The sequence below is a fragment of the Camelus ferus genome, chromosome 25 (genome assembly GCF_009834535.1).
Source record: "Camelus ferus isolate YT-003-E chromosome 25, BCGSAC_Cfer_1.0, whole genome shotgun sequence".
In the NCBI taxonomy this organism is placed as follows: domain Eukaryota; kingdom Metazoa; phylum Chordata; class Mammalia; order Artiodactyla; family Camelidae; genus Camelus; species Camelus ferus.
Genome location: NC_045720.1, coordinates 38,575,632 through 38,719,810, shown reverse-complemented (window position 1 = coordinate 38,719,810; position 144,179 = coordinate 38,575,632).

The following is a 144,179-nucleotide window of genomic DNA, read 5'->3' as shown; positions in this document are numbered from 1 at the left end:
ACTCTCGTTTCTCAGTCTGTTTCCTAGTGCCGGTTGGAAGTTCCTGCAGTTTTCACTGTAAAAAAGAGTTGGAGCTAGTATCTCCGCATATATATGTATGGAGTGGTGTTTGCAACGGAAAAAAAACTTTGTGTTCCCAAAAAGCTAGATGAAGAACGGCTTTCACGCACACATATCTCTCAGAAATGAGCATGTGGATAGACGTTCGTTCATCTAGCACAAAGGGACCGGGTTGCAGGGGAAACTTTACTCCCTTTTCTCAGTATGTTTACAAGTGCCGGTTTGAACTTCCTGCAGTTTTCAGTGTAAAACCAGGTTGGAGCTAGTATCACCCCGTATATATGTGTGGAGTGGACTTTACAAATGAAAAGTAACTTTGTGTTAACAACAAGCTAGGTGAAGGACGGCTTTCACACACACTTATCTCTCAGAACTGAGCATGTGGAGAGACGTTCATTCATCTAGCACAAAGGGAAAGGTTTGCAGGGGAAACTTTTACTCTTGTTTCTCAGTCTGTTTCCTATTGCCGGTTTGATGTTCCTGCAGGTTTCAATGTAAAACCGTGTTGGAGCTAGTACCACCCCATATATATGTATGCAGAATATTTTGCAAATGAAAAGAATCTTTGTGTTCCAAACAAGCTATGTGAAGGACGGCTTTCACAAACAATTATCTCTCAGAACTGAGCATGTGGAGAGACGTTCCTTCTTCTAGCTAAAGGGAACGGGTTTCAGGGGAAACATTACCTCTGGTCTCTCAGTCTGTTTCCTAGTGCCGGTTTGAAGTTCCTGCAGTTTTCACTGCAAAACCGAGTTGGAAGTAGTACCTCCCCATATATATGTATGGAGTGGAGTTTGCAACTGAAAAGAAACTCTGTGTTCCCAACAAGCTAGTTGAAGGACGTCTTTCACACACAAATATCTCTCAGAAATGAGCATGTGGAGAGACGTTCCTTCTTCTAGCACAAAGGGAACGGGTTTCAGGGGAAACATTACCTCTGGTCTCTCAGTCTGTTTCCTAGTGCCGGTTTGGATTTCCTGCAGTTTTCACTGTAAAACCGAGTTGGAACTTGTACCACCCTATATATATGTATGGAGTGGAGTTTTCAACTAAAAAGAAAATGTATTCCCAACAACCTAGTTGAAGGACGGCATTCACACACACTTATCTCTCTGAATTGAGCATGTGGAGAGACGTTCGTTCATCTAGCACAAAAGGAACGGGTTGCAGGGGAAACATTTACTCTGGTCTCTAGTCTGTTTCCTAGTGCCGGTTTGAAGTTCCTGCAGTTTTCACTGTAAAAAAGAGTTGGAGGTAGAATCTCCCCATATATATGTATGAAGTGGTGTTTGCAACGGAAAAAATACTTTGTGTTCCCAACAAGCTAGGTGAAGAACGGCTTTCACGCATACATATCTCTCAGAAATGAGCATGTGGATAGACGTTCGTTCATCTAGCACAAAGGGACCGCGTTGCAGGGGAAACTTTACTCCCTTTTCTCAGTATGTTTACAAGTGCCGGTTTGAAGTTCCTGCAGTTTTCACTGTAAAACAGAGTTGGAGCTATTATCTCCCCATATATATGTATTTAGTGGGGTTTGCAACTGAAAAGCAACTATGTGTTCCCAACAAGCTAGCTGAAGGACGGCTTTCACACCCAATTATCTCACAGAACTGAGCATTTGGAGAGACGTTCGTTCGTCTAACACAATGGGAACGTGTTGCAGGGGAAACTTTTACTCGGGTTTCTCAGTCTGTTTCAGAGTGCCGGTTTGAATTTCCTGCAGTTTTTACTGTAAAACCAATGTGGAGCTAATACCTCCCCATATATATGTATGGATTGGAGTTTGCAACTGAAAAGAATATATGTGATCACATCAAGCTAGGTGAAGGACTGCTTTCACACACTCGTATCTCTCAGAACTGAGCATGTGGAGAGACTTTCGTTCATCTCGCACAAATGGAACGGGTTGAAGGGGAAACTTTTACTCTTGTTTCTCAGTCTGTTTCCAAGTGCCGAGTTGAAATTCCTGCAGTTTTCACTGTAAAACCGAGTTGAGCTCTTACCACCCCATATATATGTATGGAGTGGAGTTTGCAACTGAAAAGAAACTTTGTGTTCCCAACAAGCTAAGTGAAGGCCGGCTTTCACACACACGTATCTCTCAGAACTGAGCATGTGGAGAGACTTTCGTTCATCTCGCACAAAGGGAAAGGGTTGCTAGGGAAAATTTTTCCCTGGATTCTCAGTCTGTTTCTTAGTGCCGGTTTTAAGTTCCTGCAGTTTTCACTGTACAACTGAGTTGGAGCTAGTACCTCCCCATATATATATATGGAATGGTGTTTAACACTGAAAGAGAACTTTGTGTTCCCAAAAAGCTATATGAAGGAATTCTTTCACACACAATTCTCTCTCTGTACTGAGCATGTGGAGAGACGTTCCTTCTTCTAGCTAAATGGAACGGGTTTCAGGGGAAACATTACCTCTGGTCTCTCAGTCTGTTTCCTAGTGCCGGTTTGAATTTCCTGCAGTTTTCACTGTAAAAAAGAGTTGGAGCTTGTATCTCCCCATATATATGTATGGAGTGGTGTTTGCAACTGAAAAAATACTTTGTGTTCCCAACAAGCTAAGTGAAGGACGGCTTTCACACACACGTATCTCTCAGAACTGAGCATGTGGAGAGCCTTTCATTCATCTCGCACAAAGGGAACGTGCTGATGGAGAAAATTTTTCTCTGGATTCCCACTCTGTTTCTTAGTGCCGGTTTGAAGTTCCTGCAGTTTTCACTGTACAAACGAGTTGGAGCTAGTACCTCCCCATATATATTTATGGAATGGTGTTTACCACTGAAAGAGTACTTTGTGTTCCCAACAAGCTATATGAAGGAATTCTTTCACACACAATTCTCTCTCTGTACTGAGCATGTGGAGAGACGTTCCTTCTTCTAGCTAAAGGGAACGGGTTTCAGGGGAAACATTACCTCTGGTCTCTCAGTCTGTTTCCTAGTGCCGGTTTGAAGTTCCTGCAGTTTTCACTGTAAAACCGAGTTGGAAGTAGTACCTCCCCATATATATGTATGGAGTGGAGTTTGCAACTGAAAAGAAACTCTGTGTTCCCAACAAGCTAGTTGAAGGACGTCTTTCACACACAAATATCTCTCAGAAATGAGCATGTGGAGAGACGTTCCTTCTTCTAGCACAAAGGGAACGGGTTTCAGGGGAAACATTACCTCTGGTCTCTCAGTCTGTTTCCTAGTGCCGGTTTGGATTTCCTGCAGTTTTCACTGTAAAACCGAGTTGGAACTTGTACCACCCTATATATATGTATGGAGTGGAGTTTTCAACTAAAAAGAAAATGTGTTCCCAACAACCTAGGTGAAGGACGGCATTCACACACACTTATCTCTCTGAATTGAGCATGTGGAGAGACGTTCGTTCATCTAGCACAAAAGGAACGGGTTGCAGGGGAAACATTTACTCTGGTCTCTTGTCTGTTTCCTAGTGCCGGTTGGAAGTTCCTGCAGTTTTCACTGTAAAAAAGAGTTGGAGGTAGAATCTCCCCATATGTATATATGGAGTGGTGTTTGCAACGGAAAAAATACTTTGTGTTCCCAACAAGCTAGGTGAAGAACGGCTTTCACGCATACATATCTCTCAGAAATGAGCATGTGGATAGACGTTCGTTCATCTAGCACAAAGGGACCGCGTTGCAGGGGAAACTTTACTCCCTTTTCTCAGTATGTTTACAAGTGCCGGTTTGAAGTTCCTGCAGTTTTCACTGTAAAACAGAGTTGGAGCTATTATCTCCCCATATATATGTATTTAGTGGGGTTTGCAACTGAAAAGCAACTATGTGTTCCCAACAAGCTAGCTGAAGGACGGCTTTCACACCCAATTATCTCACAGAACTGAGCATTTGGAGAGACGTTCGTTCATCTAACACAATGGGAACGTGTTGCAGGGGAAACTTTTACTCGGGTTTCTCAGTCTGTTTCAGAGTGCCGGTTTGAATTTCCTGCAGTTTTTACTGTAAAACCGATGTGGAGCTAATACCTCCCCATATATATGTATGGATTGGAGTTTGCAACTGAAAAGAATATATGTGATCACATCAAGCTAGGTGAAGGACTGCTTTCACACACTCGTATCTCTCAGAACTGAGCATGTGGAGAGACTTTCGTTCATCTCGCACAAATGGAACGGGTTGAAGGGGAAACTTTTACTCTTGTTTCTCAGTCTGTTTCCAAGTGCCGAGTTGAAATTCCTGCAGTTTTCACTGTAAAACCGAGTTGAGCTCTTACCACCCCATATATATGTATGGAGTGGAGTTTGCAACTGAAAAGAAACTTTGTGTTCCCAACAAGCTAAGTGAAGGCCGGCTTTCACACACACGTATCTCTCAGAACTGAGCATGTGGAGAGACTTTCGTTCATCTCGCACAAAGGGAAAGGGTTGCTAGGGAAAATTTTTCCCTGGATTCTCAGTCTGTTTCTTAGTGCCGGTTTTAAGTTCCTGCAGTTTTCACTGTACAACTGAGTTGGAGCTAGTACCTCCCCATATATATATATGGAATGGTGTTTAACACTGAAAGAGAACTTTGTGTTCCCAAAAAGCTATATGAAGGAATTCTTTCACACACAATTCTCTCTCTGTACTGAGCATGTGGAGAGACGTTCCTTCTTCTAGCTAAATGGAACGGGTTTCAGGGGAAACATTACCTCTCGTCTCTCAGTCTGTTTCCTAGTGCTGGTTTGAAGTTCCTGCAATTTTTCACTGTAATACCGAGTTGGAGCTAGTACCTACCCAGATATATTTATGGATTGGAGTTTGCAAATGAAAAGAAACTTTGTGTTCCCAACAAGCTAAGTGAAGGCCGGCTTTAACACATACTTATCTCTCAGTACTGAGCATGTGGAGAGACGTTCGTTCATCTAGCACAAAGGGAACTGTTTCCAGTTGAAACTTTTACTCTGGTTTCTCAGTCTGTTTCCTAGTGCCGGTTTGAATTTCAAGCAGTTTTCACTGTAAAACCGAGTTGGAGAAAGTACTTCCCCATATAAATGTATGGAATGTATTTTGCAACTGAAAAGTAACTTGGTGTTCCGAACAAGCTAGGTGAAGGACGGCTTTCACACACACGTATCTCTCAGAACTGAGCATGTGGAGAGACGTTCGTTCATCTAGCACAAGGGGAACGGTTTGCAGGGGAAACTTTTACTCTGGTTTCTCAGTCTGTTTCCTAGTGCCGGTTTGATGTTCCTGCAGTTTTCACTGTAAAAACGTGTTGGAGCTAATACCACACCATACATAAGTATGGAGTACATTTTGCAAATGAAAAGAATCTTTGTGTTCCCAACAAGCTAGGTGAAAGACGGATTTCACACACAATTAGCTCTCAGAACTGAGCATGTGGAGAGTCGTTCATTCATCTAGCACAAAGGCATCGGGTTGTAGGGGAAACTTTTACTCCTTTTCTCAGTCTGTTTTCTAGTGCAGGTTTGAACTTCCTGCAGTTTTCAGTATAAAACCGTTTTTGAGCTAGTACATCACCGTATATGTGTATGGATTGAAGTTTGCAACTGAAAAGAAACTTTGTGTTCCAAACAATCTAGGTGAAGGACGGCTTTCACACACAGTTATCTCTCAGAACTGAGCATGTGGAGACACGTTCATTCATCTAGCACAAAGGGAACCGTTTGCAGGTGAAACTATTACTCTCGTTTCTCAGTCTGTTTCCTAGTGCCGGTTGGAAGTTCCTGCAGTTTTCACTGTAAAAAAGAGTTGGAGCTAGTATCTCCGCATATATATGTATGGAGTGGTGTTTGCAACGGAAAAAAAACTTTGTGTTCCCAAAAAGCTAGATGAAGAACGGCTTTCACGCACACATATCTCTCAGAAATGAGCATGTGGATAGACGTTCGTTCATCTAGCACAAAGGGACCGGGTTGCAGGGGAAACTTTACTCCCTTTTCTCAGTATGTTTACAAGTGCCGGTTTGAACTTCCTGCAGTTTTCAGTGTAAAACCAGGTTGGAGCTAGTATCACCCCGTATATATGTGTGGAGTGGACTTTACAAATGAAAAGTAACTTTGTGTTAACAACAAGCTAGGTGAAGGACGGCTTTCACACACACTTATCTCTCAGAACTGAGCATGTGGAGAGACGTTCATTCATCTAGCACAAAGGGAAAGGTTTGCAGGGGAAACTTTTACTCTTGTTTCTCAGTCTGTTTCCTATTGCCGGTTTGATGTTCCTGCAGGTTTCAATGTAAAACCGTGTTGGAGCTAGTACCACCCCATATATATGTATGCAGAATATTTTGCAAATGAAAAGAATCTTTGTGTTCCAAACAAGCTATGTGAAGGACGGCTTTCACAAACAATTATCTCTCAGAACTGAGCATGTGGAGAGACGTTCCTTCTTCTAGCTAAAGGGAACGGGTTTCAGGGGAAACATTACCTCTGGTCTCTCAGTCTGTTTCCTAGTGCCGGTTTGAAGTTCCTGCAGTTTTCACTGCAAAACCGAGTTGGAAGTAGTACCTCCCCATATATATGTATGGAGTGGAGTTTGCAACTGAAAAGAAACTCTGTGTTCCCAACAAGCTAGTTGAAGGACGTCTTTCACACACAAATATCTCTCAGAAATGAGCATGTGGAGAGACGTTCCTTCTTCTAGCACAAAGGGAACGGGTTTCAGGGGAAACATTACCTCTGGTCTCTCAGTCTGTTTCCTAGTGCCGGTTTGGATTTCCTGCAGTTTTCACTGTAAAACCGAGTTGGAACTTGTACCACCCTATATATATGTATGGAGTGGAGTTTTCAACTAAAAAGAAAATGTGTTCCCAACAACCTAGGTGAAGGACGGCATTCACACACACTTATCTCTCTGAATTGAGCATGTGGAGAGACGTTCGTTCATCTAGCACAAAAGGAACGGGTTGCAGGGGAAACATTTACTCTGGTCTCTTGTCTGTTTCCTAGTGCCGGTTGGAAGTTCCTGCAGTTTTCACTGTAAAAAAGAGTTGGAGGTAGAATCTCCCCATATGTATATATGGAGTGGTGTTTGCAACGGAAAAAATACTTTGTGTTCCCAACAAGCTAGGTGAAGAACGGCTTTCACGCATACATATCTCTCAGAAATGAGCATGTGGATAGACGTTCGTTCATCTAGCACAAAGGGACCACGTTGCAGGGGAAACTTTACTCCCTTTTCTCAGTTTGTTTACAAGTGCCGGTTTGAAGTTCCTGCAGTTTTCACTGTAAAACAGAGTTGGAGCTATTATCTCCCCATATATATGTATTTAGTGGGGTTTGCAACTGAAAAGCAACTATGTGTTCCCAACAAGCTAGCTGAAGGACGGCTTTCACACCCAATTATCTCACAGAACTGAGCATTTGGAGAGACGTTCGTTCGTCTAACACAATGGGAACGTGTTGCAGGGGAAACTTTTACTCGGGTTTCTCAGTCTGTTTCAGAGTGCCGGTTTGAATTTCCTGCAGTTTTTACTGTAAAACCGATGTGGAGCTAATACCTCCCCATATATATGTATGGATTGGAGTTTGCAACTGAAAAGAATATATGTGATCACATCAAGCTAGGTGAAGGACTGCTTTCACACACTCGTATCTCTCAGAACTGAGCATGTGGAGAGACTTTCGTTCATCTCGCACAAATGGAACGGGTTGAAGGGGAAACTTTTACTCTTGTTTCTCAGTCTGTTTCCAAGTGCCGAGTTGAAATTCCTGCAGTTTTCACTGTAAAACCGAGTTGAGCTCTTACCACCCCATATATATGTATGGAGTGGAGTTTGCAACTGAAAAGAAACTTTGTGTTCCCAACAAGCTAAGTGAAGGCCGGCTTTCACACACACGTATCTCTCAGAACTGAGCATGTGGAGAGACTTTCGTTCATCTCGCACAAAGGGAAAGGGTTGCTAGGGAAAATTTTTCCCTGGATTCTCAGTCTGTTTCTTAGTGCCGGTTTTAAGTTCCTGCAGTTTTCACTGTACAACTGAGTTGGAGCTAGTACCTCCCCATATATATATATGGAATGGTGTTTAACTCTGAAAGAGAATTTTGTGTTCCCAAAAAGCTATATGAAGGAATTCTTTCACACACAATTCTCTCTCTGTACTGAGCATGTGGAGAGACGTTCCTTCTTCTAGCTAAATGGAACGGGTTTCAGGGGAAACATTACCTCTGGTCTCTCAGTCTGTTTCCTTGTGCCGGTTTGAATTTCCTGCAGTTTTCACTGTAAAAAAGAGTTGGAGCTTGTATCTCCCCATATATATGTATGGAGTGGTGTTTGCAACTGAAAAAATACTTTGTGTTCCCAACAAGCTAAGTGAAGGACGGCTTTCACACACACGTATCTCTCAGAACTGAGCATGTGGAGAGCCTTTCATTCATCTCGCACAAAGGGAACGTGCTGATGGAGAAAATTTTTCTCTGGATTCCCACTCTGTTTCTTAGTGCCGGTTTGAAGTTCCTGCAGTTTTCACTGTACAAACGAGTTGGAGCTAGTACCTCCCCATATATATTTATGGAATGGTGTTTACCACTGAAAGAGTACTTTGTGTTCCCAACAAGCTATATGAAGGAATTCTTTCACACACAATTCTCTCTCTGTACTGAGCATGTGGAGAGACGTTCCTTCTTCTAGCTAAAGGGAACGGGTTTCAGGGGAAACATTACCTCTGGTCTCTCAGTCTGTTTCCTAGTGCCGGTTTGAAGTTCCTGCAGTTTTCACTGTAAAACCGAGTTGGAAGTAGTACCTCCCCATATATATGTATGGAGTGGAGTTTGCAACTGAAAAGAAACTCTGTGTTCCCAACAAGCTAGTTGAAGGACGTCTTTCACACACAAATATCTCTCAGAAATGAGCATGTGGAGAGACGTTCCTTCTTCTAGCACAAAGGGAACGGGTTTCAGGGGAAACATTACCTCTGGTCTCTCAGTCTGTTTCCTAGTGCCGGTTTGGATTTCCTGCAGTTTTCACTGTAAAACCGAGTTGGAACTTGTACCACCCTATATATATGTATGGAGTGGAGTTTTCAACTAAAAAGAAAATGTGTTCCCAACAACCTAGGTGAAGGACGGCATTCACACACACTTATCTCTCTGAATTGAGCATGTGGAGAGACGTTCGTTCATCTAGCACAAAAGGAACGGGTTGCAGGGGAAACATTTACTCTGGTCTCTTGTCTGTTTCCTAGTGCCGGTTGGAAGTTCCTGCAGTTTTCACTGTAAAAAAGAGTTGGAGGTAGAATCTCCCCATATGTATATATGGAGTGGTGTTTGCAACGGAAAAAATACTTTGTGTTCCCAACAAGCTAGGTGAAGAACGGCTTTCACGCATACATATCTCTCAGAAATGAGCATGTGGATAGACGTTCGTTCATCTAGCACAAAGGGACCGCGTTGCAGGGGAAACTTTACTCCCTTTTCTCAGTATGTTTACAAGTGCCGGTTTGAAGTTCCTGCAGTTTTCACTGTAAAACAGAGTTGGAGCTATTATCTCCCCATATATATGTATTTAGTGGGGTTTGCAACTGAAAAGCAACTATGTGTTCCCAACAAGCTAGCTGAAGGACGGCTTTCACACCCAATTATCTCACAGAACTGAGCATTTGGAGAGACGTTCGTTCGTCTAACACAATGGGAACGTGTTGCAGGGGAAACTTTTACTCGGGTTTCTCAGTCTGTTTCAGAGAGCCGGTTTGAATTTCCTGCAGTTTTTACTGTAAAACCGATGTGGAGCTAATACCTCCCCATATATATGTATGGATTGGAGTTTGCAACTGAAAAGAATATATGTGATCACATCAAGCTAGGTGAAGGACTGCTTTCACACACTCGTATCTCTCAGAACTGAGCATGTGGAGAGACTTTCGTTCATCTCGCACAAATGGAACGGGTTGAAGGGGAAACTTTTACTCTTGTTTCTCAGTCTGTTTCCAAGTGCCGAGTTGAAATTCCTGCAGTTTTCACTGTAAAACCGAGTTGAGCTCTTACCACCCCATATATATGTATGGAGTGGAGTTTGCAACTGAAAAGAAACTTTGTGTTCCCAACAAGCTAAGTGAAGGCCGGCTTTCACACACATGTATCTCTCAGAACTGAGCATGTGGAGAGACTTTCGTTCATCTCGCACAAAGGGAACGGGTTGCAGGTGAAAATTTATCCCTGGATTCTCAGTCTGTTTCTTAGTGCCGGTTTTAAGTTCCTGCAGTTTTCACTGTACAACTGAGTTGGAGCTAGTACCTCCCCATATATATATATGGAATGGTGTTTAACACTGAAAGAGAACTTTGTGTTCCCAAAAAGCTATATGAAGGAATTCTTTCACACACAATTCTCTCTCTGTACTGAGCATGTGGAGAGACGTTCCTTCTTCTAGCTAAATGGAACGGGTTTCAGGGGAAACATTACCTCTCGTCTCTCAGTCTGTTTCCTAGTGCTGGTTTGAAGTTCCTGCAATTTTTCACTGTAATACCGAGTTGGAGCTAGTACCTACCCAGATATATTTATGGATTGGAGTTTGCAAATGAAAAGAAACTTTGTGTTCCCAACAAGCTAAGTGAAGGCCGGCTTTAACACATACTTATCTCTCAGTACTGAGCATGTGGAGAGACGTTCGTTCATCTAGCACAAGGGGAACGGTTTGCAGGGGAAACTTTTACTCTGGTTTCTCAGTCTGTTTCCTAGTGCCGGTTTGATGTTCCTGCAGTTTTCACTGTAAAAACGTGTTGGAGCTAATACCACACCATACATAAGTATGGAGTACATTTTGCAAATGAAAAGAATCTTTGTGTTCCCAACAAGCTAGGTGAAAGACGGATTTCACACACAATTAGCTCTCAGAACTGAGCATGTGGAGAGTCGTTCATTCATCTAGCACAAAGGCATCGGGTTGTAGGGGAAACTTTTACTCCTTTTCTCAGTCTGTTTTCTAGTGCAGGTTTGAACTTCCTGCAGTTTTCAGTATAAAACCGTTTTTGAGCTAGTACATCACCGTATATGTGTATGGATTGAAGTTTGCAACTGAAAAGAAACTTTGTGTTCCAAACAATCTAGGTGAAGGACGGCTTTCACACACAGTTATCTCTCAGAACTGAGTATGTGGAGACACGTTCATTCATCTAGCACAAAGGGAACCGTTTGCAGGTGAAACTATTACTCTCGTTTCTCAGTCTGTTTCCTAGTGCCGGTTGGAAGTTCCTGCAGTTTTCACTGTAAAAAAGAGTTGGAGCTAGTATCTCCGCATATATATGTATGGAGTGGTGTTTGCAACGGAAAAAAAACTTTGTGTTCCCAAAAAGCTAGATGAAGAACGGCTTTCACGCACACATATCTCTCAGAAATGAGCATGTGGATAGACGTTCGTTCATCTAGCACAAAGGGACCGGGTTGCAGGGGAAACTTTACTCCCTTTTCTCAGTATGTTTACAAGTGCCGGTTTGAACTTCCTGCAGTTTTCAGTGTAAAACCAGGTTGGAGCTAGTATCACCCCGTATATATGTGTGGAGTGGACTTTACAAATGAAAAGTAACTTTGTGTTAACAACAAGCTAGGTGAAGGACGGCTTTCACACACACTTATCTCTCAGAACTGAGCATGTGGAGAGACGTTCATTCATCTAGCACAAAGGGAAAGGTTTGCAGGGGAAACTTTTACTCTTGTTTCTCAGTCTGTTTCCTATTGCCGGTTTGATGTTCCTGCAGGTTTCAATGTAAAACCGTGTTGGAGCTAGTACAACCCCATATATATGTATGCAGAATATTTTGCAAATGAAAAGAATCTTTGTGTTCCAAACAAGCTATGTGAAGGACGGCTTTCACAAACAATTATCTCTCAGAACTGAGCATGTGGAGAGACGTTCCTTCTTCTAGCTAAAGGGAACGGGTTTCAGGGGAAACATTACCTGTGGTCTCTCAGTCTGTTTCCTAGTGCCGGTTTGAAGTTCCTGCAGTTTTCACTGCAAAACCGAGTTGGAAGTAGTACCTCCCCATATATATGTATGGAGTGGAGTTTGCAACTGAAAAGAAACTCTGTGTTCCCAACAAGCTAGTTGAAGGACGTCTTTCACACACAAATATCTCTCAGAAATGAGCATGTGGAGAGACGTTCCTTCTTCTAGCACAAAGGGAACGGGTTTCAGGGGAAACATTACCTCTGGTCTCTCAGTCTGTTTCCTAGTGCCGGTTTGGATTTCCTGCAGTTTTCACTGTAAAACCGAGTTGGAACTTGTACCACCCTATATATATGTATGGAGTGGAGTTTTCAACTAAAAAGAAAATGTATTCCCAACAACCTAGGTGAAGGACGGCATTCACACACACTTATCTCTCTGAATTGAGCATGTGGAGAGACGTTCGTTCATCTAGCACAAAAGGAACGGGTTGCAGGGGAAACATTTACTCTGGTCTCTAGTCTGTTTCCTAGTGCCGGTTTGAAGTTCCTGCAGTTTTCACTGTAAAAAAGAGTTGGAGGTAGAATCTCCCCATATATATGTATGAAGTGGTGTTTGCAACGGAAAAAATACTTTGTGTTCCCAACAAGCTAGGTGAAGAACGGCTTTCACGCATACATATCTCTCAGAAATGAGCATGTGGATAGACGTTCGTTCATCTAGCACAAAGGGACCGTGTTGCAGGGGAAACTTTACTCCCTTTTCTCAGTATGTTTACAAGTTCCGGTTTGAAGTTCCTGCAGTTTTCACTGTAAAACAGAGTTGGAGCTATTATCTCCCCATATATATGTATTTAGTGGGGTTTGCAACTGAAAAGCAACTATGTGTTCCCAACAAGCTAGCTGAAGGACGGCTTTCACACCCAATTATCTCACAGAACTGAGCATTTGGAGAGACGTTCGTTCGTCTAACACAATGGGAACGTGTTGCAGGGGAAACTTTTACTCGGGTTTCTCAGTCTGTTTCAGAGTGCCGGTTTGAATTTCCTGCAGTTTTTACTGTAAAACCGATGTGGAGCTAATACCTCCCCATATATATGTATGGATTGGAGTTTGCAACTGAAAAGAATATATGTGATCACATCAAGCTAGGTGAAGGACTGCTTTCACACACTCGTATCTCTCAGAACTGAGCATGTGGAGAGACTTTCGTTCATCTCGCACAAATGGAACGGGTTGAAGGGGAAACTTTTACTCTTGTTTCTCAGTCTGTTTCCAAGTGCCGAGTTGAAATTCCTGCAGTTTTCACTGTAAAACCGAGTTGAGCTCTTACCACCCCATATATATGTATGGAGTGGAGTTTGCAACTGAAAAGAAACTTTGTGTTCCCAACAAGCTAAGTGAAGGCTGGCTTTCACACACACGTATCTCTCAGAACTGAGCATGTGGAGAGACTTTCGTTCATCTCGCACAAAGGGAAAGGGTTGCTAGGGAAAATTTTTCCCTGGATTCTCAGTCTGTTTCTTAGTGCCGGTTTTAAGTTCCTGCAGTTTTCACTGTACAACTGAGTTGGAGCTAGTACCTCCCCATATATATATATGGAATGGTGTTTAACACTGAAAGAGAACTTTGTGTTCCCAAAAAGCTATATGAAGGAATTCTTTCACACACAATTCTCTCTCTGTACTGAGCATGTGGAGAGACGTTCCTTCTTCTAGCTAAATGGAACGGGTTTCAGGGGAAACATTACCTCTGGTCTCTCAGTCTGTTTCCTAGTGCTGGTTTGAAGTTCCTGCAATTTTTCACTGTAATACCGAGTTGGAGCTAGTACCTACCCAGATAAGTTTATGGATTGGAGTTTGCAAATGAAAAGAAACTTTGTGTTCCCAACAAGCTAGGTGAAGGACGGCTTCCACACATACTTATCTCTCAGTACTGAGCATGTGGAGAGACGTTCGTTCATCTAGCACAAAGGGAACTGTTTGCAGTTGAAACTTTTACTCTGGTTTCTCAGTCTGTTTCCTAGTGCCGGTTTGAATTTCAAGCAGTTTTCACTGTAAAACCGAGTTGGAGAAAGTACTTCCCCATATAAATGTATGGAATGTATTTTGCAACTGAAAAGTAACTTGGTGTTCCGAACAAGCTAGGTGAAGTACGGCTTTCACACACACGTATCTCTCAGAACTGAGCATGTGGAGAGACGTTCGTTCATCTAGCACAAAGGGAACGGTTTGCAGGGGAAACTTTTACTCTGGTTTCTCAGTCTGTTTCCTAGTGCCGGTTTGATGTTCCTGCAGTTTTCACTGTAAAAACGTGTTGGAGCTAATACCACACCATACATAAGTATGGAGTACATTTTGCAAATGAAAAGAATCTTTGTGTTCCCAACAAGCTAGGTGAAAGACGGATTTCACACACAATTAGCTCTCAGAACTGAGCATGTGGAGAGTCGTTCATTCATCTAGCACAAAGGCATCGGGTTGTAGGGGAAACTTTTACTCCTTTTCTCAGTCTGTTTTCTAGTGCAGGTTTGAACTTCCTGCAGTTTTCAGTATAAAACCGTTTTTGAGCTAGTACATCACCGTATATGTGTATGGATTGAAGTTTGCAACTGAAAAGAAACTTTGTGTTCCAAACAATCTAGGTGAAGGACGGCTTTCACACACAGTTATCTCTCAGAACTGAGCATGTGGAGACACGTTCATTCATCTAGCACAAAGGGAACCGTTTGCAGGTGAAACTATTACTCTCGTTTCTCAGTCTGTTTCCTAGTGCCGGTTGGAAGTTCCTGCAGTTTTCACTGTAAAAAAAGGGTTGGAGCTAGTATCTCCGCATATATATATATGGAGTGGTGTTTGCAACGGAAAAAAAAACTTTGTGTTCCCAAAAAGCTAGATGAAGAACGGCTTTCACGCACACATATCTCTCAGAAATGAGCATGTGGATAGACGTTCGTTCATCTAGCACAAAGGGACCGGGTTGTAGGGGAAACTTTACTCCCTTTTCTCAGTATGTTTACAAGTGCCGGTTTGAACTTCCTGCAGTTTTCAGTGTAAAACCAGGTTGGAGCTAGTATCACCCCGTATATATGTATGGAGTTGACTTTACAAATGAAAAGTAACTTTGTGTTAACAACAAGCTAGGTGAAGGACGGCTTTCACACACACTTATCTCTCAGAACTGAGCATGTGGAGAGACGTTCGTTCATCTCGCACAAATGGAACGGGTTGAAGGGGAAACTTTTACTCTTGTTTCTCAGTCTGTTTCCAAGTGCCGAGTTGAAATTCCTGCAGTTTTCACTATAAAACCGAGTTGAGCTCTTACCACCCCATATATATGTATGGAGTGGAGTTTGCAACTGAAAAGAAACTTTGTGTTCCCAACAAGCTAAGTGAAGGCCGGCTTTCACACACACGTATCTCTCAGAACTGAGCATGTGGAGAGACTTTCGTTCATCTCGCACAAAGGGAAAGGTTTGCAGGGGAAAATTTTTCCCTGGATTCTCAGTCTGTTTCTTAGTGCCGGGTTTAAGTTCCTGCAGTTTTCACTGTACAACTGAGTTGGAGCTAGTACCTCCCCATATATATATGGAATGGTGTTTAACACTGAAAGAGTACTTTGTGTTCCCAACAAGCTATATGAAGGAATTCTTTCACACACAATTCTCTCTCTGTACTGAGCATGTGGAGAGACGTTCCTTCTTCTAGCTAAATGGAACGGGTTTCAGGGGAAACATTACCTCTGGTCTCTCAGTCTGTTTCCTAGTGCCGGTTTGAAGTTCCTGCAGTTTTCACTGTAAAAAAGAGTTGGAGTTTGTATCTCCCCATATATATGTATGGAGTGGTGTTTGCAACTGAAAAAATACTTTGTGTTCCCAACAAGCTAAGTGAAGGACGGCTTTCACACACACGTATCTCTCAGAACTGAGCATGTGGAGAGCCTTTCATTCATCTCGCACAAAGGGAACGTGCTGATGTAGAAAATTTTTCTCTGGATTCCCACTCTGTTTCTTAGTGCCGGTTTGAAGTTCCTGCAGTTTTCACTGTACAAACGAGTTGGAGCTAGTACCTCCCCATATATATTTATGGAATGGTGTTTACCACTGAAAGAGTACTTTGTGTTCCCAACAAGCTATATGAAGGAATTCTTTCACACACAATTCTCTCTCTGTACTGAGCATGTGGAGAGACGTTCCTTCTTCAAGCTAAAGGGAACGGGTTTCAGGGGAAACATTACCTCTGGTCTCTCAGTCTGTTTCCTAGTGCCGGTTTGAATTTCCTGCAGTTTTCACTGTAAAACCGAGTTGGAAGTAGTACCTCCCCATATATATGTATGGAGTGGAGTTTGCAACTGAAAAGAAACTCTGTGTTCCCAACAAGCTAGTTGAAGGACGTCTTTCACACACAAATATCTCTCAGAAATGAGCATGTGGAGAGACGTTCCTTCTTCTAGCACAAAGGGAACGGGTTTCAGGGGAAACATTACCTCTGGTCTCTCAGTCTGTTTCCTAGTGCCGGTTTGGATTTCCTGCAGTTTTCACTGTAAAACCGAGTTGGAACTTGTACCACCCTATATATATGTATGGAGTGGAGTTTTCAACTAAAAAGAAAATGTGTTCCCAACAACCTAGGTGAAGGACGGCATTCACACACACTTATCTCTCTGAATTGAGCATGTGGAGAGACGTTCGTTCATCTAGCACAAAAGGAACGGGTTGCAGGGGAAACATTTACTCTGGTCTCTTGTCTGTTTCCTAGTGCCGGTTGGAAGTTCCTGCAGTTTTCACTGTAAAAAAGAGTTGGAGGTAGAATCTCCCCATATGTATATATGGAGTGGTGTTTGCAACGGAAAAAATACTTTGTGTTCCCAACAAGCTAGGTGAAGAACGGCTTTCACGCATACATATCTCTCAGAAATGAGCATGTGGATAGACGTTCGTTCATCTAGCACAAAGGGACCGCGTTGCAGGGGAAACTTTACTCCCTTTTCTCAGTATGTTTACAAGTTCCGGTTTGAAGTTCCTGCAGTTTTCACTGTAAAACAGAGTTGGAGCTATTATCTCCCCATATATATGTATTTAGTGGGGTTTGCAACTGAAAAGCAACTATGTGTTCCCAACAAGCTAGCTGAAGGACGGCTTTCACACCCAATTATCTCACAGAACTGAGCATTTGGAGAGACGTTCGTTCGTCTAACACAATGGGAACGTGTTGCAGGGGAAACTTTTACTCGGGTTTCTCAGTCTGTTTCAGAGTGCCGGTTTGAATTTCCTGCAGTTTTTACTGTAAAACCGATGTGGAGCTAATACCTCCCCATATATATGTATGGATTGGAGTTTGCAACTGAAAAGAATATATGTGATCACATCAAGCTAGGTGAAGGACTGCTTTCACACACTCGTATCTCTCAGAACTGAGCATGTGGAGAGACTTTCGTTCATCTCGCACAAATGGAACGGGTTGAAGGGGAAACTTTTACTCTTGTTTCTCAGTCTGTTTCCAAGTGCCGAGTTGTAATTCCTGCAGTTTTCACTGTAAAACCGAGTTGAGCTCTTACCACCCCATATATATGTATGGAGTGGAGTTTGCAACTGAAAAGAAACTTTGTGTTCCCAACAAGCTAAGTGAAGGCCGGCTTTCACACACACGTATCTCTCAGAACTGAGCATGTGGAGAGACTTTCGGTCATCTCGCACAAAGGGAAAGGTTTGCAGGTGAAAATTTTTCCCTGGATTCTCAGTCTGTTTCTTAGTGCCGGTTTTAAGTTCCTGCAGTTTTCACTGTACAACTGAGTTGGAGCTAGTACCTCCCCATATATATATATGGAATGGTGTTTAACACTGAAAGAGAACTTTGTGTTCCCAAAAAGCTATATGAAGGAATTCTTTCACACACAATTCTCTCTCTGTACTGAGCATGTGGAGAGACGTTCCTTCTTCTAGCTAAATGGAACGGGTTTCAGGGGAAACATTACCTCTGGTCTCTCAGTCTGTTTCCTAGTGCTGGTTTGAAGTTCCTGCAATTTTTCACTGTAATACCGAGTTGGAGCTAGTACCTACTCAGATATATTTATGGATTGGAGTTTGCAAATGAAAAGAAACTTTGTGTTCCCAACAAGCTAAGTGAAGGCCGGCTTTAACACATACTTATCTCTCAGTACTGAGCATGTGGAGAGACGTTCGTTCATCTAGCACAAAGGGAACTGTTTGCAGTTGAAACTTTTACTCTGGTTTCTCAGTCTGTTTCCTAGTGCCGGTTTGAATTTCAAGCAGTTTTCACTGTAAAACCGAGTTGGAGAAAGTACTTCCCCATATAAATGTATGGAATGTATTTTGCAACTGAAAAGTAACTTGGTGTTCCGAACAAGCTAGGTGAAGGACGGCTTTCACACACACGTATCTCTCAGAACTGAGCATGTGGAGAGACGTTCGTTCATCTAGCACAAGGGGAACGGTGTGCAGGGGAATCTTTTACTCTGGTTTCTCAGTCTGTTTCCTAGTGCCGGTTTGATGTTCCTGCAGTTTTCACTGTAAAACCGAGTTGGAAGTAGTACCTCCCCATATATATGTATGGAGTGGAGTTTGCAACTGAAAAGAAACTCTGTGTTCCCAACAAGCTAGTTGAAGGACGTCTTTCACACACAAATATCTCTCAGAAATGAGCATGTGGAGAGACGTTCCTTCTTCTAGCACAAAGGGAACGGGTTTCAGGGGAAACATTACCTCTGGTCTCTCAGTCTGTTTCCTAGTGCCGGTTTGGATTTCCTGCAGTTTTCACTGTAAAACCGAGTTGGAACTTGTACCACCCTATATATATGTATGGAGTGGAGTTTTCAACTAAAAGAAAATGTGTTCCCAACAACCTAGGTGAAGGACGGCATTCACACACACTTATCTCTCTGAATTGAGCATGTGGAGAGACGTTCGTTCATCTAGCACAAAAGGAACGGGTTGCAGGGGAAACATTTACTCTGGTCTCTTGTCTGTTTCCTAGTGCCGGTTGGAAGTTCCTGCAGTTTTCACTGTAAAAAAGAGTTGGAGGTAGAATCTCCCCATATGTATATATGGAGTGGTGTTTGCAACGGAAAAAATACTTTGTGTTCCCAACAAGCTAGGTGAAGAACGGCTTTCACGCATACATATCTCTAAGAAATGAGCATGTGGATAGACGTTCGTTCATCTAGCACAAAGGGACCGCGTTGCAGGGGAAACTTTACTCCCTTTTCTCAGTATGTTTACAAGTTCCGGTTTGAAGTTCCTGCAGTTTTCACTGTAAAACAGAGTTGGAGCTATTATCTCCCCATATATATGTATTTAGTGGGGTTTGCAACTGAAAAGCAACTATGTGTTCCCAACAAGCTAGCTGAAGGACGGCTTTCACACCCAATTATCTCACAGAACTGAGCATTTGGAGAGACGTTCGTTCGTCTAACACAATGGGAACGTGTTGCAGGGGAAACTTTTACTCGGGTTTCTCAGTCTGTTTCAGAGTGCCGGTTTGAATTTCCTGCAGTTTTTACTGTAAAACCGATGTGGAGCTAATACCTCCCCATATATATGTATGGATTGGAGTTTGCAACTGAAAAGAATATATGTGATCACATCAAGCTAGGTGAAGGACTGCTTTCACACACTCGTATCTCTCAGAACTGAGCATGTGGAGAGACTTTCGTTCATCTCGCACAAATGGAACGGGTTGAAGGGGAAACTTTTACTCTTGTTTCTCAGTCTGTTTCCAAGTGCCGAGTTGTAATTCCTGCAGTTTTCACTGTAAAACCGAGTTGAGCTCTTACCACCCCATATATATGTATGGAGTGGAGTTTGCAACTGAAAAGAAACTTTGTGTTCCCAACAAGCTAAGTGAAGGCCGGCTTTCACACACACGTATCTCTCAGAACTGAGCATGTGGAGAGACTTTCGGTCATCTCGCACAAAGGGAAAGGTTTGCAGGTGAAAATTTTTCCCTGGATTCTCAGTCTGTTTCTTAGTGCCGGTTTTAAGTTCCTGCAGTTTTCACTGTACAACTGAGTTGGAGCTAGTACCTCCCCATATATATATATGGAATGGTGTTTAACACTGAAAGAGAACTTTGTGTTCCCAAAAAGCTATATGAAGGAATTCTTTCACACACAATTCTCTCTCTGTACTGAGCATGTGGAGAGACGTTCCTTCTTCTAGCTAAATGGAACGGGTTTCAGGGGAAACATTACCTCTGGTCTCTCAGTCTGTTTCCTAGTGCTGGTTTGAAGTTCCTGCAATTTTTCACTGTAATACCGAGTTGGAGCTAGTACCTACTCAGATATATTTATGGATTGGAGTTTGCAAATGAAAAGAAACTTTGTGTTCCCAACAAGCTAAGTGAAGGCCGGCTTTAACACATACTTATCTCTCAGTACTGAGCATGTGGAGAGACGTTCGTTCATCTAGCACAAAGGGAACTGTTTGCAGTTGAAACTTTTACTCTGGTTTCTCAGTCTGTTTCCTAGTGCCGGTTTGAATTTCAAGCAGTTTTCACTGTAAAACCGAGTTGGAGAAAGTACTTCCCCATATAAATGTATGGAATGTATTTTGCAACTGAAAAGTAACTTGGTGTTCCGAACAAGCTAGGTGAAGGACGGCTTTCACACACACGTATCTCTCAGAACTGAGCATGTGGAGAGACGTTCGTTCATCTAGCACAAGGGGAACGGTGTGCAGGGGAATCTTTTACTCTGGTTTCTCAGTCTGTTTCCTAGTGCCGGTTTGATGTTCCTGCAGTTTTCACTGTAAAACCGAGTTGGAAGTAGTACCTCCCCATATATATGTATGGAGTGGAGTTTGCAACTGAAAAGAAACTCTGTGTTCCCAACAAGCTAGTTGAAGGACGTCTTTCACACACAAATATCTCTCAGAAATGAGCATGTGGAGAGACGTTCCTTCTTCTAGCACAAAGGGAACGGGTTTCAGGGGAAACATTACCTCTGGTCTCTCAGTCTGTTTCCTAGTGCCGGTTTGGATTTCCTGCAGTTTTCACTGTAAAACCGAGTTGGAACTTGTACCACCCTATATATATGTATGGAGTGGAGTTTTCAACTAAAAAGAAAATGTGTTCCCAACAACCTAGGTGAAGGACGGCATTCACACACACTTATCTCTCTGAATTGAGCATGTGGAGAGACGTTCGTTCATCTAGCACAAAGGGAACGGTTTGCAGGGGAAACTTTTACTCTGGTTTCTCAGTCTGTTTCCTAGTGCCGGTTTGATGTTCCTGCAGTTTTCACTGTAAAAACGTGTTGGAGCTAATACCACACCATACATAAGTATGGAGTACATTTTGCAAATGAAAAGAATCTTTGTGTTCCCAACAAGCTAGGTGAAAGACGGATTTCACACACAATTAGCTCTCAGAACTGAGCATGTGGAGAGTCGTTCATTCATCTAGCACAAAGGCATCGGGTTGTAGGGGAAACTTTTACTCCTTTTCTCAGTCTGTTTTCTAGTGCAGGTTTGAACTTCCTGCAGTTTTCAGTATAAAACCGTTTTTGAGCTAGTACATCACCGTATATGTGTATGGATTGAAGTTTGCAACTGAAAAGAAACTTTGTGTTCCAAACAATCTAGGTGAAGGACGGCTTTCACACACAGTTATCTCTCAGAACTGAGCATGTGGAGACACGTTCATTCATCTAGCACAAAGGGAACCGTTTGCAGGTGAAACTATTACTCTCGTTTCTCAGTCTGTTTCCTAGTGCCGGTTGGAAGTTCCTGCAGTTTTCACTGTAAAAAAAGGGTTGGAGCTAGTATCTCCGCATATATATATATGGAGTGGTGTTTGCAACGGAAAAAAAACTTTGTGTTCCCAAAAAGCTAGATGAAGAACGGCTTTCACGCACACATATCTCTCAGAAATGAGCATGTGGATAGACGTTCGTTCATCTAGCACAAAGGGACCGGGTTGTAGGGGAAACTTTACTCCCTTTTCTCAGTATGTTTACAAGTGCCGGTTTGAACTTCCTGCAGTTTTCAGTGTAAAACCAGGTTGGAGCTAGTATCACCCCGTATATATGTATGGAGTTGACTTTACAAATGAAAAGTAACTTTGTGTTAACAACAAGCTAGGTGAAGGACGGCTTTCACACACACTTATCTCTCAGAACTGAGCATGTGGAGAGACGTTCGTTCATCTCGCACAAATGGAACGGGTTGAAGGGGAAACTTTTACTCTTGTTTCTCAGTCTGTTTCCAAGTGCCGAGTTGAAATTCCTGCAGTTTTCACTATAAAACCGAGTTGAGCTCTTACCACCCCATATATATGTATGGAGTGGAGTTTGCAACTGAAAAGAAACTTTGTGTTCCCAACAAGCTAAGTGAAGGCCGGCTTTCACACACACGTATCTCTCAGAACTGAGCATGTGGAGAGACTTTCGTTCATCTCGCACAAAGGGAAAGGTTTGCAGGGGAAAATTTTTCCCTGGATTCTCAGTCTGTTTCTTAGTGCCGGGTTTAAGTTCCTGCAGTTTTCACTGTACAACTGAGTTGGAGCTAGTACCTCCCCATATATATATATGGAATGGTGTTTAACACTGAAAGAGTACTTTGTGTTCCCAACAAGCTATATGAAGGAATTCTTTCACACACAATTCTCTCTCTGTACTGAGCATGTGGAGAGACGTTCCTTCTTCTAGCTAAATGGAACGGGTTTCAGGGGAAACATTACCTCTGGTCTCTCAGTCTGTTTCCTAGTGCCGGTTTGAAGTTCCTGCAGTTTTCACTGTAAAAAAGAGTTGGAGTTTGTATCTCCCCATATATATGTATGGAGTGGTGTTTGCAACTGAAAAAATACTTTGTGTTCCCAACAAGCTAAGTGAAGGACGGCTTTCACACACACGTATCTCTCAGAACTGAGCATGTGGAGAGCCTTTCATTCATCTCGCACAAAGGGAACGTGCTGATGTAGAAAATTTTTCTCTGGATTCCCACTCTGTTTCTTAGTGCCGGTTTGAAGTTCCTGCAGTTTTCACTGTACAAACGAGTTGGAGCTAGTACCTCCCCATATATATTTATGGAATGGTGTTTACCACTGAAAGAGTACTTTGTGTTCCCAACAAGCTATATGAAGGAATTCTTTCACACACAATTCTCTCTCTGTACTGAGCATGTGGAGAGACGTTCCTTCTTCAAGCTAAAGGGAACGGGTTTCAGGGGAAACATTACCTCTGGTCTCTCAGTCTGTTTCCTAGTGCCGGTTTGAATTTCCTGCAGTTTTCACTGTAAAACCGAGTTGGAAGTAGTACCTCCCCATATATATGTATGGAGTGGAGTTTGCAACTGAAAAGAAACTCTGTGTTCCCAACAAGCTAGTTGAAGGACGTCTTTCACACACAAATATCTCTCAGAAATGAGCATGTGGAGAGACGTTCCTTCTTCTAGCACAAAGGGAACGGGTTTCAGGGGAAACATTACCTCTGGTCTCTCAGTCTGTTTCCTAGTGCCGGTTTGGATTTCCTGCAGTTTTCACTGTAAAACCGAGTTGGAACTTGTACCACCCTATATATATGTATGGAGTGGAGTTTTCAACTAAAAAGAAAATGTGTTCCCAACAACCTAGGTGAAGGACGGCATTCACACACACTTATCTCTCTGAATTGAGCATGTGGAGAGACGTTCGTTCATCTAGCACAAAAGGAACGGGTTGCAGGGGAAACATTTACTCTGGTCTCTTGTCTGTTTCCTAGTGCCGGTTGGAAGTTCCTGCAGTTTTCACTGTAAAAAAGAGTTGGAGGTAGAATCTCCCCATATGTATATATGGAGTGGTGTTTGCAACGGAAAAAATACTTTGTGTTCCCAACAAGCTAGGTGAAGAACGGCTTTCACGCATACATATCTCTCAGAAATGAGCATGTGGATAGACGTTCGTTCATCTAGCACAAAGGGACCGCGTTGCAGGGGAAACTTTACTCCCTTTTCTCAGTATGTTTACAAGTTCCGGTTTGAAGTTCCTGCAGTTTTCACTGTAAAACAGAGTTGGAGCTATTATCTCCCCATATATATGTATTTAGTGGGGTTTGCAACTGAAAAGCAACTATGTGTTCCCAACAAGCTAGCTGAAGGACGGCTTTCACACCCAATTATCTCACAGAACTGAGCATTTGGAGAGACGTTCGTTCGTCTAACACAATGGGAACGTGTTGCAGGGGAAACTTTTACTCGGGTTTCTCAGTCTGTTTCAGAGTGCCGGTTTGAATTTCCTGCAGTTTTTACTGTAAAACCGATGTGGAGCTAATACCTCCCCATATATATGTATGGATTGGAGTTTGCAACTGAAAAGAATATATGTGATCACATCAAGCTAGGTGAAGGACTGCTTTCACACACTCGTATCTCTCAGAACTGAGCATGTGGAGAGACTTTCGTTCATCTCGCACAAATGGAACGGGTTGAAGGGGAAACTTTTACTCTTGTTTCTCAGTCTGTTTCCAAGTGCCGAGTTGTAATTCCTGCAGTTTTCACTGTAAAACCGAGTTGAGCTCTTACCACCCCATATATATGTATGGAGTGGAGTTTGCAACTGAAAAGAAACTTTGTGTTCCCAACAAGCTAAGTGAAGGCCGGCTTTCACACACACGTATCTCTCAGAACTGAGCATGTGGAGAGACTTTCGGTCATCTCGCACAAAGGGAAAGGTTTGCAGGTGAAAATTTTTCCCTGGATTCTCAGTCTGTTTCTTAGTGCCGGTTTTAAGTTCCTGCAGTTTTCACTGTACAACTGAGTTGGAGCTAGTACCTCCCCATATATATATATGGAATGGTGTTTAACACTGAAAGAGAACTTTGTGTTCCCAAAAAGCTATATGAAGGAATTCTTTCACACACAATTCTCTCTCTGTACTGAGCATGTGGAGAGACGTTCCTTCTTCTAGCTAAATGGAACGGGTTTCAGGGGAAACATTACCTCTGGTCTCTCAGTCTGTTTCCTAGTGCTGGTTTGAAGTTCCTGCAATTTTTCACTGTAATACCGAGTTGGAGCTAGTACCTACTCAGATATATTTATGGATTGGAGTTTGCAAATGAAAAGAAACTTTGTGTTCCCAACAAGCTAAGTGAAGGCCGGCTTTAACACATACTTATCTCTCAGTACTGAGCATGTGGAGAGACGTTCGTTCATCTAGCACAAAGGGAACTGTTTGCAGTTGAAACTTTTACTCTGGTTTCTCAGTCTGTTTCCTAGTGCCGGTTTGAATTTCAAGCAGTTTTCACTGTAAAACCGAGTTGGAGAAAGTACTTCCCCATATAAATGTATGGAATGTATTTTGCAACTGAAAAGTAACTTGGTGTTCCGAACAAGCTAGGTGAAGGACGGCTTTCACACACACGTATCTCTCAGAACTGAGCATGTGGAGAGACGTTCGTTCATCTAGCACAAGGGGAACGGTGTGCAGGGGAATCTTTTACTCTGGTTTCTCAGTCTGTTTCCTAGTGCCGGTTTGATGTTCCTGCAGTTTTCACTGTAAAACCGAGTTGGAAGTAGTACCTCCCCATATATATGTATGGAGTGGAGTTTGCAACTGAAAAGAAACTCTGTGTTCCCAACAAGCTAGTTGAAGGACGTCTTTCACACACAAATATCTCTCAGAAATGAGCATGTGGAGAGACGTTCCTTCTTCTAGCACAAAGGGAACGGGTTTCAGGGGAAACATTACCTCTGGTCTCTCAGTCTGTTTCCTAGTGCCGGTTTGGATTTCCTGCAGTTTTCACTGTAAAACCGAGTTGGAACTTGTACCACCCTATATATATGTATGGAGTGGAGTTTTCAACTAAAAAGAAAATGTGTTCCCAACAACCTAGGTGAAGGACGGCATTCACACACACTTATCTCTCTGAATTGAGCATGTGGAGAGACGTTCGTTCATCTAGCACAAAAGGAACGGGTTGCAGGGGAAACATTTACTCTGGTCTCTTGTCTGTTTCCTAGTGCCGGTTGGAAGTTCCTGCAGTTTTCACTGTAAAAAAGAGTTGGAGGTAGAATCTCCCCATATGTATATATGGAGTGGTGTTTGCAACGGAAAAAATACTTTGTGTTCCCAACAAGCTAGGTGAAGAACGGCTTTCACGCATACATATCTCTAAGAAATGAGCATGTGGATAGACGTTCGTTCATCTAGCACAAAGGGACCGCGTTGCAGGGGAAACTTTACTCCCTTTTCTCAGTATGTTTACAAGTTCCGGTTTGAAGTTCCTGCAGTTTTCACTGTAAAACAGAGTTGGAGCTATTATCTCCCCATATATATGTATTTAGTGGGGTTTGCAACTGAAAAGCAACTATGTGTTCCCAACAAGCTAGCTGAAGGACGGCTTTCACACCCAATTATCTCACAGAACTGAGCATTTGGAGAGACGTTCGTTCGTCTAACACAATGGGAACGTGTTGCAGGGGAAACTTTTACTCGGGTTTCTCAGTCTGTTTCAGAGTGCCGGTTTGAATTTCCTGCAGTTTTTACTGTAAAACCGATGTGGAGCTAATACCTCCCCATATATATGTATGGATTGGAGTTTGCAACTGAAAAGAATATATGTGATCACATCAAGCTAGGTGAAGGACTGCTTTCACACACTCGTATCTCTCAGAACTGAGCATGTGGAGAGACTTTCGTTCATCTCGCACAAATGGAACGGGTTGAAGGGGAAACTTTTACTCTTGTTTCTCAGTCTGTTTCCAAGTGCCGAGTTGTAATTCCTGCAGTTTTCACTGTAAAACCGAGTTGAGCTCTTACCACCCCATATATATGTATGGAGTGGAGTTTGCAACTGAAAAGAAACTTTGTGTTCCCAACAAGCTAAGTGAAGGCCGGCTTTCACACACACGTATCTCTCAGAACTGAGCATGTGGAGAGACTTTCGGTCATCTCGCACAAAGGGAAAGGTTTGCAGGTGAAAATTTTTCCCTGGATTCTCAGTCTGTTTCTTAGTGCCGGTTTTAAGTTCCTGCAGTTTTCACTGTACAACTGAGTTGGAGCTAGTACCTCCCCATATATATATATGGAATGGTGTTTAACACTGAAAGAGAACTTTGTGTTCCCAAAAAGCTATATGAAGGAATTCTTTCACACACAATTCTCTCTCTGTACTGAGCATGTGGAGAGACGTTCCTTCTTCTAGCTAAATGGAACGGGTTTCAGGGGAAACATTACCTCTGGTCTCTCAGTCTGTTTCCTAGTGCTGGTTTGAAGTTCCTGCAATTTTTCACTGTAATACCGAGTTGGAGCTAGTACCTACTCAGATATATTTATGGATTGGAGTTTGCAAATGAAAAGAAACTTTGTGTTCCCAACAAGCTAAGTGAAGGCCGGCTTTAACACATACTTATCTCTCAGTACTGAGCATGTGGAGAGACGTTCGTTCATCTAGCACAAAGGGAACTGTTTGCAGTTGAAACTTTTACTCTGGTTTCTCAGTCTGTTTCCTAGTGCCGGTTTGAATTTCAAGCAGTTTTCACTGTAAAACCGAGTTGGAGAAAGTACTTCCCCATATAAATGTATGGAATGTATTTTGCAACTGAAAAGTAACTTGGTGTTCCGAACAAGCTAGGTGAAGGACGGCTTTCACACACACGTATCTCTCAGAACTGAGCATGTGGAGAGACGTTCGTTCATCTAGCACAAGGGGAACGGTGTGCAGGGGAATCTTTTACTCTGGTTTCTCAGTCTGTTTCCTAGTGCCGGTTTGATGTTCCTGCAGTTTTCACTGTAAAACCGAGTTGGAAGTAGTACCTCCCCATATATATGTATGGAGTGGAGTTTGCAACTGAAAAGAAACTCTGTGTTCCCAACAAGCTAGTTGAAGGACGTCTTTCACACACAAATATCTCTCAGAAATGAGCATGTGGAGAGACGTTCCTTCTTCTAGCACAAAGGGAACGGGTTTCAGGGGAAACATTACCTCTGGTCTCTCAGTCTGTTTCCTAGTGCCGGTTTGGATTTCCTGCAGTTTTCACTGTAAAACCGAGTTGGAACTTGTACCACCCTATATATATGTATGGAGTGGAGTTTTCAACTAAAAAGAAAATGTGTTCCCAACAACCTAGGTGAAGGACGGCATTCACACACACTTATCTCTCTGAATTGAGCATGTGGAGAGACGTTCGTTCATCTAGCACAAAAGGAACGGGTTGCAGGGGAAACATTTACTCTGGTCTCTTGTCTGTTTCCTAGTGCCGGTTGGAAGTTCCTGCAGTTTTCACTGTAAAAAAGAGTTGGAGGTAGAATCTCCCCATATGTATATATGGAGTGGTGTTTGCAACGGAAAAAATACTTTGTGTTCCCAACAAGCTAGGTGAAGAACGGCTTTCACGCATACATATCTCTAAGAAATGAGCATGTGGATAGACGTTCGTTCATCTAGCACAAAGGGACCGCGTTGCAGGGGAAACTTTACTCCCTTTTCTCAGTATGTTTACAAGTTCCGGTTTGAAGTTCCTGCAGTTTTCACTGTAAAACAGAGTTGGAGCTATTATCTCCCCATATATATGTATTTAGTGGGGTTTGCAACTGAAAAGCAACTATGTGTTCCCAACAAGCTAGCTGAAGGACGGCTTTCACACCCAATTATCTCACAGAACTGAGCATTTGGAGAGACGTTCGTTCGTCTAACACAATGGGAACGTGTTGCAGGGGAAACTTTTACTCGGGTTTCTCAGTCTGTTTCAGAGTGCCGGTTTGAATTTCCTGCAGTTTTTACTGTAAAACCGATGTGGAGCTAATACCTCCCCATATATATGTATGGATTGGAGTTTGCAACTGAAAAGAATATATGTGATCACATCAAGCTAGGTGAAGGACTGCTTTCACACACTCGTATCTCTCAGAACTGAGCATGTGGAGAGACTTTCGTTCATCTCGCACAAATGGAACGGGTTGAAGGGGAAACTTTTACTCTTGTTTCTCAGTCTGTTTCCAAGTGCCGAGTTGTAATTCCTGCAGTTTTCACTGTAAAACCGAGTTGAGCTCTTACCACCCCATATATATGTATGGAGTGGAGTTTGCAACTGAAAAGAAACTTTGTGTTCCCAACAAGCTAAGTGAAGGCCGGCTTTCACACACACGTATCTCTCAGAACTGAGCATGTGGAGAGACTTTCGGTCATCTCGCACAAAGGGAAAGGTTTGCAGGTGAAAATTTTTCCCTGGATTCTCAGTCTGTTTCTTAGTGCCGGTTTTAAGTTCCTGCAGTTTTCACTGTACAACTGAGTTGGAGCTAGTACCTCCCCATATATATATATGGAATGGTGTTTAACACTGAAAGAGAACTTTGTGTTCCCAAAAAGCTATATGAAGGAATTCTTTCACACACAATTCTCTCTCTGTACTGAGCATGTGGAGAGACGTTCCTTCTTCTAGCTAAATGGAACGGGTTTCAGGGGAAACATTACCTCTGGTCTCTCAGTCTGTTTCCTAGTGCTGGTTTGAAGTTCCTGCAATTTTTCACTGTAATACCGAGTTGGAGCTAGTACCTACTCAGATATATTTATGGATTGGAGTTTGCAAATGAAAAGAAACTTTGTGTTCCCAACAAGCTAAGTGAAGGCCGGCTTTAACACATACTTATCTCTCAGTACTGAGCATGTGGAGAGACGTTCGTTCATCTAGCACAAAGGGAACTGTTTGCAGTTGAAACTTTTACTCTGGTTTCTCAGTCTGTTTCCTAGTGCCGGTTTGAATTTCAAGCAGTTTTCACTGTAAAACCGAGTTGGAGAAAGTACTTCCCCATATAAATGTATGGAATGTATTTTGCAACTGAAAAGTAACTTGGTGTTCCGAACAAGCTAGGTGAAGGACGGCTTTCACACACACGTATCTCTCAGAACTGAGCATGTGGAGAGACGTTCGTTCATCTAGCACAAGGGGAACGGTGTGCAGGGGAAACTTTTACTCTGGTTTCTCAGTCTGTTTCCTAGTGCCGGTTTGATGTTCCTGCAGTTTTCACTGTAAAAACGTGTTGGAGCTAATACCACACCATACATAAGTATGGAGTACATTTTGCAAATGAAAAGAATCTTTGTGTTCCCAACAAGCTAGGTGAAAGACGGATTTCACACACAATTAGCTCTCAGAACTGAGCATGTGGAGAGTCGTTCATTCATCTAGCACAAAGGCATCGGTTTGTAGGGGAAACTTTTACTCCTTTTCTCAGTCTGTTTTCTAGTGCAGGTTTGAACTTCCTGCAGTTTTCAGTATAAAACCGTTTTTGAGCTAGTACATCACCGTATATGTGTATGGATTGAAGTTTGCAACTGAAAAGAAACTTTGTGTTCCAAACAATCTAGGTGAAGGACGGCTTTCACACACAGTTATCTCTCAGAACTGAGCATGTGGAGACACGTTCATTCATCTAGCACAAAGGGAACCGTTTGCAGGTGAAACTATTACTCTCGTTTCTCAGTCTGTTTCCTAGTGCCGGTTGGAAGTTCCTGCAGTTTTCACTGTAAAAAAGGGTTGGAGCTAGTATCTCCGCATATATATATATGGAGTGGTGTTTGCAACGGAAAAAAAACTTTGTGTTCCCAAAAAGCTAGATGAAGAACGGCTTTCACGCACACATATCTCTCAGAAATGAGCATGTGGATAGACGTTCGTTCATCTAGCACAAAGGGACCGGGTTGTAGGGGAAACTTTACTCCCTTTTCTCAGTATGTTTACAAGTGCCGGTTTGAACTTCCTGCAGTTTTCAGTGTAAAACCAGGTTGGAGCTAGTATCACCCCGTATATATGTATGGAGTTGACTTTACAAATGAAAAGTAACTTTGTGTTAACAACAAGCTAGGTGAAGGACGGCTTTCACACACACTTATCTCTCAGAACTGAGCATGTGGAGAGACGTTCGTTCATCTAGCACAAAGGGAAAGGTTTGCAGGGGAAACTTTTACTCTTGTTTCTCAGTCTGTTTCCTATTGCCGGTTTGATGTTCCTGCAGGTTTCAATGTAAAACCGTGTTGGAGCTAGTACCATCCCATATATATGTATGCAGAATATTTTGCAAATGAAAAGAATCTTTGTGTTCCAAACAAGCTATGTGAAGGACGGCTTTCACAAACAATTATCTCTCAGAACTGAACATGTGAAGAGACGTTCGTTCATCTAGCAGAAAGGAAACATTTTGCTGGAGAAACTTTTACTGTTGTTTCTCAGTCTGTTTCCTAGTGCCAGTTTGAAGTTCCTTCAGTTTCACTTTAAAACCTTCTTGAAGCTAGTAAATCTCCATATTCTTTTATGGAGTGGAGTTTACAACTGAAAAGTAACTTTTTGTCTCAACAATTTAGGTGAAGGACGACTTTCACACACACATGTATCTCAGAACTTAGCATGTGGAGAGACATTCATTCTTCTAGCACAGATGGAACGGTTTGCAGGAGAAACTTTTACTCTGGTTTCTCAGTCTGATTCCTAGTACCGTTTTGAATTTCCTGCAATTTTTTACTGTAATACGTAGTTGGAGCTAGTACCTACCCAGATATGTTTATGGAGTGGAGTTTGCCAATGAAAAGAACTTTGTGTTCCCAACAAGTTAGGTGAAGGACGGCTTTCACACATACTTATCTCTCAGTACTGAGCATGTGGAGAGACGTTCGTTCATCTAGCACAAAGGGAACGGTTTGCAGTTCAAATTTTTACTCTGGTTTCTCAGTCTGTTTCCTAGTGCCAGTTTGAATTTCAAGCAGTTTTCACTGTAAAACCGAGTTGGAGAAAGTACTTCCCCATATAAATGTATGGAATGTATTTTGCAACTGAAAAGTAACTTGGTGTGCCGAAGAAGCTAGGTGAAGGACGGCTTTCACACACAATTATCTCTCAGAACTGAGCATGTGGAGAGACGTTCGTTCATCTAGCACAAAGGGAACGGTTTGCAGTTCAAATTTTTACTCTGGTTTCTCAGTCTGTTTCCTAGTGCCAGTTTGAATTTCAAGCAGTTTTCACTGTAAAACCGAGTTGGAGAAAGTACTTCCCCATATAAATGTATGGAATGTATTTTGCAACTGAAAAGTAACTTGGTGTGCCGAAGAAGCTAGGTGAAGGACGGCTTTCACACACAATTATCTCTCAGAACTGAGCATGTGGAGAGACGTTCGTTCATCTAGTACAAAGGGAACGGGTTGCAGGAGAAAGTTTTTCTCTGGTTTCTCAGTCTGTTTATTAGTGCCGGTTTGAAGTTCCTGCAGTTTTCACTTTAAAACCGAGTTGGAGCTGGGACCTACTCATATATATATATGGCGTGGTGTTTGCAACTGAAAAGAAAGTTTGTGTTCCCAACAAGCTAGGTGAAGGACGGTTTTCACACACACTTATCTCTCAGAACTGAGCATGTGGAGAGACGTTCGTTCATCTAGCACAAAGAAACGGTTTCCAGGAGAATATTTTACTCTGGTTTCTCAGTCTGTTTCCTAGTGCCGTATTGAAGTTCCTGCAGTTATCACTGTAAAATAAACTTGGAGTTATTACATCCCCATGTATTTGTATGAAGTGTAGTTTGCCACTGAAAATAAACTTTGTGTTCCCAACAAGCTAGGTGAAGAACGGCTTTCACGCATACATATCTCTCAGAAATGATCATGTGGATAGACGTTCGTTCATCTAGCACAAAGGGACCGCGTTGCAGGGGAAACTTTACTCCCTTTTCTCAGTATGTTTACAAGTGCCGGTTTGAAGTTCCTGCAGTTTTCACTGTAAAACAGAGTTGGAGCTATTATCTCCCCATATATATGTATTTAGTGGGGTTTGCAACTGAAAAGCAACTATGTGTTCCCAACAAGCTAGCTGAAGGACGGCTTTCACACCCAATTATCTCACAGAACTGAGCATTTGGAGAGACGTTCGTTCGTCTAACACAATGGGAACGTGTTGCAGGGGAAACTTTTACTCGGGTTTCTCAGTCTGTTTCAGAGTGCCGGTTTGAATTTCCTGCAGTTTTTACTGTAAAACCGATTTGGAGCTAATACCTCCCCATATATATGTATGGAGTGGAGTTTGCAACTCAAAGAATATATGTGATCACAACAAGCTAGGTGAAGATCGGCTTTCACACACACGTATCTCTCAGAACTCAGCATGTGGAGAGACATTCGTTCATCTCGCACAAATGGAACGGGTTGAAGGGGAAATTTTACTCTTGTTTCTCAGTCTGTTTCCAAGTGCCGTGTTGAAATTCCTGCAGTTTTCACTGTAAAACCGAGTTGAGCTCTTACCACCCCATATATATGTATGGAGTGGGGTTTGCAACTGAAAAGAAACTTTGTGATCACAACAAGCTAGGTGAAGGACGGCATTCACACTCACGTATCTCTCAGAACTGAGCATGTGGTGAGACTTTCGTTCATCTCGCACAAAGGGAACGGGATGCAGGAGAAAATTTTTCTCTGGATTCTCAGTTTGTTTCTTAGTGCCGGGTTGAAATTCCTGCAGTTTTCACTGTACAACAGAGTTGGAACTAGTACCTCACCATATATATTTATGGAATGGTGTTTACCACTGAAAGAGGACTTTGTGTTCCCAACAAGCTATATGAAGGAATTTTTTCACACACAATTCTCTCTCTGCACTAATCATGTGGAGAGACGTTCCTTCTTCTAGCTAAAGGGAACGGGTTTCAGGGGAAACATTACCTCTGGTCTCTCAGTCTGTTTCCTAGTGCCGGTTTGAAGCTCCTGCAGTTTTCACTGTAAAACCGAGTTAGAACTAGTACCTCCCCATATAAATGTATGGAGTGGAGTTTGCAACTGAAAAAAACTCTGTGTTCCCAACAAGCCAGGTGAAGGACGTCTTTCACACACAATTATCTCTCAGAAATGAGCATGTGGAGAGACGTTCCTTCTTCTAGCACAATGGGAACTGGTTTCAGGGGAAACATTACCTCTGGTCTCTCAGTCTGTTTCCTAGTGCCGGTTTGACGTTCCTGCATTGTTCACTGTGAACCCGAGTTGGAACTAGTACCTCCCCATATATATGTATGGAGTGGAGATTTCAACTAAAAAGAAAATGTGTTCCCAAAAACCTAGTTGAAGGACGGCATTCACACACACTTATCTCTCTAAACTGAGCATGTGGAGAGACGTTCGTTCATCTAGCACAAAAGGAACGGTTTGCAGAGGAAACATTTACTCTTGTCTCTCAGTCTGTTTCCTAGTGCCGGTTTGAAGTTCCTGCAGGTTTAACTGTAAAATCGTGTTGGAGCTAATACCTCCCCATATATATGTATAAAATTTAGTATAAAACTGAAAATTGACTTTGTTTTCCCCACAAACTAGGTGAAGCACGGCATTCACACACACGTATCTCTCAGAACTGAGCATGTGGAGAGACGTTTGTTCATCTAGCACAAACGGAACGGGTTACAGGGGAAACATTTACTCTGGTCTCACAGTCTGTTTCCTAGTGCCGGTTTGAAGCTCCTGTAGTTTTCACTGTACAACCGAGTTGGAGCTAGTACCTCCCCATATATATTAATGGAATGGTGTTTAACACTGAAGGAGAACTTTGTGTTCCCAAAAAGCTATATGAAGGATTTCTTTCACACACAATTCTCTCTCTGTACTGAGCATGTGGAGAGACGTTCTTTCTTCTAGCTAAAGGGAACGGGTTTCAGGGGAAACATTACCTCTGCTCTCTCAGTCTGTTTCCTAGTGCTGGTTTGAAGTTCCTGCAGTTATCACTGTAAAATAGACTTGGAGATATTACATCCCCATATATATGTATGAACTGTAGTTGGCCTCTGAAAAGAAACTTTGTGTTCCCAACAATTTAGTTGAATGTCGGCTTTCACACTCACGCATCTCTCAGAACTGAGCATGTGGAGAGACGTTCGTTCATCTAGCACAAAGGGAACGGGTTGCAGGGGAAACTTTTACTCTGGTTTCTCAGTCTGTTTCCTAGTGCCAGTTTGAACTTCCTGCAGTTTTCATTGTAAAACAGGGTTGGACCTAGTAACTCCTCTTATATATGTATGGAGTGGAGTTTGCAACTGAAAAGAAACTTTGCGTTCCCAACAAGCTAAGTCAATGACGGATTTTACACACACTTAACTCTCAGAACTGAGCATGTGGAGAGACATTCATTCTTCTAGCACAATGGGAACGGTTTGCAGGAGAAACTTTTACTCTGGATTCTCAGTCTGTTTCCTAGTGCCTGTTTGAAGTTCCTGCAGTTTTCACTATAAAACCGAGTGTGATCTAGTATCTCACCATATATATTTATGGAATGGAATATGCAAATGAAAAAATCTTTGTGTTCCCAACAAGCTAGTTGTAGGACGTCCTTCAAACACACTTAACTCTCAGAACTGAGCATATGGTGAGACGTTCGTTCATCTAGCACAAAGGGAACGGGTTGTAGGTGGAACTTTTACTCTGGTTTCTCAGTCTGTTTCCTATTGCCGGTATGAAATTCCTGCAGTTTCCACTGTAAAAGCGTGTTGGAGCTAGTACCTTGCGTATACATATGTATGGAGTGGAGTTTGCAACTGAAAACAAACGTTGTTTTCCCAACAAGCTAGCTGAAGGACGGCTTTCACACCCACTCATCTCACAGAACTGAGCATTTGGAGAGACGTTCGTTCATCTAACTCAAAGGGAACGTGTTGCAGGGGAAACTTTTACACGGGTTTCTCAGTGTGTTTCAGAGTGCCGGTTTGAATTTCCTGCAGTTTTTACTGTAAAACCGATTTGGAGCTAATACCTCCCCATATATATATATGGAGTGGAGTTTGCAACTCAAAAGAATATATGTGATCACAAAAAGCTAGGTGAAGAACGGCTTTCACACACACGTATCTCTCAGAACTCAGCAGGTTGAGAGACTTTCGTTCATCTCGCACAAATGGAACGGGTTGAAGGGGAAACTTTTACTCTTGTTTCTCAGTCTGTTTCCAAGTGCCGAGTTGAAATTCATGCAGTTTTCACTGTAAAACTGAGTTGAGCTCTTACCACCCCATATATATGTATGGAGTGGAGTTTGCAAGTGAAAAGAAACTTTGTGTTCCCAACAAGCTAAGTGAAGGACGGCTTTCACACACACGTATCTTTCAGAACTGAGCATGTGGAAAGACTTTCGTTCATCTCGCACAAAGGGAACGGATTGCAGGAGAAAATTTTTCTCTGGATTCTCAGTTTGTTTCTTAGTGCCGGTTTGAAGTTCCTGCAGATTTCACTGTACAACAGAGTTGGAGCTAGTACCTCCCCATATATATTTATGGAATGGTGTCTTCCACTGAAAGAGAACTTTGTGTTCCCAACAAGCTATATGAAGGAATTCTTTCACACACAATTCTCTCTCTGTACTGAGCATGTGGAGGGACGTTCCTTCTTCTAGCTAAAGGGAACGGGTATCAGGGGAAACATTACCTCTGGTCTCTCAGTCTGTTTCCTAGTGCCGGTTTGAAGCTTCTGCAGTTTTCACTGTAAAACCGAGTTGGAAGTAGTACCTCCCCATATATATGTATGGAATGGAGTTTGCAACTGAAAAGAAACTCTGTGTTCCCAACAAGCTAGGTGAAGGGCGTCTTTCACACACAATTATCTCTCAGAACTGAGCATGTGGAGACACGTTCCTTCTTCTAGCACAAAGGGAACGGGTTTCAGGGGAAACATTACCTCTGGTCTCTCAGTCTGTTTCCTAGTGCCGGGTTGAAGTTCCTGCAGTTTTCACTGTAAAACCGAGTTGGAACTAGTACCTCCCCATATATATGTATGGAGTGGAGATTTCTACTAAAAAGAAAATGTGTTCCCAAAAACCTAGTTGAAGGACGGCATTCACACACACTTATCTCTCTGAACTGAAAATGTGGGGAGACGTTCGTTCATCTAGCACAAAAGGAACGGTTTGCAGGGGAAACATTTACTCTTGTCTCTCAGTCTGTTTCCTAGTGCCGGTTTGAAGTTCCTGCAGGTTTAACTGTAAAATCGTGTTGGAGCTAATACCTCCCCATATATATGTATAGAATTGAGTTTACAACTGAAAATTGACTTTGTTTTCCCCACAAACTAGGTGAAGCACGGCATTCACACACACGTATCTCTCAGAAATGAGCATGTGGAGAGACGTTTGTTCATCTAGCACAAATTGAACGGGTTACAGGGGAAACATTTACTCTGGTCTCACAGTCTGTTTCCTAGTGCCGGTTTGAAGCCCCTGTAGTTTTCACTGTAAAACCGAGTTGGAACTTGTACGTCCCCATATATATGTATGGATTGGAGTTTGCAACTGAAAAGAAACTCTGTGTTCCCAACAAGCTAGGTGAAGGACGGCTTTCACACACAATTGTCTCTCAGAACTGAGCATGTGGAGAGACTTTCGTTCATCTCGCACAAAGGGAACGGGTTGCAGGAGAAAATTTTCTCTGGATTCTCAGACTGTTTCTTAGTGCCGGTTTTAAGTTCCTGCAGTTTTCACTGTACAACCGAGTTGGAGCTAGTACCTCCCCATATATATTAATGGAATGGTGTTTAACACTGAAAGAGAACTTTGTGTTCCCAAAAAGCTATATGAAGGAATTCTTTCACACACAATTCTCTCTCTGTACTGAGCATGTGGAGAGACGTTCTTTCTTCTGGCTAAAAGGAACGGGTTTCAGGGGAAACATTACCTCTGGTCTCTCAGTCTGTTTCCAAGTGCTGGTTTGAAGTTCCTGCAGTTATCACTGTAAAACAGACTTGGAGATATTACATCCCCATATATATGTATGAACTGTAGTTGGCCTCTGAAAAGAAACTTTGTGTTCCCAAAAATTTAGTTGAATGTCGGCTTTCACACACACGCATCTCTCAGAACTGAGCATGTGGAGAGACGTTCGTTCATCTAGCACAAAGGGAACGGGTTGCAGGGGAAACTTTTACTCTGGTTTCTCAGTCTGTTTCCTAGTGCCAGTTTGAACTTCCTGCAGTTTTCATTGTAAAACAGGGTTGGACATAGTAATTCCTCTTATATATGTATGGAGTGGAGTTTGCAACTGAAAAGAAACTTTGAGTTCCCAACAAGCTAGGTTAATGACGGATTTCACACACACTTAACTCTCAGAACTGAGCATGTGGAAAGACTTTCGTTCATCTCGCACAAAGGGAACGGTTTGCAGGAGAAACTTTTACTCTGGTTTCTCATTCTGATTCCTAGTGCCGGTTTGAAGTTCCTGCAATTTTTCACTGTAATATCGAGTTGGAGCTAGTAGCTACCCAGATATATTTATGGAGTGGATTTTGCAAATGAAAAGAAACTTTATGTTCCCAACAAGCTAGGTGAAGGACGTCTTTCACACATTCTTATCTCTCAGTACTGAGCATGTGGAGAGACATTCATTCTTCTAGCACAAAGGGAACGGTTTGCAGGAGAAACTTTTACTCTGGATTCTCAGTCTGTTTCCTAGTGCCTGTTAGAAGTTCCTGCAGTTTTCACTATAAAACCGAGTGTGATCTAGTATCTCACCATATATATTTATGGAATGGAATATGCAAATGAAAAAATCTTTGTGTTCCCAACAAGCTAGTTGTAGGACGTCCTTCAAACACACTTAACTCTCAGAACTGAGCATGTGGTGAGACGTTCGTTCATCTAGCACAAAGGGAACGGGTTGCAGGAGAAACTTTTACTCTGGATTCTCAGTCTGTTTCCTAGTGCCTGTTAGAAATTCCTGCAGTTTCCACTGTAAAAGCGTGTTGGAGCTAGTACCTTGCGTATACGTATGTATGGAGTGGAGTTTGCAACTGAAAACAAACGTTGTTTTCCCAACAAGCTAGCTGAAGGACGGCTTTCACACCCACTCATCTCACAGAACTGAGCATTTGGAGAGACGTTCGTTCATCTAACTCAAAGGAAACGTGTTGCAGGGGAAACTTTTACACGGGTTTCTCAGTCTGTTTCAGAGTGCCGGTTTGAATTTCCTGCAGTTTTTACTGTAAAACCGATTTGGAGCTAATACCTCCCCATATATATATATGGAGTGGAGTTTGCAACTCAAAAGAATATATGTGATCACAAAAAGCTAGGTGAAGAACGGCTTTCACACACACGTATCTCTCAGAACTCAGCATGTGGAGAGACTTTCGTTCATCTCGCACAAATGGAACGGGTTGAAGGGGAAACTTTTACTCTTGTTTCTCAGTCTGTTTCCAAGTGCCGAGTTGAAATTCCTGCAGTTTTCACTGTAAAACCGAGTTGAGCTCTTACCACCCCATATATATGTATGGAGTGGAGTTTGCAAGTGAAAAGAAACTTTGTGTTCCCAACAAGCTAAGTGAAGGACGGCTTTCACACACACGTATCTTTCAGAACTGAGCATGTGGAAAGACTTTCGTTCATCTCGCACAAAGGGAACGGATTGCAGGAGAAAATTTTTCTCTGGATTCTCAGTTTGTTTCTTAGTGCCGGTTTGAAGTTCCTGCAGATTTCACTGTACAACAGAGTTGGAGCTAGTACCTCCCCATATATATTTATGGAATGGTGTCTTCCACTGAAAGAGAACTTTGTGTTCCCAACAAGCTATATGAAGGAATTCTTTCACACACAATTCTCTCTCTGTACTGAGCATGTGGAGGGACGTTCCTTCTTCTAGCTAAAGGGAACGGGTATCAGGGGAAACATTACCTCTGGTCTCTCAGTCTGTTTCCTAGTGCCGGTTTGAAGCTTCTGCAGTTTTCACTGTAAAACCGAGTTGGAAGTAGTACCTCCCCATATATATGTATGGAATGGAGTTTGCAACTGAAAAGAAACTCTGTGTTCCCAACAAGCTAGGTGAAGGACGTCTTTCACACACAATTATCTCTCAGAACTGAGCATGTGGAGAGACGTTCCTTCTTCTAGCACAAAGGGAACGGGTTTCAGGGGAAACATTACCTCTGGTCTCTCAGTCTGTTTCCTAGTGCCGGGTTGAAGTTCCTGCAGTTTTCACTGTAAAACCGAGTTGGAACTAGTACCTCCCCATATATATGTATGGAGTGGAGATTTCTACTAAAAAGAAAATGTGTTCCCAAAAACCTAGTTGAAGGACGGCATTCACACACACTTATCTCTCTGAACTGAAAATGTGGGGAGACGTTCGTTCATCTAGCACAAAAGGAACGGTTTGCAAGGGAAACATTTACTCTTGTCTCTCAGTCTGTTTCCTAGTGCCGGTTTGAAGTTCCTGCAGGTTTAACTGTAAAATCGTGTTGGAGCTAATACCTCCCCATATATATGTATAGAATTGAGTTTACAACTGAAAATTGACTTTGTTTTCCCCACAAACTAGGTGAAGCACGGCATTCACACACACGTATCTCTCAGAAATGAGCATGTGGAGAGACGTTTGTTCATCTAGCACAAATTGAACGGGTTACAGGGGAAACATTTACTCTGGTCTCACAGTCTGTTTCCTAGTGCCGGTTTGAAACTCCTGTAGTTTTCACTGTAAAACCGAGTTGGAACTTGTACGTCCCCATATATATGTATGGATTGGAGTTTGCAAGTGAAAAGAAACTCTGTGTTCCCAACAAGCTAGGTGAAGGACGGCTTTCACACACAATTATCTCTCAGAATTGAGCATGTGGAGAGACTTTCGTTCATCTCGCACAAAGGGAACGGGTTGCAGGGGAAAATATTTCTCTGGATTCTCAGTCTGTTTCTTAGTGCCGGTTTTAAGTTCCTGCAGTTTTCACTGTACAACCGAGTTGGAGCTAGTACCTCCCCATATATATTAATGGAATGGTGTTTAACACTGAAAGAGAACTTTGTGTTCCCAAAAAGCTATATGAAGGAATTCTTTCACACACAATTCTCTCTCTGTAATGAGCATGTGGAGAGACGTTCTTTCTTCTGGCTAAAAGGAACGGGTTTCAGGGGAAACATTACCTCTGGTCTCTCAGTCTGTTTCCAAGTGCTGGTTTGAATTTCCTGCAGTTATCACTGTAAAACAGACTTGGAGATATTACATCCCCATATATATGTATGAACTGTAGTTGGCCTCTGAAAAGAAACTTTGTGTTCCCAAAAATTTAGTTGAATGTCGGCTTTCACACACACGCATCTCTCAGAACTGAGCATGTGGAGAGACGTTCGTTCATCTAGCACAAAGGGAACGGGTTGCAGGGGAAACTTTTACTCTGGTTTCTCAGTCTGTTTCCTAGTGCCAGTTTGAACTTCCTGCAGTTTTCATTGTAAAACAGGGTTGGACCTAGTAACTCCTCTTATATATGTATGGAGTGGAGTTTGCAACTGAAAAGAAACTTTGAGTTCCCAACAAGCTAGGTTAATGACGGATTTCACACACACTTAACTCTCAGAACTGAGCATGTGGAGAGACATTCACTCATCTAGCACAAAGGGAACGGTTTGCAGGAGAAACTTTTACTCTGGTTTCTCAGTCTGATTCCTAGTACCGTTTTGAATTTCCTGCAATTTTTCACTGTAATATCTAGTTGGAGCTTGTAGCTACCCAGATATATTTATGGAGTGGATTTTGCAAATGAAAAGAAACTTTATGTTCCCAACAAGCTAGGTGAAGGACGTCTTTCACACATTCTTATCTCTCAGTACTGAGCATGTGGAGAGACTTTCGTTCATCTAGCACAAAGGGAACGGTTTGCAGTTGAAACTTTTACTCTGGATTCTCAGTCTGTTTCCTAGTGCCTGTTTGAAGTTCCTGCAGTTTTCACTATAAAACCGAGTGTGATCTAGTATCTCACCATATATATTTATGGAATGGAATATGCAACTGAAAAAATCTTTGTGTTCCCAACAAGCTAGTTGTAGGACGGCCTTCAAACACACTTAACTCTCAGAACTGAGCATGTGGTGAGACGTTCGTTCATCTAGCACTAAGGGAACGGGTGGTAGGTGGAAATTTTACTCTGGTTTCTCAGTCTGTTTCCTATTGCCGGTATGAAATTCCTGCAGTTTCCACTGTAAAAGCGTGTTGGGGCTAGTACCTTGCGTATACATATGTATGGAGTTGAGTTTGCAACTGAAAACAAACGTTGTTTTCCCAACAAGCTAGCTGAAGTACGGCTTTCACACCCACTCATCTCACAGAACTGAGCATTTGGAGAGACGTTCGTTCATCTAACACAAAGGGAACGTGTTGCAGGGGAAACTTTTACACGGGTTTCTCAGTCTGTTTCAGAGTGCCGGTTTGAATTTCCTGCAGTTTTTACTGTAAAACCGATTTGGAGCTAATACCTCCCCATATATATGTATGGAGTGGAGTTTGCAACTCAAAAGAATATATGTGATCACAAAAAGCTAGGTGAAGAACGGCTTTCACACACACGTATCTCTCAGAACTCAGCATGTGGAGAGACTTTCGTTCATCTCGCACAAATGGAACGGGTTGAAGGGGAAACTTTTACTCTTGTTTCTCAGTCTGTTTCCAAGTGCCGAGTTGAAATTCCTGCAGTTTTCACTGTAAAACCGAGTTGAGCTCTTACCATCCCATATATATGTATGGAGTGGAGTTTGCAAGTGAAAAGAAACTTTGTGTTCCCAACAAGCTAAGTGAAGGACGGCTTTCACACACACGTATCTCTCAGAACTGAGCATGTGGAAAGACTTTCGTTCATCTCGCACAAAGGGAACGGGTTGCAGGAGAAAATTTTTCTCTGGATTCTCAGTTTGTTTCTTAGTGCCGGTTTGAAGTTCCTGCAGATTTCACTGTACAACAGATTTGGAGCTAGTACCTCCCCATATATATTTATGGAATGGTGTCTTCCACTGAAAGAGAACTTTGTTTTCCCAACAAGCTATATGATGGAATTCTTTCACACACAATTCTCTCTCTGTACTGAGCATGTGGAGGGACGTTCCTTCTTCTAGCTAAAGGGAACGGGTATCAGGGGAAACATTACCTCTGGTCTCTCAGTCTGTTTCCTAGTGCCGGTTTGAAGCTTCTGCAGTTTTCACTGTAAAACCGAGTTGGAAGTAGTACCTCCCCATATATATGTATGGAATGGAGTTTGCAACTGAAAAGAAACTCTGTGTTCCCAACAAGCTAGGTGAAGGACGTCTTTCACACACAATTATCTCTCAGAACTGAGCATGTGGAGACACGTTCCTTCTTCTAGCACAAAGGGAACGGGTTTCAGGGAAACATTACCTCTGGTCTCTCAGTCTGTTTCCTAGTGCCGGTTTGAAGTTCCTTCAGTGTTCACTGTAAAACCGAGTTGGAACTAGTACCTCCCCATATATATGTATGGAGTGGAGATTTCTACTAAAAAGAAAATGTGTTCCCAAAAACCTAGTTGAAGGACGGCATTCACACACACTTATCTCTCTGAAATGAACATGTGGAGAGACGTTCGTTCATCTAGCACAAAAGGAAGTGGTTGCAGGGGAAACATTTACTCTTGTCTCTCAGTCTGTTTCCTAGTGCCGGTTTGAAGTTCCTGCAGGTTTAACTGTAAAATCGTGTTGGAGCTAATACCTCCCCATATATATGTATAGAATTGAGTTTACAACTGAAAATTGACTTTGTTTTCCCCACAAACTAGGTGAAGCACGGCATTCACACACACGTATCTCTCAGAAATGAGCATGTGGAGAGACGTTTGTTCATCTAGCACAAATGGAACGGGTTACAGGGGAAACATTTACTCTGGTCTCACAGTCTGTTTCCTAGTGCCGGTTTGAAGCCCCTGTAGTTTTCACTGTAAAACCGAGTTGGAACTTGTACGTCCCCATATATATGTATGGATTGGAGTTTGCAACTGAAAAGAAACTCTGTGTTCCCAACAAGCTAGGTGAAGGACGGCTTTCACACACAATTGTCTCTCAGAACTGAGCATGTGGAGAGACTTTCGTTCATCTCGCACAAAGGGAACGGGTTGCAGGAGAAAATTTTCTCTGGATTCTCAGACTGTTTCTTAGTGCCGGTTTTAAGTTCCTGCAGTTTTCACTGTACAACCGAGTTGGAGCTAGTACCTCCCCATATATATTAATGGAATGGTGTTTAACACTGAAAGAGAACTTTGTGTTCCCAAAAAGCTATATGAAGGAATTCTTTCACACACAATTCTCCCTCTGTACTGAGCTTGAGGAGAGACGTTCTTTCTTCTAGCTAAAGGGAACGGGTTTCAGGGGAAACATTACCTCTGGTCTCTCAGTCTGTTTCCTAGTGCTGGTTTGAAGTTCCTGCAGTTATCACTGTAAAACAGACTTGGAGATATTACATCCCCATATATATGTATGAACTGTAGTTGGCCTCTGAAAAGAAACTTTGTGTTCCCAACAATTTAGTTGAATGTTGGCTTTCACACACACGCATCTCTCAGAACTGAGCATGTGGAGAGACGTTCGTTCATCTAGCAGAAAAGGAACGGGTTGCAGGGGAAACTTTTACTCTGGTTTCTCATTCTGTTTCCTAGTGCCAGTTTGAACTTCCTGCAGTTTTCATTGTAAAACAGGGTAGGACCTAGTAACTCCTCTTATAAATTTATGGAGTGGAGTTTGCAACTGAAAAGAAACTTTGAGTACCCAACAAGCTAGGTCAATGACGGATTTCACACACAATTAACTCTCAGAACTGAGCATGTGGAGAGACATTCATTCTTCTAGCACAAAGGGAACGGTTTGCAGGAGAAACTTTTACTCTGGTTTCTCATTCTGATTCCTAGTGCCGGTTTGAAGTTCCTGCAATTTTTCACTGTAATATCGAGTTGGAGCTAGTAGCTACCCAGATATATTTATGGAGTGGATTTTGCAAATGAAAAGAAACTTTGTGTTCCCAACAAGCTAAGTGAAGGACGGCTTTCACACACACGTATCACTCAGAACTGAGCATGTGGTAAGACTTTCGTTCATCTCGCACAAAGGGAACGGTTTGCAGGAGAAAATTTTTCTCTGTATTCTCAGTTTGTTTCTTAGTGCCGGTTTGAAGTTCCTGCAGTTTTCACTGTACAACAGATTTGGAGCTAGTACCTCCCCATATATATTTATGGAATGGTGTCTTCCACTGAAAGAGAACTTTGTGTTCCCAACAAGCTATATGATGGAATTCTTTCACACACAATTCTCTCTCTGTACTGAGCATGTGGAGGGACGTTCCTTCTTCTAGCTAAAGGGAACGGGTATCAGGGGAAACATTACCTCTGGTCTCTCAGTCTGTTTCCTAGTGCCGGTTTGAAGCTTCTGCAGTTTTCACTGTAAAACCGAGTTGGAAGTAGTACCTCCCCATATATATGTATTGAATGGAGTTTGCAACTGAAAAGAAACTCTGTGTTCCCAACAAGCTAGGTGAAGTACGTCTTTCACACACAATTATCTCTCAGAACTTAGCATGTGGAGAGACGTTCCTTCTTCTAGCACAAAGGGAACGGGTTTCAGGGAAACATTACCTCTGGTCTCTCAGTCTGTTTCCTAGTGCCGGTTTGAAGTTCCTGCAGTGTTCACTGTAAAACCGAGTTGGAACTAGTACCTCCCCATATATATGTATGGAGTGGAGATTTCTACTAAAAAGAAAATGTGTTCCCAAAAACCTAGTTGAAGGACGGCATTCACACACACTTATCTCTCTGAAATGAACATGTGGAGAGACGTTCGTTCATCTAGCACAAAAGGAAGTGGTTGCAGGGGAAACATTTACTCTTGTCTCTCAGTCTGTTTCCTAGTGCCGGTTTGAAGTTCCTGCAGGTTTAACTGTAAAATAGTGTTGGAGCTAATACCTCCCCATATATATGTATAGAATTGAGTTTACAACTGAAAATTGACTTTGTTTTCCCCACAAACTAGGTGAAGCACGGCATTCACACACACGTATCTCTCAGAAATGAGCATGTGGAGAGACGTTTGTTCATCTAGCACAAATGGAACGGGTTACAGGGGAAACATTTACTCTGGTCTCACAGTCTGTTTCCTAGTGCCGGTTTGAAGCCCCTGTAGTTTTCACTGTAAAACCGAGTTGGAACTTGTACGTCCCCATATATATGTATGGATTGGAGTTTGCAACTGAAAAGAAACTCTGTGTTCCCAACAAGCTAGGTGAAGGACGGCTTTCACACACAATTGTCTCTCAGAACTGAGCATGTGGAGAGACTTTCGTTCATCTCGCACAAAGGGAACGGGTTGCAGGAGAAAATTTTCTCTGGATTCTCAGACTGTTTCTTAGTGCCGGTTTTAAGTTCCTGCAGTTTTCACTGTACAACCGAGTTGGAGCTAGTACCTCCCCATATATATTAATGGAATGGTGTTTAACACTGAAAGAGAACTTTGTGTTCCCAAAAAGCTATATGAAGGAATTCTTTCACACACAATTCTCCCTCTGTACTGAGCTTGAGGAGAGACGTTCTTTCTTCTAGCTAAAGGGAACGGGTTTCAGGGGAAACATTACCTCTGGTCTCTCAGTCTGTTTCCTAGTGCTGGTTTGAAGTTCCTGCAGTTATCACTGTAAAACAGACTTGGAGATATTACATCCCCATATATATGTATGAACTGTAGTTGGCCTCTGAAAAGAAACTTTGTGTTCCCAACAATTTAGTTGAATGTTGGCTTTCACACACACGCATCTCTCAGAACTGAGCATGTGGAGAGACGTTCGTTCATCTAGCAGAAAAGGAACGGGTTGCAGGGGAAACTTTTACTCTGGTTTCTCATTCTGTTTCCTAGTGCCAGTTTGAACTTCCTGCAGTTTTCATTGTAAAACAGGGTAGGACCTAGTAACTCCTCTTATATATGTATGGAGTGGAGTTTGCAACTGAAAAGAAACTTTGAGTTCCCAACAAGCTAGGTCAATGACGGATTTCACACACAATTAACTCTCAGAACTGAGCATGTGGAGAGACATTCATTCTTCTAGCACAAAGGGAACGGTTTGCAGGAGAAACTTTTACTCTGGTTTCTCATTCTGATTCCTAGTGCCGGTTTGAAGTTCCTGCAATTTTTCACTGTAATATCGAGTTGGAGCTAGTAGCTACCCAGATATATTTATGGAGTGGATTTTGCAAATGAAAAGAAACTTTATGTTCCCAACAAGCTAGGTGAAGGACGTCTTTCACACATTCTTATCTCTCAGTACTGAGCATGTGGAGAGACATTCATTCTTCTAGCACAAAGGGAACGGTTTGCAGGAGAAACTTTTACTCTGGATTCTCAGTCTGTTTCCTAGTGCCTGTTAGAAGTTCCTGCAGTTTTCACTATAAAACCGAGTGTGATCTAGTATCTCACCATATATATTTATGGAATGGAATATGCAAATGAAAAAATCTTTGTGTTCCCAACAAGCTAGTTGTAGGACGGCCTTCAAACACACTTAACTCTCAGAACTGAGCATGTGGTGAGACGTTCGTTCATCTAGCACAAAGGGAACGGGTTGTAGGTGGAACTTTTACTCTGGTTTCTCAGTCTGTTTCCTATTGCCGGTATGAAATTCCTGCAGTTTCCACTGTAAAAGCGTGTTGGAGCTAGTACCTTGCGTATACATATGTATGGAGTGGAGTTTGCAACTGAAAACAAACGTTGTTTTCCCAACAAGCTAGCTGAAGGACGGCTTTCACACCCACTCATCTCACAGAACTGAGCATTTGGAGAGACGTTCGTTCATCTAACTCAAAGGGAACGTGTTGCAGGGGAAACTTTTACACGGGTTTCTCAGTCTGTTTCAGAGTGCCGGTTTGAATTTCCTGCAGTTTTTACTGTAAAACCGATTTGGAGCTAATACCTCCCCATATATATATATGGAGTGGAGTTTGCAACTCAAAAGAATATATGTGATCACAAAAAGCTAGGTGAAGAACGGCTTTCACACACACGTATCTCTCAGAACTCAGCATGTGGAGAGACTTTCGTTCATCTCGCACAAATGGAACGGGTTGAAGGGGAAACTTTTACTCTTGTTTCTCAGTCTGTTTCCAAGTGCCGAGTTGAAATTCCTGCAGTTTTCACTGTAAAACCGAGTTGAGCTCTTACCACCCCATATATATGTATGGAGTGGAGTTTGCAAGTGAAAAGAAACTTTGTGTTCCCAACAAGCTAAGTGAAGGACGGCTTTCACACACACGTATCTTTCAGAACTGAGCATGTGGAAAGACTTTCGTTCATCTCGCACAAAGGGAACGGATTGCAGGAGAAAATTTTCTCTGGATTCTCAGTTTGTTTCTTAGTGCCGGTTTGAAGTTCCTGCAGATTTCACTGTACAACAGAGTTGGAGCTAGTACCTCCCCATATATATTTATGGAATGGTGTCTTCCACTGAAAGAGAACTTTGTGTTCCCAACAAGCTATATGAAGGAATTCTTTCACACACAATTCTCTCTCTGTACTGAGCATGTGGAGGGACGTTCCTTCTTCTAGCTAAAGGGAACGGGTATCAGGGGAAACATTACCTCTGGTCTCTCAGTCTGTTTCCTAGTGCCGGTTTGAAGCTTCTGCAGTTTTCACTGTAAAACCGAGTTGGAAGTAGTACCTCCCCATATATATGTATGGAATGGAGTTTGCAACTGAAAAGAAACTCTGTGTTCCCAACAAGCTAGGTGAAGGACGTCTTTCACACACAATTATCTCTCAGAACTGAGCATGTGGAGACACGTTCCTTCTTCTAGCACAAAGGGAACGGGTTTCAGGGGAAACATTACCTCTGGTCTCTCAGTCTGTTTCCTAGTGCCGGGTTGAAGTTCCTGCAGTTTTCACTGTAAAACCGAGTTGGAACTAGTACCTCCCCATATATATGTATGGAGTGGAGATTTCTACTAAAAAGAAAATGTGTTCCCAAAAACCTAGTTGAAGGACGGCATTCACACACACTTATCTCTCTGAACTGAAAATGTGGGGAGACGTTCGTTCATCTAGCACAAAAGGAACGGTTTGCAGGGGAAACATTTACTCTTGTCTCTCAGTCTGTTTCCTAGTGCCGGTTTGAAGTTCCTGCAGGTTTAACTGTAAAATCGTGTTGGAGCTAATACCTCCCCATATATATGTATAGAATTGAGTTTACAACTGAAAATTGACTTTGTTTTCCCCACAAACTAGGTGAAGCACGGCATTCACACACACGTATCTCTCAGAAATGAGCATGTGGAGAGACGTTTGTTCATCTAGCACAAATTGAACGGGTTACAGGGGAAACATTTACTCTGGTCTCACAGTCTGTTTCCTAGTGCCGGTTTGAAGCCCCTGTAGTTTTCACTGTAAAACCGAGTTGGAACTTGTACGTCCCCATATATATGTATGGATTGGAGTTTGCAACTGAAAAGAAACTCTGTGTTCCCAACAAGCTAGGTGAAGGACGGCTTTCACACACAATTGTCTCTCAGAACTGAGCATGTGGAGAGACTTTCGTTCATCTCGCACAAAGGGAACGGGTTGCAGGAGAAAATTTTCTCTGGATTCTCAGACTGTTTCTTAGTGCCGGTTTTAAGTTCCTGCAGTTTTCACTGTACAACCGAGTTGGAGCTAGTACCTCCCCATATATATTAATGGAATGGTGTTTAACACTGAAAGAGAACTTTGTGTTCCCAAAAAGCTATATGAAGGAATTCTTTCACACACAATTCTGTCTCTGTACTGAGCATGTGGAGAGACGTTCTTTCTTCTGGCTAAAAGGAACGGGTTTCAGGGGAAACATTACCTCTGGTCTCTCAGTCTGTTTCCTAGTGCTGGTTTGAAGTTCCTGCAGTTATCACTGTAAAACAGACTTGGAGATATTACATCCCCATATATATGTATGAACTGTAGTTGGCCTCTGAAAAGAAACTTTGTGTTCCCAAAAATTTAGTTGAATGTCGGCTTTCACACACACGCATCTCTCAGAACTGAGCATGTGGAGAGACGTTCGTTCATCTAGCACAAAGGGAACGGGTTGCAGGGGAAGCTTTTACTCTGGTTTCTCAGTCTGTTTCCTAGTGCCAGTTTGAACTTCCTGCAGTTTTCATTGTAAAACAGGGTTGGACTTAGTAACTCCTCTTATATATGTATGGAGTGGAGTTTGCAACTGAAAAGAAACTTTGAGTTCCCAACAAGCTAAGTCAATGACGGATTTCACACACACTTAACTCTCAGAACTGAGCATTTGGAGAGACGTTCGTTCATCTCGCACAAAGGGAACGGGTTGAAGGGGAAACTTTTACTCTGGTTTCTCAGTCTGATTCCTAGTGCCGTTTTGAATTTCCTGCAATTTTTCTCTATAATTTCGAGTTGGAGCTAGTATCTACCCAGATATATTTATGGAGTGGATTTTGCAAATGAAAAGAAACTTTGTGTTCCCAACAAGCTAGGTGAAGGACGTCTTTCACATATTCTTATCTCTCAGTACTGAGCATGTGGAGAGACTTTCGTTCATCTAGCACAAAGGGAACGGTTTGCAGTTGAAAGTTTTACTCTGGATTCTCAGTCTGTTTCCTAGTGCCTGTTTGAAGTTCCTGCAGTTTTCACTATAAAACCGAGTGTGATCTAGTACGTCCCCATATATATGTATGGAGTGGAGTTTGCAACTGAAAAGCAACTATGTGTTCCCAACAAGCTAACTGAAGGACGGCTTTCACACCCACTTATATCACAGAACTGAGCATTTGGAGAGACGTTCGTTCATCTCGCACAAAGGGAACTGGTTGAAGGGGAAACTTTTACTCTTGTTTCTCAGTCTTTTTCCAAGTGCCGAGTTGAAACTCCTGCAGTTTTCACTGTAAAATCTAGTTGAGCTCTTACCACCCCATATATATGTATGGATTGGAGTTTGCAACTGAAAAGAAACTTTGTGTTCCCAACAAGCTAATTGAAGGGCGGCTTTCACACACACGTATCTCTCAGAACTGAGCATGTGGAGAGACGTTCCTTCTTCTAGCACAAAGGGAACGGGTTTCAGGGGAGACATTAACTCTGGTCTCTCAGTCTGTTTCCTAGTGCCGGTTTGAAGTTCCTGCAGTTTTCACTATAAAACCGAGTGTGATCTAGTATCTCACCATATATATTTATGAAGTGGAATTTGCAACTGAAAGTATCTTTGTGTTCCCAATGAGCTAGTTGTAAGACGGCTTTCAAAAACACTTAACTCTCAGAACTGAGCATGTGGTGGGACGTTCGTTCATCTAGCAATAAGTGAACGGGTTGTAGGAGGAACTTTTACTCAGGTTTCTAAGTCTGTTTCCTATTGCCGGTATGAAGTTCCTGCAGTTTTCACTGTAAAAGCGTGTTGGAGCTAGAACCTTGCGTATACATATGTATGGAGTGGAGTTTGTAACTGAAAAGAAACGTTGTTTTCCCAACAAGCTAGGTCAATGACGGATTTCACACACACTTAACTCTCAGAACTGAGCATGTGGAGAGACATTCTTTCTTCTAGCACAAAGGGAACGGTTTGCCGTTGGAAATTTAACTCTGGTTTCTCAGTCTGTTTCCTGGTGCCGGTTTGAAGTTCCTGCAGTTTTCACTGTACAACAGAGTTGGAGCTAGTACCTCCCCATATATATTTATGGAATGGTGTTTTCCAATGAAAGAGAACTTTGTGTTCCCAACAAGCTATATGAAGGAATTCTTCACACACAATTCTCTCACTGTACTGAGCATGTGGAGAGACGTTCCTTCTTCCTACAAAAGGGAACGGGTTTCAGGGGAAACATTACCTCTGTTCTCTCAGTCTGTTTCCTAGTGCCGGTTTGATGTTCCTGCAGTTTTCACTGTAAAACCGAGTTGGAACTTGTACGTCCCCATATATATGTATGGATTGGAGTTTGCAACTGAAAAGAAACTCTGTGTTCCCAACAAGCTAGGTGAAGTACGGCTTTCACACACAATTGTCTCTCAGAACTGAGCATGTGGAGAGACTTTCGTTCATCTAGCACAAAGGGAACGGGTTGTAGGTGGAACTTTTACTCTGGTTTCTCAGTCTGTTTCCTATTGCCGGTATGAAATTCCTGCAGTTTCCACTGTAAAATCGTGTTGGAGCTAGTACCTTGCGTATAAATATTTATGGAGTTGAGTTTGCAACTGAAAACAAACGTTGTTTTCCCAACAAGCTAGCTGAAAGACGGCTTTCACACCCACTCATCTCACAGAACTGAGCATTTGGAGAGACGTTCGTTCATCTAACACAAAGGGAACGTGTTGCAGGGGAAACTTTTACACGGGTTTCTCAGTCTGTTTCAGAGTGCCGGTTTGAATTTCCTGCAGTTTTTACTGTAAAACCGATTTGGAGCTAATGCCTCCCCATATATATGTATGGAGTGGAGTTTGCAACTCAAAAGAATATATGTGATCACAAAAAGCTAGGTGAAGAACGGCTTTCACACACACGTATCTCTCAGAACTCAGCATGTGGAGAGACTTTCGTTCATCTCGCACAAATGGAACGGGTAGAAGGGGAAACTTTTACTCTTGTTTCTCAGTCTGTTTCCAAGTGCCGAGTTGAAATTCCTGCAGTTTTCACTGTAAAACCGAGTTGAGCTCTTACCACCCCATATATATGTATGGAGTGGAGTTTGCAAGTGAAAAGAAACTTTGTGTTCCCAACAAGCTAAGTGAAGGACGGCTTTCACACACACGTATCTCTCAGAACTGAGCATGTGGAAAGACTTTCGTTCATCTCTCACAAAGGGAACGGGTTGCAGGAGAAACTTTTACTCTGGTTTCTCATTCTGTTTCCTAGTGCCAATTTGAACTTCCTGCAGTTTTCATTGTAAAACAGGGTTGGACTTAGTAACTCCTCTTATATATGTATGGAGTGGAGTTTGCAACTGAAAAGAAACTTTGAGTTCCCAACAAGCTAAGTCAATGACGGATTTCACACACACTTAACTCTCAGAACTGAGCATGTGGAGAGACATTCATTCTTCTAGCACAAAGGGAACGGTTTGCAGGAGAAACTTTTACTCTTGTTTCTCAGTCTGATTCCTAGTGCCGTTTTGAATTTCCTGCAATTTTTCACTATAATATCGAGTTGGAGCTAGTATCTACCCAGATATATTTATGGAGTGGATTTTGCAAATGAAAAGAAACTTTGTGTTCCCAACAAGCTAGGTGAAGGACGTCTTTCACATATTCTTATCTCTCAGTACTGAGCATGTGGAGAGACTTTCGTTCATCTAGCACAAAGGGAACGTTTTGCAGTTGAAAGTTTTACTCTGGATTCTCAGTCTGTTTCCTAGTGCCTGTTTGAAGTTCCTGCAGTTTTCACTATAAAACCGAGTGTGATCTAGTACGTCCCCATATATATGTATGGAGTGGAGTTTGCAACTGAAAAGCAACTATGTGTTCCCAACAAGCTAACTGAAGGACGGCTTTCACACCCACTTATATCACAGAACTGAGCATTTGGAGAGACGTTCGTTCATCTCGCACAAAGGGAACTGGTTGAAGGGGAAACTTTTACTCTTGTTTCTCAGTCTTTTTCCAAGTGCCGAGTTGAAACTCCTGCAGTTTTCACTGTAAAATCTAGTTGAGCTCTTACCACCCCATATATATGTATGGATTGGAGTTTGCAACTGAAAAGAAACTTTGTGTTCCCAACAAGCTAATTGAAGGGCGGCTTTCACACACACGTATCTCTCAGAACTGAGCATGTGGAGAGACGTTCCTTCTTCTAGCACAAAGGGAACGGGTTTCAGGGGAGACATTAACTCTGGTCTCTCAGTCTGTTTCCTAGTGCCGGTTTGAAGTTCCTGCAGTTTTCACTATAAAACCGAGTGTGATCTCGTATCTCACCATATATATTTATGAAGTGGAATTTGCAACTGAAAGAATCTTTGTGTTCCCAATGAGCTAGTTGTAAGACGGCTTTCAAACACACTTAACTCTCAGAACTGAGCATGTGGTGGGATGTTCGTTCATCTAGCACTAAGGGAACGGGTTGTAGGTGGAACTTTTACTCTGGTTTCTCAGTCTGTTTCCTATTGCCGGTATGAAATTCCTGCAGTTTCCACTGTAAAAGCGTGTTGGGGCTAGAACCTTGCGTATACATATGTATGGAGTGGAGTTTGTAACTGAAAAGAAACGTTGTTTTCCCAACAAGCTAGGTCAATGACGGATTTCACACACACTTAACTCTCAGAACTGAGCATGTGGAGAGACATTCTTTCTTCTAGCACAAAGGGAACGGTTTGCCGTTGGAAATTTAACTCTGGTTTCTCAGTCTGTTTCCTGGTGCCGGTTTGAAGTTCCTGCAGTTTTCACTGTACAACAGAGTTGGAGCTAGTACCTCCCCATATATATTTATGGAATGGTGTTTTCCACTGAAAGAGAACTTTGTGTTCCCAACAAGCTATATGAAGGAATTCTTCACACACAATTCTCTCACTGTACTGAGCATGTGGAGAGACGTTCCTTCTTCCTACTACAGGGAACGGGTTTCAGGGGAAACATTACCTCTGGTCTCTCAGTCTGTTTCCTAGTGCCGGTATGATGTTCCTGCAGTTTTCACTGTAAAACCGAGTTGGAAGTACTACCTACCCATATATATGTATGGAGTGGAGTTTGCAACTGAAAAGAAACTCTGTGTTCCCAACAAGCTAGGTGAAGGACGTCTTTCACACACAATTATCTCTCAGAACTGAGCATGTGGAGAGACGTTCCTTCTTCTAGCACAAAGGGAACGGGTTTCAGGGGAAACAATACCTCTGGTCTCTCAGTCTGTTTCCTAGTGCCGGTTTGAAATTCCTGCAGTTTTCACTGTAAAACCGAGTTGGAACTAGTACCTCCCCATATATATGTATGGAGTGGAGTTTTCAACTAAAAAGAAAATGTGTTCCCAACAAGCTAGGTGAAGGACGGCATTCACACACACTTATCACTCTGAACTGAGCATGTGGAGAGACGTTCGTTCACCTAGCACAAAAGGAACGGGTTGCAGGGGAAACATTTACTCTGGTCTCTCAGTCTGTTTCCTAGTGCCGGTTTAAAGTTCCTGCAGGTTTAACTGTAAAATCGTTTTGGAGCTAATACCTCTCCATATATATGTATAGAATTGAGTTTACAACTGAAAATTGACTTTGTTTTCCCCACAAACAAGGTGAAGCACGGCATTCACACACACGTATCTCTCAGAATTGAGCATGTGGAGAGACTTTCGTTCATCTCGCACAAAGGGAACGTGTTGCAGGGGAAACTTTTACACGGGTTTCTCAGTCTGTTTCAGAGTGCCGGTTTGAATTTCCTGCAGTTTTTACTGTAAAACCGATTTGGAGCTAATACCACCCCATATATATGTATGGAGTGGAGTTTGCAAATCAAAAGAATATATGTGATCACAAAAAGCTAGGTGAAGAACGGCTTTCACACACACGTATCTCTCAGAACTCAGCATGTGGAGAGACTTTCGTTCATCTCGCACAAATGGAACGTGTTGAAGGGGAAATTTTACTCTTGTTTCTCAGTCTGTTTCCTAGTGCCGAGTTGAAATTCCTGCAGTTTTCACTGTAAAACCGAGTTGAGCTCTTACCACCCCATATATATGTATGGAGTGGAGTTTGCAAGTGAAAAGAAACTTTGTGTTCCCAACAAGCTAAGTGAAGGACGGCTTTCACACACACGTATCTCTCAGAACTGAGCATGTGGAAAGACTTTCGTTCATCTCGCACAAAGGGAACGGGTTGCAGGAGAAAATTTTTCTCTGGATTCTCAGTTTGTTTCTTAGTGCCGGTTTGAAGTTCCTGCAGTTTTCACTGTACAACAGAGTTGGATCTAGTACCTCCCCATATATATTTATGGAATGGTGTCTTCCACTGAAAGAGAACTATGTGTTCCCAACAAGCTATATGAAGGAATTCTTTCACACACAATTCTCTCTCTGTACTGAGCATGTGAAGGGACGTTCCTTCTTCTAGCTAAAGGGAACGAGTATCAGGGGAAACATTACCGCTTGTCTCTCAGTCTGTTTCCAAGTGCCGGTTTGAAGCTTCTGCAGTTTTCACTGTAAAACCGAGATGGAAGTAGTACCTCCCCATATATATGTATGGAATGGAGTTTGCAACTGAAAAGAAACTCTGTGTTCCCAACAAGCTAGGTGAAGGACGTCTTTCACACACAATTATCTCTCAGAACTGAGCATGTGGAGAGACGTTCCTTCTTCTAGCACAAAGGGAACGGGTTTCAGGGGAAACATTACCTCTGGTCTCTCAGTCTGTTTCCTAGTGCCGGTTTGAAGTTCCTGCAGTGTTCACTGTAAAACCGAGTTGGAACTAGTACCTCCCCATATATATGTATGGAGTGGAGATTTCTACTAAAAAGAAAATGTGTTCCCAAAAACCTAGTTGAAGGACGGCATTCACACACACTTATCTCTCTACTCTGAACATGTGGAGAGACGTTCGTTCATCTAGCACAAAAGGAACGGTTTGCAGGGGAAACATTTACTCTTGTCTCTCAGTCTGTTTCCTAGTGCCGGTTTGAAGTTCCTGCAGGTTTAACTGTAAAATCGTGTTGGAGCTAATACCTCCCCATATATATGTATAGAATTGAGTTTACAACTGAAAATTGACTTTGTTTTCCCCACAAACTAGGTGAAGCACGGCATTCACACACACGTATCTCTCAGAAATGAGCATGTGGAGAGACGTTTGTTCATCTAGCACAAATGGAACGGGTTACAGGGGAAACATTTACTCTGGTCTCACAGTCTGTTTCCTAGTGCCGGTTTGAAGCTCCTGTAGTTTTCACTGTAAAACCGAGTTGGAACTTGTACGTCCCCATATATATGTATGGATTGGAGTTTGCAACTGAAAAGAAACTCTGTGTTCCCCACAAGCTAGGTAAAGGACGGCTTTCACACACAATTTTCTCTCAGAACTGAGCATGTGGAGAGACTTTCGTTCATCTCGCACAAAGGGAACGGGTTGCAGGGAAAATATTTCTCTGGATTCTAAGTCTGTTTCTTAGTGCTGGTTTGATGTTCCTGCAGTTTTCACTGTACAACCGAGTTGGAGCTAGTACCTCCCCATATATATTAATGGAATGGTGTTTAACACTGAAAGAGAACTTTGTGTTCCCAAAAAGCTATATGAAGGAATTCTTTCACACACAATTCTCCCTCTGTACTGAGCGTGAGGAGAGACGTTCTTTCTTCTAGCTAAAGGGAACGGGTTTCAGGGGAAACATTACCTCTGGTCTCTCAGTCTGTTTCCTAGTGCTGGTTTGAAGTTCCTGCAGTTATCACTGTAAAACAGACTTGGAGATATTACATCCCCATATATATGTATGAACTGTTGTTGGCCTCTGAAAAGAAACTTTGTGTTCCCAGCAATTTAGTTGAATGTCGGCTTTCACACACACGCATCTCTCAGAACTGAGCATGTGGAGAGACGTTCGTTCATCTAGCACAAAGGGAACGGGTTGCAGGGGAAACTTTTACTCTGGTTTCTCAGTCTGTTTCCTAGTGCCAGTTTGAACTTCCTGCAGTTTTCATTGTAAAATAGGGTTGGATCTAGTAACTCCTCTTATATATGTATGGAGTGGAGTTTGCAACTGAAAAGAAACTTTGAGTTCCCAACAAGCTAGGTCAATGACGGTTTTCACACACACTTAACACTCAGAACTGAGCATGTGGAGAGACATTCAACCTTCTAGCACAAAAGGAACGGTTTGCAGGAGAAACTCTTACTCTGGTTTCTCAGTCTGATTCCTAGTGCCGTTTTGAATTTCCTGCAATTTTTCACTGTAATATCGAGTTGGAGCTAGTAGCTACCCAGATATATTTATGGAGTGGATTTTGCAAATGAAAAGAAACTTTGTGTTCCCAACAAGCTAGGTGAAGGACGTGTTTCACACATTCTTATATCTCAGTACTGAGCATGTGGAGAGACTTTCGTTCATCTAGCACAAAGGGAACGGTTTGCAGTTGAAACTTTTACTCTGGATTCTCAGTCTGTTTCCTAGTGCCTGTTAGAAGTTCCTGCAGTTTTCACTATAAAACCGAGTGTGATCTAGAATCTCACCATATATATTTATGGAATGGAATTTGCAACCAAAAAATCTTTGTGTTCCCAACAAGCTAGTTGTAGGACGGCCTTCAAACACACTTAACTCTCAGAACTGAGCATGTGGTGAGACGTTCGTTCATCTAGCACAAAGGGAACGGGTTGTACGTGGAACTTTTACTCTGGTTTCTCAGTCTGTTTCCTATTGCCGGTATGAAATTCCTGCAGATTCCACTGTAAAAGCGTGTTGGAGCTAGTACCTTGCGTATACATATGTATGGAGTGGAGTTTTCAACTGAAAACAAACGTTGTTTTCCCAACAAGCTAGCTGAAGGACGGCTTTCACACCCACTCATCTCACAGAACTGAGCATTTGGAGAGACGTTCGTTCATCTAACACAAAGGGAACGTTTTTCAGGGGAAACTTTTACACGGGTTTCTCAGTCTGTTTCAGAGTGCCGGTTTGAATTTCCTGCAGTTTTTACTGTAAAACCGATTTGGAGCTAATACCTCCGCATATATATGTATGGAGTGGAGTTTGCAACTCAAAAGGATATATGTGATCACAAAAAGCTAGGTGAAGAACGGCTTTCACACAGACGTATCTCTCAGAACTCAGTATGTGGAGAGACTTTCGTTCATCACGCACAAATGGAACGGGTTGAAGGGGAAACTTTTACTCTTGTTTCTCAGTCTGTTTCCAAATGCCGAGTTGAAATTCCTGCAGTTTTCACTGTAAAACCGAGTTGAGCTCTTACCACCCCATATATATGTATGGAGTGGAGTTTGCAAGTGAAAAGAAACTTTGTGTTCCCAACAAGCTAAGTGAAGGACGGCTTTCACACACACGTATCTCTCAGAACTGAGCATGTGGAAAGACATTCGCTCATCTCGCACAAACTGAACGGGTTGCAGGAGAAAATTTTGCTCTGGATTCTCAGTTTGTTTCTTACTGCCGGTTTGAAGTTCCTGCAGTTTTCACTGTACAACAGATTTGGAGCTAGTACCTCCCCATATATAATTATGGAATGGTGTCTTCCACTGAAAGAGAACTTTGTGTTCCCAACAAGCTATATGAAGGAATTCTTTCACACACAATTCTCTCTCTGTACTGAGCATGTGGAGGGACGTTCCTTCTTCTAGCTAAAGGGAACGGGTATCAGGGGAAACATTACCTCTGGTCTCTCAGTCTGTTTCCTAGTGCCGGTTTGAAGTTCCTGCAGTTTTCACTGTAAAACCGAGTTGGAACTAGTACCTCCCCATATATATGTATTGAGTGGAGGTTTCAACTAAAAAGAAAATGTGTTCCCAACATTATAGGTGAAGGACGGCATTCACACACACTTATCTCTCTGAACTGAGCATGTGGAGAGACGTTTGTTCATCTAGCACAAATGAAACGGGTTGCAGGGGAAACATTTACTCTGGTCTCACAGTCTGTTTCCTAGTGCCGGGTTGAAGTTCCTGCAGTTTTCACTGTAAAACCGAGTTGGAGCTAGTACGTCCCCATATATATGTATGGATTGGAGTTTGCAACTTAAAATAAACTCTGTGTTCCCAACAAGCTAAGTGAAGTACGGCTTTCACACACAATTATCTTTCAGAACTGAGCTTCTGGAGAGACGTTCCTTCTTCTAGCACAAAGGGAACGGGTTTCAGGGGAAACATTACCTCTGGTCTCTCAGTCTGTTTCCTAGTGCCGGTTTGAAGTTCCTGCAGTTATCACTGTAAAACAGACTTGGAGATATTACATCCCCATATATATGTATGAACTGTAGTTTGCCACTGAAAAGAAACTTTTTTTCCCAACAATTTAGTTGAGTGTCGGCTTTCACACATACGCATCTCTCAGAACTGAGGATGTGGAGAGACTTTCGTTCATCTAGCACAAAGGAACGGGTTGCAGGGGAAACTTTTACTCTGGTTTCTCAGTCTGTTTCCTTGTGCCAGTTTGAACTTCCTGCAGTTTTCCTTGTAAAACAGGGTTAGACCTAGTAACTCCTCTTATATATGTATGGAGTGGAGTTTGCAACTGAAAAGAAACTTTGAGTTCCCAACAAGCTAGGTCAATGACGGATTTCACACACACTTAACTCTCAGAACTGAGCATGTGGAGAGACATTCATCCTTCTAGCACAAAGGGAACGGTTTGCAGGAGAAACTTTTACTCTGGTTTCTCAGTCTGATTCCTAGTGCCGTTTTGAATTTCCTGCAATTTTTCACTGTAATACCGAGTTGGATCTAGTATCTACCCAGATATATATATGGAGTGGATTTAGCAAATGAAAAGAATCTTTGTGTTCCCAACAAGCTAGGTGAAGGATGGCTTTCACACACACTTATCTCTCAGAATTGAGCATGTGGAGAGACATTCATTCTTCTAGCACAAATGGAATGGTTTGCAGGAGAAACTTTTACTCTGGTTTCTCAGTCTGATTCCTAGTGCCGTATTGAATTTCCTGCAATTTTTCACTGTAATACCGAGTTGGAGCTAGTGTCTACCCAGATATATATATGGAGAGGATTTTGCAAATGAAAAGAACCTTTGTGTTCCCAACAAGCTAGGTGAAGGACGGCTTTCACACATACTTATCCCTCAGTACTGAGCATGTGGAGAGACTTTCGTTCATCTAGCACAAAGGGAACGGTTTGCAGTTGAACCTTTTACTCTGGATTCTCAGTCGGTTTCCTAGTGCCTGTTTGAAGTTCCTGCAGTTTTCACTATAAAACCGAGTGTGATCTAGTATCTCACCATATATATTTATGGAATGGAATTTGCAACTGAAAAAATCTTTGTGTTCCCAACAAGCTAGTTGTAGGACGGCCTTCAAACACACTTAACTCTGAGAACTGAGCATGTGGTGAGACGTTCGTTCATCTAGCACAAAGGGAACGGGTTGTAGGTGGAACTTTTACTCTGGTTTCTCAGTCTGTTTCCTATTGCCGGTATGAAGTTACTGCAGTTTCCACTGTAAAAGCGTGTTGGAGCTAGTACGTTGCGTATAGATATGTATGGAGTGGAGTTTGCAACTGAAAACAAACGTTGTTTTCCCAACAAGCTAGGTCAATGACGGATTTCACACACACTTAACCCTCAGAACTGAGTATGTGGAGAGACATTCTTTCTTCCAGCACAAAGGGAACGGTTTGCTGTAGGAACTTTTACTCTGGTTTCTCAGTCTGTTTCCTAGTGCCGGTTTGAAGTTCCTGCAGTTTTTCTCTGTAAAACAGATTTGGAGCTAGTATCTCCCCATATATATGTATGGAGTGGAGTTTGCAACTGAAAAGCAACTATGTGTTCCCAACAAGCTAACTGAAGGACGGCTTTCACACCCACTTATCTCACAGAACTGAGCATTTGGAGAGACGTTCGTTCATCTCGCACAAAGGGAACGGGTTGAAGGGGAAACTTTTACTCTTGTTTCTCAGTCTTTTTCCAAGTGCCGAGTTGAAACTCCTGCAGTTTTCACTGTAAAATCTAGTTGAGCTCATACCACCCCATATATATGTATGGAGTGGAGTTTGCAACTGAAAAGAAACTTTGTGTTCCCAACAAGCTAATTGAAGGACGGCTTTCACACACACGTATCTCTCAGAACTGAGCATGTGGAGAGACGTTCCTTCTTCTAGCACAAAAGGAACGGGTTTCAAGGGACACATTACCTCTGATCTCTCAGTCTGTTTCCTAGTGCCGGTTTGAAGTTCCTGCAGTTTTCACTATAAAACCGAGTGTGATCTATTATCTCACCATATATATATATGAAGTGGAATTTGCAACTGAAAGAATCTTTGTGTTCCCAATGAGCTAGTTGTAGGACGGCTTTCAAACACACTTAACTCTCAGAACTGAGCATGTGGTGAGACGTTCGTTCATGTAGCACTAAGTGAACGGGTTGTAGGAGGAACTTTTACTCTGGTTTCTCAATCTGTTTACTATTGCCGGTATGAAGTTCGTGCAGTTTTCACTGTAATAGCGTGTTGGAGCTAGAACCTTGTGTATACATATGTATTTAGTGGAGTTTGTAACTGAAAAGATACGTTGTTTTCCCAACAAGCTAGGTCAATGACGGATTTCACACACACTTAACTCTCAGAACTGAACATGTGGAGAGACATTCTTTCTTCAAGCACAAAGGGAACGGTTTGCCGTAGAAAATTTTACTCTGGTTTCTCAGTCTGTTTCCTAGTGCCGGTTTGAAGTTCCTGCAGTTTTCACTGTACAACCGAGTTGAAGCTAGTACCTCCCCATATATATTTATGGAATGGTGTTTTCCACTGAAAGAGAACTTTGTGTTCCCAACAAGCTAGGTGAAGGACGTCTTTCACACACAATTATCTCTCAGAACTGAGCATGTGGAGAGACGTTCCTTCTTCTAGCACAAAGGGAACGGGTTTCAGGGGAAAGAATACCTCTTGTCTCTCAGTCTGTTTCCTATTGCCGGTTTGAAATTCCTGCAGTTTTCACTGTAAAACCGAGTTGGAACTTGTACTTCCCCATATATATGTATGGAGTGGAGATTTCAACTAAAAAGAAAATGTGTTCCCAACAAGCTAAGTGAAGGACGGCATTCACACACACTTATTTCTCTGAACTGAGCATGTGGAGAGACGTTCGTTCATCTAGCACAAAAGGAACGGGTTGCAGGGGAAACATTTACTCTGGTCTCTCAGTCTGTTTCCTAGTGCCGGTTTGAAGTTCCTGCAGGTTTAACTGTAAAATCGTGTTGGAGCTAATACCTCCCTATATATATATATATATAGAATTGAGTTTACAACTGAAAATTGACTTTGTTTTCCCCACAAACAAGGTGAAGCACGGCATTCACACACACGTATCTCTCAGAACTGAGCATGTGGAGAGACTTTCGTTCATCTCGCACAAAGGGAACTTGTTGAAGGGGAAACTTTAACTCTTGTTTCCAGTCTGTTTCCAAGTGCCTTGTTGAAATTCCTTCAGTTTTCACTGTAAAACCTAGTTGAGCTCTTACCACCCCATATATATGTATGGAGTGGAGTTTGCAACTGAAAAGAAACTTTGTGTTCCCAACAAGCTAAGTGAAGGACGGTTTTCACACACACGTATCTCTCAGAACTGAACATGTGGAGAGACGTTCGTTCATCTAGCACAAAAGGAACGGGTTGCAGGAGAAAATTTTTCTCTGGATTCTCAGTCTGTTTCTTAGTGCCGGTTTGAAGTTCCTGCAGTTTTCACTGTACAACCGAGTTGGAGTTAGTACCTCCCCATATACATTTATGGAATGGTGTTTACCACTGAAAGAGAACTTTGTGTTCCCAACAAGCTATATAAAGTAATTCTTTCACACACAATTCTCTCCCTGTACTGAGCATGTGGAGGGACGTTCCTTCTTCTAGCTAAAGGGAACGGGTTTCAGGGGAAACATTACCTCTTGTATCTCAGTCTATTTCCTAGTGCCTGTTTGAATTTCCTTCAGTTTTCACTGTAAAACCGAGTTGGAACTAGTACCTCCCCATATATATGTATGGAGTGGAGTTTGCAACTGAAATGCAAGTATGTGTTCCCAACAAGCTACCTGAAGGACGGCTTTCACACCCACTTATCTCACAGAACTGAGCATTTGGAGAGACGTTCGTTCATCTAACACAAAGGGAACGTGTGGCAGGGGAAACTTTTACTCGGGTTTCTCCGTCTGTTTCAGAGTGCCGGTTTGAATTTCCTGCAGTTTTTACTGTAAAACCGATTTGGAGCTAATACCTCCCCATGTATATGTATTGAGTGGAGGTTTCAACTAAAAAGAAAATGTGTTCCCAACATCATAGGTGAAGGACGGCATTCACACACACTTATCTCTCTGAACTGAGCATGTGGAGAGACGTTTGTTCATCTAGCACAAATGGAACGGGTTGCAGGGGAAACATTTACTCTGGTCTCACAGTCTGTTTCCTAGTGCCGGTTTGAAGCTCCTGCAGTTTTCACTGTAAAACCGAGTTGGAGCTAATACGTCCCCATATATATGTATGGATTGGAGTTTGCAACTGAAAATAAACTGTGTTTTCCCAACAAGCTAGATGAAGTACGGCTTTCACACACAATTATCTCTCAGAACTGAGCATGTGGAGAGACGTTCCTTCTTCTAGCTCAAAGGGAACGGGTTTCAGGGGAAACATTACATCTGGTCTCTCAGTCTGTTTCCTAGTGCCGGTTTGAAGTTCCTGCATTTATCACTGTAAAACAGACTTGGAGATATTATATCCCCATATATATGAATGAATTTTAGTTTGCCACTGAAAAGAATCTTTGTGTTCCCAACAATTTAGTTGAGTGTCGGCTTTCACACACACGCATCTGTCAGAACTGAGCATGTGGAGAGACGTTCGTTCATCTAGCAGAAAAGGAACGGGTTGCAGGAGAAAATTTTTCTCTGGATTCTCAGTCTGTTTCTTAGTGCCGGTTTGAAGTTCCTGCAGTTTTCACTGTACAACCGAGTTGGAGTTTGTACCTCCCCATATACATTTATGGAATGGTGTTTACCACTGAAAGAGAACTTTGTGTTCCCAACAAGCTATATAAAGTAATTCTTTCACACACAATTCTCTCCCTGTACTGAGCATGTGGAGGGACGTTCCTTCTTCTAGCTAAAGGGAACGGGTTTCAGGGGAAACATTACCTCTGGTATCTCAGTCTGTTTCCTAGTGCCTGTTTGAATTTCCTGCAGTTTTCACTGTAAAACGGAGTTGGAACTAGTACCTCCCCATATATATATATGGAGTGGAGTTTGTAACTGAAAAGAAACTCTGTGTTCCCAACAAGCTAGGTGAAGGACGTCTTTCACACACAATTATCTCTCAGAACTGAGAATGTGGAGAGACGTTCCTTCTTCTAGCACAAAGGGAACGGGTTGTAGGAGGAACTTTTACTATCTTTTCTCAGTCTTTTTCCTATTGCCGTTATGAAGTTCCTGCAGTTTTCACTGTAAAAGCGTGTTGGAGCTAGTAACGTCCGTATACATATGTATGGAGTGGAGTTTTCAACTGAAAAGAAACTTTGTGTTCCCAACAATTTAGTGGAGTGTCGGCTTTCACACACACGCATCTCTCAGAACTGAGCATGTGGAGAGACTTTCGTTCATCTAGCACAAAGAACGGGTTGCAGGGGAAAATTTTACTCTGGTTTCTCAGTCTGTTTCCTTGTGCCAGTTTGAACTTCCTGCAGTTTTCATTGTAAAACAGGGTTAGACCTAGTAACTCCTTTAATATATGTATGGAGTGGAGTTTGTAACTGAAAAGAAACTTTGAGTTCCCAACAAGCTAGGTCAATGACGGATTTCACACACATTTAACTCTCAGAACTGAGCATGTGGAGAGACATTCATCCTTCTAGCACAAAGGGAACGGTTTGCAGGAGAAACTTTTACTCAGCTTTCTCAGTGTGATTCCTAGTGCCGTTTTGAATTTCCTGCAATTTTTCACTGTAATACCGAGTTGGAGCTAGTATCTACCCAGATATATATATGGACTGGATTTTGCAAATGAAAAGAATCTTTGTGTTCCCAACAAGCTAGGTGAAGGACGGCTTTCACACACACTTATCTCTCAGGACTGAGCATGTGGAGAGACATTCATTCTTCTAGCACAAATGGAACGGTTTGCAGGAGAAACTTCTACTCTGGTTTCTCAGTCTGATTCCTAGTGGCGTTTTGAATTTCCAGCAATTTTTCACTGTAATACCGAGTTGGAGCTAGTGTCTACCCAGATATATATATGGAGTGGATTTTGCAAATGAAAAGAATCTTTGTGTTCCCAACAAGCTAGGTGAAGTACGGCTTTCACACATACTTATCTCTCAGTACAGAGCATGTGGAGAGACTTTCGTTCATCTAGCACAAAGGGAACGGTTTGCAGTTGAAACTTTTACTCTGGATTCTCAGTCTGTTTCCTAGTGCCTGTTTGAAGTTCCTGCAGTTTTCACTATAAAACCGAGTGTGATCTAGTATCCCACCATATATATTTATGGAATGGAATTTGCAACTGAAAGAATCTTTGTGTTCCCAACAAGCTAGTTGTAGGACGGCCTTCAAACACACTTAACTCTCAGAACTGAGCATGTGGTGAGACGTTCGTTCATCTAGCACAAAGGGAACGGGTTGTAGGAGGAACTTTTACTGTGGTTTCTCAGTCTGTTTCCTATTGCCGGTATGAAGTTCCTGCAGTTTCCACTGTAAAAGCGTGTTGGAGCTAGTACCTTGCGTATACATATGTATGGAGTGGAGTTTGCAACTGAAAAGAAACGTTGTTTTCCCAACAAGCTAGGTCAATGACGGATTTCACACACACTTAACTCTCAGAACTGAGCATGTGGAGAGACATTCTTTCTTCTAGCACAAAGGGAACGGTTTGCTGTAGGAACTTTTACTCTGGTTTCTCAGTCTGTTTCCTAGTGCCGGTTTGAAGTTCCTGCAGTTTTCACTGTACAACCGAGTTGGAGCTAGTACCTCCCCATATATTTTTATGGAGTGGTGTTTACCACTGAAAGAGAACTATGTGTTCCCAACAAGCTATATAAAGTAATTCTTTCACACACAATTCTCTCCCTGTACTGAGCATGTGGAGGGACGTTCCTTCTTCTAGCTAAAGGGAACGGGTTTCAGGGGAAACATTACCTCTGGTATCTCAGTCTGTTTCCTAGTGCCGGTTTGAATTTCCTGCATTTTTCACTGTAAAACCGAGTTGGAACTAGTACCTCCCCGTATATATGTATGGAATGGGGTTTGCAACTGAAAAGAAACTCTGTGTTCCCAACAAGCTATGTGAAGGACGTCTTTCACACACAATTATCTCTCAGAACTGAGCATGTGGAGAGACGTTCCTTCTTCTAGCTAAAGGGAACGGGTTTCAGGGGAAACATTACCTCTGGTCTCTCAGTCTGTTTCTTAGTGCCGGTTTGAAGTTCCTGCAGTTTACACTGTAAAACCGAGTTGGAAGTTGTACCTCCCCATATATATGTAAGGAGTGGAGATTTCAACTAAAAAGAAAATGTGTTCCCTACAATCTAGGTGAAGGACGGCATTCACACACACTTATCTCTCTGAAATGAGCATGTGGATAGACGTTCGTTCATGTAGCACAAAAGGAACTGGTTGCAGGGGAAACATTTACTCTGGTCTCTCAGTCTGTTTCCTAGTGCCGGTTTGAAGTTCCTGCAGGTTTAAGTGTAAAATCGTGTTGGAGCTAATACCTCTCCATATATATGTATAGAATTGAGTTTACAACTTAAAATTGACTTTGTTTTCCCCACAAACAAGGTGAAGCACGGCATTCACACACACGTATCTCTCAGAACTGAGCATGTGGAGAGACTTTCGTTCATCTCGCATAAAGTATCATGTTGAAGGGAAAACTTTTACTCTTGTTTCTCAGTGTGTTTCCAAGTGCCGATTTGAAATTCCTGCAGTTTTCACTGTAAAATCTTGTTGAGCTCTTACCACCCCATATATATGTATGGAGTGGAGTTTGCAACTGAAAAGCAACTATGTGTTACCAACAAGCTAGCTGAAGGACGGCTTTCACACCCACTTATCTCACAGAACTGAGCATTTGGAGAGACGTTCGTTCATCTAACACAAAGGGAACTTGTTGCAGGGGAAACTTTTACTCGGGTTTCTCCGACTGTTTCAGAGTTCCGGTTTGAATTTCCTGCAGTTTTTACTGTAAAACCGATTTGAAGCTAATACCTCCCCATATATATGTATGGAGTGGAGTTTGCAACTCAAAAGAATATATGTGATCACAAAAAGGTAGGTGAAGAACGGCTTTCACACACACGTATCTCTCAGAACTGAGCATGTGGAGAGACTTTCCTTCATCTAGAACAAAGGAAACGGGTTGCAGGAGAAATTTTTCTCTGGTTTCTCAGTCTTTTTCCTAGTGCCTTTTTGAAGTTCCTGCAGTTTTCACTATAAAACCGAGTTTGATCTAGTATCTCACCGTATATATGTATGGAGTGGAATTTGCAACTGAAAGAATCTTTGTGTTCCCAACAAGCTAGTTGAATGACGGCTTTCAAACACACTTAACTCTCAGAACTGAGCATGTGGTGAGACGTTCGTTCATCCAGCACAAAAGAACGGGTTGTAGGAGGAACTTTTACTCTCGTTTCTCAGTCTGTTTCCTATTGCCGGTATGAAGTTCCTGCAGTTTTCACTGTAAAAGCGTGTTAGAGATTGTAACTTCCGTATACATATGTATGGAGTGGAGTTTACAACTGAAAAGGAACATTGTTTTCCCAACAATCTAGCTCAATGACGGATTACACACACACTTAATTCTCAGATCTGAGCATGTGGAGAGACATTCTTTCTTCTAACACAAAGGGAACAGTTTGCAGTAGGAACTTTTACTCTGGTTTCTCAGTCTGTTTCCTAGTGCAGGTTTGAAGTTCCTGCAGTTTTCACTGTAAAACAGTGTTGGAACTGGTATCTCCCCATATATATGTATGGAGAGGTGTTTGCAACTGAAAAGCAACTATGTGTTCCCAACAAGCTAGCTGAAGGGCGGCTTTCACACCCACTTATCTCACAGAACTGAGTATTTGGACAGACGTTCGTTCATTTAACAAAAAGGGAACGTGTTGTAGGGGAAACTTTTACTCGGGTTTCTCAGTCTGTTTCAGAGTGCCGGTTTGAATTTCCTGCAGTTTTCACTGTAAAACCGATTTGGAGCTAATACCTCCCCGTATATATATATGGAGTGGAGTTTGCAACTGAAAAGAATATATGTGATCACAACAAGCTAGATGAAGTACGGCATTCACACACACGTATCTCTCAGAACTGAGCATGTGGAGAGACTTTCGTTCATCTCGCACAAAGGGAACGGGTTGCAGGAGAAAATATTTCTCTGGATTCTCAGTTTGTTTCTTAGTACCGGTTTGAAGTTCCTGCAGTTTTCACTGTACAACCGAGTTGGAGCTAGTACCTCCCCATATATATTTATGGAATTGTGTTTACCACTGAAAGAGATCTTTGTGTTCCCAACAAGCTACATGTAGGAATTCTTTCACACACAATTCTCTCTCTGTACTGAGCATGTGGAGAGACGTTCCTTCTTCTAGCTAAAGGGAACGGGTTTCAGGGGAAACATTACCTCTGGTCTCTCAGTATATTTCCTAGTGCCGGTTTGAAGTTCGTGCAGTTTTCACTGTAAAACCGAGTTGGAACTAATACCTCCCCATATATATGTATGGAGTGGAGTTTGCAACTGAAAAGAAACTCTGTGTGCCCAACAAGCTAGGTGAAGTACGTCTTTCACACACAATTATCTCTCAGAACTGAGCATGTGGAGAGACGTTCCTTCTTCTAGCACAAAGGGAACGGGTTTCAGGGGAAACATTACCTCTGGTCTCTCAGTCTGTTTCCTAGTGCCGGTTTGAAATTCCTGCAGTTTACACTGTAAAACCGAGTTGGAAATAGTACCTCCCCATATATATGTATTGAGTGGAGTTTTCAACTAAAAAGAAAATGTGTTCCCTACAACCTAGGTGAAGGAAGGCATTCACACACACTTATCTCTCTGAACTGAGCATGTGGATACACGTTCGTTCATCTAGCACAAAAGGAACGGTTTGCAGGGGAAACATTTACTCTGGTCTCTCAGTCTGTTTCCTAGTGCCGGTTTGAAGTTCCTGCAGGTTTAACTGTAAAATCGTGTTGGAGCTTATACCTCCCCATATATATTTACAGAATTGAGTTTACAACTGAAAATTGACTTTGTTTTCCCCACAAACAAGTTGAAGCACGGCATTCACACACACGTATCTCTCAGAACTGAGCATGTGGAGAGACGTTCCTTCATCTAGTACAAAGGGAACGGGTTGCAGGAGAAATTTTACTCAGGTTTCTCAGTCTTTTTCCTAGTGCCTTTTTGAATTTCCTGCAGTTTTCACTATAAAACCGAGTTTGATCTAGTATCTCACCATATATATATATGGAGTGGAATTTGCAACTGAAAGAATCTTTGTGTTCCCAACAAGCTAGTTGAATGACGGCTTTCAAACACAATTAACTCTCAGAACTGAGCATGTGGTGAGACTTTCGTTCATCCAGCACAAAGGAACGGGTTGTAGGAGGAACTTTTACTATCGTTTCTCAGTCTGTTTCCTATTGCCTGTATGAAGTTCCTGCAGTTTTCACTGTAAAAGCGTGTTGGAGCTAGAAAATTCCGTATACATATGTACGGAGTGGAGTTTTCAAATGAAAAGAAACTTTGTGTTCCCAACAAGCTAGGTGAAGGACGGCTTTCACACACACTTCTCTCTCAGAACTGAGCATGTTGAGAGACGTTCGTTCAACCAGCACAAAGGGAACGGTTTGCAGGTGAAACTTTTACTCTTGTTTCTCAGTCTGTTTCCTAGTGCCGGTTTGATGTTCCTGCAGTTTTCACTGTAAAAACGAGTTGGAGTTAATACCACACCATATATAAGTATGGAGTACATTTTGCAACTGAAAAGAATCTTTGTGTTCCCAACAAGCTAGGTGAAGGACGGCTTTCACACACACTTATCTCTCAGAACTGAGCATGTGGAGAGTCGTTCATTTATCTAGCACAAAGGCATCGGGTTGTAGGGGAAACTTTTACTCCTTTTTCAGTCTGTTTTCTAGTGCCGGTTTTAACTTCCTGCAGTTTTCAGTGTAAAACCATGTTGGAGCTTGTACCACCCCGTATATATGTAGGAGTGGAGATAGCAACTGAAAAAAACTTTGTGTTCCCAACAAGCTAGGTGAAGGACGGCTTTCACACCCACTTATCTCACAGAACTGAGCATGTGGAGAAACTTTCGTTCATCTCGCACAAAGATAACGGGTTGCAGGAGAAAATTTTTCTCTGGATTCTCGGTCTATTAGTGCCGGTTTGAAGTTCCTGCAGTTTTCACTGTACAACCGAGTTGTAGCTAGTACCTCCCCATATATATTTATGGAATGGTGTTTACCACTGAAAGAGAAGTTTGTGTTCCCAACAAGCTAAATGAAGGAATTCTTTCACACACAATTCTCTCTCTGTACTGAGCATGTGGAGAGACGTTCCTTCTTCTAGCTAAAGGGAACGGGTTTCAGGGGAAACATTACCCCTGGTTTCTCAGTCTGTTTCCTAGTGCCGGTTTGAAGTTCCTGCAGTTTTCACTATAAAACAGATTTGGAGCTAGTATCTCCCCATATATATGTATGGAGTGGAGGTTGCAACTGAAAAGCAACTATGTGTTCCCAACAAGCTAGCTGAAGGACGGCTTCCACACCCACTTATCTCACAGAACTGAACATTTGGAGAGACGTTCGTTCATCTCGCATAAAGGGAACGGGTTGAAGGGGAAACTTTTACTCTTGTTTCTCAGTCTTTTTCCAAGTGACGAGTTGAAATTCCTGCAGTTTTCACTGTAAAACCTAGTTGAACTCTTACCACCCCATATATATGGATGGAGTGGAGTTTGCAACTGAAAAGACACTTTGTGTTCCCAACAAGCTAATTGAAGGACGGCTTTCACACACACGTATCTCTCAGAACTGAGCATGTGGAGAGACGTTCGTTCATATAGCACAAATGGAACGGGTTTCGGGGGAAACATTACCTCTGGTCTCTCAGTCTGTTTCCTATTGCCGGTATGAAGTTCCTGCAGTTTTCACTGTAAAAGCGTGTTGGAACTTGTACCTTGCATATACATATGTATGGAGTGGAGTTTGCAACTGAAAAGAAACGTTGTTTTCCCAACAAGCTAGGTCAATGACGGATTTCACACACACTTAACTCTCAGAACTGAGCATGTGGAGAGAGTTTCTTTCTTCTAACACAAAGGGAACGGTTTGCCGTAGGAACTTTTACTCTGGTTTCTCAGTCTGTTTCCTAGTGCCTGTTTGAAGTTCCTGCAGTTTTCACTGTACAAATGAGTTGGAACTAGTACTTCCCCATATATATTTATGGAATGGTGTTTACCATTGAAAGAGATCTTTGTGTTCCCAACAAGCTATATGAAGGAATTCTTTCAGACACAATTCTCTCTCTGTACTGAGCATGTGGAGAGACGTTCCTTCTTCTAACTAAAGGGAACGGGTTTCAGGGGAAACATTACCTCTGGTCTCTCAGTCTGTTTCCTAGTGCCGGTTTGAAGTTCCTGCAGTTTTCACTGTAAATCCGAGTTGGAACTAGTACCTCCCCATATATATGTATGGAGTGGAGTTTGCAACTGAAAAAATACTCTCTGTTCCCAACAAGCTAGGTGAAGTATGTCTTTCACACACAATTATCTCTCAGAAATGAGATGTGGAGAGACGTTCCTTCTTCTAACACAAAGGGAACGGGTTTCAGGGGAAACATTACCTCTGGTCTCTCAGTCTGTTTCCTAGTGCCGGTTTAATGTTCCTGCAGTTTTCACTGTAAAACCGAGTTGGAACTAGTACCTCCCCATATATAAGTATGGAGTGGAGTTTTCAACTAAAAAGAAAATGTGTTCCAAACAACCTAGGTGAAGGACGGCATTCACACACACTTATCTCTCTGAACTGAGCATGTGGAGAGACGTTCGTTAATCTAGCACAAAAGGAACGGGTTGCAGGGGAAACATTTACTCTGGTCTCTCAGCCTTTTTCCTAGTGCCGGTTTGAAATTCCTGCAGGTTTAACTGTAAAATCGTGTTGGAGCTAATACCTCCCCATATATATGTATAGAATTGAGTTTACAACTGAAAATTGACTATGTTTTCCCCACAAACTTGGTGAAGCACGGCATTCACACACACGTATCTCTCAGAACTGAGCATGTGGAGAGACGTTCCTTCATCTAGTACAAAGGGAACGGGTTGCAGGAGAAATTTTTCTCTGGTTTCTCAGTCTTTTTCCTAGTGCCTTTTTGAAGTTCCTGCAGTTTTCACTATAAAACCGAGTTTGATCTAGTATCTCACCATATATATGTATGGAGTGGAATTTGCAACTGAAAGAATCTTTGTGTTCCCAACAAGCTAGTTGAATGACGGCTTTCAAACACACTTAACTCTCAGAACTGAGCATGTGGTGAGACTTTCGTTCATCCAGCACAAAGGAACGGGTTGTAGGAGGAACTTTTACTATCGTTTCTCAGTGTGTTTCATATTGCCGGGATGAAGTTCCTGCAGTTTTCACTGTAAAAGCGTGTTTGAGCTAGTAACTTCCGTATACATATGTATGGAGTGGAGTTTGCAACTGAAAAGAAACTTTGTGTTCCCAACAATCTAGGTGAAGGACGGCTTTCACACACACTAATCTCTCTGAACTGAGCATGTGGAGAGACGTTTGTTCATCTAGCACAAATGGAACGGGTTGCAGGGGAAACATTTACTCTGGTCTCACAGTCTGTTTCCTAGTGCCGGTTTGAAGCTCCTGCAGTTTTCACTGTAATACAGAGTTGGAGCTAGTACGTCCCCATATATATGTATGGATTGGAGTTTGCAACTGAAAATAAACTCTGAGTTCCCAACAAGCTAAGTGAAGTACGGCTTTCACACACACGTATCTCTCAGAACTGAGCATGCGGAGAGACGTTCGTTCATCTAGCACAAAGGGAACGGGATGTAGGGGAAACTTTTGCTCTGGTTTCTCAGTCTGTTTCCTAGTGCCGGTTTGAAGTTCCTACAGTTTTCACTGTAAAACAGAGTTGGAACTTGTATCTCCCCATATATATGTATGGAGTGGAGTTTGCAACTGAAAAGCAACTATGTGTTCCCATCAAGCTAGCTGAAGGGCGGCTTTCACACCCACTTATCTCACAGAACTGAGCATTTGGATAGACGTTCGTTCATCTAACAAAAAGGGAACGTGTTGGAGGGGAAACTTTTACTCGGGTTTCTCAGTCTGTTTCAGAGTGCCGGTTTGAATTTAATGCAGTTTTTACTGTAAAACCAATTTGGAGCTAATACCTCCCCATATATATGTATGGAGTGGAGTTTGCAAGTGAAAAGAATATATGTGATCACAACAGGCTAGGTGAAGTACGGCTTTCACACACTCGTATCTCTCAGAACTGAGCATGTGGAGAGACTTTCGTTCATCTCGCACAAAGGGAACGGTTTGCAGGAGAAAATTTTTCTCAACATTCTCAGTCTGTTCCTTAGTGCCGGTTTGAAGTTCCTGCAGTTTTCACTGTACAACCGAGTTGGAGCTAGTACCTCCCCATAAATATTTATGGAATGGTGTTTACCACTGAAAGAGGACTTTGTGTACCCAACAAGCTATATGAAGGAATTCTTTCACACACAATTCTCTCTCTGTACTGAGCATGTGAAGAGACGTTCCTTCTTCTAGCTAAAGGGAACGGGTTTCAGTGGAAACTTTACCTCTGGTCTCTCAGTCTGTTTTTAGTGCCGGTTTGAAGTTCCTGCAGTTTTCACTGTAAAACCGAGTTGGAACTAGTACCTCCATATATATATGTATGGAGTGGAGTTTGCAACTGAAAAGAAACTCTGTGTTCCCAATAAGCTATGTGAAGGACGTCTTTCACTCACAATTATATCTCAGAACTGAGCATGTGGGTAGGCGTTCGTTCATCTAGCACAAAAGGAACTGGTTGCAGGGGAAACATTTACTCTGGTCTCTCATTCTGTTTCCTAGTGCCGGTTTGAAATTCCTGCAGGTTTAACTGTAAAATCGTCTTGGAGCTAATACCTCCCCATATATATGTATTGAATTGTGTTTACAACTGAAAATTGACTTTGTTTTCCCTACAAAATAGGTGAAGCACGGCATTCACACACACGTATCTCTCAGAACTGAGCATGTGGAGAGACGTTCCTTCATCTAGTAAAAAGGGAACGGGTTGCAGGAGAAATTATTCTCCGGTTTCTCAGTCTGTTTCCTAGTGCCGGTTTGATGTTCCTGCAGTTTTCACTGTAAAAACGAGTTAGAGCTAATACCACACCATATATAAGTATGGAGTACATTTTGCAACTGAAAAGAATCTTTGTGTTCCCAACAAGCTACTTGAAGGATTGCTTCCACACACACTTATCTCTCAGAACTGAACATGTGGAGAGTCGTTCATTCATCTAGCACAAAGGCATCGGGTTGTAGGAGAAACTTTTACTCCTTTTCTCAGTCTGTTTTGTAGTGCTGGTTTGATCTTCCTCCAGTTTTCTGTGTAAAACCATGTTGGAGCTAGTACCACCCCGTATATATGTATGGAGTGGAGATAGCAACTGGAAAGAAACTTTGTGTTAACAACAAGCTAGGTGAAGGACGGCTTTCACACCCACTTATCTCACAGAACTGAGCATTTGGAGAGACGTTCGTTTATCTAACACAAAGGGAACGTGTTGCATGGGAAACTGTTACTTGGGTTTCTCAGTCTGTTTCAGAGTGCTGGTTTGAATTTCCTGCAGTTTTTACTGTAAAACCAATTTGGAGCTAATACCTCCCAATATATATGTATGGAGTGGAGTTTGCAACTGAAAAGAATATATGTGATCACAAGAAGCTAGGTGAAGGACGGCTTTCACACACACGTATCTCTCAGAACTTAGCATGTGGTGAGACGTTCGTTCATCTCGCACAATGGGAACGGGTTGAAGGGGAAACTTTTACTCTTGCTTCTCAGTCTGTTTCCAAGTGCCGAGTTGAAATTCCTGCAGTTTTCACTGTAAAATCGAGTTGAGCTCTTACCACCCCATATATTTGTATGGAGTGGAGTTTGCAACTGAAAAGAAACTTTGTGTTCCCAACAAGCTAAGTGAAGGACGGCTTTCACACACACGTATCTCACAGAACTGTGCATGTGGAGAGACGTTCGTTCATCTAGCACAAATGGAACTTGTTTCAGGGGAAACATTACCTCTGGTCTCTCAGTCTGTTTCCTAGTGCCGGTTTGAAGTTCCTGCAGTTTTCACCGTAAAACCGAGTTGGAACTAGTACCTCCCCATATATTTGTATGGAGTGGAGGTTTCAACTAAAAAGAAAATGTGTTCCCAACAACATAGGTGAAGGACGGCTTTCACACACACGTATCTCTCAGAACTGTGCATGTGGAGAGACGTTCGTTCATCTAGCACAAATGGAAAGGTTTGCAGGGGAAACATTTACTCTCGTCTCACAGTCTGTTTCCTAGTTCCGGTCTGAAGCTCCTGCAGTTTTCACTGTAAAACCGAGTTGGAGCTAGTACGTCCCCATATATATATATGGAGTGGAGTTTGCAACTGAAAATAAACTCTGTGTTCCCAACAAGCAAGGTGAAGTACGGCTTTCACACACAATTATCTCTCAGAACTGAGCATGTGGAGAGACGTTCCTTCTTCTAGCACAAAGGGAACGGGTTTCAGGGGAAACATTACCTCTGGTCTATCAGTCTGTTTCCTAGTGCCGGTTTGAAGTTCCTGCAGTTATCACTGTAAAACAGACTTGGAGATATTACATCCCAATATATATGTATGAGGTGTAGTTTGCCACTGAAAAGAAACTTTGTGTTCCCAAAAATTTAGTTGAATGTCGGCTTTCACACACACGCATATCTCAGAACTGAGCATGTGGAGAGACGTTCGTTCATCTAGCACAAAGGGAACGGTTTGCAGGAGAAACTTTTACTCTGTTTTCTCAGTCTGATTCCTAGTGCCGTTTTGAATATCCTGCAATTTTTCACTGTAATACCTAGTTGGAACTAGTATCTACCCAGATATATTTATGGAGTGGAATTTGCAAATGAAAAGAAACTTTGTGTTCCCAACAAGCAATGTGAAGGACGGCTTTAACACACACTTATCTCTCAGAACTTAGCATGTGGAGAGACATTCATTCTTCTAGCACAAAGGGAACGGTTTGCAGGAGAAAATTTTACTCTGGTTTCTCAGTCTGATTCCTAGTGCCGTTTTGAATTTTCTGCAATTTTTCACTGTAATACCGAGTTGGAGCTAATATCTACCCAGATATATTTATGGACTTGATTTTGCAAATGAAAAGAAACTTTGTGTTCCCAACAAGCTAGGTGAAGGACGGCTTTCACACATAATTATCTCTGAGTACTGAGCATGTGGAGAGACGTTCGTTCATCTCGCACAAAGGGAACGGGTTGAAGGGGAAACTTTTACTCTGGTTTCTCAATCTGTTTCCAAGTGCCGAGTTGAATTTCTTGCAGTTTTCACTGTAAAACTGAGTTGAGCTCTTACCACCCCATATATATTTATGGAGTGGAGTTTGCAAGTGAAAATAAACTTTGTGTTCCGAACAAGCTAAGTGAAGGACGGCTTTCACACACACGTATCTCTCAGAATTGAGCATGTGGAGAGACTTTCGTTCATCTCGCACAAAGGGAACGGGTTGCAGTAGAAAATTTTTCTCTGGATTCTCAGTCTGTTTCTTAGTGCCGGTTTGAAGTTCCTGCAGGTTTCACTTTAAAACCGAGTTGGAGCTAGTACCTCCCCATATATATTTATGGAATGGTGTTTACCACTGAAAGAGAACATTGTGTTCCCAACAAGCTATATCAAGGAATTCTTTCACACACAATTCTTCTCAGTACTGAGCATGTGGAGAGACGTTCCTTCTTCTAGCTAAAGTGAACGGGTTTCAGGGGAAACATTACCTCTGGTCTCTCAGTCTGTTTCCTAGTGCCGGTTTGAAGTTCCTGCAGTTTTCACTGTAAAACCGAGTTGGAACTCGTACCTCCCCATATATATGTGTGGAGTGGAGTTTTCAACTAAAAAGAAAATGTGTTCCCAACAACCTAGGTGAAGGACGGCATTCACTCATACTTATCTCTCTGAACTGAGCATGTGGAGAGACGTTCGTTCATCTAGCACAAAAGGAACGGGTTGCAGGGGAAACATTTACTCTGGTCTGTCAGTGTGTTTCCTAGTGCCGGTTTGAACTTCCTGCAGATTTAACTGTAAAATCGTGTTGGAGCTAATACCTCCCCATATATATGTATAGAATTGAGTTTACAACTGAAAATTGACTTTGTTTTCCCCACAAACTAAGTGAAGCACGGCATTCACACACACGTATCTCTCAGAACTGAGCATGTGGAGAGACGTTCCTTCATCTAGTACAAAGGGAACGGGTTGCAGGAGAAATTTTACTCTGGTTTCTCAGTCTTTTTCCTAGTGCCTTTTTTAAGTTCCTGCAGTTTTCTCTATAAAACCGAGTTTGATCTAGTATCTCACCATATATATTTATGGAGTGGAATATGCAAATGAAAGAATCTTTGTGTTCCCAACAATCTAGGTGAAGGACGGCTTTCACACACAGTTATCTCTCAGAACTGAGCATGTGGAGAGACGTTTATTCATCTAGCACAAAGGGAACCGTTTGCAGGTGAAACTATTACTCTCGTTTCTCAGTCTGTTTCCTAGTGCCGGTTGGAAGTTCCTGCAGTTTTCACTGTAAAAAAGAGTTGGAGCTAGTATCTCCCCATATATATGTATGGATTGGTGTTTTCAACTGAAAAAATAGTTTGTGTTCCCAACATGCTAGGTGAAGAATGGCTTTCACGCACACTTATCTCTCAGAACTGAGCATGTGGATAGACGTTCGTTCATCTAGCAGAAAGGGACCGGATTGCAGGGGAAACTTTACTCCACTCCCTTTTCTCAGTATGTTTACAAGTGCCTGTTTGAACTTCCTGCAGTTTTCAGTGTAAAACCAGGTTGGAGCTAGTACCACCCCGTATATATGTATGGAGTGGAGATAGCAACTCAAAAGGAACTTTGTGTTAACAACAAGCTAGGTGAAGGACGGCTTTCACACACACTTATCTCTCAGAACTGAGCATGTGGAGAGACGTTCGTTCATTTGGCACAAAGGGAACGTTTAGCAGGGGAAACTTTTACTCTGGTTTCTCAGTCTGTTTCTTATTGCCGGTTTGATGTTCCTGCAGGTTTCAATGTAAAATCGTGTTGGAGCTAGTACAACCCCACATATATGTTTGCAGAAGATTTTGCAAATGAAAAGAATCTTTGTGTTCCAAACAATCTATGTTAAGGACGGCTTTCACAAACAAATATCTCTCAGAAGTGAACATGTGAAGAGACGTTCGTTCATCTAGCACAAAGGGAACATTTTGCTGGAGAAACTTTATTCTGGTTTCTCAGTCTGTTTCCTAGTGCCGGTTTGAAGTTCCTGCAGTTTTCACTGTAAAACCGTCTTGAAGCTAGTAAATCTCCATATTTATTTATGGAGTGGAGTTTACAACTGAAAAGTAACTTTTTGTCTCAACAATTTAGGTGAAGGACGGCTTTCACACACACATATCTCAGAACTTAGCATGTGGAGAGACATTGATTCTTCTAGCACAAAGGGAACGGTTTGCAGGAGAAACTTTTACTCTGGTTTCTCAGTCTGATTCCTTGTGCCGTCTTGAATTTCCTGCAATTTTTCACTGTAATACCGAGTTGGAGCTAGTACCTACCCAGATATGTTTATGGAGTGGAGTTTGCAAATGAAAAGAAACTATGTGTTCCCAACAAGCTAGGTGAAGGACGGCTTTCACACATACTTATCTCTCAGTACTGAGCATGTGGAGAGACGTTCGTTCATCTACCCAAAGGGAACGGTTTGCAGTTGAAACTTTTACTCTGGTTTCTCAGTCTGTTTCCTAGTGCCGGATTGAATTTCAAGCAGTTTTCACTGTAACACCGAGTTGGATAAAATACTTCCCCATATAAATGTATGGAATGTATTTTGCAACTGAAAAGTAACTTGGTGTTCCGAACAAGCTAGGTGAAGGACGGCTTTCACACTCACTTATCTCTCAGAACTGAGCATTTGGAGAGACGTTCGTTCATCTAGTACAAATGGAACGGGTTGCAGGAGAAACTTTTACTCTGGTTTCTAAGTCTGTTTCCTAGTGCCGGTTTGAATTTCCTGCAGTTTTCACTTTAAAACCGAGTTGGAGCTAGGTCCTACTTATATATATGTATGGATTGGAGTTTGCAACTGAAAAGAAAGTTTGTGTTCCCAACAAGCTAGGTGAAGGACGGTTTCCACACACACTTATCTCTCAGAACTGAGCATGTAGAGAGACGTTCGTTCATCTAGCACAAAAGGAACGGGTTGCAGGGGAAACATTTACTCTGGTCTCTCAGTCTGTTTCCTAGTGCCGGTTTGAAGTTCCTGCAGGTTTAACTGTAAAATCGTGTTGGAGCTAATACCTCCCCATATATATGTATAGAATTGAGTTTACAACTGAAATTCGACTTTGTTTTCCCCACAAACAAGGTGAAGCACGGCATTCACACACACGTATCTCTCAGAACTGAGCATGTGGAGAGACTTTCATTCATCTCGCACAAAGGTAACGTGTTGAACGGGAAACTTTTACTCGTGTTTCTCAGACTGTTTCCAAGTGCCGAGTTGAAATTCCTGCAGTTTTCACTGTAAAATCTAGTTGAGCTCTTACAACCCCATATATATGTATGGAGTGGAGTTTGCAACTGAAAAGAAACTTTGTGTTCCCAACAAGCTATATGAAGTACGGCTTTCACGCACACGTATCTCTCAGAACAGAGCATGTGGAGAGACGTTCGTTCATCTAGCACAAATGGAACTTGTTTCAGGGGAAACATTACCTCTGGTCTCTCAGTCTGTTTCCTAGTGCCGGTTTGAAATTCCTGCAGTTTTCACCGTAAAACCGAGTTGGAACTAGTACCTCCCCATATATTTGTTTGGAGTGGAGGTTTCAACTAAAAAGAAAATGTGTTCCCAACAACATAGGTGAAGGACGGCTTTCACACACACGTATCTCTCAGAACTGTGCATGTGGAGAGACGTTCGTTCATCTAGCACAAATGGAAAGGTTTGCAGGGGAAACATTTACTCTCGTCTCACAGTCTGTTTCCTAGTTCCGGTCTGAAGCTCCTGCAGTTTTCACTGTAAAACCGAGTTGGAGCTAGTACGTCCCCATATATATATATGGAGTGGAGTTTGCAACTGAAAATAAACTCTGTGTTCCCAACAAGCTAGGTGAAGTACGGCTTTCACACACAATTATCTCTCAGAACTGAGCATGTGGAGAGACGTTCCTTCTTCTAGCACAAAGGGAACGGGTTTCAGGGGAAACATTACCTCTGGTCTATCAGTCTGTTTCCTAGTGCCGGTTTGAAGTTCCTGCAGTTATCACTGTAAAACAGACTTGGAGATATTACATCCCAATATATATGTATGAGGTGTAGTTTGCCACTGAAAAGAAACTTTGTGTTCCCAAAAATTTAGTTGAATGTCGGCTTTCACACACACGCATATCTCAGAACTGAGCATGTGGAGAGACGTTCGTTCATCTAGCACAAAGGGAACGGTTTGCAGGAGAAACTTTTACTCTGTTTTCTCAGTCTGATTCCTAGTGCCGTTTTGAATATCCTGCAATTTTTCACTGTAATACCTAGTTGGAACTAGTATCTACCCAGATATATTTATGGAGTGGAATTTGCAAATGAAAAGAAACTTTGTGTTCCCAACAAGCAATGTGAAGGACGGCTTTAACACACACTTATCTCTCAGAACTTAGCATGTGGAGAGACATTCATTCTTCTAGCACAAAGGGAACGGTTTGCAGGAGAAAATTTTACTCTGGTTTCTCAGTCTGATTCCTAGTGCCGTTTTGAATTTCCTGCAATTTTTCACTGTAATACCGAGTTGGAGCTAATATCTACCCAGATATATTTATGGACTTGATTTTGCAAATGAAAAGAAACTTTGTGTTCCCAACAAGCTAGGTGAAGGACGGCTTTCACACATAATTATCTCTGAGTACTGAGCATGTGGAGAGACGTTCGTTCATCTCGCACAAAGGGAACAGGTTGAAGGGGAAACTTTTACTCTGGTTTCTCAATCTGTTTCCAAGTGCCGAGTTGAATTTCTTGCAGTTTTCACTGTAAAACCGAGTTGAGCTCTTACCACCCCATATATATTTATGGAGTGGAGTTTGCAAGTGAAAATAAACTTTGTGTTCCAAACAAGCTAAGTGAAAGACGGCTTTCACACACACGTATCTCTCAGAATTGAGCATGTGGAGAGACTTTCGTTCATCTCGCACAAAGGGAACGGGTTGCAGTAGAAAATTTTTCTCTGGATTCTCAGTCTGTTTCTTAGTGCCGGTTTGAAGTTCCTGCAGGTTTCACTTTAAAACCGAGTTGGAGCTAGTACCTCCCCATATATATTTATGGAATGGTGTTTACCACTGAAAGAGAACATTTTGTTCCCAACAAGCTATATCAAGGAATTCTTTGACACACAATTCTTCTCAGTACTGAGCATGTGGAGAGACGTTCGTTCTTCTAGCACAAAGGGAACAGGTTTCAGGGGAAACATTACCTCCCGTCTGTCAGTCTGTTTCCTAGTGCCGGTTTGAAGTTTCTGCAGTTTTCACTGTAAAACCGAGTTGGAACTCGTACCTCCCCATATATATGTATGGAGTGGAGCTTTCAAGTAAAAATAAAATGTGTTCCCAACAACCTAGGTGAAGGACGGCATTCACACACACTTATCTCTCTGAACTGAACATGTGGAGAGACGTTCGTTCATCTAGCACAAATGGAACGGTTGCAGGGGAAACATGTACTTGGTCTCTCAGTCTATTTCCTAGTGCCGGTTTGAATTTCCTGCAGGTTTAACTGTAAAATCGTGTTGGAGCTAATACCTCCCCATATATATATATAGAATTGAGTTTACAACTGAAAATTGACTTTTTTTTCCCCACAAACTATGTGAAGCACTTCATTCACACACACATAGCTCTCAGAACTGAGCTGTTTAGAGACAATCCTTCATCTAGTACAAAGGGAACGGGTTGCAGGAGAAATTTTACTCTGGTTTCTCAGTCTTTTTCCTAGTGCCTTTTTGAAGTTCCTGCAGTTTTGACTATAAAACCTAGTTTGATCTAGTATCTCACCATATATATGTATGGAGTGGAATTTGCAACTGAAAGAATCTTTGTTTTCCCAACAAGCTAGTTGAATGACGGCTTTCAAACACACTTAACTCTCAGAACTGAGCATGTGGTGAGAAGTTCGTTCACCCAGCACAAAGGAACGGGTTGTAGGAGGAACTTTTACTCTCGTTTCTCAGTCTGTTTCCTATTGCCGGTATGAAGTTCCTGCAGTTTTCACTGTAAAAGCGTGTTGGAGCTAGTAACTTCCGTATACACATGTATGGAGTGGAGTTTGCAACTGAAAAGAAACTTTGTGTTCCCAACAACCTAGGTGAAGGACGGCTTTCACACACACTTATCTCTCAGAACTGAGCATGTGGAGAGACGTTTGTTCATCCAGCACAAAGGGAACGGATTTCAGGTGAAACATTACCTCTGGTCTATCAGTCTGTTTCCTAGTGCCGGTTTGAAGTTCCTGCAGTTATCACTGTAAAACAGACTTGGAGATATTACTTCCCAATATATATGTATGAGGTGTAGTTTGCCACTGAAAAGAAACTTTGTGTTCCCAAAAATTTAGTTGAATGTCGCCTTTCACACACAAGCATCTCTCAGAACTGAGCATGTGGAGAGACGTTCGTTCATCTAGCACAAAGGGAACGTGAGGCATGGGAAACTTTTACTTGGGACTCTCAGTCTGTTTCCTAGTGCCGGTTTGATGTTCCTGCAGTTTTCACTGTAAAAACGAGTTGAAGCTAATACCACACCATATATAAGTATGGAGTACATTTTGCAACTGAAATCAATCTTTTTATTCCCAACAAGCTAGGTGAAGTACGGCTTTCACACACACTTATCTCTCAGAACTGGCATGTGGAGAGTCGTTCATTCATCTAGCACAAAGGCATCGGGTTGTAGGGGAAACTTTTCCTCCTTTTCTCAGTCTGTTTTCTAGTGCCGGTTTGAACTTCCTGCAGTTTTCAGTATAATACCGTTTTGGAGCTAGTACATCACCGTATATGTGTATTGATTGGAGTTTGCAACTGAAAAGAAACATTGTGTTCCCAACAATCTAGGTGAAGGACGGCTTTCACACACAGTTATCTCTCAGAATTGAGCATGTGGAGAGACGTTCATTCATCTAGCAAAAAGGGAACCGTTTGCTGGTGAAACTATTACTCTGGTTTCTCAGTCTGTTTCCTAGTGCCGTTTTGAAGTTCCTGCAGTTTTCACTGTAAAAAAGAGTTGGAGCTAGTATCTCCCCATATATATGTATGGAGTGGTGTTTGCAACTGAAAAAATACTTTGTGTTCTCAACAAGCTAAGTGAAGGACGGCTTTCACACACACGTATCTCTCAGAAATGAGCATGTGGAGAGCCTTTCGTTCATCTCACACAAAGGGAACGTGTTGCTGGAGAAAATTTTTCTCTGGATTCTCACTCTGTTTCTTAGTGCCGGTTTGAAGTCCCTACAGTTTTCACTGTACAACCGAGTTGGAGCTGGTACCTCCCCATATATATTTATGGAATGGTGTTTACCACTGAAAGAGAACTTTGTGTTCCCAACAAGCTATATGGAGGAATTCTTTCATACACAATTCTCTCTCTGTACTGAGCATGTGGAGAGTAGTTCCTTCTTCTAACTAAAGGGAACGGGTTTCAGGGGAAACATTACCTCTGGTCTCTCAGTCTGTTTCCTAGTGCCGGTTTGAAGTTCCTGCAGTTTTCACTGTAAAACCGAGTTGGAACTAGTACCTCCCCATATATATGTATGGAGTGGAGTTTGCAACTGAAAAGAAACTCTGTGTTCCCATCAAGTTAGTTCAAGGACGTCTTTCACACACAATTATCTCTCAGAACTGAGCATGTGGAGAGACGTTCCTTCTTCTAGCACAAAGGGAACAGGTTTCAGGGGAAACATTACCTCCCGTCTCTCAGTCTGTTTCCTAGTGCCGGTTTGAAGTTCCTGCAATTTTCACTGTAAAACCGAGTTGGAACTAGTACCTCCCCATATATATGTATGGAGTGGAGCTTTCAAGTAAAAATAAAATGTGTTCCCAACAACCTAGGTGAAGGACGGCATTCACACACACTTATCTCTCTGAACTGAACTTGTGGAGAGACGTTCGTTCATCTAGCACAAATGGAACGGTTGCAGGGGAAACATGTACTTGGTCTCTCAGTCTATTTCCTAGTGCCGGTTTGAAGTTCCTGCAGGTTTAACTGTAAAATCGTGTTGGAGCTAATACCTCCCCATATATATGTATAGAATTGAGTTTACAACTGAAAATTGACTTTTTTTTCCCCACAAACTATGTGAAGCACGTCATTCACACACACATATCTCTCAGAACTGAGCATGTGGAGAGACGTTCATTCATCTAGCAGAAAGGGAACCGTTTGCAGGTGAAACTATTACTCTAGTTTCTCAGTCTGTTTCCTAGTGCCGGTTGGAAGTTCCTGCAGTTTTCACTGTAAAAAAGAGTTGGAGCTAGTATCTCCCCATATATATGTATGGAGTGGTGTTTGCAACTGAAAAAATACTTTGTGTTCCCAACAAGCTAGGTTAAGAACGGCTTTCACGCACACATATCTCTCAGAAATGAACATGTGGGTAGACGTTCGTTCATCTAGCACAAAGGGACCGGGTTGCAGGGGAAACTTTGCTCCCTTTTCTCAGTATGTTTACAAGTGCCGGTTTTAAACTTCCTGCAGTTTTCAGTGTAAAACAAGGTTGGAGCTAGTACCACCACGTATATATGTATGGAGTGGAGATAGCAACTGAAAAGAAACTTTGTTTTAACAAGAAGCTAGATGAAGGACGGCTTTCACACACACTTATCTCTCAGAACTGAGCATGTGGAGAGACGTTCGTTCATCTAGCACAAAGGGAACGGTTTGCAGTGGAATCTTTTACTCTGGTTTCTCAGTCTGTTTCCTATTGCCGGTTTGATGTTCCTGCAGGTTTCAATGTAAAACCTTGTTGGAGCTTCTGCCACCCCATATATTTGTATGCAGAATATTTTGCAAATGAAAAGAATCTTTGTGTTCCAAACAAGCTATGTGAAGGACGGCTTTCACAAACAATTATCTCTCAGAACTGAACATGTGAAGAGACGTTCGTTCATCTAGCACAAAGGGAACATTTTGCTGGAGAAACTATTAATCTGGTTTCTCAGTATGTTTATTAGTTCCGGTTTGAAATTCCTGCAGTTTTCACTGTAAAACCGTCTTGAAGCTAGTAAATCTCCATATTTATTTAGGGAGTGGATTTTACAACTGAAAAGAAACTTTTTGTCTCAACAATTTAGGTGAAGGACTGCTTTCACACACACTTATATCTCACAACTTAGCATGTGGAGGGACATTCATTCTTCTAGCACAAAGGGAACGGTTTGCAGGAGAAAGTTTTACTCTGGTTTCTCAGACTGATTCCTAGTGCCATTTTGAATTTCCTGCAGTTTTTCACTGTAATACCGAGTTGGAGCTAGTATCTACCCAGCTATACTTATGGAGTGGATTTTGCAAATGAAAAGAAACTTTGTGTTCCAACAAGCTAGGTGAAGGACGGCTTTCACACATACTTATCTCTCAGTACTGTGCATGTGGAGAGACGTTCGTTCATCTAGCACAAAAGGAACGGTTTGCGGGGAAACATTTACTCTGGTCCTTAAATCTGTATCCTAGTATCGGTTTGAAGTTCCTGCAGGTTTAACTGTAAAATCGTGTTGGAGCTAATACCTCCCCATATATATGTATAGAATTGAGTTTACAACTGAAAATTGACTTTGTTTTCCCCACAAACTAGGTGAAGCACGGCATTCACACACACGTATCTCTCAGAACTGAGCATGTGGAGAGACGTTCCTTCATCTAGCACAAAGGGAACGGGTTGGAGGAGAAATTTTACTCTGGTTTCTCAGTCTTTTTCCTAGTGCCTTTTTGAAGTTCCTGCAGTTTTCACTATAAAACCGAGTTTGATCTATTATCTCACCATATATATGTATGGAGTGGAATATGCAACTGAAAGAATCTTTGTGTTCCCAACAAGCTAGTTGAATGACGGGTTTCAAACACACTTAACTCTCAGAACTGAGCATGTGGTGAGGCGGTCGTTCATCCAGCACAAAGGAATGGGTTGTAGGAGGAACTTTTACTCTCGTTTCTCAGTCTGTTTCCTATTGCCTGTATGAAGTTCCTGCAGTTTTCACTATAAAAGCGTGTTGGAGCTAGTAACTTCCTTATACATATGTATGGAGTGGAGTTTGCAACTGAAAAGAAACTTTGTGTTCCCAACAAGCTTGGTGAAGGACGGCTTTCACACACACTTATCTCTCAGTACTGAGCATGTTGAGAGACGTTCGTTCATATAGCACAAAGGGAACGGTTTGCAGTAGGAACTTTTACTCTGGTTTCTCAGTCTGTTTCCTAGTGCCGGTTTGAAGTTCCTGCAGTTTTCATTGTAAAACAGTGTTGGAGCTAGAATCTCCCCATATATATGTATGGATTGGAGATTGCAACTGAAAATCAACTATATGTTCCCAACAAGCTAGCTGAAGGGCGGCTTTCACACACAATTTTCTCACAGAACTGAGCATTTGGAGAGACGTTCGTTCATCTAACACAAAGGGAACGTGTTGCAGGGGAAACTTTAACTCTGGTTTCTCAGTCTGTTTCCTAGTGCCGGTTTGAATTTCCTGCAGTTTTCACTGTAAAACCGTCTTGAAGCTAGTAAAACCCCATATTTATTTATGGAGTGGAGTTTACAAATTAGAAGTAACTTTTTGTCTCAACAGTTTAGGTGAAGTACGGCTTTCACACACACTTATATCTCAGAACTTAGCATGTTTAGAGACTTTCGTTCTTCTAGCACAAATGGAACGGTTTGCAAGGGAAATTTTCTCTGTTTTCTCAGTCATTTTCCTAGAGCCTGTTTGAATTTCCAGCAGTTTTCAATTTAAATCCGAGATGGAGCTAGTACTTACCCATATATATTTATGGAGTGGAGTTGGCAAATTAAAAGGAAATTTGTGTTCCCAACAAGCTAGTTGAAGGACGGCTTTCACACACACTTATCCTACAGAACTGAGCATTTGGAGAGACGTCCGTTCATTTAGTACATAGGGAAAGTGTTGCCGGAGAAAATTTTACTCTGGTTCTTAGTCTGTTCCTAGTGCCAGTTTGAACTCCTGCAGTTTTCACTGTAAAACAGATTTGGAGCTAGTACCTCCCCATATATATAAATGGAGTGGAGTTTGAAAGTGAAAAGAAACTGTGTTCCTTTTAAGCTAGTTGAAGGAATACTTTCACACACATTTATCTCTCAGAAGTGAACATGTGGAGAGACGTCCGCTCATCTACAACAAAGGGAACGTGTTGCAGGGGAAACTTTTACATTGGTTTCTCAGTCTGTTTCCTAGTGCCGGTTTGATCTTCCTGCATTTATCACTGTAAATCAGACTTGGAGATATTACATCCCCATATATATATATGAAGTGTAGTTTGCCACTGAAAATAAACTTTGTGTTCCCAACAATTTATTTGAATGTCGGCTTTCACACACACGCATCTCTCAGAACTGAGCATGTGGAGAGACGTTCGTTCATCTAGCACAAATGGAACGGGTTGCAGGGGAAACATTACCTCTGGTCTCTCAGTCTGTTTCCTAGTGCCGGTTTGAAGTTCCTGCAGTTTTCACTGTAAAACCGAGTTGGAACTAGTACCTCCCCATATATATGTATGGAGTGGAGTTTGCAACTGAAAAGAAACTCTGTGTTCCCAACAAGCTAGGTGAAGGACGTCTTTCACACACAATTATCTCTCAGAAATGAGCATGTGGAGAGACGTTCCTTCTTCTAGCACAAAGGGAACGGGTTTCAGGGGAAACATTACCTCTGGTCTCTCAGTCTGTTTCCAAGTGCCGGTTTGAAGTTCCTGCAGTTTTCACTGTAAAACCGAGATGGAGGTAGTACGTCCCCATATATATGTATGGAGTGGAGTTTGCAACTTAAAAAAACAGTGATCCAAACAAGCAAGGTGAAGGAAGGCTTTCACACACACTTACCTCTCAGAACTGAGCATGTAGAGAGACGTTCGTTCATAACACTAAGGGAACGGTTTGCAGTTGAAACTTTTACTGTGGTTTATCAGTCTGTTCCCTAGTGCCTGTTTGAAGTTCCTGCAGTTTTCACTTTAAAACCGTGTGTGATCTAGTATCTCACCGTATATATTTATGGAGTGGAATTTGCAACTGAAAGTATCTTTGTGTTCCTAATAAGCTAGCTGTATGACGGCTTTCAAACACACTTAACTCTCAGAACTTAGTATGTGGTGAGACGTTCGTTCATCTAGCACAAAGGGAACGGGTTGTAGGAGGAACTTTTACTATGGTTTCTCAGTCTGTTTCCTATTGCCGGTATGAAGTTACTGCAGTTTTCACTGTAAAAGCGTGTTGGAGCTAGTACCTTCCGTATACATATGTATGGAGTGGAGTTTGCAACTGGAAAGTATAGTTGTTTCCCAACAAGCTAGGTCAATGACGGATTTCACACACACTTAACTCTCAGAACTGAGCATGTGGAGAGACATTCTTTCCTCTAGCACAAAGGGATTGGTTTGCAGTAGGAACTTTTACTCTGGTTTCTCAGTCTGTTTCCTAGTGCCGGTTTGAAGTTCCTACAGTTTTCACTGTAAAACAGTTTTGGAGCTAGTATCTCCCCATATATATGTATGGATTGGAGATTGCAACTGAAAATCAACTATGTGTTCCAAACAAGATAGCTGAAGGACGCCTTTCACACCCAATTTTCTCACAGAACTGAGCCTTTGGAGAGACGTTCGTTCATCTAACACAAAGGGAACGTGTTGCAGGGGAAACTTTAACTAGGGTTTCTCAGTCTGTTTCAGAGTGCCGGTTTGAATTTCCTGCAGTTTTTACTGTAAAACAGATTTGGAGCTAATACCTCCCCATATATATGTATGGAGAGGAGTTTGCAACTGAAAAGAATATATGTGATCACAACAAGCTAGGTGAAGAACGGCTTTCACACACACGTATCTCTCAGAACTGAGCATGTGGAGAGACTTTCGTTCATCTCGCACAAAGGGAACGGGTTGAAGGGGAAATTTTTACACTTGTTTCTCAGTCTGTTTCCAAGTCCCAAGTAGAAATTCCTGCAGTTTTCACTGTAAAACCGAGTTGAGCTCTTACCACCCCATATATATGTATGGAGTGGTGTTTGCAACTGAATAGAAACTTTGTGTTCCCAACAAGCTAAGTGAAGGACGGCTTTCACACACAGTTATCTCTCAGAACTGAGCATGTGGAGAGACGTTCATTCATCTAGCACAAAGGGAACCGTTTGCAGATGAAACTATTACTCTCGTTTCTCAGTCTGTTTCCTAGTGCCGGTTGGAAGTTCCTGCAGTTTTCACTGTAAAACCTTCTTGAAGCTAGTAAATCTCCATATTTATTTATGGAGTGGAGTTTGCAACTGAAAAGTAACTTTTTGTCTCAACAATTTAGGTGAAGGACGGCTTTCACACACACATATATCTCAGAACTTAGCATGTGGAGAGACATTCATTCCTCTAGCACAAAGGGAACGGTTTGCAGGAGAAACTTTTACTCTGGTTTCTCAGTCTGATTCCTAGTACCGTTTTGAATTTCCTGCAATTTTTCACTGTAATACCGAGTTGGAGGTAGTACCTACCCAGATATATTTATGGAGTGGGGTTTGCAAATGAAAAGAAACTTTGTGTTCCCAACAAGCTAGGTGAAGGAAGGCTTTCACACATACTTATCTCTCAGTACTGAGCATGTGGAGAGACGTTCGTTCATCTAGCACAAAGGGAACGGTTTGCAGTTGAAACTTTTACTCTGGTTTCTCAGTCTTTTTCCTAGTGCCGGTTTGAATTTCAAGCAATTTTCACTGTAAAACCGAGTTGGAGAAAGTACTTCCCCATATAAATATATGGAATGTATTTTGCAACTGAAAAGTAACTTGGTGTTCCGAACAAGCTAGGTGAAGGACGGCTTTCACACACAATTATCTCTCAGAACTGAGCATGTGGAGAGACGTTCGTTCATCTACTACAAAGGAACGGGTTGCAGGAGAAACTATTACTCTGGTTTATCAGTGTCTTTCCTAGTGCCGGTTAGAAGTTCCTGCAGTTTTCACTTTAAAACCGAGTTGGAGCTGGGACCAACTCATATATATGTATGGAGTATAGTTTGCAACTGAAAAGAAAGTTTGTGTTCCCAACAAGCTAGGTGAAGGACGGTTTTCACACACACTTATCTCTCAGAACTGAGCATGTGGAGAGACGTTCGTTCATCTAGCACAAAGAAACGGGTTGCAGTAGAATATTTTACTCTGGTTTCTCAGTCTGTTTCCTAGTGCCGGTTTGAAGTTCCTGCAGTTATCACTGTAAAACAAACTTGGAGATATTACATCCCCATATATTTGTATGAAGTGTAGTTTGCCACTGAAAAGAAACTTTGTGTTCCCAACAATTTAGTTGAATGTCGGCTTTCACACACACGCATCTCTCACAACTGAGCATGTGGAGAGACGTTCGTTCATCTAGCACAAAGGGAACGGTTTGCAGGGGAACTTTTACTCTGGTTTCTCAGTCTGTTTCCTAGTGCCGGTTTGATGTTCCTGTAGTTTTCACTGTACAACCGAGTTGGAGCTAGTACCTCCCCATATATATTTATGGAATGGTGTTTACAACTGAAAGAGAACTTTGTGTTCCCTACAAGCTATATGAAGGAATTCTTTCACACACAATTCTCTCTCTGTACTGAGCATGTGGAGAGACGTTCCTTCTTCTAACTAAATGGAACGGGTTCCAGGGGAAACATTACCTCTGGTCTCTCAGTCTGTTTCCTAGTGCCGGTTGGATGTTCCTGCAGTTTTCACTGTATAAAAGGGTTGGAGCTAGTATCTCCCCATATATATGTATGGAGTGGTATTTGCAACGGAATAAATACTTTGTGTTCCCAACAAGCTAGGTGAAGGACGGCTTTCACGCACACATACCTCTCAGAAAAGAGCATGTGCATAGACGTTCGTTCATCTAGCACAAAGGGACCGGGTTGCAGGGGAAACTTTACTCCCTTTTCTCAGTATGTTTACAAGTGCCGGTTTGAACTTCCTGCAGTTTTCAGTGTAAAACCAGGTTGGAGCTAGTATCACCCCGTATATATGTATGGAGTGGGGTTTACAAATGAATAGTAACTTTGTGTTAACAACAAGCTAGGTGAAGGACGGCTTTCACACACACTTATCTCTCAGAAATTAGCATGTGGAGAGACGTTCGTTCATTTGGCACAAAGGGAACGTTTAGCAGGGGAAACTTTTACTCTGGTTTCTCAGTCTGTTTCCTATTGCCGGTTTGATGTTCCTGTAGGTTACAATGTAAAACCGTGTTGGAGCTAGTACCACCCCATATATATGTATGCAGAATATTTTGCAAATGAAAAGAATCTTTGTGTTCCAAACAAGCTATGTGAAGGACGGCTTTCACAAACAATTATTTCTCAGAATTGAACATGTGAAGAGACGTTCGTTCATTTAGCACAAAGGGAACATTTTGCTGGAGATACTTTTAATCTTGTTTCTCAGTCTGTTTCCTAGTGCCGGTTTGAAGTTCCTGCAGTTTTCACTGTAAAACAGAGTTGGAGCTAGTATCTCCCCATATATATGTATGGAGTCGGGTTTGCAACTGAAAAGCAACTATGTGTTCCCAACAAGCTAGCTGAAGGACGGCTTTCACACACACGTATCTCTCAGAACTGAGCATGTGGAGAGACGTTCGTTCGTCTAACACAAAGGGAACGTGTTGCAGGGGAAACTTTTACTCGGGTTTCTCAGTCTGTTTCAGAGTTCCGGTTTGAATTTCCTGCAGTTTTTACTGTAAAACTGATTTTGAGTTAATACCTCCCCATATATATGTATGGATTGGAGTTTGCAACTGAAAAGAATATATGTGATCACATCAAGCTAGGTGAAGGACGTCTTTCACACACAATTATCTCTCAGAACTGAGCATGTGGAGAGACGTTCCTTCTTCTAGCACAAAGGGAACGGGTTTCAGGGGAAACATTACCTCTGGTCTCTCAGTCTGTTTCCTAGTGCCGGTTTGAAGTTCCTACAGTTATCACCGTAAAACAGAGTTGGAGATATTACATCCCCATATATATGTATGAACTGTAGTTTGCCACTGAAAAGAAACTTTGTGTTCCCAACAATTTATTTGAATGTCGGCTTTCACACACACGCATCTCTCAGAACTGAGTATGTGGAGAGACGTTCGTTCATCTAGCACAAAGGGAACGGGTTGCAGGGGAAACTTTTACTCTGGTTTCTCAGTCTGTTTCCAAGTGCCAGTTTGAACTTCCTGCAGTTTTCATTGTAATACAGGGTTGGACCTAGTAACTCCTCTTATATATGTATGGAGTGGAGTTTGCAACTGAAAAGAAACTTTGAGTTCCCAACAAGCTAGTTCAATGAAGGATTTCACACACACTTAACTCTCAGAACTGAGCATGTGGAGAGACATTCATCCTTCTAGCACAAAGGGAACGGTTTGCAGGAGAAACTTTTACTCTGGTTTCTCAGTCTGATTCCTAGTGCCGTTTTGAATTTCCTGCAATTTTTCACTGTAATATCGAGTTGGAGCTAGTATCTACCCAGATATATTTATGGAGTGGATTTTGCAAATGAAAAGAAACTTTGTGTTCCCAACAAGCTAGGTGAAGGACGGCTTTCACACACACTTATCTCTCAGAACTGAGCATGTGGAGAGACATTCATTCTTCTAGAACAAAGGGAACGGTTTGCTGGAGAAACTTTTACTCTGGTTTCTCAGTCTGATTCCTAGTGCCGTTTTGAATTTCCTGCAATTTTTCACTGTAATATCGAGTTGGAGCTAGTATCTACCCAGATATATTTATGGAGTGGATTTTGCAAATGAAAAGAAACTTTGTGTTCCCAACAAGCTAGGTGAAAGAAGGCTTTCACACATACTTATCTCTCAGTACTGAGCATGTGGAGAGACTTTCGTTCATCTAGCACACAGGGAAAGGTTTGCAGTTGAAACTTTTTCTCTGGATTCTCAGTCTGTTTCCTAGGGCCTGTATGAAGTTCCTGCAGTTTTCACTATAAAACCGAGTGTGATGTAGTATCTCACCATATATATTTATGGAATGGAATTTGCAACTGAAAGAATCTTTGTGTTCCCAACAAGCTAGGTCAATGACGGATTTCACACACACTTAACTCTCAGAACCTAGCATGTGGAGCGACTTTCTTTCTTCTAGCACAAAGGGAACGGTTTGCTGTAGGAACATTTACTCTGGTTTCTCAGTCTGTTTCCTAGTGCCGGTTTGAAGTTCCTGCAGTTTTCACTGTAAAACAGATTTGGAGCTATTATCTCCCCATATATATGTATGGAGTGGAGTTTGCAAATGAAAAGCAGCTATGTGATCCCAACAAGCTAGCTGAAGGACGGCTTTCACACCCACTTATCTCACAGACCTGAGCATTTGGAGAGACATTCGTTCATCTCGCACAAAGGGAAAGGGTTGAAGGGGAAACTTGTACTCTTGATCTCAGTCTTTTTCCAAGTGCCGAGTTGAAATTCCTGCAGTTTTCACTGTAAAATGTAGTTGAGCTCTTACCACCCCATATATATGTATGGAGTGGAGGTTGCAACTGAAAAGAAACTTTGTGTTCCCAACAAGCTAATTGAAGGACGGGTTTCAAACACACGTATCTCTCAGAACTGAGCTTTTGGAGAGACGTTCCTTCTTCTTGCACAAAGGGAACGGGTTTCAGGTGTAATATTACCTCTGGTCTCTTAGTCTGTTTCCTAGTGCCGGTTTGAAGTTCCTGCAGTTTTCACTATAAAACCGAGTGTGATCTAGTATCTCACCATATATATTTATGAAGTGGAATTTGCAACTGAAAGAATCTTTTTGTTCCCAACAAGCTAGTTGTAGGACGGCCTTCAAACACACTTAACTCTCAGAACTGAGCATGTGGTGAGACTTTCGTTCATCTAGCACTAAGTGAACGGGATGTAGGAGGAACTTTTACTCTGGTATCTCAGTCTGTTTCCTATTGCCGGTATGAAGTTCCTGCAGTTTTCACTGTAATAGCGTGTTGGAGCTATAAACTTACGTATACATATGTATGGAGTGGAGTTTGCATCTGAAAAGGAACGTTGTTTTCCCAACAAGCTAGGTCAATGACGGATTTCACACACACATATATCTCAGAACTGAGCATGTGGAGAGACATTCTTTCTTCTAGCACAAAGGGAACGGTTTGCCGTAGGAACTTTTACTCTGGTTTCTCAGTCTGTTTCCTAGTGCCGGTTTGAATTTCCTGCAGATTTCACAGTACAACCGAGTTGGAGCTAGTACCTCCCCATATATATTTATGGAATGGTGTTTACCACTGAAAGAGAACTTTGTGTTCCCAACAAGCTATATGAAGGATTTCTTTCACACACAATTCTCTCTCTGTACTGAGCATGTGGAGAGACGTTCCTTCTTCTAACTAAAGGGAACGGGTTCCAGGGGAAACATTACCTCTGGTCTCTCAGTCTGTTTCCTAGTGCCGGTTTGAAGTTCCTGCAGTTTTCACTGTAAAACCGAGTTGGAACTAGTACCTCCCCATATATATGTATGGAGTGGAGTTTGCAACTGAAAAGAAACTCTGTGTTCACAACAAGCTAGGTGAAGGACGTCTTTCACACACAATTATCTCTCAGAAATGAGCATGTGGAGAGACGTTCCTTCTTCTAGCACAAAGGGAACGGGTTTCAGGGGAAACATTACCTCTGGTCTCTCAGTCTGTTTTCAAGTGCCGGTTTGAAGTTCCTGCAGTTTTCACTGTAAAACCGAGATGGAGGTAGTACGTCCCCATATATATGTATGGAGTGGAGTTTGCAACTTAAAAAAACAGTGATCCAAACAAGCAAGGTGAAGGAAGGCTTTCACACACACTTACCTCTCAGAACTGAGCATGTAGAGAGACGTTCGTTCATAACACTAAGGGAACGGTTTGCAGTTGAAACTTTTACTGTGGTTTATCAGTCTGTTCCCTAGTGCCTGTTTGAAGTTCCTGCAGTTTTCACTATAAAACCGTGTGTGATCTAGTATCTCACCGTATATATTTATGGAGTGGAATTTGCAACTGAAAGTATCTTTGTGTTCCTAATAAGCTAGTTGTATGACGGCTTTCAAACACACTTAACTCTCAGAACTTAGCATGTGGTGAGACGTTCGTTCATCTAGCACAAAGGGAACGGGTTGTAGGAGGAACTTTTACTATGGTTTCTCAGTCTGTTTCCTATTGCCGGTATGAAGTTACTGCAGTTTTCACTGTAAAAGCGTGTTGGAGCTAGTACCTTCCGTATACATATGTATGGAGTGGAGTTTGCAACTGGAAAGTATAGTTGTTTCCCAACAAGCTAGGTCAATGACGGATTTCACACACACTTAACTCTCAGAACTGAGCATGTGGAGAGACATTCTTTCCTCTAGCACAAAGGGATTGGTTTGCAGTAGGAACTTTTACTCTGGTTTCTCAGTCTGTTTCCTAGTGCCGGTTTGAAGTTCCTACAGTTTTCACTGTAAAACAGTTTTGGAGCTAGTATCTCCCCATATATATGTATGGATTGGAGATTGCAACTGAAAATCAACTATGTGTTCCAAACAAGATAGCTGAAGGACGCCTTTCACACCCAATTTTCTCACAGAACTGAGCCTTTGGAGAGACGTTCGTTCATCTAACACAAAGGGAACGTGTTGCAGGGGAAACTTTAACTAGGGTTTCTCAGTCTGTTTCAGAGTGCCGGTTTGAATTTCCTGCAGTTTTTACTGTAAAACAGATTTGGAGCTAATACCTCCCCATATATATGTATGGAGAGGAGTTTGCAACTGAAAAGAATATATGTGATCACAACAAGCTAGGTGAAGAACGGCTTTCACACACACGTATCTCTCAGAACTGAGCATGTGGAGAGACTTTCGTTCATCTCGCACAAAGGGAACGGGTTGAAGGGGAAATTTTTACACTTGTTTCTCAGTCTGTTTCCAAGTCCCAAGTAGAAATTCCTGCAGTTTTCACTGTAAAACCGAGTTGAGCTCTTACCACCCCATATATATGTATGGAGTGGTGTTTGCAACTGAATAGAAACTTTGTGTTCCCAACAAGCTAAGTGAAGGACGGCTTTCACACACAGTTATCTCTCAGAACTGAGCATGTGGAGAGACGTTCATTCATCTAGCACAAAGGGAACCGTTTGCAGATGAAACTATTACTCTCGTTTCTCAGTCTGTTTCCTAGTGCCGGTTGGAAGTTCCTGCAGTTTTCACTGTAAAACCTTCTTGAAGCTAGTAAATCTCCATATTTATTTATGGAGTGGAGTTTGCAACTGAAAAGTAACTTTTTGTCTCAACAATTTAGGTGAAGGACGGCTTTCACACACACATATATCTCAGAACTTAGCATGTGGAGAGACATTCATTCCTCTAGCACAAAGGGAACGGTTTGCAGGAGAAACTTTTACTCTGGTTTCTCAGTCTGATTCCTAGTACCGTTTTGAATTTCCTGCAATTTTTCACTGTAATACCGAGTTGGAGGTAGTACCTACCCAGATATATTTATGGAGTGGGGTTTGCAAATGAAAAGAAACTTTGTGTTCCCAACAAGCTAGGTGAAGGAAGGCTTTCACACATACTTATCTCTCAGTACTGAGCATGTGGAGAGACGTTCGTTCATCTAGCACAAAGGGAACGGTTTGCAGTTGAAACTTTTACTCTGGTTTCTCAGTCTTTTTCCTAGTGCCGGTTTGAATTTCAAGCAATTTTCACTGTAAAACCGAGTTGGAGAAAGTACTTCCCCATATAAATATATGGAATGTATTTTGCAACTGAAAAGTAACTTGGTGTTCCGAACAAGCTAGGTGAAGGACGGCTTTCACACACAATTATCTCTCAGAACTGAGCATGTGGAGAGACGTTCGTTCATCTACTACAAAGGAACGGGTTGCAGGAGAAACTATTACTCTGGTTTATCAGTGTCTTTCCTAGTGCCGGTTAGAAGTTCCTGCAGTTTTCACTTTAAAACCGAGTTGGAGCTGGGACCAACTCATATATATGTATGGAGTATAGTTTGCAACTGAAAAGAAAGTTTGTGTTCCCAACAAGCTAGGTGAAGGACGGTTTTCACACACACTTATCTCTCAGAACTGAGCATGTGGAGAGACGTTCGTTCATCTAGCACAAAGAAACGGGTTGCAGTAGAATATTTTACTCTGGTTTCTCAGTCTGTTTCCTAGTGCCGGTTTGAAGTTCCTGCAGTTATCACTGTAAAACAAACTTGGAGATATTACATCCCCATATATTTGTATGAAGTGTAGTTTGCCACTGAAAAGAAACTTTGTGTTCCCAACAATTTAGTTGAATGTCGGCTTTCACACACACGCATCTCTCACAACTGAGCATGTGGAGAGACGTTCGTTCATCTAGCACAAAGGGAACGGTTTGCAGGGGAACTTTTACTCTGGTTTCTCAGTCTGTTTCCTAGTGCCGGTTTGATGTTCCTGTAGTTTTCACTGTACAACCGAGTTGGAGCTAGTACCTCCCCATATATATTTATGGAATGGTGTTTACAACTGAAAGAGAACTTTGTGTTCCCTACAAGCTATATGAAGGAATTCTTTCACACACAATTCTCTCTCTGTACTGAGCATGTGGAGAGACGTTCCTTCTTCTAACTAAATGGAACGGGTTCCAGGGGAAACATTACCTCTGGTCTCTCAGTCTGTTTCCTAGTGCCGGTTGGATGTTCCTGCAGTTTTCACTGTATAAAAGGGTTGGAGCTAGTATCTCCCCATATATATGTATGGAGTGGTATTTGCAACGGAATAAATACTTTGTGTTCCCAACAAGCTAGGTGAAGGACGGCTTTCACGCACACATACCTCTCAGAAAAGAGCATGTGCATAGACGTTCGTTCATCTAGCACAAAGGGACCGGGTTGCAGGGGAAACTTTACTCCCTTTTCTCAGTATGTTTACAAGTGCCGGTTTGAACTTCCTGCAGTTTTCAGTGTAAAACCAGGTTGGAGCTAGTATCACCCCGTATATATGTATGGAGTGGGGTTTACAAATGAATAGTAACTTTGTGTTAACAACAAGCTAGGTGAAGGACGGCTTTCACACACACTTATCTCTCAGAAATTAGCATGTGGAGAGACGTTCGTTCATTTGGCACAAAGGGAACGTTTAGCAGGGGAAACTTTTACTCTGGTTTCTCAGTCTGTTTCCTATTGCCGGTTTGATGTTCCTGTAGGTTACAATGTAAAACCGTGTTGGAGCTAGTACCACCCCATATATATGTATGCAGAATATTTTGCAAATGAAAAGAATCTTTGTGTTCCAAACAAGCTATGTGAAGGACGGCTTTCACAAACAATTATTTCTCAGAATTGAACATGTGAAGAGACGTTCGTTCATTTAGCACAAAGGGAACATTTTGCTGGAGATACTTTTAATCTTGTTTCTCAGTCTGTTTCCTAGTGCCGGTTTGAAGTTCCTGCAGTTTTCACTGTAAAACAGAGTTGGAGCTAGTATCTCCCCATATATATGTATGGAGTCGGGTTTGCAACTGAAAAGCAACTATGTGTTCCCAACAAGCTAGCTGAAGGACGGCTTTCACACACACGTATCTCTCAGAACTGAGCATGTGGAGAGACGTTCGTTCGTCTAACACAAAGGGAACGTGTTGCAGGGGAAACTTTTACTCGGGTTTCTCAGTCTGTTTCAGAGTTCCGGTTTGAATTTCCTGCAGTTTTTACTGTAAAACTGATTTTGAGTTAATACCTCCCCATATATATGTATGGATTGGAGTTTGCAACTGAAAAGAATATATGTGATCACATCAAGCTAGGTGAAGGACGGCTTTCACACACACTTATCTCTCAGAACTGAGCATGTGGAGAGTCGTTCGTTCATCTAGCACAAAGAAACGGGTTGCAGGAGAAAATTTTACTCTGGTCTCTCAGTCTGTTTCCTAGTGCCGGTTTGAAGTTCCAGCAGTTATCACTGTAAAACAGACTTGGAGATATTACATCCCCATATATATGTATGAACTGTAGTTTGCCACTGAAAAGAAATTTTGTGTTCCCAACAATTTAGTTGAATGTCGGCTTTCACACACATGCATCTCTCAGAACTGAGCATGTGGAGAGACGTTCGTTCATCTAGCACAAAGGGAACGGGTTGCAGGGGAAACTTTTACTCTGGTTTCTCAGTCTGTTTCCTAGTGCCGTTTTGAATTTCCTGCAATTTTTCACTGTAATACCGAGTTGGAGCTAGTATCTACCCAGATATATTTTTGGAGTGGATTTTGCAAATGAAAAGAAACTTTGTGTTCCCAACAAGCTAGGTGAAGGACGGCTTTCACACATACTTATCCCTCAGTACTGAGCATGTGGAGAGACTTTCGTTCATCTAGCACAAAGGGAATGGTTTGCAGTTGAAATATTTACCCTGGATTCTCAGTCTGTTTCCTAGTGCCTGTTTGAATTTCCTGCAGTTTTCAGTATAAAACCGAGTGTGATCTAGTATCTCACCATATATTTTTATGGACTGGAATTTGCAACTGAAAGAATCTTTGTGTTCCCAACAAGCTAGTTGTAGGACGGCCTTCAAACACACTTAACTCTCAGAACTGAGCATGTGGTGAGACGTTCGTTCATCTAGCACAAAGGGAACGGTTTGCCGTAGGAACTTTTACTCTGGTTTCTCAGTATGTTTCCTATTGCCGGTATGAAGATCCTGCAGTTTTCACTGTAAAAGCGTGTTGGAGCTAGAACCTTGCGTATACATATGTATGGAGTGGAGTTTGCAACTGAAAAGAAACGTTGTTTCCCAACAAGCTAGGTTAATGACGGATTTCACACACACTTAACTCTCAGAACTGAGCATGTGGAGAGACATTCTTTCTTCTAGCAAAAAGGGAACGGTTTGCCGTAGGAACTTTTACTCTGGTTTCACAGTCTGTTTCCTAGTGCCGGTTTGAAGTTCCTGCAGTTTTCACTGTACAACCGATTTGGAGCTAAAACAACCCCATATATATTTATGGAATGGTGTTTACCACTGAAAGAGAACTTTGTGTTCCCAACAAGCTATATGAAGGAATTCTTTCACACACAATTCCCTCTCTGTACTGAGCATGTGGTGAGACGTTCGTTCATCTAGCACTAAGTGAACGGTTTGTAGGAGGAACTTTTACTCTGGTTTCTCAGTCTGTTTCCTATTGCCGGTATGAAGATCCTGCCGTTTTCACTGTAAAAGCGTGTTGGAGCTAGTACCTTGCGTATACATATGTATGGAGTGGAGTTTGCAACTGAAAAGAAACGTTGTTTCCCAACAAGCTAGGTCAATGACGGATTTCACACACACTTAACCTTCAGAACTGAGCATGTGGAGAGACATTCTTTCTTCTAGCACAAAGGGAACGGTTTGCCGTAGGAACTTTTACTCTGGTTTCACAGTCTGTTTCCTAGTGCCGGTTTGAAGTTCCTGCAGTTTTCACTGTACAACCGATTTGGAGCTAGTACCTCCCCATATATATTTATGGAATGGTGTTTACCACTGAAAGAGAACTTTGTGTTCCCAACAAGCTATATGAAGGAATTCTTTCACACACAATTCTCTCTCTGTACTGAGCATGTGGAGAGACGTTCCTTCTTCTAACTAAAGGGAACGGGTTTCAGGGGAAACATTACCTCTGGTCTCTCAGTCTGTTTCCTAGTGCCGGTTGGAAGTTCCTGCAGTTTTCACTGTAATACCGAGTTGGAACTAGTACCACCCCATATATATGTATGGAGTGGAGTTTTCAACTGAAAAGAAACTCTGTGTTCCCAACAAGCTAGGTGAAGGACGTCTTTCACACACAATTATCTCTCAGAACTGAGCATGTGGAGAGACGTTCCTTCTTCTAGCACAAAGGGAAAGGGTTTCAGGGGAAACATTACCTCTGGCCTCTCAGTCTGTTTCCTAGTGCCGGTTTGAAGTTCCTGCAGTTTTCACTGTAAAACCGAGTTGGAACTAGTACCTACCCATATATATGTATGGAGTGGAGTTTTCAACTAAAAAGAAAATGTGTTCCCAACAACCTAGGTGAAGGACGGCATTCACACACACTTATCTCTCTGAACTGCGCATGTGGAGAGTCATTCATCCTTCTAGCACAAAGGGAACGGTTTGCAGGAGAAACTTTTACTCTGGTTTCTCAGTCTGATTCCTAGTGCCGTTTTGAATTTCCTGCAATTTTTCACTGTAATATCGAGTTGGAGCTAGTATCTACCCAGATATATTTATGGAATAGATTTTGCAAATGAAAAGAAACTTTGTGTTCCCAACAAGCTAGGTGAAGGACGGCTTTCACACATACATATCCCTCAGTACTGAGCATGTGGAGAGACTTTCGTTCATCTAGCACAAAGGGAATGGTTTGCAGTTGAAACTTTTACCCTGGATTCTCAGTCTGTTTCCTAGTGCCTGTTTGAAGTTCCTGCAGTTTTCAGTATAAAACCGAGTGTGATCTAGTATCTCACCATATATATTTATGGACTGGAATTTGCAACTGAAAGAATCTTTGTGTTCCCAACAAGCTAGTTGTAGGACGGCCTTCAAACACACTTAACTCTCAGAACTGAGCATGTGGTGAGACGTTCGTTCATCTAGCACAAAGGGAACGGGTTGTAGGAGGAACTTTTACTCAGGTTTCTCAGTCTGTTTCCTATTGCCGTTATGAAGATCCTGCAGTTTTCACTGTAAAAGCGTGTTGGAGCTAGAACCTTTCGTATACATATGTATGGATTGGGGTTTGCAAGTGAAAAGAAACGTTGTTTCCCAACAAGCTAGGTCAATGACGGATTTCACACACACTTAACTCTCAGAACTGAGCATGTGGAGAGACATTCTTTCTTCTAGCACAAAGGGAACGCTTAGCCGTAGGAACTTTTACTCTGGTTTCACAGTCTGTTTCCTAGTGCCGGTTTGAAGTTCCTGCAGTTTTCACTGTAAAACCGAGTTGGAACTAGTACCTCCCCATATATATGTATGGAGTGGAGTTTGCAACTGAAAAGAAACTCTGTGTTCCCAACAAGTTAGATGAAGGACGTCTTTCACACACAATTATCTCTCAGAACTGAGCTTGTGGAGAGACGTTCCTTCTTCTAGCACAAAGGGAACGGGTTTCAGAGGAAACATTTCCTCTGGTCTCTCAGTCTGTTTCCTAGTGCCGGTTTGAAGTTCCCTCATTTTTCACTGTAAAACCGAGTTGGAACTATTACCTCCCCATATGTATTTATGGAGTGGAGTTTTCAACTTAAAAGAAAATGTGTTCCCAACAACCTAGATGAAGAACGGCATTCACACACACTTATCTCTCTGAACTGAGCATGTGGAGATACGTTCGTTCATCTAGCACAAAAGGAACGGGTTGCAGGGGAAACATTTACTCTGGTCTCTCAGTCTGTTTCCTAGTGCCGGTTTGAAGTTCCTGCAGGTTTAACTGTAAAATCGTGTTGGAGTTAATACCTCCCCATATATATGTATAGAATTGAGTATACAAATGAAAATTGACTTTGTTTTTCCCACAGACAAGGTGAAGCACGGCATTCACACACACGTATCTCTCAGAACTGAGCATGTGGAGAGACTTTCGTTCATCTCGCACAAAGGCAACGTGTTGAAGGGAAACTTTTACTCTTGTTTCTCATTCTTTTTCCAAGGGCCGAGTTGAAATTCCTGCAGTTTTCACTGTAAAATCTAGTTGAGCTCTTACCACCCCACATATATTTATGGAGTGGATTTTGCAACTGAAAAGATACTTTGTGTTCCCAACAAGCTAATTTAAGAATGGCTTTCACACACACGTATCTCTCAGAACTGAGCATCTGGAGAGACGTTCGTTCATCTAGAACAAATGGAACGGGTTTCAGGGGAAACATTACCTCTGGACTCTCAGTCTGTTTCCTAGTGCCGGTTTGAAGTTCCTGCAGTTTTCACTGTAAAACCGAGTTGGAACTAGTACCTCCCCATATATATGTATTGAGTGGAGGTTTCAACTAAAAAGAAAATGTGTTCCCAACAACCTAGGTGAAGGACGGCATTCACACACACTTATCTCTCTGAACTGAGCATGTGGAGAGACGTTCGTTCATCTAGCACAAAAGGAACGGTTTGCAGGGGAAACATTTACTCTGGTCCTTAAGTCTGTTTCCTAGTGCCGGTTTGATTTTCCTGCAGTTTTAACTGTAAAATCGTGCTGGAGCTAATACCTCCCCATATATATGTATAGAATTGAGTTTACAACTGAAAATTGACTTTGTTTTCCCCACAAACTAGGTGAAGCACGGCATTCACACACACGTATCTCTCAGAACTGAGCATGTGGAGAGACTTTCCTTCATCTAGAACAAAGGAAACGGGTTGCAGGAGAAATTTTTCTCTGGTTTCTCAGTCTTTTTCCTAGTGCCTTTTTGAAGTTCCTGCAGTTTTCACTATAAAACCGAGTTTGATCTAGTATCTCACCGTATATATGTATGGAGTGGAATTTTCAACTGAAAGAATCTTTGTGTTCCCAACTAGCTAGTTGAATGACGGCTTTCAAACACACTTAACTCTCAGAACTGAGCATGTGGTGAGACGTTCGTTCATCCAGCACAAAGGAATGGGTTGTAGGAGGAACTTTTACTCTCGTTTCTCAGTCTGTTTCCTATTGCCGGTATGAAGTTCCTGCAGTTTTCACTGTAAAAGCGTGTTAGAGATTGTAACTTCCGTATACATATGTATGGAGTGGAGTTTACAACTGAAAAGGAACGTTGTTTTCCCAACAATCTAGGTCAATGACGGATTACACACACACTTAATTCTCAGATCTGAGCATGTGGAGAGACATTCTTTCTTCTAGCACAAAGGGAACGGTTTGCAGTTGGAACTTTTACTCTGGTTTCTCAGTCTGTTTCCTAGTGCAGGTTTGAAGTTCCTGCAGTTTTCACTGTAAAACAGTGTTGGAACTGGTATCTCCCCATATATATGTATGGAGAGGGGTTTGCAACTGAAAAGCAACTATGTGTTCCCAACAAGCTAGCTGAAGGACGGCTTTCACACCCACTTATCTCACAGAACTGAGTATTTGGACAGACGTTCGTTCATTTAACAAAAAGGGAACGTGTTGTAGGGGAAACTTTTACTCGGGTTTCTCAGTCTGTTTCAGAGTGCCGGTTTGAATTTCCTGCAGTTTTTACTGTAAAACGGATTTGGAGCTAATACCTCCCCATATATATATATGGAGTGGAGTTTGCAACTGAAAAGAATATATGTGATCACAACAAGCTAGGTGAAGTACGGCTTTCAAACACACGTATCTCTCAGAACTGAGCATGTGGAGAGACTTTCGTTCATCTCGCACAAAGGGAACGGGTTGCAGGAGAAAATATTTCTCTGGATTCTCAGTTTGTTTCTTAGTGCCGGTCTGAAGTTCCTGCAGTTTTCACTGTACAACCGAGTTGGAGCTAGTACCTCCCCATATATATTTATGGAATGGTGTTTACCACTGAAAGAGATCTTTGTGTTCCCAACAAGCTACATGTAGGAATTCTTTCACAAACAATTCTCTCTCTGTACTGAGCATGTGGAGAGTCGTTCCTTCTTCTAGCTAAAGGGAACGGGTTTCAGGGGAAACATTACCTCTGGTCTCTCAGTCTATTTCCTTGTGCCGGTTTGAAGTTCCTGCAGTTTTCACTGTAAAAACGAGTTGGAACTAATACCTCCCCATATATATGTATGGAGAGGAGTTTGCAACTGAAAAGAAACTCTGTGTTCCCAACAAGCTAGGTGAAGTACGTCTTTCACACACAATTATCTCTCAGAACTGAGCATGTGGAGAGACGTTCCTTCTTCTAGCACAAAGGGAACGGGTTTCAGGGGAAACATTACCTCTGGTCTCTCAGTCTGTTTCCTAGTGCCGGTTTGAATTTCCTGCAGTTTACACTGTAAAACCGAGTTGGAAATAGTACCTCCCCATATATATGTATTGAGTGGAGTTTTCAACTAAAAAGAAAATGTGTTCCCTACAACCTAGGTGAAGGAAGGCATTCACACACACTTATCTCTCTGAACTGAGCATGTGGATACACGTTCGTTCATCTAGCACAAAAGGAACAGTTTGCAGGGGAAACATTTACTCTGGTCTCTCAGTCTGTTTCCTAGTGCCGGTTTGAAGTTCCTGCAGGTTTAACTGTAAAATCGTGTTGGAGCTTATACCTCCCCATATATATTTACAGAATTGAGTTTACAACTGAAAATTGACTTTGTTTTCCCCACAAACAAGTTGAAGCACGGCATTCACACACACGTATCTCTCAGAACTGAGCATGTGGAGAGACGTTCCTTCATCTAGTACAAAGGGAACGGGTTGCAGGAGAAATTTTACTCAGGTTTCTCAGTCTTTTTCCTAGTGCCTTTTTGAATTTCCTGCAGTTTTCACTATAAAACCGAGTTTGATCTAGTATCTCACCATATATATGTATGGAGTGAAATTTGCAACTGAAAGAATCTTTGTGTTCCCAACAAGCTAGTTGAATGACGGCTTTCAAACACAATTATCTCTCAGAACTGAGCATGTGGTGAGACTTTCGTTCATCCAGCACAAAGGAACGGGTTGTAGGAGGAACTTTTACTATCGTTTCTCAGTCTGTTTCCTATTGCCGGTATGAAGTTCCTGCAGTTTTCACTGTAAAACGTGTTGGAGCTAGAAAATTCCGTATACATATGTACGGAGTGGAGTTTTCAAATGAAAAGAAACTTTGTTTTCCCAACAAGCTAGGTGAAGGACGGCTTTTACACACACTTCTCTCTCAGAACTGAGCATGTTGAGAGACGTTCGTTCATCCAGCACAAAGGGAACGGTTTGCAGGTGAAATTTTTTCTCTTGCTTCTCAGTCTGTTTCCTAGTGCCGGTTTGATGTTCCTGCAGTTTTCACTGTAAAGACGAGTTGGAGTTAATACCACACCATATATAATATGGAGTACATTTTGCAACTGAAAAGAATCTTTGTGTTCCCAACAAGCTAGCTGAAGGACGGCTTTCACACACACTTGTCTCTCAGAACTGAGCATGTGGAGAGTCGTTCATTTATCTAGCACAAAGGCATCGGGTTGTAGGGGAAACTTTTACTCCTTTTCTCAGTCTGTTTTCTAGTGCCGGTTTTAACTTCCTGCAGTTTTCAGTGTAAAACCATGTTGGAGCTTTTACCACCCCGTATATATGTAGGAGTGGAGATAGCAACTGAAAAAAACTTTGTGTTCCCAACAAGCTAGGTGAAGGACGGCTTTCACACCCACTTATCTCACAGAACTGAGCATGTGGAGAAACTTTCGTTCATCTCGCACAAAGATAACGGGTTGCAGGAGAAAATTTTTCCCTGGATTCTCGGTCTATTTCTTAGTGCCGGTTTGAAGTTCCTGCAGTTTTCACTGTACAACCGAGTTGTAGCTAGTACCTCCCCATATATATTTATGGAATGGTGTTTACCACTGAAAGAGAAGTTTGTGTTCCCAACAAGCTAAATGAAGGAATTCTTTCACACACAATTCTCTCTCTGTACTGAGCATGTGGAGAGACGTTCCTTCTTCTAGCTAAAGGGAACGGGTTTCAGGGGAAACATTACCCCTGGTTTCTCAGTCTGTTTCCTAGTGCCGGTTTGAAGTTCCTGCAGTTTTCACTATAAAACAGATTTGGAGCTACTATCTCCCCATATATATGTATGGAGTGGAGGTTGCAACTGAAAAGCAACTATGTGTTCCCAACAAGCTAGCTGAAGGACGGCTTCCACACCCACTTATCTCACAGAACTGAACATTTGGAGAGACGTTCGTTCATCTCGCATAAAGGGAACGGGTTGAAGGGGAAACTTTTACTCTTGTTTCTCAGTCTTTTTCCAAGTGACGAGTTGAAATTCCTGCAGTTTTCACTGTAAAACCTAGTTGAACTCTTACCACCCCATATATATGAATGGAGTGGAGTTTGCAACTGAAAAGACACTTTGTGTTCCCAACAAGCTAAGTGAAGGACGGCTTTCACACACACGTATCTCTCAGAACTGAGCATGTGGAGAGACGTTCGTTCATATAGCACAAATGGAACGGGTTTCGGGGGAAACATTACCTCTGGTCTCTCAGTCTGTTTCCTATTGCCGGTATGAAGTTCCTGCAGTTTTCACTGTAAAAGCGTGTTGGAACTTGTACCTTGCATATACATATGTATGGAGTGGAGTTTGCAACTGAAAAGAAACGTTGTTTTCCCAACAAGCTAGGTCAATGACGGATTTCACACACACTTAACTCTCAGAACTGAGCATGTGGAGAGAGATTCTTTCTTCTAACACAAAGGGAACGGTTTGCCGTAGGAACTTTTACTCTGGTTTCTCAGTCTGTTTCCTAGTGCCTGTTTGAAGTTCCTGCAGTTTTCACTGTACAAATGAGTTGGAGCTAGTACCTCCCCATATATATTTATGGAATGGTGTTTACCACTGAAAGAGATCTTTGTGTTCCCAACAAGCTATATGAAGGAATTCTTTCACACACAATTCTCTCTCTGTACTGAGCATGTGGAGAGACGTTCCTTCTTCTAACTAAAGGGAACGGGTTTCAGGGGAAACATTACCTCTGGTCTCTCAGTCTGTTTCCTAGTGCCGGTTAGAAGTTCCTGCAGTTTTCACTGTAAATCCGAGTTGGAACTTGTACCTCCCCATATATATGTATGGAGTGGAGTTTGCAACTGAAAAAATACTCTGTGTTCCCAACAAGCTAGGTGAAGTATGTCTTTCACACACAATTATCTCTCAGAAATGAGATGTGGAGAGACGTTCCTTCTTCTAACACAAAGGGAACGGGTTTCAGGGGAAACATTACCTCTGGTCTCTCAGTCTGTTTCCTAGTGCCGGTTTAATGTTCCTGCAGTTTTCACTGTAAAACCGAGTTGGAACTAGTACCTCCCCATATATAAGTATGGAGTGGAGTTTTCAACTAAAAAGAAAATGTGTTCCAAACAACCTAGGTGAAGGACGGCATTCACACACACTTATCTCTCTGAACTGAGCATGTGGAAAGACGTTCGTTAATCTAGCACAAAAGGAACGGGTTGCAGGGGAAACATTTACTCTGGTCTCTCAGCCTTTTTCCTAGTGCCGGTTTGAAGTTCCTGCAGGTTTAACTGTAAAATCGTGTTGGAGCTAATACCTCCCCATATATATGTATAGAATTGAGTTTACAACTGAAAATTGACTATGTTTTCCCCACAAACTAGGTGAAGCACGGCATTCACACACACGTATCTCTCAGAACTGAGCATGTGGAGAGACGTTCCTTCATCTAGTACAAAGGGAACGGGTTGCAGGAGAAATTTTTCTCTGGTTTCTCAGTCTTTTTCCTAGTGCCTTTTTGAAGTTCCTGCAGTTTTCACTATAAAACCGAGTTTGATCTAGTATCTCACAATATGTATGTATGGAGTGGAATTTGCAAATGAAAGAATCTTTGTGTTCCCAACAAGCTAGTTGAATGACGGCTTTCAAACACAATTAACTCTCAGAACTGAGCATGTGGTGAGACTTTCGTTCATCCAGCACAAAGGAACGGGTTGTAGGAGGAACTTTTACTATCGTTTCTCAGTGTGTTTCATATTGCCGGGATGAAGTTCCTGCAGTTTTCACTGTAAAAGCGTGTTGGAGCTAGTAACTTCCGTATACATATGTATGGAGTGGAGTTTGCAACTGAAAAGAAACTTTGTGTTCCCAACAATCTAGGTGAAGGACGGCTTTCACACACACTTATCTCTCTGAACTGAGCATGTGGAGAGACGTTTGTTCATCTAGCACAAATGGAACGTGTTGCAGGGGAAACATTTACTCTGGTCTCACAGTCTGTTTCCTAGTGCCGGTTTGAAGCTCCTGCAGTTTTCACTGTAATACAGAGTTGGAGCTAGTACGTCCCCATATATATGTATGGATTGGAGTTTGCAACTGAAAATAAACTCTGTGTTCCCAACAAGCTAGCTGAAGGACGGCTTTCACACCCACTTATCTCACAGAACTGAGCATTTGGATAGACGTTCGTTCATCTAACAAAAAGGGAACGTGTTGGAGGGGAAACTTTTACTCGGGTTTCTCAGTCTGTTTCAGAGTGCCGGTTTGAATTTAATGCAGTTTTTACTGTAAAACCGATTTGGAGCTAATACCTCCCCATATATATGTATGGAGTGGAGTTTGCAAGTGAAAAGAATATTTGTGATCACAACAGGCTAGGTGAAGTACGGCTTTCACACACTCGTATCTCTCAGAACTGAGCATGTGGAGAGACTTTCGTTCATCTCGCACAAAGGGAACGGGTTGCAGGAGAAAATTTTTCTCAACATTCTCAGTCTGTTCCTTAGTGCCGGTTTGAAGTTCCTGCAGTTTTCACTGTACAACCGAGTTGGAGCTAGTACCTCCCCATAAATATTTATGGAATGGTGTTTACCACTGAAAGAGGACTTTGTGTACCCAACAAGCTATATGAAGGAATTCTTTCACACACAATTCTCTCTCTGTACTGAGCATGTGAAGAGACGTTCCTTCTTCTAGCTAAAGGGAACGGGTTTCAGTGGAAACTTTACCTCTGGTCTCTCAGTCTGTTTTTAGTGCCGGTTTGAAGTTCCTGCAGTTTTCACTGTAAAACCGAGTTGGAACTAGTACCTCCATATATATATGTATGGAGTGGAGTTTGCAACTGAAAAGAAACTCTGTGTTCCCAATAAGCTATGTGAAGGACGTCTTTCACTCACAATTATATCTCAGAACTGAGCATGTGGGTAGGCGTTCGTTCATCTAGCACAAAAGGAACTGGTTGCAGGGGAAATATTTACTCTGGTCTCTCATTCTGTTTCCTAGTGCCGGTTTGAAATTCCTGCAGGTTTAACTGTAAAATCGTCTTGGAGCTAATACCTCCCCATATATATGTATTGAATTGTGTTTACAACTGAAAATTGACTTTGTTTTCCCTACAAAATAGGTGAAGCACGGCATTCACACACACGTATCTCTCAGAACTGAGCATGTGGAGAGACGTTCCTTCATCTAGTAAAAAGGGAACGGGTTGCAGGAGAAATTATTCTCTGGTTTCTCAGTCTTTTTCCTAGTGCCTTTTTGAAGTTCCTGCAGTTTTCACTATAAAACCGAGTTTGATCTAGTATCTCACCATATATATGTATGGAGTGGAATTTGCAACTGAAAGAATCTTTGTGTTCCCAACAAGCTAGTTGAATGACGGCTTTCAAACACACTTAACTCTCAGAACTGAGCATGTGGAGAAACTTTCGTTCATCTCGCACAAAAGGAACGGGTTGCAGGAGAAAATTTTTCTCTGGATTCTCAGTCTGTTTCTTAGTGCCGGTTTTAAGTTGCTGCAGTTTTCACTGTACAACCGAGTTGGAGCTACTACCTCCCCATATATATTTATGGAATGGTGTTTACCACTGAAAGAGAATTTTGTGTTCCCAACAAGCTATATGAAGGAATTCTTTCACACACAATTCTCTCTCTGTACTGAGCATGTGGAGAGACGTTCCTTCTTCTAGCTAAAGGGAACGGGTTTCAGGGGAAACATTACCTCTGGTCTCTCAGTCTGTTTCCAAGTGCCGAGTTGAAATTCCTGCAGTTTTCACTGTAAAATCGAGTTGAGCTCTTACCACCCCATATATTTGTATGGAGTGGAGTTTGCAACTGAAAAGAAACTTTGTGTTCCCAACAAGCTAAGTGAAGGACGGCTTTCACACACACGTATCTCTCAGAACTGTGCATGTGGAGAGACGTTCGTTCATCTAGCACAAATGGAACGGGTTTCAGGGGAAACATTACCTCTGGTCTCTCAGTCTGTTTCCTAGTGCCGGTTTGAAGTTCCTGCAGTTTTCACCGTAAAACCGAGTTGGAACTAGTACCTCCCCATATATTTGTATGGAGTGGAGGTTTCAACTAAAAGAAAATGTGTTCCCAACAACATAGGTGAAGGACGGCTTTCACACACACGTATCTCTCAGAACTGTGCATGTGGAGAGACGTTCGTTCATCTAGCACAAATGGAAAGGTTTGCAGGGGAAACATTTACTCTCGTCTCACAGTCTGTTTCCTAGTTCCGGTCTGAAGCTCCTGCAGTTTTCACTGTAAAACCGAGTTGAAGCTAGTACGTCCCCATATATATATATGGTGTGGAGTTTGCAACTGAAAATAAACTCTGTGTTCCCAACAAGCTAGGTGAAGTACGGCTTTCACACACAATTATCTCTCAGAACTGAGCATGTGGAGAGACGTTCCTTCTTCTAGCACAAAGGGAACGGGTTTCAGGGGAAACATTACCTCTGGTCTATCAGTCTGTTTCCTAGAGCCGGTTTGAATTTCCTGCAGTTATCACTGTAAAACAGACTTGGAGATATTACATCCCAATATATATGTATGAGGTGTAGTTTGCCACTGAAAAGAAACTTTGTGTTCCCAAAAATTTAGTTGAATGTCGGCTTTCACACACACGCATATCTCAGAACTGAGCATGTGGAGAGACGTTCGTTCATCTAGCACAAAGGGAACGGTTTGCAGGAGAAACTTTTACTCTGTTTTCTCAGTCTGATTCCTAGTGCCGTTTTGAATTTCCTGCAATTTTTCACTTTAATACCTAGTTGGAGCTAGTATCTACCCAGATATATTTATGGAGTGGAATTTGCAAATGAAAACAAACTTTGTGTTCCCAACAAGCAATGTGAAGGACGGCTTTAACACACACTTATCTCTCAGAACTTAGCATGTGGAGAGACATTCATTCTTCTAGCACAAAGGGAACGGTTTGCAGGAGAAAATTTTACTCTGGTTTCTCAGTCTGATTCCTAGTGCCGTTTTGAATTTCCTGCAATTTTTCACTGTAATACCGAGTTGGAGCTAATATCTACCCAGATATATTTATGGACTTGATTTTGCAAATGAAAAGAAACTTTGTTTTCCCAACAAGCTAGGTGAAGGACGGCTTTCACACATAATTATCTCTGAGTACTGTGCATGTGGAGAGACGTTCGTTCATCTCGCACAAAGGGAACGGGTTAAAGTGGAAACTTTTACTCTGGTTTCTCAATCTGTTTCCAAGTGCCGAGTTGAATTTCTTGCAGTTTTCACTGTAAAACCGAGTTGAGCTCTTACCACCCCATATATATTTATGAAGTGGAGTTTGCAACTGAAAATAAACTTTGTGTTCCGAACAAGCTAAGTGAAGGACGGCTTTCACACACACGTATCTCTCAGAATTGAGCATGTGGAGAGACTTTCGTTCATCTCGCACAAAGGGAACGGGTTGCAGTAGAAAATTTTTCACTGGATTCTCAGTCTGTTTCTTAGTGCCAGTTTGAAGTTCCTGCAGGTTTCACTTTAAAACCGAGTTGGAGCTAGTACCTCCCCATATATATTTATGGAATGGTGTTTACCACTGAAAGAGAACATTGTGTTCCCAACAAGCTATATCAAGGAATTCTTTGACACACAATTCTTCTCAGTACTGAGCATGTGGAGAGACGTTCCTTCTTCTAGCTAAAGGGAACGGGTTTCAGGGGAAACATTACCTCTGGTCTCTCAGTCTGTTTCCTAGTGCCGGTTTGAAGTTCCTGCAGTTTTCACTGTAAAACCGAGTTGGAACTCGTACCTCCCCATATATATGTGTGGAGTGGAGATTTCAACTAAAAAGAAAATGTGTTCCCAACAACCTAGGTGAAGGACGGCATTCACTCATACTTATCTCTCTGAACTGAGCATGTGGAGAGACGTTCGTTCATCTAGCACAAAAGGAACGGGTTGCAGGGGAAACATTTACTCTGGTCTGTCAGTGTGTTTCCTATGCCGGTTTGAACTTCCTGCAGATTTAACTGTAAAATCGTGTTGGAGCTAATACCTCCCCATATATATGTATAGAATTGAGTTTACAACTGAAAATTGACTTTGTTTTCCCCACAAACTAGGTGAAGCACGGCATTCACACACACGTATCTCTCAGAACTGAGCATGTGGAGAGACGTTCCTTCATCTAGTACAAAGGGAACGGGTTGCAGGAGAAATTTTACTCTGGTTTCTCAGTCTTTTTCCTAGTGCCTTTTTTAAGTTCCTGCAGTTTTCTCTATAAAACCGAGTTTGATCTAGTATCTCACCATATATATTTATGGAGTGGAATATGCAAATGAAAGAATCTTTGTGTTCCCAACAATCTAGGTGAAGGACGGCTTTCACACACAGTTATCTCTCAGAACTGAGCATGTGGAGAGACGTTTATTCATCTAGTACAAAGGGAAACGTTTGCAGGTGAAACTATTACTCTCGTTTCTCAGTCTGTTTCCTAGTGCCGGTTGGAAGTTCCTGCAGTTTTCACTGTAAAAAAGAGTTGGAGCTAGTATCTCCCCATATATATGTATGGATTGGTGTTTTCAACTGAAAAAATAGTTTGTGTTCCCAACATGCTAGGTGAAGAATGGCTTTCACGCACACTTATCTCTCAGAACAGAGCATGTGGATAGACGTTCGTTCATCTAGCAGAAAGGGACCGGATTGCAGGGGAAACTTTACTCCACTCCCTTTTCTCAGTATGTTTACAAATGCCTGTTTGAACTTCCTGCAGTTTTCAGTGTAAAACAAGGTTGGAGCTAGTACCACCCCGTATATATGTATGGAGTGGAGATAGCAACTCAAAAGGAACTTTGTGTTAACAACAAGCTAGGTGAAGGACGGCTTTCACACACACTTATCTCTCAGAACTGAGCATGTGGAGAGACGTTCGTTCATTTGGCACAAAGGGAACGTTTAGCAGGGGAAATTTTACTCTGGTTTCTCAGTCTGTTTCTTATTGCCGGTTTGATGTTCCTGCAGGTTTCAATGTAAAATCGTGTTGGAGCTAGTACAACCCCACATATATGTTTGCAGAAGATTTTGCAAATGAAAAGAATCTTTGTGTTCCAAACAATCGATGTTAAGGACGGCTTTCACAAACAAATATCTCTCAGAAGTGAACATGTGAAGAGACGTTCGTTCATCTAGCACAAAAGGAACGGGTTGCAGGGGAAACATTTACTCTGGTCTCTCAGTCTGTTTCCTAGTGCCGGTTTGAAGTTCCTGCAGGTTTAACTGTAAAATCGTGTTGGAGCTAATACCTCCCCATATATATGTATAGAATTGAGTTTACAACTGAAATTTGACTTTGTTTTCCCCACAAACAAGGTGAAGCACGGCATTCACACACACGTATCTCTCAGAACTGAGCATGTGGAGAGACTTTTGTTCATCTCGCACAAAGGTAACGTGTTGAACGGGAAACTTTTACTCGTGTTTCTCAGTCTGTTTCCAAGTGCCGAGTTGAAATTCCTGCAGTTTTCACTGTAAAATCTAGTTGAGCTCTTACAACCCCATATATATGTATGGAGTGGAGTTTGCAACTGAAAAGAAACTTTGTGTTCCCAACAAGCTATATGAAGGACGGCTTTCACGCACACGTATCTCTCAGAACAGAGCATGTGGAGAGACGTTCGTTCATCTAGCACAAATGGAACGGGTTTCAGGGGAAACATTACCTCTGGTCTCTCAGTCTGTTTCCTAGTGCCGGTTTGAAGTTCCTGCATTTTTCACTGTAAAACCGAGTTGGAACTAGTACCTCCCCATGTATATGTATGGAGTGGAGGGTTCAACTAAAAAGAAAATATGTTCCCAACATCATAGGTGAAGGACGTCATTCACACACACTTATCTCTCTGAACTGAGGATGTGGAGAGACGTTTGTTCATCTAGCACAAATGGAACGGGTTTCAGGGGAAACATTACCTCTGGTCTCTCAGTCTGTTTCCTAGTGCCGGTTTGATGTTCCTACAGTTTTCACTGTAAAAACGAGTTAGAGCTAATACCACACCATATATAAGTATGGAGTAGATTTTGCAACTGAAAAGAATCTTTGTGTTCCCAACAAGCTACTTGAAGGATTACTTCCACACACACTTATCTCTCAGAACTGAACATGTGGAGAGTCGTTCATTCATCTAGCACAAAGGCATCGGGTTGTAGGGGAAACTTTTACTCCTTTTCTCAGTCAGTTTTCTAGTGCTGGTTTGATCTTCCTCCAGTTTTCTGTGTAAAACCATGTTGGAGCTAGTACCACCGCGTATATATATATGGAGTGGAGATAGCAACTGGAAAGAAACTTTGTGTTAACAACAAGCTAGGTGAAGGACGGCTTTGACACCCACTTATCTCACAGAACTGAGCATTTGGAGAGACGTTCGTTCATCTAACACAAAGGGAACGTGTTGCATGGGAAACTATTACTCGGGTTTCTCAGTCTGTTTCAGAGTGCCGGTTTGAATTTCCTGCAGTTTTTACTGTAATACCAATTTGGAGCTAATACCTCCCCATATATATGTATGGAGTGGAGTTTGCAACTGAAAAGAATATATGTGATCACAAGAAGCTAGGTGAAGGACGGCTTTCACACACACGTATCTCTCAGAACTGAGCATGTGGAGAGACTTTCGTTCATCTCGCACAATGGGAACGGGTTGAAGGAGAAACTTTTACTCTTGCTTCTCAGTCTGTTTCCAAGTGCCGAGTTGAAATTCCTGCAGTTTTCACTGTAATACCGTGTTGGAACTAATACCTCCCCATATATATGTATGGAGTGGGGGTTTCAACTAAAAAGAAAATGTGTTCCCAACAACATAGGTGAAGGACGGCATTCAAACACACTTATCTCTCTGAACTGAAAATGTGGAGAGACGTTTTTTCATCTAGCACAAATGGAAAGGTTTGCAGGGGAAACATTTACTCTCGTCTCACAGTCTGTTTCCTAGTGCCGGTCTGAAGCTCCTGCAGTTTTCACTGTAAAAAAGAGTTGGAGCTAGTATCTCCCCATATATATGTATGGAGTGGTGTTTGCAACTGAAAAAATACTTTGTGTTCTCAACAAGCTAAGTGAAGGACGGCTTTCACACACACGTATCTCTCAGAAATGAGCATGTGGAGAGCCTTTCGTTCATCTCGCACAAAGGGAACGTGTTGCTGGAGAAAATTTTTCTCTGGATTCTCACTCTGTTTCTTAGTGCCGGTTTGAAGTCCCTACAGTTTTCACTGTACAACCGAGTTGGAGCTAGTACCTCCCCATATATATTTATGGAATGGTGTTTACCACTGAAAGAGAACTTTGTGTTCCCAACAAGCTATATGGAGGAATTCTTTCATACACAATTCTCTCTCTGTACTGAGCATGTGGAGAGTAGTTCCTTCTTCTAACTAAAGGGAACGGGTTTCAGGGGAAACATTACCTCTGGTCTCTCAGTCTGTTTCCTAGTGCCGGTTTGATGTTCCTGCAGTTTTCACTGTAAAACCGAGTTGGAACTAGTACCTCCCCATATATATGTATGGAGTGGAGTTTGCAACTGAAAAGGAACTCTGTGTTCCCATCAAGTTAGTTCAAGGACGTCTTTCACACACAATTATCTCTCAGAAATGAGCTTTTGGAAAGACGTTCCTTCTTCTAGCACAAAGGGAACAGGTTTCAGGGGAAACATTACCTCCCGTCTCTCAGTCTGTTTCCTAGTGCCGGTTTGAATTTCCTGCAGTTTTCACTGTAAAACCGAGTTGGAACTAGTACCTCCCCATATATATGTATGGAGTGGAGCTTTCAAGTAAAAATAAAATGTGTTCCCAACAACCTAGGTGAAGGACGGCATTCACACACACTTATCTCTCTGAACTGAACTTGTGGAGAGACGTTCGTTCATCTAGCACAAATGGAACGGTTGCAGGGGAAACATGTACTTGGTCTCTCAGTCTATTTCCTAGTGCCGGTTTGAAGTTCCTGCAGGTTTAACTGTAAAATCGTGTTGGAGCTAATACCTCCCCATATATATGTATAGAATTGAGTTTACAACTGAAAATTGACTTTTTTTTCCCCACAAACTATGTGAAGCACGTCATTCACACACACATATCTCTCAGAACTGAGCATGTGGAGAGACGTTCATTCATCTAGGAGAAAGGGAACCGTTTGCAGGTGAAACTATTACTCTAGTTTCTCAGTCTGTTTCCTAGTGCCGGTTGGAAGTTCCTGCAGTTTTCACTGTAAAAAAGAGTTGGAGCTAGTATCTCCCCATATATATGTATGGAGTGGTGTTTGCAACTGAAAAAATACTTTGTGTTCCCAACAAGCTAGGTTAAGAACGGCTTTAACGCACACATATCTCTCAGAAATGAGCATGTGGGTAGACGTTCGTTCATCTAGCACAAAGGGACCGGGTTGCAGGGGAAACTTTGCTCCCTTCTCTCAGTATGTTTACAAGTGCCGGTTTTAAACTTCCTGCAGTTTTCAGTGTAAAACAAGGTTGGAGCTAGTACCACCACGTATATATGTATGGAGTGGAGTTTGCAACTGAAAAGAAACTTTGTTTTAACAACAAGCTAGGTGAAGGACGGCTTTCACACACACTTATCTCTCAGAACTGAGCATGTGGAGAGACGTTCGTTCATCTAGCACAAAGGGAACGGTTTGCAGTGGAATCTTTTACTCTGGTTTCTCAGTCTGTTTCCTATTGCCGGTTTGATGTTCCTGCAGGTTTCAATGTAAAACCTTGTTGGAGCTTCTGCCACCCCATATATTTGTATGCAGAATATTTTGCAAATGAAAAGAATCTTTGTGTTCCAAACAAGCTATGTGAAGGACGGCTTTCACAAACAATTATCTCTCAGAACTGAACATGTGAAGAGACGTTCGTTCATCTAGCACAAAGGGAACATTTTGCTGGAGAAACTATTAATCTGGTTTCTCAGTATGTTTATTAGTTCCGGTTTGAAATTCCTGCAGTTTTCACTGTAAAACCGTCTTGAAGCTAGTAAATCTCCATATTTATTTAGGGAGTGGATTTTACAACTGAAAAGAAACTTTTTGTCTCAACAATTTAGGTGAAGGACTGCTTTCACACACACTTATATCTCACAACTTAGCATGTGGAGGGACATTCATTCTTCTAGCACAAAGGGAACGGTTTGCAGGAGAAAGTTTTACTCTGGTTTCTCAGACTGATTCCTAGTGCCATTTTGAATTTCCTGCAGTTTTTCACTGTAATACCGAGTTGGAGCTAGTATCTACCCAGCTATACTTATGGAGTGGATTTTGCAAATGAAAAGAAACTTTGTGTTCCACCAAGCTAGGTGAAGGACGGCTTTCACACATACTTATCTCTCAGTACTGTGCATGTGGAGAGACGTTCGTTCATCTAGCACAAAAGGAACGGTTTGCGGGGGAAACATTTACTCTGGTCCTTAAATCTGTATCCTAGTATCGGTTTGAAGTTCCTGCAGGTTTAACTGTAAAATCGTGTTGGAGCTAATACCTCCCCATATATATGTATAGAATTGAGTTTACAACAGAAAATTGACTTTGTTTTCTCCACAAACTAGGTGAAGCACGGCATTCACACACACGTATCTCTCAGAACTGAGCATGTGGAGAGACGTTCCTTCATCTAGCACAAAGGGAACGGGTTGGAGGAGAAATTTTACTCTGGTTTCTCAGTCTTTTTCCTAGTGCCTTTTTGAAGTTCCTGCAGTTTTCACTATAAAACCGAGTTTGATCTATTATCTCACCATATATATGTATGGAGTGGAATATGCAACTGAAAGAATCTTTGTGTTCCCAACAAGCTAGTTGAATGACGGGTTTCAAACACACTTAACTCTCAGAACTGAGCATGTGGTGAGGCGGTCGTTCATCCAGCACAAAGGAATGGGTTGTAGGAGGAACTTTTACTCTCGTTTCTCAGTCTGTTTCCTATTGCCTGTATGAAGTTCCTGCAGTTTTCACTATAAAAGCGTGTTGGAGCTAGTAACTTCCGTATACATATGTATGGAGTGGAGTTTGCAACTGAAAAGAAACTTTGTGTTCCCAACAAGCTTGGTGAAGGACGGCTTTCACACACACTTATCTCTCAGTACTGAGCATGTTGAGAGACGTTCGTTCATATAGCACAAAGGGAACGGTTTGCAGTAGGAACTTTTACTCTGGTTTCTCAGTCTGTTTCCTAGTGCCGGTTTGAAGTTCCTGCAGTTTTCATTGTAAAACAGTTTTGGAGCTAGAATCTCCCCATATATATGTATGGATTGGAGATTGCAACTGAAAATCAACTATGTGTTCCCAACAAGCTAGCTGAAGGGCGGCTTTCACACCCAATTTTCTCACAGAACTGAGCATTTGGAGAGACGTTCGTTCATCTAACACAAAGGGAACGTGTTGCAGGGGAAACTTTAACTCGGGTTTCTCAGTCTGTTTCCTAGTGCCGGTTTGAATTTCCTGCAGTTTTCACTGTAAAACCGTCTTGAAGCTAGTAAAACCCCATATTTATTTATGGAGTGGAGTTTACAAATTAGAAGTAACTTTTTGTCTCAACAGTTTAGGTGAAGTACGGCTTTCACACACACTTATATCTCAGATCTTAGCATGTTTAGAGACTTTCGTTCTTCTAGCACAAATGGAACGGTTTGCAAGGGAAATTTTCTCTGTTTTCTCAGTCATTTTCCTAGAGCCTGTTTGAATTTCCAGCAGTTTTCAATTTAAATCCGAGATGGAGCTAGTACTTACCCATATATATTTATGGAGTGGAGTTGGCAAATTAAAAGAAAATTTGTGTTCCCAACAAGCTAGTTGAAGGACGGCTTTCACACACACTTATCCTACAGAACTGAGCATTTGGAGAGACGTCCGTTCATTTAGTACATAGGGAAAGTGTTGCCGGAGAAAATTTTACTCTGGTTCTTAGTCTGTTCCTAGTGCCAGTTTGAACTCCTGCAGTTTTCACTGTAAAACAGATTTGGAGCTAGTACCTCCCCATATATATAAATGGAGTGGAGTTTGAAAGTGAAAAGAAACTGTGTTCCCATTAAGCTAGTTGAAGGAATACTTTCACACACATTTATCTCTCAGAAGTGAGCATGTGGAGAGACGTCCGCTCATCTACAACAAAGGGAACGTGTTGCAGGGGAAACTTTTACATTGGTTTCTCAGTCTGTTTCCTAGTGCCTGTTTGATCTTCCTGCATTTATCACTGTAAATCAGACTTGGAGATATTACATCCCCATATATATATATGAAGTGTAGTTTGCCACTGAAAATAAACTTTGTGTTCCCAACAATTTATTTGAATGTCGGCTTTCACACACACGCATCTCTCAGAACTGAGCATGTGGAGAGACGTTCGTTCATCTAGCACAAATGAAACGGGTTGCAGGGGAAAATTTTACTCTGGTTTCTCAGTCTGTTTCCTATTGCCGGTTAGAAGTTCCTGCAGTTTTCAATGTAAAACCGAGATGGAGGTAGTACGTCCCCATATATATGTATGGAGTGGAGTTTGCAACTTAAAAAAACAGTGATCCAAACAAGCAAGGTGAAGGAAGGCTTTCACACACACTTACCTCTCAGAACTGAGCATGTAGAGAGACGTTCGTTCATAACACTAAGGGAACGGTTTGCAGTTGAAACTTTTATTGTGGTTTATCAGTCTGTTCCCCAGTGCCTGTTTGAAGTTCCTGCAGTTTTCACTATAAAACCGTGTGTGATCTAGTATCTCACCGTATATATTTATGGAGTGGAATTTGCAACTGAAAGTATCTTTGTGTTCCTAATAAGCTAGTTGTATGACGGCTTTCAAACACACTTAACTCTCAGAACTTAGCATGTGGTGAGACGTTCGTTCATCTAGCACAAAGGGAACGGGTTGTAGGAGGAACTTTTACTATGGTTTCTCAGTCTGTTTCCTATTGCCGGTATGAAGTTACTGCAGTTTTCACTGTAAAAGCGTGTTGGAGCTAGTACCTTCCGTATACATATGTATGGAGTGGAGTTTGCAACTGGAAAGTATAGTTGTTTCCCAACAAGCTAGGTCAATGACGGATTTCACACACACTTAACTCTCAGAACTGAGCATGTGGAGAGACATTCTTTCCTCTAGCACAAAGGGATTGGTTTGCAGTAGGAACTTTTACTCTGGTTTCTCAGTCTGTTTCCTAGTGCCGGTTTGAAGTTCCTACAGTTTTCACTGTAAAACAGTTTTGGAGCTAGTATCTCCCCATATATATGTATGGATTGGAGATTGCAACTGAAAATCAACTATGTGTTCCAAACAAGATAGCTGAAGGACGCCTTTCACACCCAATTTTCTCACAGAACTGAGCCTTTGGAGAGACGTTCGTTCATCTAACACAAAGGGAACGTGTTGCAGGGGAAACTTTAACTAGGGTTTCTCAGTCTGTTTCAGAGTGCCGGTTTGAATTTCCTGCAGTTTTTACTGTAAAACAGATTTGGAGCTAATACCTCCCCATATATATGTATGGAGAGGAGTTTGCAACTGAAAAGAATATATGTGATCACAACAAGCTAGGTGAAGAACGGCTTTCACACACACGTATCTCTCAGAACTGAGCATGTGGAGAGACTTTCGTTCATCTCGCACAAAGGGAACGGGTTGAAGGGGAAATTTTTACACTTGTTTCTCAGTCTGTTTCCAAGTCCCAAGTAGAAATTCCTGCAGTTTTCACTGTAAAACCGAGTTGAGCTCTTACCACCCCATATATATGTATGGAGTGGTGTTTGCAACTGAATAGAAACTTTGTGTTCCCAACAAGCTAAGTGAAGGACGGCTTTCACACACAGTTATCTCTCAGAACTGAGCATGTGGAGAGACGTTCATTCATCTAGCACAAAGGGAACCGTTTGCAGATGAAACTATTACTCTCGTTTCTCAGTCTGTTTCCTAGTGCCGGTTGGAAGTTCCTGCAGTTTTCATTGTAAAACCTTCTTGAAGCTAGTAAATCTCCATATTTATTTATGGAGTGGAGTTTGCAACTGAAAAGTAACTTTTTGTCTCAACAATTTAGGTGAAGGACGGCTTTCACACACACATATATCTCAGAACTTAGCATGTGGAGAGACATTCATTCCTCTAGCACAAAGGGAACGGTTTGCAGGAGAAACTTTTACTCTGGTTTCTCAGTCTGATTCCTAGTACCGTTTTGAATTTCCTGCAATTTTTCACTGTAATACCGAGTTGGAGGTAGTACCTACCCAGATATATTTAAGGAGTGGGGTTTGCAAATGAAAAGAAACTTTGTGTTCCCAACAAGCTAGGTGAAGGAAGGCTTTCACACATACTTATCTCTCAGTACTGAGCATGTGGAGAGACGTTCGTTCATCTAGCACAAAGGGAACGGTTTGCAGTTGAAACTTTTACTCTGGTTTCTCAGTCTTTTTCCTAGTGCCGGTTTGAATTTCAAGCAATTTTCACTGTAAAAACGAGTTGGAGAAAGTACTTCCCCATATAAATATATGGAATGTATTTTGCAACTGAAAAGTAACTTGGTGTTCCGAACAAGCTAGGTGAAGGACGGCTTTCACACACAATTATCTCTCAGAACTGAGCATGTGGAGAGACGTTCGTTCATCTAGCACAAAGGGAAAGGGTTGCAGGAGAAACTTTTACTCTGGTTTCTCAGTCTGTTTCCTATTGCCGGTTTGATGTTCCTGTAGGTTTCAATGTAAAACCGTGTTGGAGCTAGTACCACCCCATATATATGTATGCAGAATACTTTGCAAATGAAAAGAATCTTTGTGTTCCAAACAAGCTATGTGAAGGACGGCTTTCACAAACAATTATCTCTCAGAATTGAACATGTGAAGAGACGTTCGTTCATTTAGCACAAAGGGAACATTTTGCTGGAGAAACTTTTAATCTTGTTTCTCAGTCTGTTTCCTAGTGCCGGTTTGAAGTTCCTGCAGTTTTCACTGTAAAACCGAGTTGGAACTAGTACCTCCCCATATATATGTATGGAGTGGAGTTTGCAACTGAAAAGAAACTCTGTGTTCCCAACAAGCTAGGTGAAGGACGTCTTTCACACACAATTATCTCTCAGAACTGAGCATGTGGAGAGACGTTCGTTCATCTAGCACAAAGGGAACGGTTTGCATTTGAAACTTTTACTCTGGTTTCTCAGTCTTTTTCCTAGTGCCGGTTTGAATTTCAAGCAATTTTCACTGTAAAACCGAGTTGGAGAAAGTACTTCCCCATATAAATATATGGAATGTATTTTGCAACTGAAAAGTAACTTGGTGTTCCGAACAAGCTAGGTGAAGGACGGCTTTCACACACAATTATCTCTCAGAACTGAGCATGTGGAGAGACGTTCGTTCATCTACTACAAAGGAACGGGTTGCAGGAGAAACTATTACTCTGGTTTATCAGTGTCTTTCCTAGTGCCGGTTAGAAGTTCCTGCAGTTTTCACTTTAAAACCGAGTTGGAGCTGGGACCAACTCATATATATGTATGGAGTATAGTTTGCAACTGAAAAGAAAGTTTGTGTTCCCAACAAGCTAGGTGAAGGACGGTTTTCACACACACTTATCTCTCAGAACTGAGCATGTGGAGAGACGTTCGTTCATCTAGCACAAAGAAACGGGTTGCAGTAGAATATTTTACTCTGGTTTCTCAGTCTGTTTCCTAGTGCCGGTTTGAAGTTCCTGCAGTTATCACTGTAAAACAAACTTGGAGATATTACATCCCCATATATTTGTATGAAGTGTAGTTTGCCACTGAAAAGAAACTTTTTGTTCCCAACAATTTAGTTGAATGTCGGCTTTCACACACACGCATCTCTCACAACTGAGCATGTGGAGAGACGTTCGTTCATCTAGCACAAAGGGAACGGTTTGCAGGGGAACTTTTACTCTGGTTTCTCAGTCTGTTTCCTAGTGCCGGTTTGATGTTCCTGTAGTTTTCACTGTACAACCGAGTTGGAGCTAGTACCTCCCCATATATATTTATGGAATGGTGTTTACAACTGAAAGAGAACTTTGTGTTCCCTACAAGCTATATGAAGGAATTCTTTCACACACAATTCTCTCTCTGTACTGAGCATGTGGAGAGACGTTCCTTCTTCTAACTAAATGGAACGTGTTCCAGGGGAAACATTACCTCTGGTCTCTCAGTCTGTTTCCTAGTGCCGGTTGGATGTTCCTGCAGTTTTCACTGTATAAAAGGGTTGGAGCTAGTATCTCCCCATATATATGTATGGAGTGGTATTTGCAACGGAATAAATACTTTGTGTTCCCAACAAGCTAGGTGAAAAACGGCTTTCACGCACACATACCTCTCAGAAAAGAGCATGTGCATAGACGTTCGTTCATCTAGCACAAAGGGACCGGGTTGCAGGGGAAACTTTACTCCCTTTTCTCAGTATGTTTACAAGTGCCGGTTTGAACTTCCTGCAGTTTTCAGTGTAAAACCAGGTTGGAGCTAGTATCACCCCGTATATATGTATGAAGTGGGGTTTACAAATGAATAGTAACTTTGTGTTAACAACAAGCTAGGTGAAGGACGGCTTTCACACACACTTATCTCTCAGAAATTAGCATGTGGAGAGACGTTCGTTCATTTGGCACAAAGGGAACGTTTAGCAGGGGAAACTTTTACTCTGGTTTCTCAGTCTGTTTCCTATTGCCGGTTTGATGTTCCTGTAGGTTACAATGTAAAACCGTGTTGGAGCTAGTACCACCCCATATATATGTATGCAGAATATTTTGCAAATGAAAAGAATCTTTGTGTTCCAAACAAGCTATGTGAAGGACGGCTTTCACAAACAATTATTTCTCAGAATTGAACATGTGAAGAGACGTTCGTTCATTTAGCACAAAGGGAACATTTTGCTGGAGATACTTTTAATCTTGTTTCTCAGTCTGTTTCCTAGTGCCGGTTTGAAGTTCCTGCAGTTTTCACTGTAAAACAGAGTTGGAGCTAGTATCTCCCCATATATATGTATGGAGTCGGGTTTGCAACTGAAAAGCAACTATGTGTTCCCAACAAGCTAGCTGAAGGACGGCTTTCACACACACGTATCTCTCAGAACTGAGCATGTGGAGAGACGTTCGTTCGTCTAACACAAAGGGAACGTGTTGCAGGGGAAACTTTTACTCGGGTTTCTCAGTCTGTTTCAGAGTTCCGGTTTGAATTTCCTGCAGTTTTTACTGTAAAACTGATTTTGAGTTAATACCTCCCCATATATATGTATGGATTGGAGTTTGCAACTGAAAAGAATATATGTGATCACATCAAGCTAGGTGAAGGACGGCTTTCACACACACTTATCTCTCAGAACTGAGCATGTGGAGAGTCGTTCGTTCATCTAGCACAAAGAAACGGGTTGCAGGAGAAAATTTTACTCTGGTCTCTCAGTCTGTTTCCTAGTGCCGGTTTGAAGTTCCAGCAGTTATCACTGTAAAACAGACTTGGAGATATTACATCCCCATATATATGTATGAACTGTAGTTTGCCACTGAAAAGAAAATTTATGTTCCCAACAATTTAGTTGAATGTCGGCTTTCACACACACGCATCTCTCAGAACTGAGCATGTGGAGAGACGTTCGTTCATCTAGCACAAAGGGAACGGGTTGCAGGGGAAACTTTTACTCTGGTTTCTCAGTCTGTTTCCTAGTGCCAGTTTGAACTTCCTGCAGTTTTCATTGTAAAACAGGGTTGGACCTAGTAACTCCTCTTATATATGTATGGAGTGGAGTTTGCAACTGAAAAGAAACTTTGAGTTCCCAACAACCTATGTCAATGACGGATTTCACACACACATAACTCTCAGAACTGAGCATGTGGAGAGACATTCATCCTTCTAGCACAAAGGGAACGGTTTGCAGGAGAAATTTTTACTCTGGTTTCTCAGTCTGATTGCTAGTGCCGATTTGAATTTCCTGCAATTTTTCACTGTAATACCGATTTGGAGCTAGTATCTACCCAGATATATGTATGGAGTGGAGTTTGCAACTGAAAAGCAACTATGTGTTACCAACAAGCTAGCTGAAAGACGGCTTTCACACCCACTTATCTCACAGAACTGAGCATTTGGAGAGACGTTCGTTCATCTAACACAAAGGGAACGTGTTGCAGGGGAAACTTTTACACGGGTTTCTCAGTCTGTTTCAGAGTGCCGGTTTGAAGTTCCTGCAGTTTTCACTGTAAAACCGAGTTGGAACTAGTACCTCCCCATATATATGTATTGAGTGGAGGATTCAACTTAAAAGAAAATGTGTTCCCAACTTCATAGGTGAAGGACGGCATTCACACACACTTATCACTCTGAACTGAGCATGTGGAGAGACGTTTGTTCATCTAGCACAAATGAAACTGGTTGCAGGGGAAACATTTACTCTGGTCTCACAGTCTGTTTCCTAGTGCCGGTTTGAAGCTCCTGTTGTTTTCACTGTGAAACCGAGTTGGAGCTAGTACGTCCCCATATATATATATGGAGTGGGGTTTGCAACTGAAAATAAACTCTGTGTTCCCAACAAGCTAGGTGAAGTACGGCTTTCACACACACTTATCTCTCAGAACTGAGCATGTGGAGAGACATTCATTCTTCTAGCACAAAGGGAACGGTTTGAAGGAGAAACTTTTACTCTTGGTTCTCAGTCTGATTCCTAGTGCCGTTTTGAATTTCCTGCAATTTTTCACTGTAATATCGAGTTGGAGCTAGTATCTACCCTGATATATTTATGGAGTGGATTTTGCAAATGTAAAGAAACTTTGTGTTCCCAACAAGCTAGGTGAAGGACGGCTTTCACACACATTTATCTCTCAGAACTGAGCATGTGGAGAGACATTCATTCTTCTAGCACAAAGGGAACGGTTTGCAGTAGAAACTTTTACTCTGGTTTCTCAGTCTGTTTCCTAGTTCCTGTTTGAAGTTCCTGCAGTTTTCACTGTAAAACCGAGTGTGATCTTTTATCTCACCATATATATTTATGAAGTGGAATTTGCAACTGAAAGAATCTTTGTGTTCCCAACAAGCTAGTTGTAGAACGGCTTTCAAACACACTTATCTCTCAGAACTGAGCATGTGGTGAGACGTTCGTTCATCTAGGACAAAGTGAACGGGTTGTAGGAGGATCTTTTACTCTGGTTTCTCAGTTTGTTTCCTATTGCCGGTATGAAGTTCCTGCAGTTTTCACTGTAAAAGCGTGTTGGAGCTAGTACATTGCGTATATATATGTATGGAGTGGAGATTGCAACTGAAAAGAAACGTTGTTTTCCCAACAAGCTAGGTCAATGACGGATTTCACACACACTTAACTCTCAGAACTGAGCATGTGGAGAGACATTCTTTCTTCTAGCACAAAGGGAACGGTTTGCAGTAGGAACTTTTACTCTGGTTTCTCAGTCTGTTTCCTAGTGCCGGTTTGAAGTTCCTGCAGTTTTCACTGTAAAACAGAGTTGGAACTAGTATCTCCACATATATATTTATGGAGTGGAGTTTGCAACTGAAAAGCAACTCTGTGTTCCCAACAAGCTAGGTGAAGTACGGCTTTCACACCCACTTATTTCACAGAACTGAGCATTTGGAGAGACGTTCGTTCATCTAACACAAAGGGAACGTGTTGCAGGGGAATCTTTTACTCGGGTTTCTCATTCTGTTTCAGAGTGCCGGTTTGAATTTCCTGCAATTTTTACTGTAAAACCGATTTGGTGCTAATAACTCCCCATATATATGTATGGAGTGGAGTTTGCAACTGAAAAGAATATATGTGATCGCAACAAGCTAGGTGAAGGACGGCTTTCACACACACGTATCACTCAGAAATGAGCATGTGGAGAGACTTTCGTTCACCTCGCACAAAGGGAACGGGTTGCAGTAGAAAACTTTTCTCTGGATTCTCAGTCTGTTTCTTAGTGCCGGTTTGAAGTTCCTGCAGTTTTCACTGGACAACCGAGTTGGCACTAGTACCTCCCCATATATATGTATGGAGTGTAGTTTGCAACTGAAAAGAAACTATGTGTTCCCAACAAGCTAGGTGAAGAACGTCTTTCACACACAATTATCTCTCAGAATTAAGCATGTGGAGAGACGTTCCTTCTTCTAGCACAAAGGGAACGGGTTTCAGGGGAAACATTACCTCTGGTCTCTCAGTCTGTTTCCTAGTGCCGGTTTGAAGTTCCTGCAGTTTACACTGTAAATCCGATTTGGAACTATTAACTCCCCATATATATGTATGTAGTGGAGTTTGCAACTGAAAAGAAACTTTGAGTTCCCAACAAGCTAGGTGAAGAACGGCTTTCACACACCCTTATCTCTCAGAACTGAGCATGTGGAGAGACATTCATCCTTCTAGCACAAAGGAACGGTTTGCAGGAGAAACTTTTACTCTGGTTTCTCAGTCTGATTCCTAGTGCCGTTTTGAATTTCCTGCAATTTTTCACTGTAATACCGAGTTGGAGCTAGAATCTACCCAGATATATTTTTGGAGTGGATTTTGCAAATGAAAAGTATCTTTGTGTTCCCAACAAGCTAGGTGAAGGACGGCTTTCACACACACTTATCTCTCAGAACTGAGCATGTGGAGAGACATTCATTCTTCTAGCACAAAGGGAACGGTTTGAAGGAGAAACTTTTACTCTGGGTTCTCAGTCTGTTTCCTATTGCCGGTATGAATTTCCTGCAGTTTTCACTGTAAAAGCGTGTTGGAGCTAGTACATTGCGTATACATATGTATGGAGTGGAGTTTGCAACTGAAAAGAAACGTTGTTTTCCCAACAAGCTACGTCAATGACGGATTTCACACACACTTATCTCTCAGAACTGAGCATGTGGAGAGACATTCATTCTTCTAGCACAAAGGGAACGGTTTGAAGGAGAAACTTTTACTCTGGGTTCTCAGTCTGTTTCCTATTGCCGATATGAATTTCCTGCAGTTTTCACTGTAAAAGCGTGTTGGAGCTAGTACATTGCGTATACATATGTATGGAGTGGAGTTTGCAACTGAAAAGAAACTCTGTGTTCCCAACAAGCTTGGTGAAGTACGTCTTTCACACACAATTATCTCTCAGAACTGAGCATGTGGAGAGACGTTCCTTCTTCTAGCACAAAGGGAACGGGTTTTAGAGGAAAGATTACCTCTGGACTCTCAGTCTGTTTCCTAGTGCCGGTTTGAAATTCCTGCAGTTTACACTGTAAAACCGAGTTGGAACTAGTACCTCCCCATATATATGTATGGAGTGGAGTTTTCAACTATAAAGGAAATTTGTTCCCTACAACCTAGGTGAAGGAAGGCATTCACACACACTTATCTCTCTGAACTGAGCATGTGGAGAGACGTTCGTTCATCTAGCACAAAAGGAAGTGGTTGCAGGGGAAACATTTACTCTGGTCTCTCAGTCTGTTTCCTAGTGCCGGTTTGAAGTTCCTGCAGGTTTAACTGTAAAATCGTGTTGGAGCTAATACCTCCCCATATATATGTATAGAATTGAGTTTACAACTGAAAATAGACTTTGTTTTCCCCACAAACTAGGTGAAGCACGGCATTCACACACACGTATCTCTCAGAACTGAGCATGTGGAGAGACTTTCGTTCATCTCGCACAAAGGGAACGTGTTTAAGGGGAAATTTTACTCTTGTTTCTCAGTCTGATTCCAAGTGCCGAGTTGAAATTCCTGCAGTTTTCACTGTAAAATCTAGTTGAGCTCTTACCACCCCATATATATGTATGGAGTGGAGTTTGCAACTGAAAAGAAACTTTGTGTTCCCAACAAGCTAATTGAAGGACGGCTTTCACACACAAGTATCTCTCAGAACTGAGCATGTGGAGAGACGTTCCTTCATCTAGTACAAAGGGAACGGGTTGGAGGAGAAATTTTACTCTGGTTTCTCAGTCTTTTTGCTAGTGCCTTTGTGAAGTTCCTGCATTTTTCTCTATAAAACCGAGTTTGATCTAGTATCTCACCATATATATGTATGGATTTGAATTTGCAACTGAAAGAATCTTTGTGTTCCCAACAAGCTAGTTGAATGACGGCTTTCAATCACACTTAACTCTCCGAACTGAGCATGTGGTGAGACGTTCGTTCATCCAGCACAAAGGAACGGGTTGTAGGAGGAACTTTTACTCTCGTTTCTCAGTCTGTTTCCTATTGCCGGTATGAACTTCCTGCAGTTTTCACTGTAAAATCGTGTTGGAGCTAGTACCTTCCCTATACATATGTATGGAGTGGAGTTTTCAACTGAAAAGAAACTTTGTGTTCCCAACAAGCTAGGTGAAGTACGGCTTTCACACACACTTATCTCTCAGAACTGAGCATGTTGAGAGACGTTCGTTCATCCAACACAAAGGGAACGGTTTGCAGGAGAAACTTTTACTCTTGTTTCTCAGTCGGTTTCCTAGTGCCGGTTTGAATTTCCTGCAGTGTTCACTGTAAAACCGAGTTGGAACTAGTACCTCCCCATATATATGTATGGAGTGGTGTTTGCAACTCAAAAGAATATATGTGATCACAACAAGCTAGGTGAAGAACGGCTTTCACACACACGTATCTCTCAGATCTCAGCATGTGGAGAGACTTTCGTTCATCTCGCACAAATGGAACGGATTGAAGGGGAAATTTTACTCTTGTATCTCAGTCTGTTTCCAAGTGCCGAGTTGAAATTCCTGCAGTTTTCACTGTAAAATCGAGTTGAGCTCTTACCACCCCATATATATGTATGGAGTGGATTTTGCAACTGAAAAGAAACTTTGTGTACCCAACAAGCTAAGTGAAGGGCGGCTTTCACACACACGTATCTCTCAGAACTGAGCATGTGGAGAGACTTTCGTTCATCTCGCACAAAGGGAACGGGTTGCAGGAGAAAATTTTTCTCTGGATTCTCAGTTTGTATCTTAGTGCCGGTTTGAAGTTCCTGCAGTTTTCACTGTGCAACAGAGTTGGGGCTAGTACCTCCAAATATATGTTTATGGAATAGTGTCTACCACTGAAAGAGAACTTTGTGTTCCCAACAAGCTATATTAAGGAATTCTTTCACACACAATTCTCTCTCTGTACTGAGCATGTGGAGAGACGTTCCTTCTTCTAGCTAAATGGAACGGGTTTCAGGGGAAACATTACCTCTGGTCTCTCAGTCTGTTTCCTAGTGCCTGTTTGAAGCTCCTGCAATTTTCACTGTAAACCCGAGTTGGAACTATTATCTCCCCTATATATGTATGGAGTGGAGTTTGCAACTGAAAAGAAACTCTGTGTTCCCAACAAGCTAGATGAAGTACGTCTTTCACACACAATTATCTCTCAGAACTGAGCATGTGGAGAGACGTTCCTTCTTCTAGCACAAAAGGAACGGGTTTCAGGGGAAACATTACCTCTGGTCTCTCAGTCTGTTTCCTAGTGCCGGTTTGAATTTCCTGCAGTGTTCACTGTAAAACCGAGTTGGAACTAGTACCTCCCCATATATATGTATGGAGTGGAGATTTCAAGTAAAAAGAAAATGTGTTCCCAAAATCCTACGTGAAGGACAACATTCACACACACTTATCTCTCTGAACTGAGCATGTGGAGAGACGTTCGTTCATCTAGCACAAAAGGAAGTGGTTGCAGGGGAAACATTTACTCTGGTCTCTCAGTCTGTTTCCTAGTGCCGGTTTGAAGTTCCTGCAGGTTTAACTGTAAAATCGTGTTGAAGCTAATATCTCCCCATATATATGTATAGATTTGAGTTTACAACTGAAAATTGACTTTGTTTTCCCCACAAACTAGGTGAAGCACGGCATTCACACACACGTATCTCTCAGAAATGAGCATGTGGAGAGACTTTCGTTCATCTCGCACAAAGGGAACGTGTTGAAGGGGAAACTTTTACTCTTGTTTCTCAGTCTGATTCCAAGTGCCGAGATGAAATTCCTGCAGTTTTCACTGTAAAACCTAGTTGAGTTCTTACCACCCCATATATATGTATGGAGTGGAGTTTGCAACTGAAAAGTTACTTTGTGTTCCCAACAAGCTATGTGAAGGACGACTTTCACACACACGTATCTCTCAGAACTGAGCATGTGGAGAGACGTTCGTTCATCTAGCACAAATGGAACGGGTTTAAGGGAAACATTACCTCTGGTCTCTCAGTCTGTTTCCTAGTGCCGGTTTGAAGTTCCTGCAGCTTTAACTGTAAAACCGAGTTGGGACTAGTACCTCCCCATATATATGTATTGAGTGGAGGATTCAACTAAAAAGAAAATGTGTTCCCAACTTCATAGGTGAAGGACGGCATTAACACACACTTATCTCTCTGAACTGAGCATGTGGAGAGACGTTCATTCATCTAGCACAAATGGAACGGTTTTCAGGGGAAACATTACCTCTGGTCTCTCAGTCTGTTTCCTAGTGCCGGTTTGAAGTTCCTGCAGCTTTAACTGTAAAACCGAGTTGGGACTAGTACCTCCCCATATATATGTATTGAGTGGAGGATTCAACTAAAAAGAAAATGTGTTCCCAACTTCATAGGTGAAGGATGGCATTCACACACATTTATCTCTCTGAACTGAGCATGTGGAGAGACGTTTGTTCATCTAGCACAAATGGAACGGGTTGCAGGTGAAACATTTACTCTGGTCTCACAGTCTGTTTCCTAGTGCCGGTTTGAAGCTCCTGTAGTTTTCACTGTAAAACCGAGTTGGAGCTAGTACGTCCCCATATATATGTATGGATTGGAGTTTGAAACTGAAAATAAACTCTGTTTTCCCAACAAGCTAGGTGAAGTACGGCTTTCACACACAATTGTCTCTCAGAACTGAGCATGTGGAGAGACGTTCCTTCTTCTAGCACAAAGGGAACGGGTTTCAGGGGAAACATTACCTCTGGTCTCTCAGTCTGTTTCCTAGTGCCGGTTTGAAGTTCCTACATTTATCACTGTAAAACAGACTTGGAGATATTACATCCCCATATATATGTATGAACTGTAGTTTGCCACTGAAAAGAAATTTTGTGTTCCCAACAATTTAGTTGAATGTCGGCTTTCACACACACGCATCTCTCAGAACTGAGCATGTGGAGAGACGTTCGTTCATCTAGCACAAAGGGAACGGGTTGCAGGGGAAACTTTTACTCTGGTTTCTCAGTCTGTTTCCTAGTGCCAGTTTGAACTTCCTGCAGTTTTCATTGTAATACAGGGTTGGACCTAGTAACTCCTCTTATATATGTATGGAGTGGAGTTTTCAAATGAAAGGAAACTTTGAGTTCCCAACAAGTTAGTTCAATGAAGGATTTCACACACACTTAACTCTCAGAACTGAGCATGTGGAGAGACATTCATCCTTCTAGCACAAAGGGAACGGTTTGCAGGAGAAACTTTTTCTCTGGTTTCTCAGTCTTATTCCTAGTGTCGTTTTGAATATCCAGCAATTTTTCACTGTAATATCGAGTTGGAGCTAGTATCTACCCAGATATTTTTATGGAGTGGATTTTGCAAATGAAAAATTCTTTGTGTTCCCAACAAGCTAGGTGAAGGACGGCTTTCACACACACTTATCTCTCAGAACTGAGCATGTGGAGAGACATTCATTCTTCTAGCACAAAGAGAACGGTTTGCTGGAGAAACTTTTACTCTGGTTTCTCAGTCTGATTCCTAGTGCCGTTTTGAATTTCCTGCCATTTTTCACTGTAATATCGAGTTGGAGCTACTATCTACCCAGATATATTTATGGAGTGGATTTTGCAAATGAAAAGAAACTTTGTGTTCCCAACAAGCTAGGTGAAGTACGGCTTTCACACATACTTATCTCTCAGTACTGAGCATGTGGAGAGACTTTCGTTCATCTAGCACCAAGGGAATGGTTTGCAGTTGAAACTTTTACTCTGGATTCTCAGACTGTTTCCTAGGGCCTGTATGAAGTTCCTGCAGTTTTCACTGTAAAAACGTGTTGGAGCTAATACCACACCATATATAAGTATGGAGTACATTTTGCAACTGAAAAGAATCTTTGTGTTCCCAACAAGATATGTGAAGGACGGCTTTCACACACACTTATCTCTCAGAACTGAGCATGTGGATAGTCTTTCATTTATCTAGCACAAAGGCATCGGGTTGTAGGGGAAATTTTACTCCTTTTTTCAGTCTGTTTTCTAGTGCCGGTTTTAACTTCCTGCAGTTTTCAATGTAAAATCAGGTTGGAGCTTGTACCACCCCGTATATATGTAGGATTGGAGATAGCTACTGAAAAAAAACTTTGTGTTCCCAACAAGCTAGGTGAAGGACGGCTTTCACACCCACTTATCTCACAGAACTGAGCATTTGGAGAGACGTTCATTCATCTAACACAAAGGGAACGTGTTGCAGGGGAAACTTTTTCTCTGGTCTCTCAGTCTGTTTCCTAGTGCCGGTTTGAAATTCCTGCAGGTTTAACTGTAAAGTCGTGTTGGAGCTAATACCTCCCCATATATATGTATAGAATTGAGTTTACAACTGAAAATTGACTTTGTTTTCCCCACAAGCTAGGTGAAGCACGGCATTCACACCCACTTATCTCTCAGAACTTAGCATGTGGAGAGACGTTCCTTCATCTAGTACAAAGGGAACGGGTTGCAGGAGAAATTTTTCTCTGGTTTCTCAGTCTTTTTCCTAGTGACTTTTTGAAGTTCCTGCAGTTTTCACTATAAAACCGAGTTTGATCTAGTATCTCACCAAATATATGTATGGAGTGGAATTTGCAACTGAAAGAATCTTAGTGTTCATAGCAAGCTAGTTGAATGACGGCTTTCAAACACACTTAACTCTCCGAACTGAGCATGTGGTGAGACGTTCGTTCATCCAGCACAAAGGAACGGGTTGTAGGAGGAACTTTTACTCTCGTTTCTCAGTCTGTTTCCTATTGCCGGTATGAAGTTCCTGCAGTTTTCACTGTAAAAGCGTGTTGGAGCTAGTAACTTCCGTATACATATGTATGGAGTGGAGTTTGCAACTGAAAAGAAACTTTGTGTTCCCAACTATCTAGGTGAAGGACGGCTTTCACACACACGTATCTCTCAGAACTGAGCATGTGGAGAAATTTTCGTTCATCTCGCACAAATGGAACGGGATGCAGGAGAAAATTTTTCTCTGGATTCTCGGTCTGTTTCTTAGTGCCGGTTGGAAGTTCCTGCAGTATTCACTGTACAACAGATTTGGAGCTAATACCTCCCCATATATATTTATGGAATGGTGTTTACCACTGAAAGAGAACTTTGTGTTCCCAACAAGCTATATGAAGGAATTCTTTCACACACAATTCTCTCTGTGTACTGAGCATGTGGAGAGACGTCGTTCATCTAGCACTAAAGGAACGTGTTGCCGGAGAAACTTTTACTCGATTTTTTGAGTCTGTTCCCTAGTGCCGTTTTGAAGTTCCTGCAGTTTTCACTGTAAAACCGACTTGGAGATAGTACTTCTCCTTATATATGTATGGGGTGGATTTTGCCACTGAAAGAAACTTTGTGTTCCCAGCATTTTAGGTGAAGGACGGCTTTCACACACATTTATCACTCCGAACTGAGCATGTGGAGATACTTTCGTTCATCTAGCACAAAGGGAACGGGTTGCAGGGGAAACTTTTACTATGATTCTCAGTCTGTTTAATAGTGCCGTTTTGATGTTCTTGCAGTTTTCACTGTAAAAACGAGTTGGAGCTAGTACCGCCCCATATATGTGTATGGAGTAGAGTTTGCAACTGTAAAGAAACTTTGTGTTCACAAGAATCTAAGTAAAGGACGGCTTTCACACAAACTTAACTCTCAGAACTGAGCATGTGGATAGACTTTAGTTCATCTAGAACAAATTGAACGGTTTGCAGGGGAAATTTTTCTCTGGATTCCCAGTCTTTTTCCTAATGTCGTATGAAGTTTTCTGCAGCTTTCTCTGTAATACCGACTTGGAGCTAGTTCCTTTCCTTATACATGTATGGAGTGGAGTTTGCAACTGAAAAGTAACTTTGTGTTCCCTACAATTTATGTGAAAGACGGCTTTCACACACACTTATCTCTCAGAACTGAGCATGTGGAGAGACATTCGTTCATCTAGCACAAAGGAAATGTGTTGCAGGTGAAACTATTACTCTGGATTCTCAGTCTGTTTACTAGTGCCGTTTTTAATTTCCTGCAATTTTTCACTGTAATACCGATTTGGAGCTAGTACCTTTCCTTATACATGTATGGAGTGGAGTTTGCAACTGAAAAGCAACTTTGTTTTCCCAACAATCTAGGTGATGGACGTCTTTTACACACACTTATCTGACAGAACTGAGCATTTGGTGAGACGTTCGTTCATCTAGCACAAAGGGAACGTGTTGCATGGGAAACTTTTACTTGGGACTCTCAGTCTGTTTCCTAGTTCCAGTTTGAAGTTCCTGCAGTTTTCACTGTAAAACCGAGTTACAGCTAGGACCTACGCATATATTTGTATGGAGTGGAGTTTGCAACTGAAAAGAATGTCTGTGTTCCCAACAAGATAGGTGAAGGTCGGTTTTCACACTCACTTATCTCTCAGAACTGAGCATGTTGAGAGACGTTCGTTCATCTAGCACAAAGGGAACGGGTTGCAGGAGAAACTTTTTCTCTGGTTTCTCACTCTGTTTCCTAGTGCCGGTTTGAAGTTCCTGCAGTTTTCACTGTAAAACATATTTGGAGCTAGTAAATCCCCATGAATATGTATGGAGTGTTGTTTGCTACTGAAAAGAATCTTTGTGTTCCTAACAAGCTATGTGAAGTTCGGGTTCACACACACTTATCCCTAGAACTGAGCATGTGGAGAGACGTTCATTCATCTAGCACAAAGGGAACGGTTTGCATGAGTAACTTTTACTTTGGTTTCTCAGTCTTTTTCCTAGTGCCGTTTTGAAGTTCCTGCAGGTTTCACTGTAAAACCGAGTTGGAGCTAGTACCTGCCCATATATATGTATGGAGTGGATTTTGCCACTGAAATGAAACTTTGTGTTCCCAACATGCTATTTAAAGGACGGCTTTCACACACACGTATCTCTCAGAACTGAACATGTGGAGGGATATTCGTTCATCTAGCACAAAGGAAAAGTGTTGCAGGTGAAACTATTACTCTGGTTTCTCAGTCTGATTCCTAGTGCCATTTTGAATTTCCTACAAATTTTCACTGTAATACCGAGTTGGATCTAGTACCTACCCAGATATGTTTATGGAGTGGAGTTTGCAAATGAAAAGAAACTTTGTGTTCCCAACAAGCTAGGTGAAGGACAGCTTTCACACATACTTATCTCTCAGTACTGAGCATGTGGAGAGACGTTCGTTCATCTAGCACAAAGGGAACGGTTTGCCGTTGAAACTTTTACTCTGGTTTCTCAGTCTGTTTCCTAGTGCCGGTTTGAATTTAAGCAGTTTTCACTGTAAAACAGAGTTGGAGAAAGTACCTCCCCATATAAATGTATGGAATGTATTTTGCAAATGAAAAGTAACTTGGTGTTCCGAACAAGCTAGGTGAAGGACGGCTTTCACACACATTTATCTCTCAGAACTGAGCATTTGGAGAGACGTTCGTTCATCTAGTACAAAGGGAACGGGTTGCAGGAGAAACTTTTACTCTGGTTTCTCAGTCTGTTTCCTAGTGCCGGTTTGAAGTTCCTGCAGTTTTCACTGTAAAACCGCGTTGGAGCTAGTACATTCCCTTATATATGTATGGATAAGAGTTTGCAACTGAAAAGAAACTTTGTGTTCCCAACAAGATAGGTGAAGTACGGCTTTCACACACACGTATCTCTCAGAACTGAGCATGTTGAGAGACGTTCGTTCATCTAGCTAAAAAGAAACGGGTTGCAGGACTAACTTTTACTCCGGTTTCTCAGTCTGTTTCCTAGTGCCGGTTTGAAGTTCCTGCAGTTTTCACTGTAAAACATATTTGGAGCTAGTAAATCCCCATGTATATATATGGAGTGTTGTTTGCTACTGAAAAGAAACTTTGTGTTCCCAAGGAGCTAGGTGAACTACGGCTTTCACACACACTTAACTCTAAGAAATGAGATTGTGGAGAGACGTTCCTTCACCTAGCACAAGGGGATCGGGTTGCAATGTAAACTATTACTCCCTTTTCTCAGTGTGTTTCCTAGTGACGGTTTGAAGTTCCTGCATTTTTCACTGTAAATCCGAGTTGGCGCTATTACCTCCCCATGTATATGTATGGAGTGGATTTTGCAACTGAAAAGAAACTTTGTGTTCCCAACAAGCTACGTGAAGAACGGCTTTCACACCCAAGTATCTCTCAGAACTGAGCATGTGGAGAGACGTTCAATCATCTAGCACAAAAGAAACGGGTTGCATGGGAAAATTTTACTCTGGTTTCTCAGTCTGTTTCCTAGTGCCGGTTTGAAGTTCCTGTAGTTATCACTGTAAAACTGAGTTGGAGGTCGTACCTCCCCATATAAATGTATGAATTGTAGTTTGCAACTGAAAAGAACCTTTTTGTTCCCAACAATTTAGTTGAATGTCGGCTTTCACACACACACATCTCTCAGAATTGAGCATGTGGAGAGACGTTCGTTCATCTAGCACAAAGGGAACGGATTGCAGGGAAACTTTTACTCTGGATTCTCAGTCTGTTTCCTAGTACCGGTGTGAATTTCCTGCAGTTTTCACTGTAAAACCGAGTTGGAACTATTACCTCCCCATATATATGCAAGGAGAGGAGTTTGCAACTTAAAAGAATCTCTGTGTTCCCAACAATCTACGTGAAGTACGGCTTTCACAAACACTTATCTCTCACAACTGAGTGTGTGGAGTGACGTTTGTTCATCTAGCACAAAGGAAACAGGTTGCAGGAGAAACTTTTACTCTGGTTTCTCAGTCTGTTCCCTATTGCCGATTTGAAGTTCCTGCAGTTTTCACTGTAAAAGGGACTTGGGGATTGTACCTCCCCATATATATGTATGGAGTGTAGATTGCCACTGAAAGAAACTCTTTGTTCCAAACAATTTAGGTGAAGGACGGCTTTCAAACACACTAATCTCTCAGAACTGAGCGTGTGGAGAGACTTTCGTTCATCTAGGTCAAAAGGAACGTGTTGAATGGGAAACTTTTACTCTGGTTTCTCAGTCTTTTTCCTGGTGCCGGTTTGATGTTCCTGCAGTTTTCACTGTAAAACCGAGTTGGCGCTAGTTCCTCCCCATATATATGTATGGAGTGGAGTTTGCAACTGAAAAGCAACTTTGTCTTCCCAACAAGCTATGTGAACGACGGTTTTCACACACACTTATCTCACAGAAATCAGCATTTGGAGAGACGTTCGTTCATCTAGCACAAAGGGAACGTGTTGCAGTGGAAAATTTTACACGGTTTTGTCAGTCTGTTTCCTAGTGCAGCTTTGAAGTTCCTGCAGTTTTCACTGTAAAATCGAGTTGAAGCTTGTACCTCCCGTATATATGTATTGAGTTGAGTTTACAGCTGAAAAGGGACTTTGTTTTCCCAACAAGCTAGGTGAAGGTCGGCTTTCACACACTCATGTCTCTCAGAACTGAGCACGTGGAGAGGATTTCTTTCATCTAGCACAAAAGGAACTGGTTGCAGGAGAAACTTTACTCTGCTTACTCAGTCTGTTTAATATTGCCTTTTTGAAGTTCCTTCATTTTTCACTGTAAAACAGAGATGGAGCTTGTAAATCCCCATATATATATATGGAGTGAAGTTTGCCACTGAAAAGAAACTTTGTGTTCCAACAAGCTTGGTGAATGACGGCTTTCACTCACAATTAACTCTCAGATCTGAGCATGTGGAGAGACTTTCTTTCATCTAGCACAAAGATAACGAGTTGCAGGGGAAACATTTTCTCTGGATTCTCAGTCTGTTTCCTAGTTCCGGTTTGGTGTTCCTGCAGTTTTCACTGTAAAAAAGTGTTGGAGCTTGTACCTCCCGATATATATGTATTGAATGGAGTTTGCAACTGAAAATAAACGTTGTTTTCCCAACAAGCTATTTCAAGGACATCTTTCACACACACTTATCTCTCAGAACTGAGCATGTGGAGAGACATTCGTTCATCTAGTACAAAGGGAACGGTTTGCAGGAGAAACTTTTACTCTGGTTTCTCAGTCTGTTTCCTAGTACCGGTTTGAATTTCAAGCAGTTTTCACTGTAAAACCGAGTTGGAGAAAGTACCTCCCCACATAAATGTATGAAATGTATTTTGCAAATGAAAAGTAACTTGGTGTTCCGAACAAGCTGGGTGAAGGACGGCTTTCACACACACTTATCTCTCAGAACTGAGCATTTGGAGAGACGTTCGTTCATCTAGTACAAAGGGAACGGTTAGCAGGAGAAACTTTTACTCTGGTTTCTCAGTCTGTTTCCTAGTGCCGGTTTGAAATTCCTGCAGTTTTCACTGTAAAAACGAGTTGGAGCTAGTACATTCTCTTATATATGTATGGATAAGAGTTTGCAACTGAAAAGAAACTTTGTGTTCCCAACAAGAAAGGTGAAGTACGGCTTTCACACACACTTATCTCTCAGAACTGAGCATGTTGAGAGACGTTCGTTCATCTAGCTAAAAAGAAACGGGTTGCAGGAGAAACTTTTACACCGGTTTCTCAGTCTGTTTCCTAGTGCCGGTTTGAAGTTCCTGCAGTTTTCACTGTAAAACATATTTGGAGCTAGTAAATCCCCATGTATATGTATGGAGTGTTGTTTGCTACTGAAAAGAATCTTTGTGTTCCCAACAATCTAGGTGAAGTTCGGCTTTCACACAGACTTATCTCTCAGAACTGAGCATGTGGAGAGACGTTCGTTCACGTAGCACAAAAAGGAACGGTTTGCAGGAGAAACTTTTTCTCTGGTTTCTCTTTGTGTTTCCAGTGCCGGTTTGTAGTTCCTGCATTTTTCACTGAAAAAACGATTCGGAGCTAAAAGCACCCCATATTTATGTATGGAGTGGAGTTTTCAACTGAAAAGTAACTTTGTGTTCCCAACAAGCTAGATGAAGGACGGCTTTCATACACACTTTTCTCTCAGAACTGAGCATTTGGAGAGACGTTCGTTCTTCTAGCACAAATGAAACGGGTTGCAGGGGAAAACTTTACTCTAGTTTCTCAGTCTGTTTCCTAGTGCCGGTTTGAAGTTTCTGCAGTTTCACTGTAAAATCGATTTGGAGCTTGTACCTCCCCATATATATGTATAGAATTGAGTTTTCAACTGAAAATTGACTTTGATTTCCCAACAAACTAGGTGAAGTACGGCATTCACACACACGTATATCTCAGAACTGAGCATTTGGAAATACGTTCGTTCATCTAGCACAAGGAGAAAGGGTTGCAGGAGAAATTTTACTCTGGTTTCTCAGTCTTTTTCCTATTGCCGGTATGAAATTCCTGCAGTTTTCACTGTAAAAGCGTGTTGGAGCTAGAACCTTCCGAATACATATGTATGCAGTGGAGTTTGCAACTGAAAAGAAACTATGTGTTCCCAACAAGCTAGGTGAACGACGGCTTTCACTCACAATTAACTCTCAGAACTGAGCATGTGGAGAGACGTTCGTTCATCTCGGACAAGGGGAACGGTTTGAAGGGGAAACTTACTCTGGTTTCTCAGTCTGTTTCTTCGTGCCGGTTTGAAGTTCCTGCAGTTTTCACTGCACAACCGAGTTGGAGGTAGTACCTCCCCATATATATGTATGGAATGGAGTTTACCGCTAAAAGACAACTTTGTGTTCCCAACAAGCTATATGAAGGAATTCTTTCACACACAATTCTCTCTCAGTACTGAGCATGTGGAGAGACTTTCCTTCTTCTAGCTAAAGGGTACGTGTTTCAGGGGAAACATTACCTCTGGTCTCTCAGTCTGTTTCCTAGAGCCGGTTTGAATTTCAAGCAGTTTTCACTGTAAAACCGAGTTGGAGATAGTACCTCCCCATATAAATGTATGGAATGTATTTTGCAAATGAAAAGTAACTTGGTGTTCCGAACAAGCTGGGTGAAGGACGGCTTTCACACACACTTATCTCTCAGAACTGAGCATTTGGAGAGACGTTCGTTTATCTAGTACAAAGGGAACGGTTTGCAGGAGAAACTTTTACTCTGGTTTCTCAGTCTGTTTCCTAGTGCCGGTTTGAAGTTCCTGCAGTTTTCACTGTAAAACCGAGTTGGAGCTAGTACCTCCCCATATATATGTATGGAGTGGAGTATGCAACTGAAAAGAAACTTTGTGTTCACAAGAATCTAGGTAAAGACGGCTTTCACACAAACTTAACTCTCAGAACTGAGCATGTGGATAGACTTTAGTTCATCTAGAACAAATTGAACGGTTTGCAGAGGAAACTTATTCTCTGGATTCCCAGTCTGTTTCCTACTGCCGGTATGAAGTTTTCTGCACCTTTCTCTGTAATACCTACTTGGAGCTAGTACCTTTCCTTATACATGTATTGAGTGGAGTTTGCAACTGAAAAGCAACTTTGTGTTCCCAACAAGCTAGGTGATGGACGTCTTTTACACACACTTATCTCACAGAACTGAGCATTTGGTGAGACGTCCGTTCATCTAGCACAAAGGGAACATGTTGCATGGGAAACTTTTACTTGGGTCTCTCAGTCTGTTTCCTAGTTCCAGTTTGAAGTTCCTGCAGTTTTCACTGTAAAACCGAGTTACAGCTAGGACCTACTCATATATTTGTATGGAGTGGAGTTTGCAACTGAAAAGAAAGTTTGTGTTCCCAACAAGCTGGTGAAGGGCGATTTTCACACACACTTATCTCTCAGAACTCAGCATGTTGAGAGACGTTCGTTCATCTAGCACAAAGGGAACGGGATGCAGGGGAAACTTTTTCTCTGATTTCTCATTCTATTTCCCAGTGACGGTTTGAATTCCTGCAGTTTTCACTGTAAAACCGAGTTGGAGGTATTACCTCCCCATATATATGTAAGGAGAGGAGTTTGCAACTTAAAAGACTCTCTGTGTTTCCAAAAATCTACGTGAAGTACGGCTTTCACAAACACTTATCTCTCACAACTGAGTGTGTGGAGAAACGTTTGTTCATCTAGCACAAAGGAAACTGGTTGCAGGAGAAACTTTTACTCCGGTTTCTCAGTCTTTTTCCTAGTGCCGGTTTGAAGTTCCTTCAGTTTTCACTGTAAAACATATTTGGAGCTAGTAAATCCCCATGTATATGTATGGAGTGTAGTTTGCAACTGAAGAGAATCTTTGTGTTCCCAAGAATCTAAGTGAACTACGGCTTTCACACACACTTAACTCTCAGAAGTGAGATTGTGGAGAGACATTCGTTCATCTAGCACAGGGGGATCGGGTTGCAGTGGAAACTAGTATTCCGTTTTCTCAGTCTGTTTCCTAGTGACGGTTTGAAGTTCCTGCATTTTTCACTGTAAAACAGAGTTGGAGCTAGTACCTCCCCATATATATGTATGGAGTGGAGTTTGCAAATGAAAAGCAACTTTGTGTTCCCAACAAGCTAGGTGATGGACGTCTTTTACGCACACTTATCTCACAGAACTGAGCATTTGGTGAGACGCTCGTTCATCTAGCACAAAGGGAACTGGTTTCAGGTGAAATTTTACTCTGGTTTTTCAGTTTGTTTCTTAGAGCCGGTTTGAAGTTCAAGCTGTTTTCACGATAAAACGGAGTTGGGGAAAGTACCACCCCGTATATATGTATGGA